This window comes from Centropristis striata, chromosome 14, assembly GCF_030273125.1.
Source record: "Centropristis striata isolate RG_2023a ecotype Rhode Island chromosome 14, C.striata_1.0, whole genome shotgun sequence".
NCBI classification, from domain to species: domain Eukaryota; kingdom Metazoa; phylum Chordata; class Actinopteri; order Perciformes; family Serranidae; genus Centropristis; species Centropristis striata.
This window is the reverse complement of record NC_081530.1, coordinates 19176727-19301912: the sequence shown is the minus strand read 5'-3', so window position 1 is coordinate 19301912 and position 125186 is coordinate 19176727. Positions and strand designations below refer to the sequence as shown.

The window sequence follows — 125186 nt, the reverse complement described above, 5'->3', positions numbered from 1 at the left end:
TTACATGGAGGACCACTTGCTATACGCCAAGTTTGGACCTTGCAAGACCAACTTAATGTGGGAATACGGTATTTTGATGTGCGTGCTGGGATTTGGCTGCCAACCCAAAAACATGTTTATATCCAGGACAGTCAATGGATGTTTTGGCAACACACTCAATTTGATGAAGTCCTGAATATCATTTTAGATTTTTTAACAGACCATAGCAGTGAGACTGTGCTCTTGAAAGTGAAAATTCATGGGGTATACAAGATGGAAGTTGGCGAAATGATAAAGAAATTAATTGAAAACATCAAAAATAACATATGGACTGAGTTGTCTGTACCGAACATGCAGCAGGCCAGAGGCAAGATTATATTACTCCAGAGTGACACATTCTATGCTGGAACAGAAAACCATAAAACGTATTTCTTTGAGCATAAAATACTAACAAATGTTGAAGCCAAAATTAAGCGAATTAAGTCACACCTCTGTAACCATCACATTATGCTGACTGGTGGTAAAACATTAAGGTTTGAAGGTCCTAAAACTCTGGCTAAAAAAGCTAACAAACAGCTTAAAGACTTTTTGGTGCAACATAAGCGCAGCTCCATAAACCAAGGTTGTTTAGGTGTCCTGAGCATGAGCTTCCCAAGTGTTGATCTTATTAAAAGCATCATTCAAATCAAACCATGTGATTGCAATAAAGATGCAACCCCAACTCCTGGACAAGGTCCTGCAGCAGAATCTACAATGTCTGAGCAGGATTTAGAATCAACACCTGAACCTGAGTCAACATCTGAACCAGTGCCTTCACCAGAATCACCAACACCTCCACAGGATTTAAAAACAACGCCCGAATCAGTGCCTGCACCAGAATCCCCAACAACTATGCAAGCTTCAGAGTCAACATCTGAATCAGCACCTTCACCAGAATCCCCAACAACTGCACAAGCTTCAGAGTCAACATCTGAACCAGCGCCACCACCAGAATCCCCAACAACTGTGCAAGCTTCAGAGTCAACATCTGAACCAGCGCCACCACCAGAATCCCCAACAACTGTACAAGCTTCAGAGTCAACATCTGAACCAGCGCCACCACCAGAATCCCCAACAACTGTACAAGCTTCAGAGTCAACATCTGAACCAGCGCCACCACCAGAATCCCCAACAACTGTGCAAGCTTCAGAGTCAACATCTGAACCAGCGCCACCATCAGAATCACCAACAACTGTGCAAGCTTCAGAGTCAACATCTGAACCACAGCCTTCACCAGAATCCCCAACAACTGTGCAAGCTTCAGAGTCAACATCTGAACCAGCGCCACCACCAGAATCACCAACAACTGCACAAGCTTCAGAATCAACACCTGAACCACAGCCTTCACCAGAATCCCCAACAACTGTGCAAGCTGCAGAGTCAACATCTGAACCAGCGCCACCACCAGAATCCCCAACAACTGTGCAAGCTTCAGAGTCAACATCTGAACCAGCGCCACCACCAGAATCACCAACAACTGTGCAAGCTTCAGAGTCAACATCTGAACCAGCGCCACCACCAGAATCCCCAACAACTGTACAAGCTTCAGAGTCAACATCTGAACCAGCGCCACCACCAGAATCCCCAACAACTGTGCAAGCTGCAGAGTCAACATCTGAACCAGCGCCACCACCAGAATCCCCAACAACTGTGCAAGCTTCAGAGTCAACATCTGAACCAGCGCCTTCACCAGAGTCACCAACAACTGCACAAGCTTCAGAGTCAACATCTGAACCAGCGCCACCACCAGAATCACCAACAACTGTGCAAGCTTCAGAGTCAACATCTGAACCAGTGCCACCACCAGAATCACCAACAACTGTGCAAGCTTCAGAGTCAACATCTGAACCAGCGCCACCACCAGAATCCCCAACAACTGTACAAGCTTCAGAGTCAACATCTGAATCAGCACCTTCACCAGAATCCCCAACAACTGCACAAGCTTCAGAGTCAACATCTGAACCACAGCCTTCACCAGAATCCCCAACAACTGTGCAAGCTTCAGAGTCAACATCTGAACCAGCGCCACCACCAGAATCCCCAACAACTGTGCAAGCTTCAGAGTCAACATCTGAACCAGCGCCACCACCAGAATCCCCAACAACTGTGCAAGCTTCAGAGTCAACATCTGAACCAGCGCCACCACCAGAATCCCCAACAACTGCGCAAGCTTCAGAGTCAACATCTGAACCAGCACCACCACCAGAATCCCCAACAACTGTGCAAGCTGCAGAGTCAACATCTGAACCAGCGCCACCACCAGAATCCCCAACAACTGTGCAAGCTTCAGAGTCAACATCTGAACCAGCGCCACCATCAGAATCCCCAACAACTGTGCAAGCTTCAGAGTCAACATCTGAACCAGCGCCACCACCAGAATCCCCAACAACTGTGCAAGCTTCAGAGTCAACATCTGAACCAGCGCCACCACCAGAATCACCAACAACTGTGCAAGCTTCAGAGTCAACATCTGAACCACAGCCTTCACCAGAATCCCCAACAACTGTGCAAGCTTCAGAGTCAACGTCTGAACCAGCGCCACCACCAGAATCCCCAACAACTGTGCAAGCTTCAGAGTCAACATCTGAACCAGCGCCACCACCAGAATCCCCAACAACTGTGCAAGCTTCAGAGTCAACATCTGAACCAGTGCCACCACCAGAATCCCCAACAACTGTACAAGCTTCAGAGTCAACATCTGAACCAGCGCCACCACCAGAATCCCCAACAACTGTGCAAGCTTCAGAGTCAACATCTGAACCAGCGCCACCACCAGAATCTCCAACAACTGTGCAAGCTTCAGAGTCAACATCTGAACCAGCGCCACCATCAGAATCACCAACAACTGTGCAAGCTTCAGAGTCAACATCTGAACCAGCGCCACCACCAGAATCACCAACAACTGTGCAAGCTTCAGAGTCAACATCTGAACCACAGCCTTCACCAGAATCCCCAACAACTGTGCAAGCTTCAGAGTCAACATCTGAACAAGCGCCTTCACCAGAGTCACCAACAACTGCACAAGCTTCAGAGTCAACATCTGAACCAGCGCCTTCACCAGAATCCCGAACAACTGTGCAAGCTTCAGAGTCAACATCTGGACCAGCGCCACCACCAGAATCACCAACAACTGTGCAAGCTGCAGAGTCAACATCTGGACCACAGCCTTCACCAGAATCAACAACTGTGCAAGCTTCAGAGTCAACATCTGGACCACAGCCTTCACCAGAATCACCAACAACTGTGCATGCTTCAGAGTCAACATCTGGACCACAGCCTTCACCAGAATCCCCAACAACTGTGCATGCTTCAGAGTCAACATCTGGACCACAGCCTTCACCAGAATCCACAACAACTGTGCAAGCTTCAGAGTCAACATCTGGACCACAGCCTTCACCAGAATCAACAACTGTGCAAGCTTCAGAGTCAACATCTGGACCACAGCCTTCACCAGAATCCCCAACAACTGTGCAAGCTTCAGAGTCAACATCTGGACCACAGCCTTCACCAGAATCAACAACTGTGCAAGCTTCAGAGTCAACATCTGGACCACAGCCTTCACCAGAATCCCCAACAACTGTGCAAGCTTCAGAGTCAACATCTGGACCACAGCCTTCACCAGAATCCCCAACAACTGTGCAAGCTTCAGAGTCAACATCTGGACCAGCACCTTCACCAGAATCACCAACAACTGTGCAAGCTTCAGAGTCAACATCTGGACCAGCGCCTTCACCAGAATCCCCAACAACTGTGCATGCTTCAGAGTCAACATCTGGACCACAGCCTTCATCAGAATCCCCAACAACTGTGCATGCTTCAGAATCAACATCTGAATCAGCACCTTCACCAGAATCACCAACAACTGCACAAGCTTCAGAGTCAACATCTGGACCACAGCCTTCACCAGAATCAACAACTGTGCAAGCTTCAGAGTCAACATCTGGACCACAGCCTTCACCAGAATCCCCAACAACTGTGCAAGCTTCAGAGTCAACATCTGGACCAGCGCCACCACCAGAATCACCAACAACTGTGCAAGCTTCAGAGTCAACATCTGGACCACAGCCTTCACCAGAATCCCCAACAACTGTGCATGCTTCAGAGTCAACATCTGGACCACAGCCTTCACCAGAATCCACAACAACTGTGCAAGCTTCAGAGTCAACATCTGGACCACAGCCTTCACCAGAATCAACAACTGTGCAAGCTTCAGAGTCAACATCTGGACCACAGCCTTCACCAGAATCCCCAACAACTGTGCAAGCTTCAGAGTCAACATCTGGACCAGCGCCTTCACCAGAATCACCAAGAACTGTGCAAGCTTCAGAGTCAACATCTGAACCAGCGCCTTCACCAGAATCCACAACAACTGTGCAAGCTTCAGAGTCAACATCTGGACCACAGCCTTCACCAGAATCAACAACTGTGCAAGCTTCAGAGTCAACATCTGGACCACAGCCTTCACCAGAATCCCCAACAACTGTGCAAGCTTCAGAGTCAACATCTGGACCACAGCCTTCACCAGAATCAACAACAACTGTGCAAGCTTCAGAGTCAACATCTGGACCAGCGCCTTCACCAGAATCACCAACAGCTGTGCAAGCTTCAGAGTCAACATCTGGACCAGCGCCTTCACCAGAATCAACAACAACTGTGCAAGCTTCAGAGTCAACATCTGGACCAGCGCCTTCACCAGAATCAACAACAACTGTGCAAGCTTCAGAGTCAACATCTGGACCAGCGCCTTCACCAGAATCACCAACAACTGTGCAAGCTTCAGAGTCAACATCTGGACCAGCGCCTTCACCAGAATCCCCAACAACTGTGCATGCTTCAGAGTCAACATCTGGACCACAGCCGTCACCAGAATCCCCAACAACTGTGCATGCTTCAGAGTCAACATCTGGACCACAGCCTTCACCAGAATCCACAACAACTGTGCAAGCTTCAGAGTCAACATCTGGACCACAGCCTTCACCAGAATCAACAACAACTGTGCAAGCTTCAGAGTCAACATCTGGACCAGCGCCTTCACCAGAATCACCAACAACTGTGCAAGCTTCAGAGTCAACATCTGGACCAGCGCCTTCACCAGAATCACCAACAACTGTGCAAGCTTCAGAGTCAACATCTAGGCAGACTGCAGCAGAACCCCGACCAACGATGACAAATCCACCAAACACTACAGAACCACTTGAGCCACATCCCGTTGTGCTTCCTACAATCCCTCCTAAAATACGGCACAAGATGTTACCACAGTGGAGAAGCCGCAATTGTCTTAGACCGTAAATCAAGTAAGAAATGTATCACGAAAGTAAATTATCTTCTAAAATTCTGGAAAGGTAAACTGTTGAAGCTCTTTTGTCCTGCAAACTTAAATAAAATGTAAGAGTTTTATTTTGTTATGTAATTTATTATCCTTGTGTAACATTCACACTCATTGTTAGAAACAATAGTGAATATTTTGGGAAAATGTGTTTTCAAAGATATATATTTGTCAACTGACATGAAAGACACTAGAAATATGAAAACAATCATCAAAACAGTGCATCAAATCACATCACACATTTATCAATCAAGCTGATAGTTAAAAGAATAAAGATTTAAATTAGCAAGATATTTTATTATTTGCTTTTTCTTTAAAGAGAAGTTTAATGGTGCTTGGTATTTTTCTCAGCATTAAATTAACAATAACTGACAATATATACATTTTAATATTATTTGGTTAAAGTGGTAGTGAAGAGGTGCAGAGTTGCGAGTTGTTGATTTTATTCTATGATATTTTTGTGACTTTATACCTCAATTTAGTCAGAAAAATGTTAGATTTTTGGACAAACTTAAGAGACAGAATTTGGAGGAAAAGGTCATACAAAAAGTCAGGAGTTGCTGACTTCAGTTTTCAGTGTTTTATTTTTATTGAATTTGAACTTAAATAAGCCTTATTGGCATACAGTAATATATAAATAGAAACTTAATTTACCATAATCATTACTTAAATCTCAGAAATGTGTCTTCCCTCTCCCCCTTTTCATCTTTTTTATTTAAAGTATTCAGTTCAATCTCAGATTGCAAACTTTTATTTTCTCACCTAAAGCGAGCAAGTGTCACATACTTCTCATATGTTCTTGACAGGAAGTATGCAGCAGCATGAAGCCTGTAATTATTAAAAAACGTGGCCTTTTCCCCTAGTTGAAAGCTGTAAATCATCAAGATTTGTGAAGATGTCTTTAGTTAAAAAACAAAACAAAAAACGTGATGCATTAAGCTACCCGGCAGTATATTAAGACATTAAAATGAGCTCCACCTGTATCAGTTGGCTTCAATAATAACTGTCAATGGAAGAAAATACTCACATATAATACACCTATAATAGAGATTTGCTTAATTTAATGTAGAAATACTGAAGTCTAATAATATATTTAGATTATATTAAACAATCTGTATAATAGTCATTTTTGATACTTAAAGTACATTTTGAAGCTGATACTTTTGTACTTTTACTTCAGTAAATTGTGAATGCAAGACTTTTACTTGTAGTGGAGTAATTTCACAGTGTGGTATTAGTACTTTTACCTAAGTAAAGGATCTTAATACTTCATTTCATTGATGCAGTAGTGAAGCCTGTCATTTTTTTTTTAACTTTACATTACTTTTTCATTTTGATGCTAATACTTTAACTCAAGTACTTTTACTAGCAACAGAGAAGCCTATTCCTACACTGTGGTCTGTTATCTTTTATTAAGGGCAAACAAGTAGAAGTAAAGTTACTTTTTCTATGACTTCTTTTACTTTGTATCTATGTTCTGCGCCTGTAATCGATAGCAGTGAACAGAGAGGGAGTCAGGTCGTGTTTTTACTGGTGCACCAGCAGCACATGTGACTCATCAGACCTCCACCTTGTCGCTGCTGCGCAACACAAGGAAAAACCCAACTTCCTTGTTACCGGCTCGCAGTTTAGAAAAGAAGCGTCCCGTCGCCGCGTTTCATCATCAGCGATAAAACTCTTGACATGGACACATCAGCAGGAAAGACTATGTGAACAAGCTCGTCTGAGGTCTTCAAGGTAAGCTTATCTCTCGTCTCTGAAGTTTGAAGTTGAGGCGGAAACAAGTTGCGACTCTTTTTTAGGTTAAATTTGAACTAGTTTAGCTGTTGCCTTATGTTTACAACCACTAAAGCTCAAGTTAAGTTTCACAGTTAGTTAGTTTATTTAGATAGTTAGAGCATGACTAAATGTGTGTTTATTTCCTCTCTCCGTTCTCCCTTTATATCACAAACTCAGATGGGATGATAAGAAGCATAGCCTACTTACAGATCTATTAATCAATATTTTCTGGTTTCAGCCTTTCAATAAGAGGTTTTACTGCTTCTTCTTTTTTTTTTTTTTAAGTTTAAACATTTTTAGTGTATTGATTTTCCTGGAATTTCGAGTGCTAAATAGGCAAAAAGTGGGAAACTGGTAGATATTTTTTAATCGTTTTCTGAAAATTTATAGACAACAATGATTCAATTAATCTAAAAATAGTATGCAAATCAATAATGAAAATCATCTTTAGGTGCAGCCATAGAAGTAATTAACAATGAGCTGTAAGACAAAATAAAGTGTTTAATATAGAAAAATGAAAATAAAGTTGTACTATGTATTAAAAAAAAAACAAATAGAAAAGGTTTAAATTCTCTCAATCTTTGTTTAGAAAATCTTTTTTTTAAAGGCCCGTTAAAGTTTGGCATATTCCGAGGGATTTGTTTTATCTGACCAACTTTTTAAAAAAACCCGGAGATACTCAGATTACTCTCATATAAGTCAAGAAAGCAGCACATTCTCACATTTATGAGGCCGAAATCAGAGAATATTTGGTAAAGAAATTTTTAAAATATGAAATTGATTAAGTTCTGGCAGATACATTTTTAGTATTATAGACTGCTGACAAGTGGTGAAAGAAGTATTCAGATATTTTTAGTAAAAGTAACCATACTACAGTAAATACTCTCTTACAAGTACAAGTCCTGTATGCAAAATTCGCAAAAGTAAAAGTGCTTGTTCTGCAGAATTACCCATTTCAGAATAATATATATTTTATTGGTTTATAATTACTGGTGCATTAATGTGTGCATGACTTTAATGTTGTAGTGTGTAAAGGTGGAGCTAATTGTATATTTTTTAGAAGTATAAAGTAGCATGAAATGGAAACAGTTTTCAGGTACTTATTTCACTTTCCTCAGTACCTTATGTGCTTTTCCACACAGGTGTTAGTGAGTTGCAGGTGAAGAAATGAACACTGAAGTTGCTCTCTTAACATCAGGACACCCGTGGAGTAAAATCCCTGACACCACCCGTCTGAACTTCTCTGACTCTGACACTTCTGCATGGAGCTTCCCTTCTCTCCTCTCGGCCCCAGAATCCTCCCGTCCCTCCTGTGAGCGAATGTTTCCCGGTGAACCCGACCCCTCCTCCGGCCCCCAGCACCTGGAGGCCCCACTGAACTTCTTCCTGAAGCTGGGGTACTCCACCGCTCAGGTTCAGGCCGTTCTGCACAAGTTTGGCAATATGGACACAGATAAACTCCTGGGGAAGCTGGTGAAGATGGGGGCCAACCCGGGGCCAGTGCAGGTGCCGGTGACTAGGGTGTCGGTGCTGGTGCCCAGAGGGGAGCCCCCTGCTGTGGGCCCCACCATGCAGCTGCCTGTGACTGTGTCAGCTCACAGCAGAGAGGATGAAGACGCTCTGAGGCCTGTTGTCATAGACGGGAGCAACGTGGCCATGAGGTGAGAGAAAAAAGACTAAAATCCACTAATTATTATTCTCCAGTGGGACAAATTCACAGTATGGCTGCAACATGATAACTGTTTCAGAAAATATCACAGTTTCACAGTAACACGTTACATTATTATTAATAGTAGTAGTAGTTGTAGTGGGAGAGCTGCAACTAAACAGTTGTTGAACTAAACAAATGATAATAATTATAATAATAATAATACATTGCATTAATATAGAGCTTTTCTAAACACTCAAAGACCGTGGGACAGGGAATGGGACAGGGAATAATAAATTAATAATAAAAGTTAGTCAGCAGAAAAATATTTGCTAATTATTTTGATAATCAATTGTTTGTTTAAGTAACTATACATGCAAAAATGTCAGAAAATGCTGTTTTCAGCTTCTGAATATATGCTTTCCTCTGTTTTACATCACATTAAACTGAATATATTTAGGTTTTAGATGAGAAAACAAGACATTTAAGACGTGACATTTTATAAACCAAGTGGTTCATCAATTAATCTAGAAAATAATCTGCAGATTAATTAATGAGGAAAATAATTGTACGTGGAAGCCCTAATTATCCATTACAATCACCCTTGAAGGAATGGAAGGAAAGGTTTTTGTTGTTGTTGTTGTTGTTGTTGTTGTTTGAAACCATTTTTTTTATAAAAGTTAAGTCTCCCCTTTGGAAAATAAATAAAATATTTTTTCAATACTGTTGATAAGTAAATTTACAGGGTGTGATAACCAATACTTTTCATACCACTGCAACTATAATTTAGAGTTGGAACGTAGAGTCAATTAATTAAACAATTGCACATAAATGTTACCAACAATGAAAATAATGATTAGTTGCAGCCCTTGTATAATTGTAAACTCAATATCTCTAATCTCAGCTCAGAGCTCAGGCTTTAGGAAATTGTAGTTTATAACATATTTTAAAAGATAATCTGTGGTATTTTTCAGAATATTATCAGAATATAGGTTTTATAGACCTGCTCTAACTTGTCTCCACACAGGCTGTTTGAGGACAGGTAGAGATGAATAAAGCCCTTTCGTCACTTTGTTTGATTAAGAAAAAGCTCTTAAGTTTGTGTTCTTATTGTGTTTTTAAAGTCATAGTTATTAACATAATCGGTCCCACAGTAGCTTCATAAATCAACTCTTTAATTTTTTTTGGCTCACACTGAGAGCAAAGTCCCATTAAAAGCGCTGATAATGACATCATCCGTGAAAAAAACATGAGACGGTTTCATTGACATTAACTTTCACCTCAATTCACCCGATGATTCATTCGGTTTGTGTTTGTGGAGATCAACTCTGAGCGGCTGTGTGGCTGAGAGGCAACAAAGGGAGCTTCCAAACACTGACTCACATCGATCTGATAGACTTTATTGTGATTTTAAATGGTGCATGAAGAAAAATGCTCTTCTTCTTTTCTCTTCTTCTCTTCTTTTCTTCTTTAACATATAGCACTCCTGTAGCGATTACAGTTGACATTTAAAGTTATGTACTTACTTGATTCCTGTGGTCTAAGTCTAGTACCCTCAGGTTGAATGCACTTATTGTAAGTCGCTTTGGACAAAAGCGTCTGCTAAATGACATGTAATGTAATGTAATCTAGTGCAGTGGGAGGTTTTATATGATTAAGAAGTTAGAAACTTAGATAGATGTTTAACTGAAGCTTAAGTTAGACATTAAATCTGTTAGAATATTTACAACATGTTTATTTGCAATATCTCCTATTATAACAACAACTACTGCCAATAATAATTAAGTGCAACCAGTGGCGGAGTGTAAATTAGTACATTTACTCAAGTACTGTGCTTAAGTACAATTTTGAGGTACTTGTACTTTACTTGGGTATTTCCATTTTATGTAGCTTTATACTTCTACTTCATGACATTTTAGAGGCAAATATTGTACTTTTACTCCCTTACATTTAGCCATCAGCTTTAGTTACTTTTCAAGATTTATCATGAAAAACATGATCAATTTAAAGTAATTATACTTTTTAAAAAACTAAACCATATAATAAAATAAACAATAAAATAGTTCAAATGAGCCCTATCTTTCTATTGGAGTAATTTCACAATATGTTATTAGTACTTTTACAGGCATCTGAATACTTCTTCCACCACTGAGTACAACTGATTAACGTTTACAGCTAAAGTTTAGCTTTAAACTAAATGCTAACGTAAGCCATCAAACATGTAAGCCTGTATTATCCATCAAACATGTTACAAAAAGAGAAACCTTAAGTTTTGTCTCACTGCAACAACATTTACTGATGCTGCTGTCTTTTCTTTTCTAACATTAGCTGTGCTCTCAGCTCACTTTTATAGCTCGCTTTTTAAAATGATTCTGTACTTTTAATCCGATCAAACAAAAAGAAATGTTCTCCCCTTGTCCTGGAGTGGTCCTAAATCAACACTAGAGTATCGATGGTCCCTGCAAACCCCACCCTGAAAGCTCCTGTGCTTTCAGAAATAACTACCAGGGCCTTTTGGGGTCAAATGGCCCCAGAACTTGTTTGGGACCCTGGAATCTGAGGTTGAAACACAATGTGTTCCACAGAACGTCTTCTGTGAAAAGTTCCTGTAGACAAAAAGGGGCTTTCGAATTATTTTTTTTGCACGTGCACTCCCAAGACTTTTGGCCAACGGGCCTTCGCCCGCTGGTCGGCCCGTTCAATAATTTGCCGGTGGTGATGGGAGTATTTGGTCATAAACCAACGTAAACTTTGACCATTGATATCAGGTGATACCAAGGTTATTAAAGTTCATCCTGAGAGGGCGTGAATGTCTGTACTAAATTTCATTGCGATCCACCCAACAGCTGTCACTCAAAACCACAAATGTGGGGCGTAGAATGCATACCATTAAGGCTTAGTCCTTGGGGCTGCAGCAGTTCAAGTTCCAGCTCTGAGCCCTTTCCTGCAAGTCTTCACCTCTCTCTCCCCCATTTACACTACTTGAAAGAAGTGGGAGGTGACGGTATTGGCGTGTAACAGAGCAGCAGCAGTACGTGCACCATAAGCGACAGCAGCAGCGAGTGATATCAAAACAGTAATGGTGGCAGAACTGCACGTCGTGCTGTTTCTCGCTGTAGAGATTCTACAGACCCTGAAAATTGTTTTTTTGCTGAACATGACATGATTACTGTCAGACTCAAGCGAGAGGCGTGTTTCTGATAATACATTCCGATTCCTTTGTTATTACCAAAGTTGCACAAATAACGTACGTCATGTATTTTCCGTCTTCCGTCACATTGATCCAGTTTCGCCAATTTAACAACTCTGTTACTATCTTCAAAGGCAGTACAGACCCAGTTTCACTAGGTCCCCCCATAGTGCCTCTGGGGCGTTCACACTGAAGGCGAAATATCACAGAGGAGTAAAAATCACGGCTTAAAACGAAAAGTCTGAAAGGGGTTTCTGTCTTCCATCAAATACAGATAAAGACCTGTAAATTGGCCAACTAATGTAAACCTCATGTTGCCATGAGAACAGCTGATAACAAAAAATTAAAATAAGCACTTGACTTGACAGATGACAAATTTTGTGACAAGCTGTGACACCGTACGTGCTCGCTGCTGACTCTGAATTTGCATAGCGCACCACCTGAGGGACTGCTCAACATCAATAACTGTCAATACACCCATTTTGAGAACTTAATTACAGCTTCAGCCATCATTTATCTTTTTTACGTGGTTGGCAGTTAAGGGCAGCCATGTCCACACTGTTGCTTCTCTCCCTCTCTTTAAAAAATCTGATTTTCCTCTGTGTCTTAGAGTTCAAAAGACAAGCAGGAACTGTTGTTATTTATTTCACTTTTCACCACCACTAATACATCTCCAGTAATTTAGGAAACTCTGCCTCGGGCTAGACACAACCTTTCCCTCATTCACCTTCTCATACCAAAACACGCACACACACACACACTGGTTACACACTGTATTTCTTGCTGTCTCAGAGAATACACACCCCTTTGTTTCCCGTTTGGGCACGCCCGTTCAGGCATGATGTCGACAGACTGCGAATATGCAAATCAGAGTGTATATGAGTGCCTTTTTGTTTCCTTAAAGACCAGCAATACTTATAGAGAAAAAAACCTTTATGTCAACAGGAACAGGCCCGACAGCATTTCACACCCCGACTCTCGTATTAGCATTACTACGTCTATCGCTTGTCTTCGCTTTAACTTTGACATGTTCAAAAACTCCCCTTAGGGGTTTGAACTTTTTTTTTTTCTCCAGATTTTTAAAAAAATGTTGCGCTTTTATTGTGAAGTACTGTACATTGTGACCTATTTAAGCCTCAAAAAGGAGTCTGACAGAGGAAGGCCACTCTACAAAAGCCACTTGTTTACCTGTTTCTCTTCTGGGGAATTTCTGCATGTTTTCTGGCAACATGGTTTTCTGGGAAGTCTTTGTTCACAGCCAAGAAAGTGATCCACTGTGGCTTAACCGCAAGTAATTATTGAGCTTAGAGGAGCAGACATGAGAGTGGTATCAAGTGTCAAACTACTTCTTTTTAAGGAGTTCTTTATCTATTCAATGTTGTGAACCGTTCACTGTCCTAAACATGTCCTCAATGTTTTGAAAAAGAACTACTTGGTTATGTTTGGGCAACAAAATGACTAAGAAAGTCAGAAGAAAGATCAGTGTTTGGGTTTTAAAAACGACTTTGTATGTACCCGATGCAGCTTTGTAGGTGGCGTAAAAGGCGACACAGAAGGCGACATATGGAAGTTAATTTACAGAGTAACAAAAAAATTAATTTTTGCTTTTTACAGAGTCAATGTTTGGGTTTTGTTCGATCCTGCTACCAATCCTCTGCCCACCCTAAATGGCCTTTGTCAGTCTTTATACTGTGTTGCCTCATTTCCTGCTCTCGCCCTTTACAAGAAGCATCACTATGGGTCGTAATAAGCTGGGCCTCTTGGTTCACATATATGAGATAGAAAAGAATGAAAATTGAGAATTTTGAGAATTTATCATGTGGGAAATTGTGCTGGAGTTGCAGAAAAAGTAAGGAAAAAGAGCAAACATGAAATATAAAATAGCAAAAATAAAAGAAGGTGATTTAAAATGCATTTAGTTTATTTCAGCAGTGGGATGCAAAATGTTGCTTTTCTTCAGTTTCTTCTTTTCAGCATCAGCTTGTTAAGATTTTAGCATTATGATAAATTCACTGGTTTGAACTGATCAGTTGGTATTTGAACTGTTGATGGTAAATTAATCTTTTTTTTTTTTAAAGAAAAGATTACAGAAATTCTCATTTTCAACCATTTTAAATATGAATATTTTCTGCAAATGTGAATATTTTCTGCAATTTGATGTTGGGGGTTTGAGAGCTTGGAATAGACATTTTCCTCACAGTTTCTTGACATGTAATACAGGCCGAAAAAGTTAACCAGTAATGGATATAGTTAAAGGGCTCATTTGCAAAAACAGATAGGTTTAATGCATTTTCCTAAATCATGTTTTTTGTGTGTGCACGCTGGGGAAAATCAGTGAAACCTGTGTTGGTTCATTCATTTTAAGAATGACTTTTATCTGATTTTACAAAGGAACCCTTCAGTTGTTCTGTGCAGCTTTCAGCAGGTAAAACATCCACAAGTAAATCATCAAGCTGAACCAGTCTGAGACCAATAAGCTCTAACAAGATCCTTTAGATCAACACAACAAAAACTGTGACAAGATTTATTGATAAGCGTAGTGAGCATTATAAAAGACACTCCTTTAGTTGTTAACATGAGAAGATTTCCTCTTTTTTCATATCTGGTTTCTACTTATCTATTCATTCAGCCACGGGAACAAGGAAGTCTTCTCCTGTCTGGGAATCGAGCTGGCTGTGAAATTCTTCAAGGACCGAGGTCACACAGAAATCACCGTGTTTGTTCCCATGTGGAGGAAGGAGCAGCCCCGGCCTGATGTCCCCATCACAGGTAACACAACGTGAATTCCCACTTGTTGTTAATGTTTTCTACTTCCTTCTTGGCCTGACACAACACGGCCCTCATTGTTAACTTAAAGGCAGGGTTGTTCTGAGGTCTGGTGCTCTTTTTGTAGTTAGAAAAGCAGGTAGTATCTCCTAAAAGTGTCACTTTTCAAGCAAGAATGACAAAAATCCTCTCAAATTTGAGATTTTGCTGTTTTTTTAATAACTATTTTATATTGCAGTTAACTGAATATATTTGTGTTTTAGGCTGTGTGGCACATGTAAATGTCTAGTTTTATCAGACAATTTGTGTTTAAAGGCCATTTTACACAATAATTTCATATTTTATAGAAATAAAATAAGCCTGAGTGCACTAAAGTTACTGATATTTTATAAATTTAAAGGGTAATGTAGAAACCAATAAGAATAAGCAATAATGCAAATATTTGTTAGTTGAAAGTTATAAACTGCTCCAGTAAAAGAGCAGGAGATGATCTTTGCACAGATGCAACAGAGTCAGCTGGGAAATACCCAATGAAGCTTTTTTTTCCAGAATGCTGGTAAATGAGGTTTATCTGTAATCTATGTAGCTCAAACTCAAAAGATAAAGACGCAGGGTTTTTCCAAAAACATATCATTTCAACCGTCAGCTTCTGGTTAACCTAGACCTTACTGACGGCACGCTTCTTGTTTGCTTTAAGAACAGATTGCTCTTGCTGATAAATTGTTTTCTTGCAGGAAGTAGTTTTAGAGCTCTTGTGTTAATATTTAACCAGGTCAGATCTCTCTGCTGGGAAAGAACCTAAATTAAAATGCAACACTGGAGATAGTGTATGACGTGGAATGATTTACTTAAAGTGGCGTTAATCAATGTTTTTATTATCAGCGACAGATGTGTAAATCACACACCGTTTACGTGATCACACACAAACACAGTCTTTATGTGTCTGAAAATGAATGCGTTGGTTGTAAATTAGTGACCTAGCCATTTTCCATGGTTTTCTTGATAATGATTTTGGTTATTATCAAGAAAACAATGGAAAATGGCTAGATATCAGCTCATAAATTAAACTCTTATGAGCTATTTTTGTTGTTATCATTATATTTGTCCAAACAAATGACTGTATATTGCAGTGAGTAAAATGTAAATAGACGCTTGGGGCTCAGAGCGTTATAAGGATGCTGCCTCACAAGTGGACATAAAATCAGTTATTTCAGGTTTAACTATGACTTTATGTTTCCAGATCAGCACATTCTGGGAGACCTGGAGAGGAGGCACATCCTGGTGTTCACGCCGTCCAAACGTGTCTCAGGCAAACGTGTTGTCTGTAACGACGACCGCTTCATCGTCAGGCACGGCTACGAGTCCGACGGCATCATCGTGTCCAACGACATGTACCGCGACCTTCAGGCGGAGAAGCCGGAGTGGAAGCGCTTCATCGAGGAGAGGCTGCTCATGTACTCCTTCGTCAATAACAAGTGAGTTCTGTCATCTAGATACAGAAAACTTCCTCGCTGCTTTCATCCTGGAATGCTTTTCGACTAATGTTTGAATTTTAACTTCAGGTTTATGCCTCCTGATGATCCTCTGGGCCGCCACGGACCGACCCTGGAGAACTTCCTGCGGAAGTTTCCAAAGATTCCCAAAAAACAGATATGCCCTTATGGTGAGAAAACTAAAAGACATAACTGTAGATTTCAGTGGTGGAAAAAGGTATTCAGATCCCTTACTTAACTAAAAGTACGAATACCACACTGTGGAATTGCTCCACTACAAGTAAAAGTCCTGCATTCAAAAAAAGTAAAAAAGTACCAGCATCAAAATGTACTTGAAGTATCGAAAGTAAAAGTGCTCATTATGCAGAATGGACCCACTCAGATTGTTTTATACAGTCATGGAAAAAATTATTAGATCACCCTTGTTTTCTTCAATATCTTGTCCATTTGAATGCCTGGTACAACTAAAGGTACATTTGTTTGGACAAATATAATGATAACAACAAAAATAGCTCACAAGAGTTTAATTAAAGAGCTGATATCTAGCCATTTTTTCTTTATAATGATTTTGGTTATTATCAAGTAAACCATGTTAAATGGCTAGATATCAGCTCTTAAATTAAACTCTTTTTGTTGTTATCATTATATTTGTCCAAACAAATGTACCTTTAGTTGTACCAGGCATTCAAATGGACAAGATATTGAAGAAACAATGGTCTAATCTTTTTTTCCCTGACTGTATGTTCTAAATATATTATTGGATTTTTATAATTGATGCTTTTATAGAAGCAGCATTATAGTGTTATGAAATTATTTTAAAACATTTTTATTTAAAAATGTCTAATCACTTTAAATTGATCATGTTTTTCATGTTTAATCTCGACCTGAAAAGTAACTAAAACTGGCAGCTAAACGTAGTGGAGTAAAAAGTACAATATTTGCCTCGAAATGTAGTGGAGTAGAAGTATAAAGTTACATGAAATGGAAATACTCAAGTAAAGTACAAGTACCACAAAACAAGTACAGTACTTGAGTAAATGTACCTGCTCAAAACTGTGTGTTCATCAGAGCTTTGTTTTAAAATGATCAGCACTGGTTAAATATTGTTTCCTACTTCATCTTCCAGGGAAAAAATGCACTTACGGGATCAAATGTAAATTCCACCATCCTGAGAGACCCAAACAGTCCAACTGCTCCCTCGCAGACGATCTGCGGGCGATCGTCAAGCACTCGTCTGCTCAGAAACCGTCCTCGGCTCGCTCCAGCCCCGTGCCCGGACAGAGCCTCTCACTGGAGGACATGGCCAAGAAACTGACTCTGGGACACGAGAGTGGCTCCTCAAAGAAAGACCACAAACACGAACAGGTGATGGTGAGCCACCGCCCCAGCAAGAGAGCCACCGCTAGAAAGGACAAGCACTCGTCTTCTGACCACGGCTCGGTGCGGCACAGCAGCTCTCAGGAGCAGCTGGACTCCGGTTTGGGCTCCATAGACAGTCAGCCGATCGAGGCTCCGTGGAGCGTGTGCGATCACCAGTACGGGGCGACGTACGGGAGCGCTCCGCCCAGCCACAGCTTGAGACCGCAGTACTGCGATCCGTGCAGCTGCTGCTCCTCACACGGCCCGTCCTCTCAGGAAACCACGCCAGCTTTCCAGCACCACAACCAGCACTACAGCGTCCCGTACCAGCATCCGTACCCCGGCTACGACGCCTACCCAGGCAGCCTGCATGTGTGCAGCCATCCGGCTGATTTCCAGCACACCAGAGTCTATGGGCACCAGCAGCAGCAGTACTGGTCCGACCCATGCGGGGCTCATCCTCCGGCGCTCCACAGCCTGTCGGGGGAACGCTCGCACTGGAAGCCTCCTCAGGCCCCGAGTCAGAGCAGGAAGGAGAGAGAGGTGGTCCGGAAGAATCTCCTCGCGATCTTCAACGCCAACTTGGTGGACACGGCCATGAACATGTTCCCTCTGGTGATGGATCCACAGGTCCTGGTTGCTGAGATCCTGAAGCTGCAGGGTCAGAACAGGATGCAGAGATAAAGTCCTAACCCACGACTTTCAGTGGAAAGAGATAAACATGAGTTTGTGTATTTATGTATTGTGGTATCCACCTTGCTGTAAACTATATGTGAAATACGTTTTCAGGAGTTTTCGGAACAAACGGTTTTGCCGAAAACGCCTCGTTACCTTGTAAGCTGCCTCAGTGAACCGGATAAAATCCGAGGCAGTATGCAGTTGATACAAATTGTATCTTTATTTATAAATGTAAAAGGAAAAAAGTGGCTTTTAATGCCACTAAATGTGATTTTCCCTGTTTTTGTTAAGGTAAAAGATTTTTTGGGTACACTCCAATGCATTCCAATGCAAATGTTGCTGCCATAAAAGCTACTTTTAATGTGCCTTTAATGTCTTTTTGTGTCATATTGTCACCCTGTACATTTACAATTTCACAGCCAGTTATTGCAGTGGTTTTGGTTAAAATTTTCTCGAATCAACCGTTCAGTAAAACAGTCATGATGAAAATATGATGTTGTTGTTATGTTGCACAATAAAGGCAATACGTACCATAAATAATAAATAATCTCACAGAAATTGGGATTTCAAACTTAAAAATGGGGTTATAATGCAAGTTTTGTTTATTTAAAGTGTTTTTAGCATTTGCTTTTATGTCAAAATTGACCCACTAGAGCATGAGAGCTTTCGGGGACAGTGTGACAGAAACAGGTTTAATTTATAGTAACATTTATAGTATTTACTTCAGGGCAGATTCAGCGATGATTGATTGAGAGATACGTGGATTGTTTTTGCTTTTATGTTGAGCAACTCTTGTCAACAAACGTCACTGTAAGGTATTTCAAATAAACATTTGGAATAACATGTCATGGTGATTAATGATTCAACATTTTGTGTTTGTGTGTGTGAGCTTAAAGTCGAGTCTTGTCTGCACAAGTAAATACCGTTTCTCACACCCACCACTGTCAATTACACTTCACGCCAGCTGCTTGTTTCATGTCAAGTGTTGCAACTGACGATCACTTCCAATTTAATTAATTTAAGTCATGTTTAAAAGTGTTTAAAATGCCAGAAGCCCAGGTACACCTCTTCAAATTGCGTGGTTGACGTGCAGTCCAAAAACTCACTTTTTAATTTTATTTACAAAGATATTAAACACAGCAAAGCCATTATTCGACTCATCGTTGCAGCTCTGTTTTAAAAAAAAAAAAAAATTAAACCTCATAACAGTATATTAAGTAGTTAAAATGAGCCCTACCATAGAGAGGGCATTCTCTAGATTCATATGGCACGGCAAGAGGCCCAGACAAAAAATGAAAACATTTCAGTTACCTTCAGACAGAGGAGGCCTGGGCCTACCAAATATAATTCTTTAGAACTAGGCATGCCACGCTCGCTTTCTATGGGAATGGTTACATGCTCATCTTGACTCCAAGCCCTATCTAGATTCATGGTCCTCTTTGCCAGTCTCGCTATGGAGGTTTGTCATGTGTGATAAGAAAAAGATACACAGGGATACCAAGAATAATTCAACTACATACAACACGATTAGAGTGTGGCAGGAAATCTGTAAATATCTAGGCAGAGGGAGGTGTACTTAATTCCTGACCCCTCTTATGAGGAACCAGGATTTCCCCCCAGGCCTCCATCCCAATATCTTTGACATATGGCATGGCAATGGGGCACGTGTGATTGGAGACTTATATGACAATAGGATATTAATGTCTTTCCAATAGCTGCAGTCCAAATTCAGTATCCCTAAAGAACACCATTATGGATTCCTCCAGGTCAGGCACTTTATTGGATCCAAGACCTTACCCCCTCTTGATACAGTCATGTACAGTGATGCTGAGAGGTTCCTTATTTCCCGAAAAGGTTTCACCCGTTTTATCTCTTCCTTCTATGCACAGCTATACTCCCTTAGTACAGATGATATAACAAACATTACACAGAAGCATGAGAAAGATCTTGACACAGAGTATATTGAGGATGACTGGCAGGAGGGAATTGAAGTATTTAAATCCACTTTCACATGTAATAGATTGAGAGTGACACAGAATAAAATACTACACCGTCTACACCTTACCCCATACATACTTAACAAGATGGACCGTCAGGTTTCAACTATGTGTATTAAGTGTCATAGAGGGGTTGGAACATATTACCACTACCTCTGGCAATGTAAATTGATAAAAAGATTTTGGGGTACAATCTCGCAGGAAATGAGTGGCATTTTCCAAGCAAAGGTGGGGAGGGACTCTGGCCTTTTCATCCTCGGCCTCACATCTAAGGAGGTGACTTTAACCCGTTTGAAGTTCAAACTATGCGACAAATTGCTACTACTGGCCAGAAAATGTAATTTAATTAATTGGATCAATGACAAACCACCTACTGTCACCTTATGGTAAAGGGAAATATTCCAAGCCCTCCCCCATGAAAGACTTAGTGCAGTTGTGAAGGATAATGAGAGGTCCTTTAATGAAATGTGGGCTCCTCTCCTTAACTATCTACCTGATGAATTGTCTCAGCTCATCATGAGGGGACTGTCTTCCTTACAATGGTCACGCCCACCTGTGATAAATCCACAAGTGTCTTCTTTTGCAGTGTGGCACTTACATACTACCATATTTTATTGTTTCATGCTTGCTTGATGTGTCACTGCTTACTTTGTAGGATGTTGGTGTGGCTGTGACTACATTAATGGGTGATGTGTGTGTATGCAGAGCAATATCGGGAGGGGCTTCTGTCTGTGTTGTGAGGGTGGAGGGCGGGCAGTCAATTGGAAGTCAATTTACCTGTTGAAACTAGATGGATGGCATTTTTTTTTTTTTTTTTTTTTTAATCTAACTCTGTTACTGTACATGATGGCAAATGTATGTTCTTGTGTTCTGTTCTCTAGAAATTTGTTTTTAAAAAAAGAGCCTATACCTTTACAAAATGAAAACGTTGATGCTGATACTTTTGTACTTCAGTAAGGTTTGAATGCAGGACGTTTACTTGTAGTGGAGTAATTTTACAGAGTGGTATTAGTACTTTTAACTTAAGTAAGGGATCTGAATACTCCTTCCACCACTGTTTCTACCATCTGACTGGCAGACGTGCAACCTCAATTCCAACAAAGTTGGGACGCTGTGGATAAACCTAATAAAAGCAGAATGCAAGGATTTGCAAATACTTTGTGACCAACATTCAAAATGATCTAATGCTCATTCTGGGAAGCTTCTTGTTTTTGTTCAGATATATTCACTCAGTTTTACATAGCATCCTAACTTTTTAACCTTTAACTTTTTTTACTGTCACAATTTACAGGTTTATACTTTGTGCAAGAGAAATACATTCGAGTTTATTACTTTTTGTAGGAATAATTACTGTATGAACCATTCCTGAGCCCAGCCTGGATTATGTAGCCTAATGCAGTTGGTTTTATCCTATCTATTGCGTTGTTGTGTGTAACTTCATTGTCAGGTAAAGGTTTTACATAGTAATAAGTTAAGTTAAAAATGCTTTTCAGCTAGCACATAAGATGAGGACAGTTTTATGGTTTGGTCTGCTTGTGAATTTTTCATATGTTTCAAAAGAGGACTTCATTAGAACAAAGTCAAGTGTAAATACGTCACATTTGCATGTAAGCACATTGAGTAAATGTTGAGTGAAGGAGCCTTTATGCAAAACAGGTTTGTTGTCCTTGCAAAGCACTGATGTATGTTATGTAAAACATCTCTCCTCTGCAGCTCAAACAAAAAGTCAAAAGGTCGTCAGCGGTGCAGGTAAAACCAAGTGGAATGCTGCACTGTCAAAACTTGTTTCTCCAACACAAAACCACAAAATGGCTTTTTTAGAACGTTACCAGAAACCAAAATAGCACACGTTGTTGCAGTTAAGGTCAAATGTTTGCAGGAGGATCAGACACCGATCAGCTTTATCAGGCTCAGGTGGCATAAAAATAAATCTTCCATGAACTCATCCACAATTAAGACAATGTGTTTGCAAAAGGCAGGTTGTTAATATAATGAAGTGTTAGCTTTATATATTGATTCTCATCGAGCACGTTTAGTTATAGAGCACTCAACAAACACAACAAAGGAGGAAATGCTGGAAAAAAGTACAGTGACATACATGAGTCAGTCACGGAAACAGTTTTCCAACGTGCTCTAACTGTACTTTCCCTGCTTACGCTGCAATCTGATATTGACTAAATACAAGCAAACACACTTGTATGCACATTACAGGCACACACACACACACACACACACACACACACACACACACAAGCGAGGATGTGGAACAAGGAAATGTTCTAATTTCAGCACAATGTAGATAATGTGAGATTAAAAATAAAAGTTTGCTCATCAGTGTGTAATTTTGGCCACTGAAGCAACAAGAACTTACTCAGGAGAGAAATATATTGTTAATAATAATATGGTAAAAGAAGCCACATAAACATGCACTTTTAACTTGTGTATTGCATGTGGTCTAATGGAGGGACTCCACTTTTTACACCACTGCATCTATCTTGTCTATCTCTAGTGTGAAAATGCTCTTCTTCCACAGAAATGAAACACAGGAAACCACATATTTTGGTTTAACCTGGTTGAGGTTCCAGCTAAACCTTTTTTTGGAGCATCAGATACAATCTTTAGCACCTTTCTGAAACCAGATGAGCCCCCTCTGTTCTCGCAATAACTCATTGTTTGTTTGGGGGCAGCAAAAAGTTGCCAACACATTAACATATCATGACCTTTTTAAGTTGATATGATAAACATGTTAACAGACAGTTGTTTATTTCCTCATACAGCAGTTACAAAGCAACATTATCACTTATTTTGAGCCGTGTTTGTGTTCCCTGATTAATATAAATCCAATATCCACTCTCTTCTAGCTCCGTTTTTGGACTCCACCATCTCCAGAGGGAAATGTTCATCTCTTAAACTCGCGAATTTAAAGTTAAATGCAAAGATGATAGGGACGTTTCCGTCAGCTGGTTTAGAGCAAATAAAAAAAGCTGCATAAACTCACTTTGGTCAGAAGATGACAGTGTAATGTGTTGCACAAACAACAACAAAAAAAGAGGTTTATAATAGGACAACTTTGGCCACCTAGGAGAGAAAATGGAGAAAAGTCTTCAGGAATTTGATTCAGTTGGGCAACTTATAATTATTCTTTCATGTCAGAGCAGAAACAGTTGATCAGTTGTGTGATCTAGCTCTGAGAATAATTAAATAATAAATCACACTTTCAGTACAGGTCTCTGTGGCTCTGCCCCCGTAGAGTTTACATAAGAAACATGAGTTGCAGGTGGTGTACAGTCTGTTTTTAGGGTTTTTTCTGCCTTCTGCAACCAAAAAATCACTTAATGAGAGCAGTGAGAGTGAAGCAGACAGTAAAAATGTGGGCCAGATGGCCAGACACTGAGCTGAAACTCACTATAATGATTCGCTCATTGTTTTCATCATTATTTTAATATTTATTATAACTACTTTGAACTTTAAAGCAAACAATTAAAAACCTGAGAGTAATAGTTTAGTTGAGGTGAGACTGCAGCTGCAGGGCTGGACTACTTTGGCTGGACATACTGTTCCATTTATGCATGTTTAAAATGGCATCTTGCAGAATGAGTCATGCTCTTGCTGCGCCTTGACGCTATAATATGCAAATACTTAGGTTGCTGTGAAAGGATACACTCCACTGAAACTGCATGTCATGGCATGACGTGCGGTTCCAGGAGTTCAGGTGAGAAAGCAGAGTGAGTGACAGGTGACACGGACCTGAATGACGATGTTTGTTTTGATTTTACTGATACAAATAATTTAATATTTTTGGTTTCAGCAGTGTTGTAAAACACATTATAAATTAGACAGCAGCAGATTTCATATCTACAGCTCAAATTCTGCTCTACTATTGAAATGTAGTGACTCCATTTAATGTTTTTAGTTAAGGATATTTCACAGTAATGGTAAAGCTTAGAAATTATTACAATTTGAATAAACGTTTCTACTGTTAATGAGTACAATCATTTAAATATTTTATTTTGTTTAAAGTTTTAAAGATTTTTACTCGCTTGGTAAAAAAAAATGTCAGTATTAACACCAGCAGTGTTTTATGACAGTAAAGTTATAGCTAAAAAAAAACCCCACACATTTAAATGTGCAGTACCACTTCAAATATCGCATGGCTTGTACTTCTACAGTTTTTTTAAATAACATTTATTCATTTAAAAAATCTAAATACAAACACTGTGATTTTAAGTTTCAGATGACCTTGAAAAACCATGTTAAAAATGTCTGTAAATGTATTGTTTTGGTTGGCACTGTGGAAGATTTCCTGTGTTGCACCGGTAGCAAAAATAAAATGTCTAGCTGAACTTAATGACTACAGACAAGTAGCCCTCACTTCTCACATCATGAAGACCTTGGAGCGGCTGATTCTGCACCTACTGAGAGCTGAAGTCAAAGACAAACCCGATCCCCTGCAGTTTGCATACAAACAACACATGGGAGTGAACGATGCTGTCCTCTACATGCTTCACCTTGCCCTTGCTCATCTGGAGGAAACTGGTGCTTGTGTGAGAATCATGTTCTTTGATTTTTCAAGCACATTCAACACCATCCAACCCAACATACTTAAAAACAAGCTCACAGAGATGGGAGTGGATCTTTCCATCATCTCCTGGATCACAGATTACCTGACAGGAAGACCACAGTATATGTCAGGTTGGGGAACTGTGTTTCTGGGACACTAATGAGCAGCACAGGGGCTCCACAAGGCACTGTTCTGGCTCCATTCCTGTTCACATTGTACACAGGGGACTTCAAATACATCTCTGAGTCCTGCCACATCCAGAAGTACTCGGACGACACTGCTATTGTGGCGAGTGACAGGAATGGACAGGAATCTGAATAGGGATCTGATAAAAGCCTTCAGTGACTGAAGTCACAAGAACTATCTCCTACTGAACACCTCAAAGATTAAGGAAATGATCATAGATTTCCACAGGCTCAAGCCCCCTCTTTAGCCAGTGAATACCTGTGGGGTGGACATGGAGGTGGTGCCAAGTTATAAGTGTCTAGGTGTATACCTTGATAATAACTTGGACTGGTCCCTAAACACAGATCCTCTCTTTTTCTTCTTGAAGCTCAGATCTCTTGACCTCTGTAGTAAGATGTTGCAGATGTTTTATCAGTCTGTGGTGGTAGTGTGTTGTTTTATGCTGCAGTCTGCTGGGGAGGCAGCATCAGACACAGAGATGCAAGGTGTTTGGACAGACTGGTCAAAAGAGCTGGTTCTGTGGTTGGAGCCAGGTTGGACACACTGGAGGAGGTGGTGGAGAGATGACCTGTCAACATGTTCGAGTCCATCCTTAAATACCCGGATCATCTGCTACTCAAAACCTTTATGGACCAAAAAAAACAGCAGTGGACGGCTCCTCTCTCTCCGTTGCAGGACGGAGAGATACAAAAGATCCTTCGCTCCTATAGCCATCAGGCTGTCTCATTCTAACAGAGATTCTACCAGACTAACTGAATTTCCCCTCGGGGATGAATAAAGTAATTTTGATTTTGATTTGATTGATTTGATATTTTTTTTAATTAGGATATTTTACTGTTTAATGTTATACAATTACTTTTTTTTATTATACAGTGTGTACTTAAGTACAATTTTGAGGTATTTGTACTTCAGGTCTAACGTCAAAACATTGCAAATAATGTAGTTGCTAATATGTGCAGCAAAGTCTCATGAAAGCATCAGCTGCACCAACAAAACAGCTCCCACACAAGTGGTATGTCACTTGAAAATAATAAACCAGATTTCAGATGTTTGATAATGACTCCTCCTGCTGGATTTATGAATAAATGCAACAGTGCTGTCATGTACTGTGGATGATCTAACAGTAAGAAAGGTAAATTGTAAAACATTTCACTGCCAAACCAAGTGAAATATATTCCCCTTTTTAATTAAAAAAATAATATTTGTATTGATATCAATTGCGGCCCTCATGACGATATTTTGCGGCCCTCACCTTGATATGAAAGTTTAATGTGAGTTTTACTTTACCGTTTTGTGTGTGGAAGGCCCCTTTATTGCGCAAGCTGGAGCTTTGTTTCACTTGTTTCTATGACAACCTTAAAAAAAAGAAATGCAGCTGGTACCGGACCGTTTATTATCTGCTGTGTTGTTATTACCGGAAGAAGTGGAAATGTTATGTAATGTAATTTTGTGTCTTTTTTTTTTTTTTTTTTTAGTAATTTTGTGTCCTTTTTTTGGTCATTTAGTTTTTTTCTGTCATTTTGTGTCTTATTATTATCTTACTATAGTAATTTTGTGTCTTTTTTTGGTCATTTTGATACTGCCTCCAGTGGCCCCCGGGTAATTTGAGTTTGAGACCCCTGGTCTAATCCCTTTAAATTGATCATGTTTTTTATGATAAATCTCGACCTGAAAAGCAACTAAGACTTTCGACTAATGTAGTGGAGTAAAAAGTAATATATTTATATATAAAGTACAGAAAATGGAAATACCCAATTAAAGTACAGGTACGTGAGTAAATGTACTTCATAAGGATGATGCAGGATGTCTCAGAATATGTTAAAAGTACATCGAATGTGGACATTTCTAATAAACTACACTACCCACAATTCAAATGGGCCATGCGCAGGCGCAGTTTGAGTCAGTTTCGTGACGCTGATTTTGTTGTCTTAACCCAGTTAGTGTAGCTACTGCTCTGTCCGTCTCATCCGATAACAGTCAAATACAGACTGCAGTTATGTAGCTCACAGAAGAAGGACCTTACCCTGCTGCGACCGGCTAACGTTAGCTCATGAAGCTAAGCTCTGTCGCTAAAGAAACTGTTGCAACCAGCTAGCTAACCAGCTAGTCAGCCCAGACGCTAGCAACAAGCTGGTGTGCGATGTGCTGCTGTTTGTTTTTCTCGCTAGCTTTCTAACTCAGCTGCCAGGCGGCTAACCGAGCTAGCCAGCTACGTGTTTTGTGTGCGGCGTGAGGCAGAAAATACAGCGCAGCCACCACCTACTTATGCTGTTGTTGATATCCACTGTCCAGCTAAGATGTGGCAAAGTGTCGGGCTCACACTGCTGGTCATTGTGGCCACACTTGTCTGCGCGCTGCTCTTCATGCTGTTTGGTGAGTTTGAAAACATTAACCTTGATAAGTTACTTACATAACAAGCTAACTCCCTAAGCAATTATGTAGCTGATTTAATGTTTGCTATTGTGGAATAACGAGCCTTTATTTTATTAGACTAAATACAAAATTGCGAGCTAATAAGAGGGCAAAATAGCTGATAAATTGGCTGAACTTATGTAGGAATTGTGCATCAGTTTTTAGCCTTAACTGCTAAAAGCCATTTCTTTGAAACTGCCTTGTATAGCAGGTCAGAGTGTATTGAATGTCTTTGACCGGCAAGTTTCGATTACAGTCAGAAGTTTCTATTTTTATCATGCAGAGGAGGAGTCTGAAACCAGAATATTATGATCATGGCTGCTGCTCTACCGCCTCCAGCACTGCGTGTTTTCCATCTCTGACTGCACCTGCTGAGCTTTTAACTGGACACACCTGGTCCAGATTACCAGGTGTGGGTGGAGCAGGGGGAGTTGGAAAATATGAGATGCTGGGGTTCACCTACCTCCAGTTTGTGCCTATAATGTTAAACCATTACTAGTCTAAGATTCAGAGCTAAGCAGCTCCTGAAAGATAAATACCACAACATCGTTGATCAACTCCATTGTTTTCATCCTCAAGAACTCTGCAGTGATGGAAAATGTGTTTCAATTATTTAATAACATGAAAGGAGCAATAACTATAAAATTACTCTTAAGAAAGAATGTGTCATTTCTTGCTTTTTTGGAGACACTTTGGGTTGAAAGTCTTAATTGACCTGCTGCCAGAATAATTTTTCATCCAGGTGGTTAAAAGGTTATTTTTAAGATTCTTGAAATACATTTAAAGCAGTGTAAAGAGCTGTTCAATAACCTTCTAGGGTTGTCAATGATTGTTTTGAATTTATTTGCAGAAAAACAGGATTACCTCTGTGACTCAGACGTAATGCTTCTACCAGAGGGGCACCTGTGGATTTAAAAGTGCCTTTATTATGCTTTTAAATACTTCCCTTTTTCCTCCTCACCCTTCAGGTTGGTATGTAGTCTGGCAGCTCTTCCTGTCCAAGTTCAAGTTCCTACGTGAACTTGTCGGAGACGCCAGCACCCCGCAGGCCGAAACGCAGCCGTCCGAAACCAAGAGCGAACGTGCAGTGAACGCCCCGACCCGAAGTCGGCCCAGGACTGCACGCCAAAGAGTGGCCTCTCCAGAAAGCACTTCTTAGATCATCCTGACAGCCGCTGTGCATCCCTCATGACCCACTCTCTCGCCGTGATGGCTCGCCAGACCTCTACAAACGTCATGTGTGATCATCAGAGGTATTTCCCACCAACCCTGCCTCTGCGCTACACTACACAACGACCTCGTGGACACACAGTAGTCAGCCCTCCTTTTCACCAAGACACTTTAAACTGACCAGGCAGATCTCCTGGGTTCAAAGGGAAAAGCCATTACTGTCCATTTCTTTATGTCACCTGTTCATGTGTTTAATTATGTGCTGAGCAGTGAGTCTGGTCCTCCTGTTATCCTGCAATAGTGACGGCCGGCTTTCCTGAGTGGCCATGCTGCTTCCTGCCACCCATGTGGAGCACGAAGATGCTCCGTCACACAAAGAGATGTTTGTTCTCTTCATGTACGTGTTTTAATCTTGTGTTTTTAACAGAAGTACGTCCTGCTTTGATCTAAGTAGGCAGAGAAATGTTAGATAGGAGCCTGTCTGCATCATTTCAACAGGATCAACTGAAGATAAACTGAAACAGTGAACTGACCATTTTATTTTCTTTAACAAAGTGCAATGAAAGGAATGTTTGTACTGTTGTTTTTGTTGTTTCTTGCACAGTATACTCGTATTACGGACGACCATCCATGAGATGGAATGAGTACATAATGCCCAAAGCCTCCAAGATGAAGATACCTTCATTCCAGTTTTGTTAAAAAAAAAATGTGACCTTTTTTCTTGCAACTTCTCCTTCAACTTTTTTTTATAGATTTATACTTGAAGAGTCAGGAGAACGTTTAAAGAAATGTTGGTGTTTGGAAGCAGTTATACACATTATTAGCTTATCTTTAAGAGCAATGAAACAAGGCTTCCTGCTCTCCCGTTCCCTGTGCCTCTGTCTGCATCAGTGCCTGTCTAGATGACATCCACTGTTTGTCACATGGCCTCCTTTTTGTACAGCCAACAATCGCTTGGTTTCCATTACAGGGCAAATCAAAGCTGACCTAATCAATATTTATGTAATGTTCTCCAGGTAAAACTCATGTAACTGTTACACCTTTTTATCAGCAGTGATTTATTTTCTTCTTCAGAGGAACAGAAGCTTCAAATAAATAATGCCATAAATATGATGACCTGTTTGTTTGCTACCTCTCTGCCAAGTTTTGTTTGTCTGTTTGTCAGCAGGATTACGGGGAAACTACTGGCCCCATTTTCATGAAACTTAGTGTGTAGCGTGGGGCCAGGAACAAGAACCCATTTAAATGTTTTGAGCGAATCAGAATCACAAGGCAGATACACAAATAATTTTTCACTTTTCATTAACATTGTGCTGTAGGGCATTTGATCTGCATTCATGTGATGGTGTGAGTAATCAGAGAAATTAGTTCCTGACTGGGAAAATGTATGTGAAGTCAGAAGAACAACTTAGAAGGTCAGCAATAATAATAGTAAAAGAGTTTGTACATAGTCTTAAAAGTTTGGAAAATGTTTAATTTTTACCAACTCCAAGGTAAGGAATATCCCTGTATTAAAATACACTCCTTGAAAAATGCTTGATTTTCAACATAATCTGGTGTTACATCTTCACAAATCCTTTAAACCAAAAATATTTTAATTAAAATAATTTTGCACCAATACAACAATGCAAAGGCAATTAGAAGGCAGCTTTCTTAAACACATAACTTTAATACAGAATATTTAACATTAATATACATCATACGTACAATGTATTGCACTGTCAGCCAATTCCAGAAATGATCACTGACAATGCATACATAAAAATAAAATGAATAGCAAAATAAACATAAGTACTGTTTGTTTAGTATCAACCAATTGCTGACCATGTAGATAAAGAGGAAATTAAAATAATATAAATAGCTAACACAATTTCTTAATCACCACAAGTATCATTTTATGCAAGTTTATATATAGGCCCTATACTAAATTACATTCATATATTTTTAAATTAAATAAGTTTGAAATAACCAGGGCCCTTTCCTAGAACTGTCTGACCTGCTAAACTGAGCATTGGGGTAGAAAAGCCTCAGCAAGAGAAAAACCAAATATCAAAGGATGCTAAAAAATCTCTCAAACTGGGGACAAAGATTCTCTGGTTTTATGAAGCCAAAATTAATATCTGGGCGTGACGTACCTCGTATAATTTGCGCCGCCATATTGGCAGGAAGTGAGTAAAATTAACGTCACCGGCGTTAATTTCAAGCCCTCAGAGTTCACTGCGCACGTTAAATCAAACAACATTGAACGATATAATTTATACCCGGTTTGTTTAAACAATAGTGACCGTTATAAAGTCGCCCGGGTGATTTTAACGGGTCTAGAAACAACCGGAAACGGACAAAGTTACAGACTTCTATTAACGAAAGTATTAACTTTCTCTCATCTTACTTTGGAGAGTTTTTAAATGTCTACAAAAGCCTGGAGCGATATAAATGGACGAAATCTGGATTTGTGAATAATATTCAGCTTTGGAGTCTACTGGCAAGAGCTACTTGTCTTCACTTGAAGGGTAAGTGTTGCTTTAGTAACCGTTGGCATCAATAACGGTTAATGTTCATGTAATGCTAATGTAGCAGGTGTGCTAACTTGTAATTAGCCTTAACTAACAACTCATCTGTGTCGTTGATAGTCACCCACATTGGCTAAATTAATGTCGAAAAGCACTGCCTCAGACATGAAATTATATCTTTGTGATTAACAGCAGCTGTCTTGAGATTGCCATGATAGTTTCATAACAGGTGAATCATTCCTTAAGATCAAATAAGCCTCCTCAGTGAGCACCAACCGGGATTTAAACATTGATTTCTAGTTGAAAACTGGGTGATATTCGGTCTTTTCAATCGGCTAAAAACTGTTCCAACATAAACATGTTACAAAACACAACTTTGTTTAATCATTTTGTTAATTTGTTCAGTTGTAGGCAGTGGTGGGAGAAGTACATTTCAGTAAAAGTACCAATACCACACTGAAATTACTCCATTGCAACTAAAAGTCCTGCATTCAAAAGTTACTTCAGTGATAGTACAAAAGTATCAGCATCAAAATGTACATAAACGATCTAAAGTAAAATCAGTCCATATGCAGAATATTCTGAATATATTGTTATTGATGCATTGATGTTAACAGCATTTTAGCTTGTCAAGGCAGGGATAATTTAGACTAGGCTGCTTAATATGCTGTTATGTGGTTTAATTTCTATAAACAGTCCTCATAATTTTAAACTGATCATTTGTTACGTGTTAAATCGTGACCTGAAAAGTAACTAAAGCTGTCAGATAACTGTAGTGGATTACATACAATATTTGCCCCTACATTTATGGTGTGGAGTAGGAGTGTAAAGTTACATAAATGGAAATGTTGTTACGTAATATAATACGTAATATAGTATAGTACACGTACCATAAAACCTTACTTAAATACAGTACAGTCATACTTGAAGCTTTATCGCATAGTACAGAGTGGGTCTGAATACTTGAAAGAAATATATTTTTAAAAATGTCATATTTCGTTTTTTTAAGATGTAATTATTTTGCAAAAATAAATCCTATTTTCCTAGTCATTATAATGAGATTTATAAGTAGGATAAAGACATTCAATTATTTTAACATATGTCTGCAACCTAAAATATGAATATGAGTACTGTTTACTGCAATAACAAAACAATACATAATTTTTCTTACCTGTTGTTATATCATTCAATCTAGATTGTTTTGGTGTGTGTTGCATTGTGTTGGAGGTATCAGCCATAAAGATGTCTGCACTTCTCAAATATAAAATTGGCTTGTTGGCACTCGGCTTGTCGAGCTCAAAATAACTTTTTTTTTTTGACATCCTACAGTTTGGGCACAAGGGGGCAGTATAGCACTGATAGAAAACAGCAGCCTAATCATCTGCACAATCACTGTTTAAAATGAAATACTCAACAACTGAGCTATAAATTAAATCACTTTGATCTACAGTCTGTTCAGTAGATGTGACTGTGAATCAACGTGGATAAAGAATAAGATCTCTTTTGAAAACGGGTTTTAACTTAACTGAAAAAAATGTTTACCTTTTTTTAATGACAGGAGGAACAACAAGCCCCCCCCCCCCCCCCCAATACATTTATTACATTAATATATTTCAAAACTAATGGTCATCAATAGTTTATTTGCCCAGTGAAGGGTTCATGAAGTTTATTTAATAATCTGCAGCAAACAGTGCAGCTGTTTCCTTTTTCAGTGGAGTTCATAGACAGAAACAGATGCTAAAATATACAAAAATAAAACACTAAAAATACTAACACAGAAACACATGTGCAAACGTGTCTCTGTGTCCTTTCGGCTCTGCAGCTGATTGCTGCCATAAATTACTGCCCCAGAAGTCAATGCAGTGAATTAATCTACTGTATATATAATGTAATTTGAGTCTATGTAGCTTTAAAAGACTGTTTTAGTCTTTGACAAGGCTTAATCTATTCCAGCCCCGAGGGTCATTATCGTATTACTAAAGTGCTCCTATTTAATGCAACGCGAGGATGCAATGATTGTGATTGTAAACACGCAGCACAGTGAGCCCTAAAGAATTAAATTGAGCTACATTATCTATACAGACACTTATAAAGTTCAAATGTATTGAATTTCACCAGGGTTTGTGTTTTTTGTTTTTTTTGGCTATTCTGTGTCAATCAGCTCTTTTGAAACTGAAATGATAATTTCACTCACGACTGCAAAAACAAATTTATCATATATCTGCACCTATAACTTTATATTTGCATCTTAAGAACAAAAAAAAAAGCGCTAATAACAGTTTTTGAAAGTAGCTAAATATATTTACTCAAGTAACTTAAGTACAATTTTGATGTACCGTTTGCATTTTCTGCTAATTTGTACTCAATTTCAGTACAATTTCAAGGGAGATATTTTACCTTTTACTTCATTAAACTCATCTGTCAACAGTAGTTACTTATTGAAGTAGTATTATTCAAGACCCTGCAGTATATAAAATAGTAAGCTCCAGTTAGCTGCACCCTCAAAGGCCAAGCTTCCTGAGTTCTTTTAATTTTGGTACTTTAATAAATTTTGTTCATTAGTAAAAAAAAAAATACAGGACCAGCATCAGTCTTTCAAGCCTGTTTTTTGTAGTGGCCAAACAGTGGAATTATAGCATTGTATAATGCCATGGGGCCCAAAAATAATTTTTCCTCTAAACAAGATGTTTATAAACTGGTGGATACATTTTTTGGTGTCACAACCACCTTGAAATGACACCTTTAACTATCAAATTTAGATACATTTTTGGTCTAGAAGAGGCGCACGATTAAATAATTTTATTCCTGTTCAAGTTACAGAAGCAATCAACGAGAAGTTGTCAGCTCAGCTGGCAAAAGTCTCTAGTGCAATTGCTCCTTGGGCCCATAGAAGCAAAAGATCCGGGTAATTTTATACACGGAAGTTGGCTTCATGCACCACTGAGCATTGCTCTTATAAAAGGTCAGCATGCTCCCCCTAACATTGTATGTAGTTCTTTTTATACACTCATGTTTCCTCGCTTCCCCTGTTGCCTTCACACTCATTACTACGGCCTCTAGAGGGCGTTGCTAACTACTAACGTAAATATGGGTTAGCTGCTATACAGAAGACACATAGGCTCGTATTTTGGGGGAGGACAGTCATTTAGCATATAAGCATAGAATTGAATTGAATAGATCGTTCACCACTGTCACAGATACCAGATCTATTATAATCAGCATTGGCTGGACGTCAGATCGGGGCACCCGTACTTCCTCTACCGCTGGTAATTACATGTAAAAGAAGAAATGCATCTTGATTATTTAAAGTGCAGTAATTGATACATCTCACTGCGGTATGACTCAAATGTTGAGAATCCACTCGATCATCATGCATCCATCATCGGCTGGAAACACATGCAGAAAATTAAGAAACCACCCTTACAGTAAATTGACTTTGAGGCAAACCTTCACTGGTAGTTTTATTCATACTAATGATGCCACCTCTACCTCAGAGTGTGTTTCTGCCTGCAGCTGTGGCAGCTCTCTCTCAGAGAAGGAGGCCCTGCTGAGCTATGAAGCTGTAATTTCAGAGCCTGCAAATACTTTACAGGAAATGATTGTGGTAAACCAAGGAAATGACATCGACTCTCCAGTGCTCCTCTAACTCTCTCTATATACAGCAAGCTGAGCTCCCTCCTCCTGTTGTTGGCTGCAGGTATTACATACGTTACCTCTCCGATGACCTTTTCACTGTTTGTTCACTCAACAGACAGGTGAGCAGCTGACTTTTTGATTGCTGCTGCTCTTGTATATCACTGCTAAATTTCCATCTCAGCAGTCCCAACACCTGTTAGCTGTTTCTCAGCCCGACTAGACGGTATCTCATCGGGGAGCGTGGAGACAACTGCTCCAGGGGATTCAGCAAAATGCAGCTTCAGCTCTCTGTCTCTGCAGCACCTTGCGTAGTTGTGCAATTGTGGTAAACCAGAGACGGCAGTTTATGAGATGTTTGGCGCGCTGCCCCTGGTGACAAAACACACACAGAAGCCCAGGACTGTGTGCTCTGGCTGGAGTGGATCTATTAGAGCTGCCAGGACTAAAATAACTCATTGATTCACCAATCTCTCCCCAGGTCTCAAGCATTAATCTGCCAAAAGCTATTTTTCTCACTTGTTAAGAGCCACAATATGTCCTAAGATGAAGTGGTGGGAGAAGTATTCAGGGCATTTTACTTCATGAAGCAAGTAAAAAGTAGCAGCCTACTGAAAAAAATCTAAATCTTAGCTCAAACAAAAGTAAGAAACAAAACAACTATTAGCATAGAAACATACTAAATGCAGTGCACTTAACAGTAAATGTACTCATTGTGCAGAATGGCCCATGTCAAAATATAAAATATATACTTTTACTGGATTATACTTGTTGATGCATTAATGTTGGCTTTACATCACTTTAATGTAGCAACAGGTAAAGGTGGAGCTAATTTAATTACACTTTCAACTACTTGGTATCTTAAGCAAATATATATTCATCTATTTGGTTGATTTAAGTGTTGTTTTTACAATCAGAAGGTGTCAAATGTAGTTCAATAAAAAGTAGAATATTTGCCTACAAATGTAAGGTAGCATAACATTTAATTACAGTGCACTATAGTGAAATACAGCTAACCTTAACAATATATATAACTAAATTGAACTATTCATTGATTTTTCCATAGTTCTTATGTATAATCAACAGCAGAAATATCAATTATGTTGGCATTCTTTCAAAACGCCACTATTTCTAGGCTGTTAGCATGGTTGTCAATAACTCTGCATTTATGTAGCATGGAGTTCCTGTCTGACTGGGAAAATTCATGTGCATGTCAGATCAATAACCAGAAAAGGCTGTGTAAAGTTTGGTACACGACTTGCAAAGTTGATGGAGCAGAAAAATGTCTCGGGCCTACAAAAGTAAATCTTGAATTGATTATAAGAATCTGTTTCATATACATTTCTTTGCTCACATGTAATTTGTAATATGGTATATGATGAAAAATTTAGTTGCTGTCCACGTAGAGTGAACTAGAATATTTAGAAAAGGTATTTATTATCATTAAGCATGATAAAAAGTCAGGTAAAGCAGCATTTTAATGATTTTAGGGGATCCATAGGTGTTGTATTTGAACTCTCAACGATAAAATACAACTCACCAATGTCTCATCTGTTAGTTTCCACATTTCTATTGCAGCATTACTTTTGTTAGGCTCCATGGAAATCAATTAACAGATAAAGCAATCAGCCTAAAAAGGCATAAAAGCAAACCATCTTTTACTTTAAAGTCTGTTTCCCCCGACTTCACTGCTTCTGTAGTGCCTGCTCTCTTTGCAGGGAAGATTAGCAGAGAATACGTCTTAAAACAGACTCGTAAAATGGACCTGACATCTCCTGATTTATCGTGTCGGTCTGCAGTTTGTGTTAAACTGGAACTCTTTTTGAAAGTCATTGCAAATTCCTTTCTTTCTCATCTCCCCGGAGAGTTCAGAGTGGGATGCAGTGAATAATAAAAAACAGTTTGATTGCTTGTAAGTGCCAGCCTGTGCGAGCTCCAAAGATTTTTAATGAGATTTTCTGATCTCACTGTGGTCATCTCTTCTTCAGACATCAATCTATCTGTAAAGCAGCTTCTTCTCCACAGGGAGAGACCTGATTTCTGACAGGTTTTAATGAAAAAGGGGGCAGAAGAACACAAAGGTTGTTTTTAGTTGTATCCTACAGCCAGTTAATGTATTTGTACACACCCAAGCCTCCAAGTTTATGTTCCCAAGAGGCATTTCTGTATATTTTAGCAATTCACTACACTTTGAACCAGAGAAAATGTGCTGCAGCTGATCGGGTCACTCTGAAAAACATGTTTCTCACGGTCCAGAGAACATATGTAGTGTCCTTTCTTTGCCCCTCATTATTCTCCATGTGTCATATCTAATGTTCTGCGAGCAAAGTGAAGAATTATTTGGCACAGGAACTTCATCCAGCAGCCCTGTCCTGCTCTCAGCCCCGTCCTTAACGTCCCCCCCCTTTCTTAAAAGTAGAGGGTACGACTAACTCTGATCAGACATGACTTGAGATCAGAAATATCCCGCAGGGCTCCACGAGGATGTGATTGAGTTTGACAAGACGTTTGGCTACCACAGTTGCATAAAAAAAACCCTAAAACCTGCAATGATATTTTATTTGAAGTTTTATTAACGGCTGAGTCATGCTTTGGATGAATCAACTCTTCATGTAAATTATATTTCTTACCACTGAAATGGTGCCATCACTCAAACTTAAAGAGCTACCCAAGGTCCAGTTAACTTTACTTTTTTATTTTTTTTGCCAGAACCCATTTTTTAATACTCAAATAAAAAAATACTAATGTGTCATTTTGAAGCTTTTTGCTACATCTCTTTTCCTAATGTCGTGAAACAGTTCAGCCTCAAACCTTTTGAATAAAACCCCAAAAGATTGAATTTTTTCAGCACTTTTTTTGCAATATTTTATAGTGATCTGCTGACGGGCTAATGGACTTCTCAGCCCTTTTATTTACTTTGAGAGGCTGTAGCAGACTCAATTGTAAGGCTTAAGACAATATATTATTATCATATGAAACTAGAAAATATAAAGAATCATTGGGAACCTGCCAGATTTCTTGAAACTTGACCTCACTGTATAAAATTACCTATTGTGACCTCTAAGATAATCACATTCTCATGAAACTTTATAACGATAAACTAGAGACCCAGAGCATTTAGAGAATGTTCAGCTTTCCAACATACAGTCTTGGAAATATTATTAGACCACCCTTGTTTTCTCTAATTTCTTGTTCATTTTCACAACAAAAATAGCTAATGATAATGATTTTGGTTATTATCAAGAAAACCATGGAAAATGGCTAGATATCAGCTCTTAAATTAAACTCTCTCTGAGCTACATTTGTTGGTATCATTATATTTATCCAAACAAATGTACCTTTCGTTGTACCAGGCGTTAAAATTAACAAGAAAGTGAAGAAAACAATGGTCTAATATTTTTTACATGAATGTATATTGACAATAAGGAGGTTTCTAAGCAGTTGACAGAGCAGATGTGCTCACCATCCATTCGCCAAAAATACAGAAATCACCAAGTTTTTGAAACCAAATCACAGCATGGATTTTTCTGTGGTGTTCCTCAAGGTCTTGGAGGATTTTTGACCATTTTTATCCATTGTTGATATTTTAAAAATGGCAAAATTTTGCACCAATTGGTATCAACCCAAAAATTGCTACATCAACTAGAGACATAATTACACATGGACATGGAAATGAAAGCCATCCATTAATATTCTGAACCCATATTAATAATTTTAATTAACCAATTAATATTCAGGATTTAAGGATTTATGACTAGAACAACTGTGCTGAGCTGCTCAAATTAATCCTTAGATCCCCAGCTTTTCAATGATGTACACCACTTCTATGTGGCATCTACTGATGAGCTGCTATCTCCCCCTTAAAATCCACAACTCTATAAAAGGAGCCTTACATTTAAACCTTATTTTTCCTGTAATTGGCCTGTTGTATAAAATAGTTCCCTGAGCATTGAAAACATTTTTTAAAATCATAATTGGTATTTTCTTGTCCAAAAATATCAATATTGCCCTTCAAATCTCAATTTTGCTTAAATTATAATATGCCATCATATTTAAACCCCTTAACATCAATCTAGATTTTAATTTCATGCATTAAAGTAGAACTATTTGACAAATATAACCCTTCCTCTGACTTTACCATAAGTATTCTGCTCTCTTGGGAACTTCTCTTTAACTATAGCAAATCTGTTATGTCAGAGAAATTACCGGACAGTCATATGGTTAAGAACAATCCTTTACTTTGTGGAACGCTCCACACACACACACGCACACACATATATATCGACATTAACGTGATTTACAAGGAGATTTACTGTCACACCCAGCAGTAAGACACATCAACGACACTCTACAGGCGGAAAAAAAACAAAAACACAGGACATCTCATAAGGTGCTTCATTATATGCGACGGGAATGTTATGAAAAATGTCTACATACAGTAAACCTACAGAGACACCAATACTGCATCTACATATATATTCATACCATAATATAAAACAATCTACACAAAAATAGAGCAAATATTTACAGAACGGAGCTTATTTACAACATCCAAAACTTAAAGATGAAGAGCAATATATATATATATGTATATATATACTGTAAATATATATATTTATGCTAGATTAATATACATGTGGAGTCTTTTTACTGGTTAGAAATCACAAATTTGCCAGTTGCAGCAGCTGTTCTTTGAACTGCTGAGAGTGATGTGAGAGATCAGTGACTCTGTCCACCATCTCCTGGATGGCGGCGGTGTTGGGGTAGTTCAGGGCGGCAGTTTTCGTCGCAGCCACCACCGTCTTTAACAAGTCACACAACACGTTACTGGAATTCATGACCCTGTTGGCCACCTCAGGCGCCGTGGCCTGCCTGGACAGCGTGTCTCCGATGAAGACCAGTTTGTGGGCGCTGAGGATGACGAACTTGCTGTGAGCCACAAAGATGCGAGGGGGCTGCCCGGCGCTGACGCAGCCAAAGAAGGCGTCCACGGCACTGAGGAGCGTCACAAAGTGCTGCTCGCACTGCTCCGAGTAGAAGCCGAGCAGCTGGCGGTCCCGAGAGCACACGTGGGTGGACGGGGAGAGGACGGAGGAGGAGTCCGAGGGGGAGGCTGAGATCCACTGTGTGACGTCGTTCTCCACCGGTTTGATCACGTCCTGCTCCAGCTTCTTGAACTGATTGATCTGTGGAGAGCGACACGATTCAGATTATTGCCAGATCTAACTCGCATTATGGATATTCATCATTTTTGTCATTTTTCGAACAGAATATCACATTTTTGCTGGTTTCAGCTTTTTCAAATGATGCTTGTTTTTATCATATATGAGGGTAAATCAAATTGTTTTTGTACGGTCATTTTAAACAAGCAATTTAAAGACCCCACTTTGAGCTTTTGGGGGTTTTGAAGGGCATTTTTAACTACTGTTTAATCATTTATACAGTCATTTCTCAAGAAAATATACTGCAGATTCATCAGTATTGAAAGTAATCGTAAGTAGCAGTCAAAAAATAGGACATTTAGAATAGTTGTGACTTTAAGGGCTGAAAACTTGGTTATAAATCTTAAATATCCATCTTTAATATTGAATTATTATCACTAATAAGCTACCATCAAAGTCAGTTTAGATCTTTTCAATGTGTAAAGCTATGAGGGGCCATGTGGCTTTAAAAAAGGGTCGGAATGTTTGAATCCCTGTTTGTCTCATAAAGTCTCTGCACCCATGAGACCCTAAAGGTTGACAGCTGTGTGTATCTGATGATATATAAATCATATGTATGATTGATAATAAAGAATCCAGCAACAAGGCTCACCTGTTCCTGTCCCAGCTGGACCTGACTCTGCTTAATAATGTTCTCTTTGTCCAACAGCTCCTTCTGCTGTCGTTCAAAGTCTTCTTTGCCCTGTGGAGGAAGACGAGGAGGTGAGAGGACGGAGAGGCTTTCAAAGGTACTCACACAGTGGGGTCTGACACATACTACATAAATAAAACTCTGTAAAATAAAGTGGAAATAATGCTAATAGAGGACTGAAACTCAAATCCCCCACAAAAAAACAGTAGTTTGAAGACTGAACGACATTTGAACTTCAATTTAGAGGCTATTTATATAAAATTGACATGACAAGACTTTTTAAAACCCCTTTATGTAGGAGTTACACATTTCTGGAATTCTAGTTTAAGTATTAAAAGACAATATGCTCAACAAGAAAGCCCCACATGAACCAGAATATGTGCCTTAGAGAGTTAATGGGTGAAAAGCAACACTTGTTGCCTTTGCACAACATGACAATGGCAGCAGTGCACAGCAGATTCTACAGGGAGACCATTGACCCAGAGACTGAAGCTATTTCATTGTGTTTCCTTTTAGCTAAATGCATAAATGTGAGTTTTCTCCAGTAAACATTGAATATGTCTAGGGCTTTTAATGTGAAAGGTAAGAAAGGCAGAATGTGCTGTCTTTGTAAAGGTTGTCAGCGTAATGAAGTTTGCTTTCTTTGGTTAGACTACGGAGCCTCTGTTGTTAGTGTTCAACACAATGTGACTGGTTGATCCTTTTATTTGTGGTGATCAAGGTCAGAAAAATCTCCTTCTGAAAAAAATCACTTTTACAGTGTAATATATTCATGGGTCTTTGTTAAAGTACTCATAACAAAAACATTTCTTAATAAATATATTCAAGTTTAAATTAATTGCATGAAAAAAGGCCTTTAGATGGCACAAACTGTAACAATAAATAAATGAAACACTTTAAACTATATCCTGACTGACATATCTGTATATATTGATATCAGTGTATATGTTGTCATATATGTTTGGACATGAAATTTGTTTTTTACAGAACATTAATGCAGAAAGACCCAATACTTGGGGTGATTAAGAAATAATGTTGGCAATATATTTTATTTTTATTTAAATTAATAGCTATTGACTGAACATACAGTACTTGTGCTTATTTAACTATTTATTTTATTTTTTATTAATCTTTGCTCCGTTTTATTTCTAGAGTTGTGTGCAGGTTGACAATTTAATATGTTGAATGGGTAATGTATAATACCGTTAAATATTCTTTAATTATTTGTTTAGGAAAGCAGCTCACATTGGTGCAAAATCCACATAGAAAAGGTATATTTCCACCTCAAATATTCATTATATCAGCTGCCACGTCAGTGAATTTTTCTGCTCTAAAATTTAAATTGATATAGATGCAAAAATCCCATAATGCTAAGGCTGTACTTCAAACTAAACACTTTTTAACCCCCGTGCTTTCTCTCTGAGGATTTACCTGCAGATGAACGTAGTCGTAGTCTTCCATCCAGCTCTTCACACACTTCTCGCTGTTGTTCATGTTGTCTTTGTCTTGGCTGGACGGCACGGGGAAGGGCTTGGTCTGACCTCCGTAGTTGTCGTTATCGGAGGAGGGAGAGGTGAGCGGGTGGATCAGGTTCTCATCAGGTGTGCTCCCGATGGAGAAAGACCCATCCATGTGCGTCCGCCTGAACAGCAGCTCAGCACTGCTGCCTATCGTGGAGGCCAGCTGCTTGGCGTCGTCGGGAACAGTCCTGGAGACCATGACGAAGCGATCCAGGTCGTCGGTCTTGTTGTGGTGCTTGCCGGAGGACGCAAGGGCGTTCAGAGCCCAGCTGCAGCTCTCCAGGACCTGGTAGATCTGCAGGAGGATCTGCTGCGAGTCCTCCAGGCGTCCCAGCTGCCGCCTCAGCTTACTGTGCAGGCTGGAGTCTGACAGAGCGGTGGCATTCGCTGCAGCTCCTCTACCGAACACAACAAAGTCCCCCAGAGCAGCTCGGACCCTGTCCAGCACGGTGCGGACGTCGTTAGCGTGGCGCTCCATGAAGGGAAAAGTCCTCCAGTGAGGGGAAGCTGCCATTGAATGTAAAGCACCGACTGAGGCCTCCACCTGCTGCTGCAGGCGGGACAACCTCTGCACAGCCGCATCTACGTCCAGAGTGAGGCGGCCCTCGGTGCTGGAGCCCGTGGAGGACGAGGAGGTGGACATGCTGCTGCGCGTGCTGCCGGTGCTGGAGAATGACAGGCGGTTCACGCCGTCCGTCATGTCTGCCACTGCACGAGCATCGTGAGCGGGGATGTCGTAGATGCCTTTGCTTCCGTCTCTGTCGGCGGGTGAGGTTCTGTGCTGGGACGGCTGCATGCCCCGGGGGATGTCGTATATGTCTCTCTGAGACCCCGCCCCCGAATGAAGCGCGGGTGGAGGTACGTCGTAAATACCTTCGTTGGTGTTTGAGTGTTGGTGATGAACCGGAGCCTCCACAGTCGGGGGGAAGTCATAATGTGACTGCGGGCTCTGCGTGGGTTTGGTGAGAGCGGGCGGCGGCACGTCGTAGATGCCTTCCTGTTTGTGTTTGAGAGGCTGCGGGAAGTCGTAGTTTCCCTCCTGGAGGTTGGTGTTAGTCCTGCAGGGAGGTACCGAGTAGACCTGCAGGAGTAGACAACCATTAGTGCAAATTCATTCACAGCCCCGCAGCACAATCTGTGTTTATGTTTGGTGTTCATTGAGTCATGCACATACAGGCAACCATCCCATAAGGACTTACACAAAAAAAATGCTGTTGACTTGAACAAAACTTTATTACATCACATTGCAAAACAAAGAACGTTGTCTTCTGTCCCAGGCTTTACAAATAAAATTAACCACACTAACCCCGTGTCTAGACTGCATGCGATTTAGACGTGTTATTCACTCGCTGTCTCATGCAGCAGCTCCGTTTATGCTTTAAGTAGATTCTTTTCAACAATATGCACATAAACATGAGGTTGATGCCCAATAAAAAGGCACTAAATACATATAATAATCATTATTTTGAAACCGAGGTGGAGCAGAGTGTGCTGCTGTCTGCACAGACCCAGACAGAAACAAACACTGCTGCTTCACTTTTGCTCAGCAGCTGGGAAGCAAAACAGGGGAACATCTTTAGTCTTTAGGAGCTGCAGTATTTGTTCATGACTAAATGTAACCTATAATGCACGGAAAGTTCAACTGTTCCTTTGCTGCTTTTAAATTCATAGACAAGATCAATCACTTCTGTGTCGTTTAAAAGCTGCTGTAACGCGAGTGTGACGCTGATGTTTGCAGTCTCGACACGTGAAAGATTCACTTTCTAAAATATGAATTTCACAAATAGTCAAAGCAAATTCTCCACTGGGACAATAAAGTAATATATCTTCCATAGGCAATTTTTTTAGTTTATAGGCTACAATTTAAGTTTGTGGATGATTTGAAACCAACTTCAGGTAACAATATTTCCTTTCATCGAGTCTGTCTGTTGGTGTTTTCCCCCTCTGATTTATTTTATTTGTAGAAACCCGATTAGATAGAAACCACACATGACACAAAAAAGGATTGTTCTCCTTTTAGAAAAAAAATCTACCTGGGGAAGTACATTTTCTATACTCCCTTACCCAGATCAGGGAAACAAGTTTACATAACATTTAATAATCAGCTCATTTGACAGTAAACACACTTATAGTCAGCAGGTTTTCACCGGATACGGTTTGTACAGCAGTGCTACAGTTAGAGATTGAGGAAGTGAGAGACCTTCTGGCTATCAGTAGATACTATATTTGAAACCTCAGTTTCTGCCTTTGATTCTTTCCTCTAATGCAACAAAGCTTTTAAACTTGACCGAACGGAGACTGTGATGTACTTGGAACGGGGCATGATGGGAGCGTAGTGGGGGTGAATGAAACAGTGGCCTGTAAGTGATTTCCATCAGCCTTGAAATGCACTCTTTACAGCTCGACAGGCCTGCCCAAAACTGTAATTAAGAACGACGCAAATAACAGGTCCCGACATATTTCAGGTTATTACAAACAAACTGATGGCTCTCTGCCCGGTCGGGTCTGGAAGTCTGCTGAAATCTTAGAGGGTCTGGAAACAGAAGAGTTATGTCCTTGACTTTTTGGACTTCAGACACTGAACTACTCATGGAGCTTTTTGGTTAAACTCTGCTGGCAGGCAAAGCTTTCATTAAGTGCTGCCACAGGAATGCCTCAAATATGACATTATTCATTTATTGCAGACAATTAAGAGAAATACTAGGAACTGTATCAATAAATAACTAAAGCAGCTACCACTTCCTTCATTCAAACTTTATTTGACTGAAAAGAACGGAGTGTCTGACTGATCGTTGTGGTGGAAGAGTTATCTAGTTATCTCCGCCAAGGAGGTCATGTTTTGGGCTCGGTTTGTCTGTCTGTTTGTCCGTTTGTCTGCACGATTATGGGAAAGACTACTGACCCAGTTTTCATGAAGCTTGGTGGAAGTGTGTAGGGCACGGCCTTGGCGGAGGTCAGCGCCATCCCAGTTGTTTAAATGTTTTCTTACCTCTTGTGAGGAGGGCGGTATGTCGTAAACGCCTTGGGTCCTTGGGTCCATTTGAGATGGAGGGACATCGTAAACTCCTTGGTTTCTGGCAGCAGGAAACATCTGACCAGGTGGAATATCGTACACCTGAAACATGACAGGAAAATAACAGTTAAAATCATGTTAAATGTATACTATGAGTTATGATCACAACTACTAGCATTTAGTAGAATCTCTAGATTGCTTCGTGGATGGCTGCATTTTTATTCTTTAAACTTTTGCACATTCCTGCAAAAATGGTACTCCTGCAGAGTTATATTGGTGCAGAATCTACATACCAAAGGTCCATCTCAAAAAATCAGTTAATTTTCCCCTCTAAAATCTGTATTTGTCTCAAATAACACACATCAGTTTATTTTTGTGCTATGTTTCTGTTGTAATTTTTTTCTATTTATCTCTTGACTTTGCACTGTGTTAATCATTATGCACCAAAACACCCAGACAAATTCCTTGTCCAAATCTACTTGGCAGTTTTTGATTCCAGATAGAACTGATTAAAGTACAAAGCAGCATTTTATTTTGTAGAAGCTTAAGTTTTCTGGCTTTAAATGATGCAGCATGCCATAAAACTGCAGCACAGACAACTTTATCAGCTGAAAACAAGATGACAGGACAAAACTATTACTGTCAAGGATCCTTTCAGAGAAAATAAGGTCACCACAGAGAACAGGACATGTGGTGGATTCAAACACGGAACAGTCTGAACATCAAAGAAACAGCGTTCTTGTTCGGACAAATATAAACCTCCTGCTGCATTTGTCTCAAACTATTGTTGCTCTGTTGCATACTGACATCTTTGTTTGTGTAAATTATTGGTTTATTATTTATTAATGCTGAATTGGAGCAAAAGGTGCATTCCTAAATTTATATTAAAAAACCTGACTTCTTTTGGACCAAAAACACAACAAAGAAACCACTTAACTTTTTACAAATTAAAGATTAAAGCTAAAACATACAAACACACTGATATAATCTATATTAATAATCTATCTAATGTGATATTTAAAAAATTTTTTTGGAATTTTTAATGCAAAATTTTGACTTTGACATTTTACTTTTTTATTTTATTATGTAATTTTCTTTCATTTTAGATTAGATTAAGTTAAAGGAGAGACACTGCAGGTGAATAGGTAAATAAAAAACGTTTTGTATTTCAAGTTTTCTTAAATGCTGTGGTTAACTATGCAAATTAGGCATTATACAGTGCTAACGTTTGGTGAATTAAGGAGAAATCTGCAGACGCAAACTGGCAAAGTGTAGTAAAAACCTTAATGTCTTTTCACTAGTATGAAAGAAGTGACATGTTACCTGATGCAAAAAAAGCCCAAAATAATAAAATACATGGACTAGTACATGAGAAAAACAATGTTTTTGCCTGTAGTTTCTCACCCTTATTATTCCATAGGAGAGTAATAGTAATAAAAATAGTAAATTTGTGTATGTTTATTTTGTACTATTTATAAATATTTTTTTTATCTTTATTCTATTTCATTTTTAATTATTCTACTTTTATTTTATTTCATTTTAATTATTTTATTTTTTTATTATATATCTTAATCTGTCTTTACTCTGTACTTGTCCTGCTGCAACACCTGAATTTCCCCCATGGGGGATCAATAAAGGAATATCTTATCTTGTCTTATCTTACATTTCAGCCAAAATGTCACTTAATCAGTCATACTTCACACTGGTGGTTCCTCACATTAGTTTGAAGCAGGCAGAACAGGTCACAGCGGCAAACTGTACATGCTGTGAGAACATGAGACACTCACCCCCTGTGATCTGCTGGGTGGGACATCATAGAGGTCCTGCTGGTTGTGCTGGCCTGAGCTGAAGGTGTAGCTCTGTCCCACTCTGGTCGGGGTCACCACCTGTCGGATCACAGCGGGAGGGGGAGACACAAACTATCAGAGTGCTGTCTAAAGAAAACGACACCTGGGAGACAGCAGTGCTCGGGACAAATAAACACTATCCTCCTCAAGCTCCATACTGTATCTAATAGAAAGGAAATACATTTTCATGGAGAAAACATCTAAAGTCCTTTTTTTTTTATCTTACTAATAACTTATTTTGTCAATAAAATATCAGAAATAAAAAATAGCCATTATCACAATTCCTTTGAGCCCATAGTGAAGTCTTAAATGTCTTATTTTGTCTGTTCAAAAGCCGAAAATATTCAGTTTACAACAACATAAAGCAGCAACTCATGAAACAAGAAGAAGAGTTCATTGTGAATACACAACTACAAACTAATGTGTTATATTTCAGCTGGACTGGAAGGCTAATAAAAACTAAATAAAACTAATGTGATTCAGCTGAGCGATAAAAATGAGCAAAAGTAAAACTTCAGCAGCAAACAGTGAGGAACTTTAAACCCGAAGACTTTGTCTGAAAAGTTTTGTATTTTATGATTGAGTGGGTATATGAGAAGGAGTTTTATCGCAGCACTGGCTGAATTATAAGCTTTTAAACCTGGTGAAGTAATCAGCGGGTCAGTGATGAACAGCCCTGGCGTTTTCTGCAGCAGGATTTAACACACCTTTAAAATATTTTACACCGTGCTGCAGACACGCTATAGAATAATGGTGTGTTTGGAAAAACAAAACACAAACTGCATGTGACATTTTTGCCCCCTTATTTTTTTAAAACCACATTTTTCCTGCTCTTTTCCCATCAGAGCTAATCAGTCCCTCCTCACCTCCTAATCCCAGTGTTTCCATCCCCCCTCCCCCCTAAAAGCAGACCTCCTCGCTGCGTCAGACAGACACAGGAATGCTGGGAATGTCCTTCCCTGAGCCCAGTGCTCCTCTTCTGCCCCCACGCACCACCATCGCCACTCTGGCTTCATTAATACGACTCAAAATAGGAACCATACGCACGGCTTCCTGGCAGAGGGGAAAGTCCACCGGGAGGTATAAGAGTTAAGTCCCAGTATCCAGTCATGACTCGCCGTGTAGCTGAGTTAATATCCTAATACAATCTCTGGTACATTTATTTGAGCGTGAGCAGCAGGAGCTGTAACCTCAGCCAACTCAGAGCGGGATTAATGTTTCTGAGGAAGCGGCGGCAGCAGAGATGGAGCATGGGGGTTTGTAAAAGAGATTTATGAAAAAAGGTAACAGAGGTGGAAAGTGAGAGGAACGGAAAATGAGAGCACGTCGCCTAGTATGGAAAGGAATGCCATTCATCTGAGCCGGGGTCTGACTAACGGTAGTCCATATGGTTCTCATAAGTCCAATCCGAAACAAGCCCGTGGTGATTTAAGGTGTTCATTGTTGGCATTCCTGTCCGTGCATACATCATCCCAACAGGGCCTGTGGGGTCAGAGCTGAAACGTACACCGAGGGCTTTAAAACGCATCTGAAATAAACCAGCGGAGGAATAAATAGACTCGCTGCTTTTGGCTCTTCTCACGCACGCACTGTCGCTCGCACGCGCTTCAGGCTGTTAAAACTGTTTAAATATGTTTAACCTACTTTATAGTGTTTATTAGAGTGATTAACTGAGTACCTTTACTTAGCCATATCGATGCAAAGTCAACATAGAAAAGGCCTATTTGGTATTGGTAAACAGTGAATTTTCCCCCTCTGAAATTGGTCTCGGCATCAAAACACCCATATCAGTTGGAATTTAGAGTATACTGTACAGTGATAGAAACTGTGTTACTGGCATTTGTTCAAGGATGACTGCATCTGTTTTTGTAGCACTGTGAAAATGTTAATTATTGGGGAAAACTACCTCCAACTCACCATTATTACTATCAAAAAAGTCTCAGATTTGATTCACTGTGTTGTTTTTTACTGCAAAATCTTGTCCACTCCTCTCTGCTCTGTGTAAACTACATTTGCTGATTTTTTGCCACATGAAAATTCTTGAATACAACTTAAAAATGCTTATTATACATTTTAGTCACTCAGAATATAAAATAAGTGTATAATGTGTGCATGTTCCGAAGTGCATATTTTTATGCACATTTTGACAATCAGGCTGAATACATCATTAAGTATCTAGTTGCTTTAGTTTTATTTGCCAGGCTTGAGAGCTGTGATACTTACTTTAACATATTTTACAAGATAAAAATGTGTTTATAATATTTAAATAAAGGTTGTTAAAACTTCCTAGACCATGTAAGCAGTCACAGCAGATGGAGAGCTAGTCTTTCTACAGTCACGGTTGGTAAAAGGTCACTTTAGCCCGGCTGCTGTCCCTGCGGGTTGATCCTGTGTGCTGGTGATAAGGGGTGAGGACGTCTGGACTCAGCTGTCTGATGCAGATGGCAGCGAGGTGTCTGTCAAAGACCTCGGTGACCTTTTCCGCAGGTACATGTCATTGCTTTGAGAGGCGCTCGTCCCATCAGTGGCTCCTCTCAGCCACTGCCAGATGCACACTGCTCATTTATTTCCCATCTCCGCCCTCTGTTTACCCAGCAGGCTGTTGCTCCGAGGCCGCTCGGCGCTGCTATAATTGCTGGTGGGTAAATATTTACCGCGTCCAATGAGGTTGGCGCTTGCATGGCGGCGATGGTGGCAAGCCTTTTCAGAGAGCGATGACATCATGAAGAGCCGGGGCGACTGAGCAAACATTTGTTCCCACTCAGGTGATAGACGCTTAGGATTCCTTCATGGAGTGACTAAAGACGGATCAGGTTTAAACTAGTGCCCCGAGGAGCCAAATAGATGCCTTGTTAGTGCTCCTACGCGCTCTGGTGAGTGACTCATGGCGCTTTCAGCATTACCGTGTTTACTTAGCATCCTGGCAGGCTCAGGTTTTGGCAGGTAGGACTTTTAGTCTTTACTTCAGAGTCATTTGAGAGGTGTCGTCATAATGTCAACACCTACCTCATCAGTTTGTTATATGCTCTCTTAGAATTTACGCACATTTCGTGTGTGCTGTTGGACTGAACAATAACATGTTATTGTTTTTTAACTTCCAGCAGAAGCATATTGTGATAATATGAATATTACTGTCCTAAAACATGTCACTCTAGATCTGGCTTATTGTTTGTGAAATAATGGATTAGGAAATACTTCTAAAGGTCATAAAAGGACAACATTAATTTCTCTGCTACATGATGTACCATCCTGACCTTTCACCTCTTCATGTTTAGTTTTCTCAAGTCTTCACAGGGAACATTTTCAAGTTTATATTTGTATTTTGGCTTCTACTAGAATGTTTATATGCTTTAATGCTCAAAAAACACATGATCAGTCAGTCTGAATGTACCTGTATAGTATGTTTAAAAAGGTCAGTTTTAGCTCCTGTCTCTTTAAGCACCCCTCCCAAAAAAAGAGATAAACTGTATAAAATATTTATCACCCCCGTTTTTAAAGAGCCGAAATTATGCTTAAAGTTGGTTGCTCCTGTTGCTTGCTTAAATACCCTAAATGGCTCAGGACTTCTAAACTAGTTACTCTAAAATCCATTAAATTTTTCAGTTATTTCCACTTATATCTTAGGGTAATTAGGTTTTAAGGACTTTGATTAGTCATAATTGTTTTTTGGTTATAAATGTTACTCTTTAATACACTCACTGTATGCATATATTTTAAAGCCTGTCTGTCCTATTCTCAAGCTTTTTACACAATTTCATTATGTTTAATGGATATACTTGCATTTCAACTGTTTTTGGTGACTAATCTAAACTGAACTTAGAGAAAAAAACTGAATAAATGAAAGAAATATACAGTATCAATAGACACTTAGACTCAGGCCTCACTGAAAGATTTAAGTAGGAAAATGATACCTTCAGAATATTTTCAACCCTAGCCTTGTTTGATTCTGCGAGATTGTCTGTGGATGTGTTAAAGCACTTTATGTTTAACAGGAAATCATCATTTCACACCTTTTCATTGGTGGCATACACACACGCACACAACCACTTGCCCCACTAATGTCCCCGCTGACACAAATCAACAACCCTAACGAGGCTTTTCACCGAAGGTCAGCTTATAAAACACGGCGACAACAATGATGCTGCAGTCAAAGCGGCACCTTATTGAATTTCATCCATCCATCTCCTTATTCACACCTCCTCATCTCCTCTCTTGTGCTCTTATCATCCATCTGGATGCTGACAAAGTCAACCTCCAGCCGCTTTCTACCTTTAGCTCCGTCAGCACAGGCTCACCTTTTTATTGAGGCCACCCAAGGGCATCAATCTAGCTGTGATATCACTCACATATTAGGTAAGAGCGGTGTTTTTTAAAATGACTACATCGTCTAAATGTAGGGTGTGTTTCTGCTCTGTAGTAACCTGCCCTTTTCTGCCGTGCTGAATCACAGCACGAAGACGTCTCTCTCAGTGTTGTGGGCCAGAACTGCTCGATAATGTTCCCCTCAGCCTCTCGGAGCTGCACCAGCCTATTAAAGTGCCAAACTAATTAATGCAGGTAATTAACTCGTGAATCCTGCGAGGCTCTCAGCCGTCTCCATACCGCGTCCAAGTGGCTAAACCAAAACAGACAGCGGGCTTAATGAGGAGCATTAAAAAGAGAACACACTGATTTTAGCACTAATAAGGATCATCGTTCATCCGCTCTGATCAAAGCAGCTTCTTAATCCGGCAGCGTGATTATCAGAAGAGAAGTAATGTTAATAGATGTGCCTGACATTCATCTGTTTACTTTCTAGGAAAACTATATCATGAGACGGCCCTAAGAAAATAAGAGGATAATGTAAAATGAGAAACTGAATGAACCCTTAATATAACTGGGCAGGACTGATGCTCTGTCTCTTTGGAACCTGAATATCCGAACCAAACTCTATGGCAATGCATCCAGTAGTTGTTGAGATATCTTTGTTTAGGTGGTGGGCCAACCAAGCAAAAGGCCAACAGTGCCATCCATAGAGTGGCTGAAAATGTAAACGCTTGCTTCTGCTTTCTAAATGTCAATATATCTTGATTTCCTTTCTCTCATATGATGTGAAACCGAATATCTTTCAGTTTCAGACACGTAAACGTGAGCTTTGGCAGTTACCATCTCTTGAGCTGAAAATAACTTTTAGCAAAGCTCCTACTCATGCAACTTTATTACAACCTCTGCTTTAAATCTTTCAAGGAGAGAAAGTCATCTCAGTATGCACACACTGCAGAGCAGATTACTTTTGGAGCCACTGATTTATGACCTTGCCCCCTTCGGTCAAACCTCATGGGCCAGCGATTCATCACAACTGCGACAATGGCGAGCAGACAGGCGTCTGAAGGAGCTGGCTTGCTCCAGGAAGAAATAACTCACTTATCTGGTGCTGAGATTGTCATGCGCATGATTAGGCCCAGAAAATATGTCCCAGGCAAACAAACAAGCCATTCATTTCTCTTAACCTGGTTACTTCCAAAAGGGGACTTTCATCAAGGTAGATGGCACACCCTTACAGCCCATAAACCGTTATCAGAGCACTTCCTTGAGTTGTGTGGGACTTTATTAATCCTTTTGTTGCACCCCTACCTTTTTATGGCACCAATGAGCAGATTGGATCTGTGGGTATGACACAGTGAATGGAGGAAATGCCCGTACAAGGAGCAGACCTCATGAAGTCAGGAAGTGAGGAATGAAAAGGCCGTCTGGTAGGAGTAGATAAGAAGCTCGGCGGAGATCTTTGAACTCTGAACCCAACCCATCTTTGAACACTGTGACCTCAGCGCCTGAGTCAGAGGAGAAACCGACGGCGCGAAAACAGACACACCTTTCAGAGGCGAAGAAGAAATGAAGAGCAGCAGACTGAGATGAAAAACGGGCCTCTTTAAGAGCAGAATGATAAAAGGAGGCACAAGGCTTCTCCATGTGAGGAGGCTCTTTGTGTGGCCGAGAGCTCCAGGCTCCTGTCCCACACGGTCCCAGCTCCGAGGCCTTGGAAGAGGGAGGGGTGGGGGGGCAGCTGTGTAGCTCACCCTCCCCAGGAGGGTCACCCAAGGACAAGGCTGCAGCATCAAACCAAACAGCCAGAGAGGAAGAGAGCGCCAAAACCTCAGTGTGCCTTTATATACCAGAGCCTCACACCACATGAAGGGAAAACAACCAGTCACCAATCTGGATTTGCACTGCAGCGTTTGGCATGCAAACCCCCGAGGACAGCGCATGCATGACTTTACACACACATGGTGAAAGACGTGCAGGAACCGTTCTCTGCAGGAGGCTTTAGAGTAACATGAGAGGGGATTATGAGTTTAGGAAGCCTGCATCAGTCTCCGTAATCATTTGGGAAGCAAGTTAGTGTCACTTGACAACCAGAAAATGGCTGTTTTCCCTTCAGCTCTATCGGCTCTTAGCACATTTACACCGCATGCAGAGTGAGTCAACGCTCTGCCGTCTGTCATCAATACTGCTGCACAACACAAGCAGTAGTAAACAACACTGAGTTTGGTGTTTTGAAGAGCAAAGGTCAGGCTTTGGATTTCATGTCAACAAATATGATCCACAAATACTATGAGTTGGTGTTCAAAGTGGAAGGAGGCACTTTAACGACTCTTGGATGATGTTTATTGTAGTTTTTAGTCCATTTCCAAAGTGAATAGTCATCTTTGTGTCCCAATTTTTTATATGTTAAAAAATATTTGCAACTGATGGCAACCAAATGCCAAAAATTGGTTGCCAATTTCAAAACCTGGCTACTGTTCCTGTCGAGCCCTGACATTTAATGTTGACTAACTTATCTATTACCTTAAACAAAGTTGTTAATTGACCCAGAATTTGAAAATGAACTGACTTAAACTGGTCATCAGCTTTCTACAAAACAGAATTGTTAGCTTCTGCTAACTGTTAGCAGTAAATGCTTATAGTTAAAATTAGTCTTTTTATATGCTATGTGAATATAAAATTTACCAAAGAGCTGAAATCACTCCATGTTTATCTTTAGTATAGATGATTCAACCAGTGTGTTCATCCAAGCCTTGGCAGGCAAACAGTAACTATCTATGCAAAAAAGAGGGGACTTTTTGAACCCTGGATGCCGAAAATAACTCCTTCAACTTCCACTCTATAAACCTTTCACTACAGATATTGCTTTTTGGCTTTAGCGGGACCGATTGTGGCCGTAGAGACTGACAGCGCTTCGGTCCAACAGTCAGATACGTCACTGGAAAACAACAGAGCCTTGTCTGAACTCCTGCAATTCACATAGACACTCAAAACCTTTCTATTTAATAGACAGGAACAACCGCCGAAAATTGCACCACTTTGATAACCACAGATTGGAGGGAACGTTAAACGTCCAAGACTTAATTTAATCTCTCCAATAACATGATTACAGCACAATATGCACTCTCATTAGAACCACATTTAATTTTTCCATTTTATCACCAAGGCCTTTTTAATACCATTTTTTGTGGAAGCCTGGAGGCTGAGCTGTTCGTGGTAACGGGCGGTGTTGGTTGACAGTGTGCAGGTTGATTGACAGGTCTCTCCTCTCAGCCCCTTGGCTCTGACTTACTTTATCACACAGTCAATCACACAAAGTCCTCTAAGCCTTCGGCGCCTGCTGCCTATTTACCTACTGAAAATGCACACCTTCGCTCATTTCTATGATGGCTGGGGCTGATTTGTAAAAAAAAAAACACCCTAGGGATTTCAAAAGCTCATCCAGCATATAATTACTATACGTCTCCTGGAGGGATGATCTGGTTTGAGGTGCTGGAACTAGTTAAGCGGCTGAATAAACAGGAAAATTCATCCCTCCTGTTTAAGCACACACCTGTCAATGAATGGGTGGCTGGCTCACTCCTGTTTATCTGGTGCCTTTTTTTAAATACTCAGTGACTTTTGCTGAAAAATATTTGGAAAAGACATTATTAGATAAAGGAAGATGATAAAATGTAATATAGTACAAGTAGAGAAGCATCAATGTCAGCAAATTGGCTTAATACTGTCCAATTATAAACCAATTTACAGCTTAATTTTGCTAACATCAGCTAACAAAAACCATGAGAATGACCAGTCACTTATAGTAGCTAATGTTAGCTTATTATAGCTAATATTTGCCAATGCATATAAGCCAATTCCAATACATTAGCTTAAAATGCATACCTCACTTAGCTGAAGTTAGTTAATGTTAGCTTTTAAAATCCAGTTGATTTTGGTAGCTAATATTAACCAACACATCAGCTAACCTTACCAACCACCTTTATGTTAGCTGCTGTTATCTGAAAGTTAGCTATTTTTCAGGTTACATCAAGTGGCTTTTGTTAGCCAACATATCAGCTAATGGTAGCTAATATCCAACACATCATCGTACATCATCGTACATCACCTACAATAAGAAGGCAATGTTAGTTGATTTGATGGCTAATGTCAGCTAAAATTAAGTTATATCCACTTGCTAATGGGCGTTAATGTTTGCTAATATTAGCTAAAAAAAACATACCTTAAGAAAATGAAATTATGTCAGCTTACGGGAGCTAGTAGCCAACACACGTTAGCTAACATCAGCTAAATGAGCTGCTATAAGTGACTGGTCATTCAAGTTTTTGTTTGTAAAAGGAATAACCTGTTATTTTTTATTTCAAAAGTAAAATAATCTTATTTTAAACCAGCTGAATCAGCTGTATCTAAACTCGTTTTGTGTGCAGGAACAGGCTTGAGATACTTTAAATTATATGCCATCCAGCCAGTAAAACAACAAATATACAAAATGGACACACTGCGGTGGATTGTATATATAGATATACTGTAAAGGACCATGCCAGGTGTAATGGGATTGCCAGCCACGCTGTGTAGAGCATTGAAATACAGAAAAAACTACTTTCAGGCAGCTGGGCTCCACCAAAATCCAAAAAACAGCTCTGTGCTGTTTGCTTTTCCACAAGTTCCCATATTCACTGCCCTTCTGTGGCTTAGACTGGCTTTGCTACACATAGTGTGCCAATATACATATAAAGCCAAATGGGAGCCCTGCACAAAAACACTACCCTGCTCTGTGGTAAGCACCAGGCCCGGCACACCCTGTCCACATTTCACATCGCAGACCCACAATCTCTCCGGCCTCTCTCTGCTTTCTGTGTGTGCAATCACAATGATGAGACTCGTGGCAGACTGGCAGGATCACAGGTCATGGTGTAAATGCCATGTCCCATCGCATCTAATACCTCACCAGTGAAGGCCACACCCACCAGAGTTTATGTTTTAAATCCGTTCTGATCCCAAAGAACTGTCTCTGGAGGTCAGGGAACACACCATTTTCCATTTTTTGTCTCTTTCTCTGAACTCAATCCAATTCTTCATTTTCTGATTATCTATGTTGTCATCCCCCTCTCTGCCATTGTATCCAATAAATATGACTTGTAAAATCGTATACTGTTGGCACTGGGTTTTTAAAAGTCTGTACCCTATTTTATGACTGTTTTAAACTCAATGAAAATGATATTACATAAAGGATGAAGCCAGGCCCTTTGGAAATTGTAGGGCTCAAAGGATTAGTCGATACATTGACATTTATTAGGCAAAAATGCAAAAGATCTCTATTTCCAGACTTTCTAATGTGAGGATTTGCAGCTTTTTACCATTTTATACCAACTTCAATTTTAGGTTTTGGACAGTTGTTCAGACAAAACAAGCTATTGTAAACTGTTGCAACTTGTGAATGGGCATTTTTTGAAAAAAGTTATTTTTCTACATTTTATAGACTAACTAGAGAACTAATAAGTCCACAGTTGTTCCTTTTTCATCCAATCAATTCAGCAGTTCTTCCCCTTTAAAGTAATGCTAATCAGCTGGTCCATGATGCATGATTGGATTAAATGATTAATTAAAAAACTAATTTACAGATTCACTGATTGTGAAAAATAGTCATTAGTTGCAGCCCAAGGGAAATGTGCTCTTTCTGTCTCACCTTGCTCGGGGTGTTATCAGCAGCTAGAGTACTCCTTGGTGGGACTTGGTAGATATCTTGTCCCGGAGGAACCTGGTAGATGCCCTGCTGACACTGCTGCTGTGGACTCTGGAGGGACGGTGGCACCTGGTAGATGCCCTGCGCCCCCCCTGAACCAGGCTTCTGCTGATAGGCCGAGCTCTGAGGGGGGGACTGGGCAGCGGCGGCCGGTGACTGGGCCTCGAACATGGGTCCGATCAGCAGCTTCAGGCGGTTGCCAGGCGCGATGCCTTGGCGGCCGTGCAGGGAGCAGAGCCACCAGCCCTCCAGGCCTCCTGTGTTCTGCTCAATGACAGTCAGGATGTCCCCTTTGCGGAAGGCCAGCTCCTCAGGGGACTCCGGCATGTTGTCGTACAACGCTTTGGCCATCAGGTTCTGCAGAAAGAAAAGGCAGACATTCTTTAGAAAAAGATCTTGGCTTCAATTTAACAGAAAAAAACTACTTTTACCTTCTGTCACATACCGTCTGGTTTTAGTTAAACCTTTTAAACATAAAAGGAATAGTTTCACATTTTGGGAAATCCACTTATTTCACCAAGTGAGATGAGAAGATTGATACAACTTTACTTGAAGCTACAGCCTGCAGCTCCTTGGCTTAGCTTAGTACAAAGACTGAAAACAGGGGGAAACCGCTAACTAAGCTCTCTAAAACTCCTTTCCCACTGGACAAAGAACCAACAAATTCCTTCCACCACATTTTTTCACTACATATTTTGATAATCGATTCATCAGTTTAGTCATTTTTTAATTTTCGTGTTTCTTTCCTCCCCTTATTAACTATAAATTGATTATCTTAGAGTTGTAGACAAAAGAAGACATTTAAGGATATCATCTTATAATTTTCTGACTTTTTATAGACCAACTAATTGATTAATTAAGAAAATAATCTACAGAAAATAACTATTAGTTTCAACCGTAGCAGTTAAATATTAAGTGTACTGATATTGGTATCATCCACATGAAACCCTTTGAAACACTACAGTTTACCATCATATCCGATACTTTAAAACGCTTTGGTGAATGACATGCTGGTGAACTTTTTCTCTGCACTTCAAATTACCATGCAGGATCCCATTAGCCCCCAGCTCCATGCCAGATGTCTTTCAGACCAATCTGAACTTGATGGGATTTTCTCAGCTTGCTCTCTGCTCCGGGGCACAGTTATCTAAAGGGCCAGTGAGGGCTGAGGGATAATGACTCAAAACCACAGATTTTGGAGATAGGAAAACCCCCAGAGTGTGCCACTTCTGTGTCTGAGAGAGGCATTTAGAGACTAATTGCCTCAGTAAATGCATCAGTCTTTTTCCTTTAGCCTTCATTCATCCATGGATGAAGTTAACTGAGTATGAACACTCCTTTTCAACTGCTTTATACTCAAATAATTACAAACTTTAACTCCTGGGAGCTGCCCAGCACAACAACAGTCCTGTACTTTAATCTATGTAAACTCCATAAACACAATTAGGGATTAAGCGCCTTGCTCAAGGGCACCTTAGCGATACACACTGAGGGGGAGGAGAGTGTTTGTTGTTCTGTTTTCCTGGGTTTTGTGTTTTCGTGCGAACAACCCATGCTTTGTTTATTGTTGCAGCACCACTATCCAGTCAGATGGGCCTTGTAAAGAAAATAAAAAACAAGTAACACATCTTTTGTTAACATTTATTGCTTCTGCTTCAGCAATAAAATGGCCAAAAAATATCTTGTAATAAAACTGAAACTACAGGGAGGAAGAGGAGTTGAAACCACACTACTGCTGACTTTAAATCTTCATTTATAAGCTCTCATCCTGAAGACTGGATTAAGCTCACTTGTATCATGAAACGAGCTGAGCAGAGGATAGAATCTGATTCTTAATCTGACATTAAACTCCATGCACATTCGGATTGCAAATTAGTGAGGGATTAGCAGAAAAATGTAAACAAGAAGCAGTAGATTTTACTGTCCAAGCACCAAATACAGTTTCTCAAAGGAAAAGCGTCACTCAGTTTCACCATGTAGTACCTTTTTTCTTTTTTTATCCGTGCCATTAGTGCCTCGCCCTACAGTAGCTCAGTGTGGGAATCAGGAAGCACTCTTTGAGGCTTTTTTGAACCCTCTTTGGCCTTCCTCTTTCCTACACCGCCTGATTCATGCAGTTCCCATGTGAAACTCTCTATGCTCCTAACATCGTTATCTCTCGCTGCGGGCCTGGCCTCCCTGGCTATTGTCAAAGTGCACCGTCAGGGCCATTAGCCAGCAACACCTGTCGCACAATTACGCCCTCACAATCACCCCCCGCCACCAGCTTCGGCTGCATCGACTTCGATTGTGACCCCCGTAGGTCGGCGGTGCCCAATGGGAGCGGACCTGGAGGTTCATACTCATTGCAATCATTTGATCAAGGCTGGCAGAGGCATCCATGAGGAAATAAAATGCTGATTACTGTGATTACAACGGCAGCTTCAATTATAGTTTGAATATATTTGTTCTGAGGATTAAGAGGCTGTGCTGATGTTGGGCCTCATGCAAGAACTCTTTTATATTCTTACTCCTAAACCTTCCACTCTCTCATATACCCTTTCCCCCACAATATAAGCATGCATATGCAGGGTTTTTTTAAAGCGGGAAGGCCTGCAAGGGGACCAGAAGGAATTAGAAAGTAGTACAGCTGACATGAAGTCAAACGTATTTCTAAAGCAAAGAGATCCATAACTAATACGAGAGGTTGTCAAAGGGAAGTGACGGACACAATAACTGACATTTTGTTGGACAATTTATTGTCCCGAAAATAATTGAAACAAACGTTATTATTGTCATTTTACGACCATTTAATTCCTATATATAATGATAATAAAATAGCATCTTAATGCAAGTACACCCTTCCAAAGACCAGTGTTTTGTTTTCAAATAATGGTTCGGGAAACCCTGGAGTGCACTCATTATTGGCAATATTGTACCTTATCTATGATCAATAAATCAATGTTGTAATTACTGCAAAAGGTATATCTGACGGGAGAATATTACAGCCAACAGTAGGTGATGATGCACTGTCAGGTGCAACAGATACACAGAATAACAAATCTGCTGAGTGACAGAATTTCCCTCAAAAAACACTGAAACTAAAAGTTGCTATGCCAAAATATACCAATACAATTATAAACTCTAAGATTGGAAAAGTAAATAAACTTGAATGTCTGTCTCTCTGAGATCCTGCTGACGAACAGGCAAACAAACCAACAACTACACCATACTGAAAACAACCTCCTTGGCAGTAAATTTTCAGATTACAGGAATCACGATTCTTCGAGAAAAAATTTTGTGTTTTTTCCCCTTGCAGCAAAAGACAGACTGACAGATCTGTACGTGACTTGTACGACAGGTCTAGACTACATACGAGAAAATTGATGGATGCCATAATTTCTCTTAACTCACTTGTACGTGCTGCTTCAGAACGAACCTGTCTGTGAACTGCTTGGTGTTTGATGCTCTGAGGAGAAATTAAATCATCTCACAGACACCAGAACAGCACGTATCACGCTCCTTTGTCCCTGCAGATTACAGTGATGGCTGCAGCAAGCTGTCAAATCGAGAATGCCACATGTGCACATGATCACAAATGAACATAAAAGGTGCTGACAGCTGCATGCATTCGAGCAAACGTTGATATTTCATCGTGGCTATGCAGAGATACTGTACGGTGGTGGAAGGAAAGGTGTGATAGAAACTGTGACCTGTGGCATCCGTGCTCTAAACCACACTGAGATGTTCATCTCTGCTTCTCACAGGCGACAACAGCTCACAGTTTATAAAAGCCTAAGTGCAGATTTTAGACTAAACTTAGCCCTGATGTTTTGTCTTAGGTCATGAACCCACTTTAACAGCACAAAAACAATCCACAAAAACCCTGTTACTGTGAGGTCCTCTGCACAAAATAAAGCTTCCTTTTGTACAAACTGTGGTAAAACACAATGTTTTATGTTATGTATCTGTGATTTGTGTGGACAGTACTTTATAGCAGCACTCCTGAAGCCCAAATGTGAACTAGCAGTGGAAGTTTAACACACTGCAGCCAAAGAAAACGTGCAAACAGACAAAAGAAAATCAAATGAAGAAAACATACTGAATTTGACAATAAATTTGCAGAAACTTAATGCTCCAAAAATGCAACACAACACAACCAAATGAGAGACTTCCAAAGGACTCTTAAAAGTGATGATATTTTATCTATTTGCATGTGTTTTCTAAGGTGCAGTACATTTTTTGTACATATTTGGTTTCAGCCAGCAAGGAGATAGAAATATATTTCACTATAAAAAAAATTGGTTGATTATCCCCAACTAAAGTAATTCTGAGGCAACTATCACTCGTAAGATTTTGACTTTTGTCGACATTGTCCATCGTCAATGGCTGACATTAACCGACCACTGAACCCAACATCGTGATTTAAAAAGCCTCCTGAAGATTGTTTTACGATAACACATAAAGTTGGCAGTTTACATTTTTGTCTGGTGGTTGGTTAACACATATTTTTGTGACTTGGCTCTAACAACAGGTCTGGTGGGTGCATATTAAAAAAAATCCTCACCCGCACTAAATAAGCTCGAAAGTGCAAAAAATACACATACAAAGTATATAAAAAACAACCATATCATCGCACATTGTGATGTTTTAGTGTTGACGTCGTTATATGCCAGTTTGACACATTTTCACACACTTAACCTTCGTTCTCACTGCGGTTCAGTTATATTGGGACAGATTTAGTGGAGAAGCAAACATCTAGACGCTATAAATGGACTTTTATACCACCTCCACCAATAAAGAGTGAGTCACACATGAGTAGATTTTAAAACTGATGGGCAATGTGAAACAGAAAACATCTCCCCTGATCACACTGAACAAACATGTTGTTAGCTGTAATGGCTCGCAGCTTCTTTTTGAAGTGATGCTCGTGTTTCTGTTTGCTTCAGTCAGCTGCATCACTGTAATCGCAGCAGGTGAAACTGACTATTAAAGCGGGCGTCAGATCTCTGGTATAAACATTGGTTAGTCATAACACGGTGACTCCACCGCTCGCCATTGATCCTCCTATAAACACATGTGTTTGCCATTTGTCAGTGGGCAGACGTGGATGGCCCCTTCTGCTTCACCCACAGACGAGCTTCCAGGAAGTTATCTGTCACAGTTCGGCGAGGCGGGAGGCGTTCTGCAGCTCAGAAATGTAAATATGAAGCGTTTCTGGTCCTGACCTTTAAATCTTAATGAAATTACACGGGTTGGCAGAGGTGTACAAAGTGGGTTAGACGGTAAAAACAATATCTTATTATATCTACATGACATTAAAGGGCTTTAAAGGGCTTTGCTCTTAGCCCATGTGTCATTTCATACAAACGTTTTAACAACATAACTCATATCTTTTAAAATATACTTTTATCATAAATTTCATTGTAATTTTAATTATTCTTTTTTACTTGACTGGATTGTATTTGGGTGTTTTGGACTAATGGTGAATAACACAAAGAATTTTGAGACATTGAACTACAACTAACAATTATTTTTGTTGCCAATTCACCTTCCCATTTATTTTTTAAGATTTATTTTATTTATTTACTTTATTTTTTACATGCATCTTTTATTTGTTTTTCTGCTCAGTTACTTTTATTTATTTATTTATTTTTGTTAAAAAATGCTTCTAAAGTAAAATGAGTAGTCCTGGTAAATAATCAAAATCTCAATATTAATCGCAGTAAAGCAGAAAATTGCTTAAAAATTTTACTACAATCTCTCTGTTGATCAACTGATCAATTAAACAGCTAATCGTTTCAGCTTCACAGATGTTAACTATAAAGCTAATTATTGCAAAACAGATCAGACTGCACACACATTAAAACATTCAAAAGATAAAAGGTGGTGGTGTAAAACTCCCCTACGCATGTATATTTTTTATATATCGAGGTCTTGCAGCTGCCCTCTGTAACATCTGGCTTTAGGGACTTTCTCACGACTTTGTATGTTTTCGTCATTAGAAAGTGAGCAAATCGTGCAAAGCTGAGCAGTCCAGATTCACACCTGGAGCTCCATACACAGCCTGCAGACCCAGCTGTCTGAGCCCCTCCGCTCTCTGACTCACACACCTCTGCTTTACATCAACAGGCCCTTTTTTTCCACCAGTGTCTCGCCTGAACACAAACAGTGTAAACGTCCTGTGTGGAAAGCCTGCGCTGACCATCCAAAAATAAAACCCTTATGTAACTTCACCGCTGGCTGAAAGGGCCCCACCTTTGCTTTCAGTAAGAGCGCTCTGGGTGGTTTTGGCTCTGCCTCTTCAGGGTACACATCAATCTAATAATAATGAAGGTGGCTTTGGCTAAACAAGCTCACAAATACTTAAATTCCCCTGCTACTGCGGCCAAAAACACAACCACACCACACAGCAGAAACATGGCGTCCCCACAGCAACGGGAGCGGTCCTTCTTTCAAAGAGACGAGGATGTTTTCAACCCAAACAAACAACCAGAAAACTGCTCCTAAAAGAAGTGGTACGATCCGACTGTGAGAACATATCAGTTTGAAAATACGGGCCGTACCAACTGTTACACGTGTCCCCGGGTTGGTTCGCAGGAAAAAGGGGCGAACCAGCACACTCATTTGGCCTCATTTCACATGGTTAAATATAGAAAATAATTATAGTAATGACGGTAATGAGGACCTGATGACTTTTTACGAGGCGTTCCTCAGAGTGCGGGTGAGAGCCAGTTCAAATAAATGGGCCGTGTGAAGGGTTCTGGGTAGGAAGGGCTCATGGGAAGCGGTTCAGAGCTCAGAGCACATGGTAATTTCTTCATTTGGACAGTTTTCAGGAAGGCTGACCCTCTGATTACAGCCTCAGCCGTGCAGCGGGCCGTGTATTAACATAATTACACAGCAGGCTTTGGTGAAACTTCACCTCCGCTATTTCTGAAAAAAGTAGTTTGGAAAATGTCACAACTTTCATTTTAAGCCAGGGAAACGTGATCCATTACGTGCACCACTGCCACACAATGACTGATTGATATGTTATGCAAGCAGCTGTAAATCAATAGTTATGACACAGTTACAGTGGCATGAATAGAGCTGGAACTAACTGTTAAACAATCAATAGCTTATTCCAACCTTGTGCTCTCATCGTGGTCGTCACACATTTAAACACAAATCACGTCATTGGCTTATTCATTTGTTTCTTTTCCAGCTAGCTTTTGTTTTGAGAGAAGAATTTCATTAAACCATAAACATCAAGACACCAAGCTCCTCCAGGCTGATAGAAAAGGCTCCATTCACTTTGCATAAAAGACTATTGTATCCCCAGAGTAAATATGACACCCACCACCTTCCCTCTGCTCTCATTTGTGACTCACGAGCTGCAGCAGTGCTGCGAGGAAATCTCCACACCCCTGAAAACATCTTGACAGCCAATAGTGCGACGACGGTCTCTCTCTTCGACAGGATGTGATGTGCCGGATTGCGTCTAACCACACTGCAAGCTGTGACAAACCACTGATGCTCAAAACATCTCAGTTTGTCAGCTGAAGTATTTGTTAAGTCAGTGGATGACTAAAACCTCACAAATGTGGAGTTTCCCTAAAAACATAAACACGTATGTAAATGTTACATCTTTGAAGGGTTGCTTGTGTTTGAAAGATAACATTTAAAGATGCAAAGATCAATATCTTTATATTAAAGACCAAGTTACACCAAAAAGTGCTAAAATATTTAGTGCTAGAAGCTCTGTGAAGCAGGAACTGTAGCTGTGGAGCTAACACGCTAGCAAGCCACTCTAGTGTTAAACACTCACAGTAGCTCAATAGAGTTTCCTCCAATAAAATCTTTACTGTGCTTCAATGACAGGTTGTTCTCAATACTTTACATTGTTTCATTCAATAAAGAGTCATTTAGTAGATAAAACAGACAAACAGACTTTTAGCATACCAGTAGTAGTGATACTGTTGTTTAGCTAGTTAGCAACATTTTAGAACTAGACTTCTTTACTATGCCTAAAAGCTATTCCTGTTTTTGTGGAGACAGAGGAGGGTTCAACACAGCTAATCAATGAAATAAATAATTCCCCTTTTGACTCTGACAAACAACTGTTTGCTAACGAGTTTGCTAAAAAAATGACTCGCACACAGCTTTTGTAGTTCATGTTAGTAAACTGAAGACTTTTGGGTTTGAGACCGTTGGTCAGACAAAACAAGACATTCGAATAAATTAAGAGTTAATTTGTAAAAACGGGTAACAGTTGTTCTTAAAGGTAATACACTAGTACCAGTTTGCTTATGTACCAAGAGTGCACAGTAGAAATACATCCAAACAACCTGGTTCATTGATATTAACTGGACTGCAGCAGAAACCAAAAAAAAAAAAACGTTTAGGAAAATAAATCAAAAGAAAGATGCTGTTTTTGCAAATTAACTCTTAAAATTAGGATATGTGCATTTCTAATATTATGGTCAAAATAGTCATCAGTTGCAATAGTTGCCTAATTTCTACCAATCTGACTGAACTGTGGAAGCCTCAGGTGGTTACAGCAGTAAAAATCCTGATGCAATACAACGTGGGCAGGATACAATTGCAAAACCACATTTTGATTTGGTCACAGGAAGTGATCTGACTAACTTTAAAATTACTCTCCTCCTCACTCTATCCATTCATCATAGCTGCTTTATTTTTTTACTGTCACATAAACTACAAGGTAACTTAACACGCCCTCCTCCTCCTTCCCCTGCAGCACTTCCTGCCTCCTGCAGGAGGCTTCCACTGACCTCGTCTTATCACTTAACATCTTGGAGACTCCTTCATTCTCGCTCTGCTCCTGAATGCCATGTGCAACCTATAATTAGACGTGAAAGCCACACTGGAGATATTCTCCCAAAAAGTGTATCGAATTCTGTGAACTAGAATCTGCTGCTGGGGAAACATATTGTGCAACGTCGCCTCTCATATTCAGCCAAGTCATTCCAGTACTGTGTGAAAGTCGTCAAGCAGCAGGAAGAGAAACTGTCCTACAATCTGAGGAGCCACGTTGGCCGGAGTCCACGCCGTTGAAGCGTCTTTAAGCAGTGAATCTCTGAGTGCTCTTGGGGCTTTGTTTGGTCGCTACCCCTGACCTCTGACCTACAAAAGACAATTTACTGCACCTACAGGGGTCAAAATCATCAAGACAAAAACAAACAACAGTATGGATGGTATTCACGGGGTCCCAGCCAAGAGGCGCTCAGTGCTGGCAGCGGAGAGATGGATTATATCCAAGCTCGGCACTGATGCCAAACGAGGGTACATGAGTGTGTGGTGGTAACCCCCAGAGACGGGGCGCTAATCCCTCCAGGGGGCATTCGAAGAGATGTGAAATATGTTTCATGGTATCTCCGCAGGGCCACATTGAATGGTTTTACATATAGGAATAGCCAATGAGATGGAGATTCACTCTAGTGTCTTCCTGATTTCACGCCACGCAAAAGATCTCACAGACACAAAAAGACAAACAACTGCGGCTGCCATCGTCCCTCTTTGAACCATGAAGGGCATCCGAGATAAAAGGAGGAGCTTTTGTTTGTTATTCACCATTTTTAACTCTTTAGTGCTTCTGAAAACATCTGTGGATGATGGATTTGGGGATTTTATATTTTTTGGTAACTGATCAGAGTCACAAAATGTCAAAACTGTGGAAAAATTCCAATAAGAAGCTCTCAGAACCCCAGTTCACGTCGATAAGTCTTGTTTTGTTTTACAAACAGTCCAAAACCCAAAGACGTTCCACTTAAATTGATACAAAACAAAACAAGAAAAATCTTGGAATCTTACTTTTGAAAGACTGTTGTGAGGTTCGTTTCAATCTCATTTTGATGTATTTTCTGATATTACAGAGGGTTTAATGGCAGAGATCAACAATAAATATCAGACTTTGTGTCAGCTCATCAAAAAAAATGTGTGTACTTCACACAGCAACAATCACACAGAGAAATAATTTGTCAGACAGGACCAGATTCAAAGTTCTTTACCCACAGAAGCCTCAACAAACCACAACTATATTGCTGCCCGGAAAATGTTGGAAACAAAGTAAGAAAGCAGGAACACAAGGAAGTAAACTTTGTCATTCCCCATCAAATAAGTCATTATCAATTAATCTGCAGGTTTTAATCATCTTGTCATAAAATACTCAAAAAATGCACATTATATTTTTCCAGAGCTCAAGTTCGCATCTTCAAATTGCTTATTTTATCAAGAAATCCAACGATATTAAGTTTAATTACATTTGGCTGCCCCCCTTCTTAATTAGACTAATTGGTCAATGAAGAGGGCTTTTTGGTCAATTAGTAATTTTCTTTATGTAAAATGACTTATTTCTAAGAGGCTTATGAGCAAATATCTGCTAAAATCAATACTTAAAGTGATGCTTTGGCATGATTTCTTGTGGAGAAACTCAAATTCTCACATTTCAGAAGCTGCAACCAGAGAAAAAGGACTGACTTGTTTACTGACGGTCCTCCAAACACATTTCCCAAAGAAAAAAAGGAACTACCGGATGTGTGTACTTATTCGGTCCAGTGGCATTAAACTTTTCTCAGCTGTCATGACTCCTCTTATCTGCCACGAGGACCGACTCTCCACAGGGTCGAAACCGGGCTGACAGAGGCCCGCTACATCTTGAGAGATGACCCTGCAAAATAGTTGGCATTCCTCAAGGGGGGGGAGGAAGGAGGTGGCGGGAATGATTTCCGCCAAAGGTCAAACATGGAAATGATTATGTGCATTGTTGCTGATGTTGGGTCGTCTCTCTCTCTCTCTCTCTCTCTCTCTCTCTCTCTCTCTCTCTCTCTCTCTCTCTCTCTCTCTCTCTCTCTCTCTCTCTCTCTCTCTCTCTCTGTGTGGCTGAAATGAGCACACAATGTAGTCTGTCTCCCCACTGACCGTTTTCAAATGTTAATGGCTGGCTCACGGTGCGAGGGGGGGGGGGCGACGACCGCTATTCATACTGGCTGGGGGAGAAGCTCTTCACGCTCTTGGTAATCTTGCACAGGAGCAACCTTGAATTAATTCTGCACTAAAATGCACAACTCGACTTCGCAGCATGAAAGTAGCATGACATTTTAACTACCAGTGGTTTAGTAAATGGTCTGTGTTGAATTCAATCTCATAATATGATAGGGAGCCTGCGGAAAAGCTGTTTTTCGCTGCTTTTATGTGCTTGCAGAGGATCCTCCAAAGGAATTGTTTGCCTGGTTTTCCTCCGGAAGAATACAAATGTCTCCTCCTGCACAATGCACAAGCTAACAGACAATAAAAGGCCGAGTATCCCAGTGCTGCCAGGCTCATTAACAATGTAAAGGGGCACCTTGAAACAATCATGTGCATCTTCCGAACAACCTTCCCACGCACGATCGCCTGGAATGCTCTCATTCACACGGGGCGCTCCTCGACCTCCAGGCTCCCATCCCCCCCCCCCAAACACCACCCAATACATCCAACTCTGTTTGCCCTCTCGTTCCCCCCACAACTTCCTCTTTTCTTTCATTTTCTGCAGGCCCCTTTCAGCATCACAGATCCTCCTCCTCCTCCTCCCTCTCAGAACAATGTCTGCTCCGCTCTCCTCCAGCCCTCTTTGCTTTTGGACCAGTGCCTGGAGCCTGAACCCATAAAAAAGAAACACTAAAGAAAGCACACACACACACACATATTTTGGCGAGAACGTGGGTTCACCTAATCACTCCTCACTGCGGTTGTGAAGCTATTTCTGCAGCAGTTACGTCAGCTACGAAGGAATGAGTTTTAAGGTTGTGGAAGTCTCTGGGTGAGAATGTGGGGGGCTTTTTTTAAACCTGATTTTGCCTCAGAAAGTTTTGTCGTAATGCATTAAAGAAATAGTTTGACATTTAAGTAACACACTCATTGTCTTTCTAGTGGAGAGTTAGCTGAAATTTAACCACTCATGTCTTTATGCCGCTGCAACAGTTAGTCGGTTGACAGAAAATTAGTTGGCAACTATATCAATAGTTTATTAACTGTAATTTATTTTAAGATGGTTTCATGCTTTTCTTTGTCTTTGTAAATGATAATCAAGTCAAGAAAATAGCAGGAATGTTAACCAATAACCACGGTGTCATCGGATCGGTGAAATTGGCTTGGTATATTCCAGAATAATATGGCAGTTAGCTTAGTATAAAGACTGTTAACGGAGGGAAAGAGCTAGCCTCGCTCTGTCCAAAGGTAACAACCTCACAGCACCTCTGAAACTCACTAATAAACATGTTGTTTAATCTGCATATAACTCAACAAGTTGTGACTTTACAGGTGTAAAACTAGACATGTTTATGCTATGCTAAGCTGCCGCTTTGGATAAAACCTAAATGGCTGTTTCCACCTGCCTTTGTGCTGAGCTAAGCTAAATTCACCTTTCTCCTTGCTCCAGCTTCATTAACTGTACAGATGAAAGTGATAATCTTCTCTCCCTTCAAAAAGCAAATAAGCGTATTCTGAAAAAAGCTTTCTTCCATGCTCTTCCTCCTCAGAAACCTCAGGGCCTCACTGTAAGAGATCCTCTGTGTCCGGACCCACCAGGGGGATTAATACGCGTTAGGTGACCTATAGAAGACAAACCTTCCCTTCACACCTGAACACAAGTTGGAAACCAGGTGGGAGGGAGGGCGGCGGCATCATGCCAGACTGCAGCAACTCACCTCAGGCCACCTTGTTAAGCTCCTGTTAAATCATTACCACTCTGTGAGGAAAAGAGCACTTAATACATCTGTGAATAATTCATCTCGGCTCAAATCTTTGACACCATTTAACAGATTAAAACAAAGATCTGTGAGGCAGGAAACTCGATAGCAGTGACGCAAAGTGTGTCGTCTAATTTCCCACCTTTCTTCTCTCTTCCTGCCACTGTACTTTTCCCCTGGCAGTGTTGCATAATGCAGATATGTTTATCATAATCAAAGAGCACTCCACATGGTTACTATGCTCTCCTTATCTCGCCAGAGGCAAACAAAGAACTCAGTTTTACGTCAGAGATCTCCTTCCTATATAGACAGCTTGGAAACACTGGTGTTGATCACATGTATTAACACCCACTGATCGATCTTCTTGCTCAGGATGAAAACAGCTATCACAGAGGCCTGATCAAAGCTGTTTCTTCCCCTGAGGAACGTTGTTACTCACTGGCCTCTCGCCCAAAACCATCACCATCACCCTCGACTGCTCCGGCTCTCTCCACTCCGTCTACTGTGTACTTAACAGGACAATGACTCAGTTTGGACCATGACGCAGACACACAGCGTACACCACCCTCCAATCACAACCACGCCCGGCCAAACAGTGACACCAGGCCCAGTAGATGCTGACCCAGAGGCAATAACCTGAGCCAAAACTCTGTTAAACAGCTACTTCACACTTCAGAAAACAGCCACTGCCCTCCAAAAAAGCCCTGAATCATCTAAACACTTACACAGTTTTGCTTCCCTAATATGGTGAGGCAGCCTTCAGACCAAAGTGGAGGAGAGATGACGCCCAGCAGCTCGCCATGTGTTTCACAAATAATGTTAGAAGCTCATTTACAAAGTCGTCGTCCAGTGAGATAAAGACATGTCAACTTTATACAAAACTTGATCCAAATCTCTCTCAGACGACGTCAAGCTGTCTATCACAAAACAAACCTCAGTGACTAACAGAGACAGACACAACTGAGCCTCTGATTGGCTACATGCTCAAGTGAAGAGGAATCTAAAGGCCATCGAGGAGATTTCATCATTTTAAGTGAAAGCCCCAAATGATCTCAGCTAGGAATGGAAAACATGATAAATGAGTCAACCCCTTTCCCTTTAACATCTCTTAAGGTTGTAGTGACAGGATTGTTGCATTAATGTGAAGATGTTTTAGCCTTTTAGCAAAAAAAAAAACCCACACTTTTCATTTGAATTAGGTTGTAATTAAACTCTTTTTTTTATCACAATACATCTTGTAAAGCTGAAACACAAGCCAATTAATCAGTTAGCTTATTTACAGAAACTACTATTTTGACAGTCAATCCATCGGTTTAGTCATTTTTCCAACAAAATTTTTTTTTTTTTCATTTCTACTTTGAGCATCCCAGTTTTGAGTATTTGCTGCTTTTCAGAATCAGAATCTGATTTTCTCATCAAGTAGGTTTTCACTTAAAAGGATTTTGCTCTTGTGTTCAGTGCTTGTGATAAACAATAAGCAAATATGACAATAAGAACTTATGTAACGTAACATAATAAATGTGTACAATATAAAAATATAAATGTTTAAGGATGAGAGAAAGCTTTTTTTTTATCTAATTTGGTCATAAAAGTTTCTTTGACATTATAAACGCTCCCCTGATTGTCAAACATTGCCATTTGCTGACATTTTAAAAGACCACAGAATTAACTGATCAATCAAGTTAATAACACAACACAATGCAGTATGATACAGTAATAAATAATGACAATAGCTGGGACTGGCAACCCAATTAACTGTTTTGAATCGAGTTTCAAGAAAATTGAATACATCACATTATATCCATATTATCCAGGCCTATATCTTAGATAAATAAAACAGTAACCAAGCAAAGTCCAACAGCTACAAGGAAAGGGGTCATTCAAGAAAAGAGATCCCATTCTGCAAAGCCATAATGAGGTATAATGTGCTTTTTACAACAACTAGGTGGCAACTTGACTCTCAGTGAAATGTTTTTACTGTGTCTACACTGTGTTTTGGATACTGGTAGAAGAATCTGAGCTCGAATGATGAAAGGAAACATGAGAAACTACATATTTATGTGTCTGTTTCTACTTTTTAAAGAGTGGAGTGGAATAATTTCCACTATTTACGCCCCTGTGATGGCAATAAATGTAGCCTAAAGGCAGATATTCAAAACAACACAATTCTGTTCAATCAAATGTGACATCCATACACACTTACACACATAAACCTGCTATCTGGCATTAAAAGTGGTAGTGCCCTCTCAGCAGTTTCCCCTTTTTTTAAAGTCATTTTTTAAACGAACCCGGATGCAGTCATTTAAATAACTTGTAATTACCGCCGTAAAACCAAAAGTGGAAAAAGTTTCACAAGCATCCACGTCGACTCAAGTCATTTCCCCCCAGCATACGTTATTATAACACAAGGGAGAGAGAGAGAAAGTAGCGCTTCACTTACTTTGTATTTCATCTTGTAGCTCTTCTCTGTGACTCCAGTAATGATAGAAAAAAGTGAGTAAAATATCCGCTTTATCGCATTCAAAGAGCGCACATCTGAGTGACTGGAGAGGCTGAAGTGTTTTTCTGTGTGGTTAACCAGCCATCCACAGCTTCATAGACGGAGAAACACGCACGAAGGAATCTCTCTGAATCCGCACCGCTTCTTTCTGCTCCAACACACCAGATTGCTCTTCACCACATTGACTGTGGGACCCGGTCATTTGCATAACAGCCGCTGATTGGTCGAAATGAACATTCTAATCCCGCCCTTCGCCCCCCCCCCCCCCCCCCCCGCGCGCGCCAACTACTCTGTTACAAGCCTGACGTCATTATTACAAGATAGCAGCTCCGTTATCTTTATATTCTTATAAAAACAAATATATTTTCATTCAACAGTGCTTCAATAATGTCAAATAAGATATTTTGATAGAGCAGAATTTAAAAAGTGAAGAGTATAGAGGGATTTTGCAACTTCTTTGTCTTAGTTCTTTTAAAGATAATCATGCTATAACTTTTTAAACTATTATATTAACACCAGTAAACATATGCAGAATTAATTATTGTCTGTTCCTGTTGGTAATGAAACCATGAATATTCAAACAACTATCACTGGATTAGTATTATACTGATGAAAACTTTAAATTGTGATGATTCTTAAGCAAGCTCTGATATGCTTTTTTCCTAATAATTCTTATTGGAGCTAAGAAAAGGTTTATTTACGATCGACATAATCAGAAATGACGTGTTATGGCTGAGAATACTTTTTGATCGAAATGTGGCAATCAGGCTTAGCGTTTTAGTATGATTAATAAATCATTTTTGTGCTCTTCCAGCATTGATTATTCTTTAACATATGTTTTTAAAGTTGTTGTTTTTTTGCCTGTTGAAATAGTGTGTGTGTGTGTGTGTGTGTGTGTGTGTGTGTGTGTGTGTGTGTGTGTGTGTGTGTGTGTGTGTGTGTGTGTGTGTGTGTGTGTGTGTGTATTTAAAATAATGTATGATTTACCTAAATCCCCAAATATACAGTTTATCAGCTACAGTATTTTTTCATATATGTTTACTGATTGAACAGCAGGAAGTCCTTGTACCTTGTTGGCGTGTTGGTGGTTTTTCTGTGAAACACAGAAACCCTCAACATGAAGGAAGTGGGATTATGTAGCATTTTCTTCGCACGGAAGTATGCCTTGTTGGTTCAGAAAAAAATTACCACCAACACCCTCATCCTGCTCTTCAATGAATAAATAAATAAATACATAAACAAATAAGTTTTTCTCTGAGCTCTCTTTCCAAAGCTCTGAAAAAAACATGAAAACTAAAGCAGCAGTTGTTGATGTTTAAGTACATGATTGAAAACAGTCACTGCACAAATAGCTGGTTATTTGTGATTTCTGTTTGGAAATTTCAACTTTTTGATTACAAGATTAAGGGATACAGTTAAACATGGGAAAGATATAACCTGTATTTTTGTTATAGTCAAGTTAAATGTATTGATAAAGCACAACCTATGTTATAAAAGTCTCAGGCCCTATTTAAATGATCCGTAGTCCATGGTCTAAACTAAATTTAGGTTGTATCCAACTCCACTTTTGCTTGTTAAATGTCACATAATCTGGGCCCAAAGTAAAGTGCAAGGGGTGAAGGTGTTGTATTTAGTCCCCTAATTTATAATTGTGTGGTGTACCTTTAAAAGCCAGATGTGCCTATTTACATGGTGCATTCTACAAATTGGAGAAGCGAGCGGACCGGACTCTCTGTCTCCACCATCTCCCAGTAGTGTTGCATCAACAACTCCATTTGACTGCATGTGCGTGCATTGTAAACTCTTTAAATGGCATTGAGTTTAGACCAGCTTTTTCTTGGTCAAAAGCGCAATCTATTTCTGCTGCCTCAAGATAGCAATGTACCGACAATGCACCTGACCACATGTCATTTCAATGAAGAGCCACCAAGTTCAGCAAAAATAACAGAAAGATACAACTGCACCTGAGATGATCCGCTTGGCTCCAGTCAGTGGGAGTTGTTCAGGTCTTCAATTTATAACTACACACCTAGTTTAAAAGCTTATCCAAAGTTTTGTGAGCCGGCCGATTGGTGCTTGCATAAAGAGGTCTAGACTACTAATAGAGACCGGTGAACGATTCGCAGCCCCCCTCCAAACTCGCCACCAGCCTCCCATGCGCTGCCTCTCCTGCTCTCCATAGAAAAGTAATAGAAAGCATTGAAACCCCCTTCAAAATGTACTGTCAGTCAACTCAATGTGTTATATTCATCATGCATTCCATGGCCAGACCTTCTGCTCTCCATAGAAAAAATAGGATCTATTGCCTTCACGTACGTCATTGAACTTCTCCATCTTAACACCAACACGCCCATGGGTGCACAGATGGGCGCAAGTACATTTGGTGACAACTACGTGGGTCTGAAACTAGCAGTGAAGCTGCATGTGCAGCTCGTGTCTGGTGTATGATGGGGCCATATATCATCAGGATTAATTTGAGAATCCTAAATTAGGTATAAATAAACATTATGGGAGCATGTAATTTACTGGTCTTGACAAATCTTAAGTCAGTTAGTTCACAAGACTGCATGCTTTCAAGGTGTTTCCTTTCAAGGTGCTACAATCTAAAAATGACAATTAGGGTTTAAAATTTCCTGAATCTATCAACAAGTATCACCTGGAGTGGTACATGGTGTGTTTTTTAAATTCTCAATTTAATTTATTGAAAGAAAGAAATCATAGTACAATGAACATCATAAATCAAAAATAATTGAAATCTCTGTACTATACACAATTCCCGATACAATACTTAAGAAAGTAGATTAACTATGCAGGTTATTTTTGTAATTTACAAGTTATCTTTAGTGCTCACCCTGTCCTGAGTGAAGACAGCACGGTTGATTGCAGAGATGTCACCTCCGTATCAGCTCAATGTGCAATAGAGGTGACGAGGAAACACCCAAGCTGCTTTCTGACAAATTGGCAGGAAAGGCTTCGTGTTTCTGCATCACCGAGCTAACACCTCCTTGTTGCACACTCGTCTCTGCAAAGTCGAGATCTGCATGTCTTGAACTGAGAAAAAACCAATGCAAAATAAGTTATTTATAACATCTTGTGCACATACAGGCCTGATGTGGGTCTGTTTGTTTGTTATAGAGACTGTTTTCTCTAAATGGGTAGAAATCTCCTGTAATTAGCCTGCCTCTCATGTGTTTCCGAATGCTCTAATTTGTGTCAGCTCATTTATCACAATCACAGGGACCCGATCGGCTCTCATTGTGCCCCTCTGAACAGTCACATCCTCAGATGAATGCCTCTTGTAAGGGCACTCAAAACACTCGTTTGTGTAATATACACCATGACCAGCTGGAGCCCATTCTCTGGGCCACAAGTGGGTATACTAGGGGGGTATTCTTTTCTGTGTATGGCATGTGATTATGTGCATGTGAGCACCTGTTTCCTATGACAAACACAACTCGTTTTCCCATCTGTTTATATCAGCGCTTTGGAAGAAAACAGCCTGAAATAAGCCACCAAAAAAAAAAGAGAGAAAAAGGTTGTTTATCCCCCTTTCACAACATTTGGCTGGATTGAATGAGTCCATTAGTCTTCAATCTCTGGTGGCGTGTCATTTCAGTTGGTTTCAGCTCGAGCCCGACATGCATTATCAGCCCGTCGCTGGTAGAAATGAGAGATTTAAAGAGCCTCTTGCAAGCTTGAGTTTCAGCCCCAAATCCTGGTTTTGAATCTCAACGGAGAAGTCAAACAATCAAACCGGCCAGGGGGAGATTTGTATTGGCATCTCGGCTCTGAGCTGCCAGCCCCGGGGTTGCCATGACAACTGCCACCACGGCCGCAGCATTTGTGGTCTCACACCTACTGTATTACATGAGCAGAAAAGGGCCTCCAGAGGTCTTTCAGTGGTATTATGGTGCATTTCAGCACGGAAATAGCCGGTAATGGTCGCGCATGAAAAATGAGCCGCCTGGCTTTCATCTCCGCCAGGTGTCTGTGATGTTTGGTTACATAAGCGCCCCCGCAGATCTGACCCCAGGTTTAACAGAGGGCAGAGCAGCCATACATCTTCCATAAGTGGAGATCACAGGGCTGTGTTGCCTGAAGCAGAGCTCTCTCGCTGCTGTTGAGGTGGATGGACAGAAGCAGGAGGCGTTGGTGGGTCTGACAACAGCTCATCTGTTGCAGAGGTGGCCCCTCACTGCTCCCTGTGAAACACTGTCCCTCAAACTCTCGCAAAGCAGCTCAGGCAGATTTATGGGACCCACGTAGCCCCTCCACCACTCTTAACTCCACAGCCTGCGCTTCTACAGGCGAGGCCCCCCACTCATCCTCAGTGTCTCGCTCTTTGTGCCCTGTGACCTTGTGCAGCCTTGTGGCTGGGCAGCAGCAGAGAGGAATGCACAAAACACACAAGACAAGAAGAGCGAGAAAATATGAGTCTGACACGCAGCTGGGGTCATGATGTTTTTCTGCCATTTGTACCATAAAGTTTGAGAAGTTATGTCTTAAAGGGACAGTTCATCCCCAAATCAAAAGTAAAAATGTTTCTCTTACCTTTAGCACTATTCATCAGTCTTACTGAGAGAGATATCTGCCTTCTCTTGAATATTATGAAACCAATGGCTTGTGGTGCTCAAGGTGGCAACATTTTTTTTTGAAAAAAACTCGAAAGAATCTTTCCAGAAATCCTGCTCCAGTTACTTAAATTAAGTTTCATGCAAGAACTACCAATCAGGATGGTTAGCTGGTGGTTCATTTTGGTGCAAAACAGACTATGTATGGCTAAATCTCTCCGATGTTAGCTCTAATGGAGAAAATAGACCAGAAGGCGAAACTACGGCCACCTAGGTAAAGGATAGATACTGGTTATGACATACTAACTATGGTAGGGTTGTGGTTAAAACTATGCAAATAATTTGGTTAAGGTTAGGAACAGATTGCGGTTATGATTAATAGAAACATGGTACACTCACTCTGATTTTCTGCTTGGAAGTCCACCACTCCAACCTCAACGCCTCAATGACATAATACTTCCTCCATTAGCTCTGCTTGTTGGTATTAGACAATGGTTTTTTGTAACCACCACAAACAAAATCTTTATCACCCTCGTTGCATTTAAGTGGAGTCAGAAATCTCAAAAACCCATATAAAAACTTCGGCACAAACCATCTGCATGTCTCTATTCCACTTTAGGCATACGTCTTTTTTCGTAAATTGTGGGTGAACCAACCTTTTAATTGGGAAAAAAACAAACAAGCAAACAGAAACCTTCATTTGGAGCCGACACATCTCATCCATGTACCAGAGACAGACAAGAAAAGACAACATGTGGTTTATGCAACTGGGACAAGTCTGATCCTCCCTCATGCTGTTTACTTTTCCTCCTCTCATGAAGTCATAGTACTTCTGACGAAACCCTGTTGTAGACTTACCTCAGCTATTTATTTTTCCTGTCTTGTTCTTTGGAAGAGGAGAGACCTCAAGGTGCGGCCTTGACGGCATGAAGCAATTAATCTCAAACACAAAAAATCCCCAAACTGAGCTGAATGTCGACCGGGTGTTTCCCTTAACTATTGTTAAAAGCTTCAATGACATCATGAAATCCACAGAATCGATCATGATCTAATTACTGTCTCCCTAGATTGTAGCTATAAGTAGCTTAATATGACCCATATTTACATTTCCCCACCCTCCAGTAGTCATAGTAATGATGAATCAAGCCGAGGCGGAGAATAAGGCACAAAGTTGCACTTCGGGTGGGACCGTGGGTTGGTGGATGAGTCAAACAAACTCCAGACTTTTACCCAGGAGAACGAGGTTCGTGTCCTGTGTGAAAACAAAACTAAACGATGTGATTCAAATATCACTGAACCATCGTGCATCATGTTTTTATGTAACTGTGTTTCCACTGAGTACTTTTTGGAAAGCTGCTGAGTGTTTTGGCTCCACCCACTAGTTAGTTCCCCCCTACCTCTTCCCACACAGGTACTTTTGTAGCGGCTAACCAACGGAGTTAGAATGTGACAACAGTCCGACGCGGCAAGCAGTGTTGTCAACTTAGCAACTTTGTCGCTATATTTACCGACTATTCACTTACCACTCTAGCGACTCTTTTTCAAAACGGCAACTAGAGACAAATCGAGCGACTTTTTCTGGTGTTATTGGAGACTTTTGGAGACTTGTTCTTACTCTTCTGCAGTCAGCAGAGCAGGAGCCGTTAACCCCTCAGCGTCCAGTTTCCACTGGTCTGCAAATGAATCACACATGCGCAAAGTCGCCGCCTCCAACCGTATCCAATCAGCGTCGACTAGTTAGTAGCAAAAACGTACCGGCCCGAGGCAGGTACTTTCTCTCACTAGAGGGAAAAGTATATAATGTAAACGTGCCTTATGTCACTTCCGTTTATCATGTCGTCCTCGTAACTACTTTTACCTGCATTTATTTATTTTTTAAACTGTCTTTTATAACCAGGACTTTTGTAACCTAAACCTAGAGAAGTGGTTTTTAAGCCCAAATTCAACGAAAGCTTTTTTTAGAAATGATAATTATTTCTTTTTTTACAACAACACTGTACGTGTACGTATAATGACCAGTGTTGGGGAAGCTACTTTGCCTTGCCTTGCATACCCCACCCAAGGGAGAAATCTAGTTTAGTCAACTAAAGCTACTTATTAAAGTAGTTCTTTTGCATTATCTTACCACAACTAAAAAATATCAGAAAAAAATATTTACCTGACCATTCGACCTAAGAATAACATTACACATTCTGATGGATGCCATTGCTTAGGCATGTCTCCACAATGGCCAGGATGAAAGCAAAAGGGGGTAATCCATGCAAGGAAAGTTGGCTCAAAATGTATTAATCTTCTGAAAACTACCTCTAAAATAAGAAAGTGAACAAAGCATAGTTTCCAAAATGTGTTAAATACCCTTTAACAACAACAACTATTGTACAGAGTCAGTGACAATAAATCTTTGTACTGAACTGGATTTAAATGATCTGACGATTTCCACGCTGCTTTCTCCGCTGTGCTTAATGTCCACAGTCTCTCTTCTCAAACATTACAGTAGATTGATTTCCTTCTGCATCATTAGCTGAATCAACCACAGATCAGAGGAAACAGTCACAGCACTATGAGCTCTGTAGCCTTTAGCAACCCGCTGCACGGCTCCAGTTTGACCGACCTCACGAACATGAAGGGTTTCATTTACATCTGATTGTCACAGTTGTATTTCAATGACCTGAATAGCTCCTTGTGCGCGGCTAAAGGCTTTGCTTTATTTGGCCTTCAGCTTGGCAGTGATATAAGTGATCCACGGTCGTTGGAAAACAAGGCCATAAAAGTCTGAATTAGACTTAGATTGTGCAGCACACGTAAACGCTCACTGTGAACGTGAATTACTCTTAACTTGGCGCCAAGGCCATCTTTTAAAATGCACAGTTCAACGTTCAGTTTTTTTTTTCATCCCTCTCACTTGTTCATTCTCTGTACATTGCCTGGGCACACCTTCCCCTGTGAGTAATTTGCTTCTGGATTGGTCTTGTATTCTGCTGCAGAGCCAACTGTTCATCATCCTGTCACCAGCTGCTGCAGGATAATGCTTCAGTGTCAAGAGCAGTTTTAAAATTCAGACGACATACAGTTCCCTGCATTCAGCGGAGCTTTATTAGTGGAAACAAGAGAGGTGAAAAATACCCTTTTTCCACTCTAAAATGTGAGCACACTGAGGTCATATATGTGATATCGACACGGTATAGGCTCAGGTCTCACTCCCAATCATCCACTCCACTGAACAATAAGCCCGTATATGTGTCACTCAATCCACAGCAGCTCTTTTGCTGTAAAAGGAAGAGAAATCTTCAGACACTGGGGGGACTAACTGGGTTGGGATTTAGACACTCACTGACCACTTTATTAGGTACGATTTGCTAATACCTAGTCGTTAACAGCCTTTGCCCTTCAGAGCTGTCTTAATTCTTTGTGGCACTGATTCTAGGGATTTTAATATGCAAGAATAATGTGATGGAAATAGTTAAGTCTAGTTATTTAACGTATTTCAGACAGGTGGGCTTCAAAATAAAAGCAAAGATCATACATGACAAAAATATGACATAAAACGGCTATTACATATATAACATCACATGCAAGTATTACAATGAAAATGGTAAAACAGGAGTAATTTTCGCAACGCTGACCTTTTATTGCATAGAGGACATAAACCTCCTTTATACTTCAGCACCTCACTTTCTGAGCATTTCCCCTGAGCTTCTTATATCATGTAATATTGCCGTGGTGTAGAATGAACAACACAAAAATAAAAGTTTTATCCACTGAGCTACACTATAAGTCTAATTAGCAGCTTGACTTATAGTAGCTTATATTGCCTTGGTGTAGAATGACCAACACATTCTCATCCTCACGTGTCAGATACAAACATTCTACCAAGGCCCTGCCAAGAGATACCAATGAACATGGAACCCCTTTGGTTTGGTTTGGTTTTGGTTTGTGTCAGGGCTGATGTGTCACTTTCCGCTAGTTGTATGCATAGTGGTTTTTCAAAATAACCTTCCATGTTCACAGGAAGTGGTAAAACTTTGTGCAGTAAAACCACTAGACTAAGGTTAGGTTAAAAGTTTCACATGAAACGTGATGACTAGTCTCCTGGGTCACAGTCTGTTTTTTTTTTTCTAAAGATCCGTCTCCTCTCCCTTCCACCCAGTGTGGAGCATCATGCTACTTACAGTGATAGTATGCATTTTGTGGTATGATAGAGGAAGAGAACAAGTGGAGAAGTTTTTGTTTAGTGCGCATTTATTCCATCCAGTCGGACTCATCTCTGCCATACTTCCAGAAGATGACTGTACACTTGTATATGCTTGTCATGGCACAGTGCCAGCTATTTTGGACTATGCAGGTTGCTGAACATTATACATACCTAGTCAGCGTGTCATACAGATGAAACATATATGTGTGAGGTGTAGTCAAACTGGTCAGACTGTCCACAGCTTATATGGTCAGACTGTCATAGCTGAAGTGGTCAGTGAAATGTACAGTATACACAAAGTCTGTTCCTCAAAATACACACATACCTAAGTATCAAGTGTGCAGAGTTAACCAATGCATGCTGTTGAGACTTACTAATGCATACTATCATACAGTATACTTAGACACTTAGAAATTGTCATCTTATTCATACAACGTTGGTTGGATGGCGGGTGTGGATGAAGCTACTTGAGTCCATCTGTAAGGGGCTGTGGGGATGTGGTGTCAGACAGTCCAGGTTGGGGACCGCTGGTGCAGGATTCAGAGTCTGTGCAGTGATTTGAGGGTGATGATGCCTGATAACGTGTTGACACTCACATTTCTGCTGCGAGGTGCTTCTCCGCCTGGTTGGAAGCGTGATAAGACCTGCGGTTGGCAAGGTGACAGACTGAGTGTATTGACCCCCGTCTGATTGGAGAATTGTGTGCGTTCGTGTGTGTGTGTGTGTGTGTGTGTGTGTGTGTTTACTGCATGTGGTGTGTTACAGGGATGTGTGAGCGCAGCACGCAGAACGCAGTTTTAATCAGGCCACTAATCCCACAGTGCTTTAAGGCTGCAGCATTGTGGGAGTGAAATGAGACGCTTAGAGCCGAGCATGAGACGATGAGGGAGTGTGTGTGCATGTGTGCATGTGTGCGTGTGTGTGTGTTTCTTTGTCTGTAAAGAGGAGCTGCAATTAACTATTACTTTTATCGGTCAGCTATTTTTATAAATTAACAATCAAATGTATTGTTATGTTCCCAAGTTGGTAATGAAAAAGAAGAGTAATGATAACTTACCACTCATGAATCTTTTAATGCAGAACACAGAAGCTTAAAACATTATAAGGAATAATATTAATTTGGATCTTTTTGCAATTTTTTAACTGCTGCTCTAAAAAATGTGGTGAGAGTGAACCAAAAACGTTAAAATTGTAAGCTGCAAAACCAAAACAATAAGCTGAAAGGGGCTAAAATGCTCTGACGAGAACTGAGTACCAATGAAACTAAAACTATTAAAAAATGAATGTTACAATAATAAATCTGCTGGTCTCTTAATGATAGTTTGAGGTTGCAAAACGCACAACGTATCAAATAACAATTATATAACCTATAATTGTGAGCAAGGAAAAAATGTCTTTTAATAAAATTGCCTTTCCAGAGACCTCAAATGTTCAACTAATTCAACCAATTTATTGTATATGTATAATATATTATGATTATTCATTACATAAAGACATGAAAGCAATTAAATAAAGTATTCATTTAAAACTCAGCTTGATATGATGATGTTGTTATGAGGTTGAATGTTATTTTTCCAACTTCCTTTTTAAAATAACAAATTATTTCACTTTCCAGTGGTTTTTTAATTCAAAATGTCCATTTTCCAAGGTCTGTTTTTATTTCACATTGACTGTTTTATTTCATAATACCACTTTGTGTGCTTTCAATCATTGGCTACTCACTTCATCATGTCTTATTTATATGTTTTAAACCAAACACAAGTTTCCAAAACCCAAAGCAACGTATTAAATGTCTTGTTTTGTCTCACCAACACAGCAAAAACCCAACATTTTCATTTTAAGTAACTTAAAACTGACAAAATTTAGTTGCACTAGGATGATGTTTGACATTTTTGCTTTAAATGACCAAAAACAGTGAATATATTGTTCAAAATTGGAGATTTATTTTGTGTTGATGGCTCATTTGCACTCATTCAAAGTGATGCTTCAGACTCTTTTGATAAAGAAAAACCCTCCATGACACATTAAATCAACAAGTATTCTGTGTTTATAATCTCATGTGCAGACAAGTCGGTCTAATCTGATCGTATTTCAGCTTTTCTTCTCCTCTATCTACAGAAACCCTGCGCTTTTATTTTCCCTTTATTCAAATGTGTGCCAGAGATTTATCTGCCTGTGTGATGGATCCAGCACATTTGGACAGCTACTTTCTGCAGTGAGCTGTCCGGGGGCTTTGAAACAAAGCATGGAGAGGAAAACATAGTGGTTTTGGCTTTGCTCTGCTGGTTATTTATGGAGAGGATCCATCCATCCTTTTTGTGCTCTGCGGGCAGGGGCGATGCGGGTGGGAATTCTGGGAAGTGAAGGATCTAAAACGAGGCAACAAAAACCCCCTCAAACATGTTGGTGGACGGTGAGGAGCGCCAGTGCCTCCAGCTTTTTGAAATGTGGTGCTGCAGAGTTTAAATATGCACGAAAACAAACATTTAAAAAAGGGATTCCTGACCTTTAACTCCTCCTCCGGTCTTGTTACTCACCTTTGTGTTGCCAGACAAACGCCAATCTGCCAGCTGACCTACTTTGAGCTTCTTCTGACTGCACTGTACCCATTAACCTTTTCTCCCTCCTGCTTTATTTAGCCAGCACTTCTCATGTTCTCTTCTCTGTTTTCATACCTGCATGTAAATGTTTTCTTAAGCTAATCCCATGAAAACACAAAGCACAATCACAGCAGAGGTGGTTGAGCAAATATGAGAATATGCAGGAAGGGAAGTCAGTGATACAATGCGAGCCATCAGTGCTGGGGTCTTTGTGTGAGTGTGTGCCTCTGGTATGGCTGGCGGTGAATTGGAAATGGGGTTCTGGTTTCCTGCATACCCTACTGACTGAGATGAATGGGTGTAGTGTGGGTAGTTTCTTAATGAACTCATAGCAGGGTGTAGTCTGGGCTGGCAGATTGCTCAACACCGAGTCTGGAGCGCTACAAATCTAATTGTGGCTCTTGAGAGCCCGGCCTGACTGCTCTGATTGCTTTCTGGTTGCTGTTGTCAGGACACGAAGCTCTGCCCGGGATCTGCGGCCAAGAGAGTAAAGTGAGCGCTTGGCTTACGTCTGGATTTGGTGGTGTTGGGCCCGTGGGTGGAGGAGACATGATGGGACAGCTCCTGGTGTTGATGATGCTGTGTTGGTTCAACGTGAAATGGAAACAAACACATTACATCAACAAGAGGCTTTAAAACATGTAGTCAAGTATTGTACTTGAGACGGCCATTTTTTTTATAGTACTACTTTATTGCACTTTTTACATCATGACATTTATCTGATAACATAAGTTTTTTGCAGATACATAACAATGCAAATCTGTATAAATACAAATTGTGATATATTATTATAGATTCAGCAGATTACCTCATTATCAGTTATCATCCCTTTAAAAATGGACGAGTAGGGGCAAACAAACATTAACTGGTTAATCAAACGTGAGTTAAACTAGCCTGTTTATTTATATTAGGTTAGAGTTGACTGCAGGATAAAAGGAACGAAAAAAGTAGATATTTTGAGCGATTTGCCGTATTTGTGTTTCTGTTCCTTCTCTCATACTGGACACTTGCTTTCACTCTTCAATCTACTGTTCACATTCACATTCACATTTCACGTGTCACATTCAAGGCATTCTAAAATAAAACTTACAGAACAGAAAAACGGGCATCATGATGGAATTGTTTGCCCCTGCGCTCTACCTTCTTTTTTTTATTATTTATATTAGGGTGACCATATTTTGATTTCCAAAAAAGAGTACAATCGGCACGGCCTCGAGACACAAATTCAGACAGGCTTCTCGGAGGTTGATGAACATGCTTTATTATGCTTCAATGGTGCAAAATTAACTTCTGTAATAAAATAAAATGAAATCTGTAAAAACTTGTAACAAAATAATAGCTCTCGTAGACTCTTTTCAAATAAATGAATAAATAATATGAAATAATGTTCTAAATATGAACTCTTCTGTTAGAAAATCTAGCTTCAACAATATATCTCTTAATAACTGCAATAAGATAAATAATAGAAGAGTCTCACAAAGATACTTAACAAACAAAAAGGATCTATACTTTTCATCTTTAGTTGTCTTTGAGCTTTGAGATCTCCAGCATCTTTATTAGACACTGAGACATATGTGCCAGCATTGTCCCGACTGGGACGGTATGTCGGAAATTTTTTTTGCAGTTCATCTGTGAAGCTGCACTTACGCTTCGGCATTTCCCGTGCAATGCTGCTCCGCTGTTCGATCTGCCCTCTGTCTGCTCTGCTCTCTGTCTCTCTCTGTGTGTGTGCGCGGCGCTGACCCGCCCACAAGGCAGCCTCTTGGTAATTGCGTCTCGCAAAATTGGATGCAAAGCGCCGGTCAATTTACGTGCACGTGTACTGGTCCTATGGAAAACAGTGAACACCAGACATTTTCGTGAATTTATAAAACCCGGCCGGATGCCCCGGACAGGACGTAAAAAGTGGACATGTCCGGGCAAAGGAGGACGCTTGGTCACCCTAATTTATATGTGTATATACATACATTTAATTATCATTTAATATCACACATAGACACAATCTTACATAACTTTCAAAAGCTTCATACAGACACAAGCCTTTATGTACGTCTTAAATGCCTCCTCTACCTTCTAGTAGGTTCAGCAGGTTGTTATCAGCTCACTCAATGTGCTGCTATATTTATGTGCGTTGTTGGTGGTGCCCCCTAGTGCACATACTAATTGTGAACAACGCCAATGCAGAAGTGATGTTAAGGTGTGTGGGAAAAGTGGGAAGAAAGTGGATGTAATATAAGGCACAAAAAGATGTCGTAAGGTGGTAAACAAAAAGTAAGGTCACTTAACTTCAGTGTGTCATGTTTTTATGTAATCATTGTAATTATGTCACCTTTCATCTTTCTTCTTTCAAGAACTTTCATCGTCCTTGTAATGACTTCACTTCCGGCTTACAGTCGACTTTTTTAGCTATCTTTTATCAAGTCTTACCAGAAACTTCTTTGTCCTAATGTTGGAGAAGTTTTTTTGTAGCATAAACCGAATGAATCTGAAAGTGAAAATGTAACAAAACAGCAACAACCATTGAATGAACTGATAGCATCCTACTAGAAGGTAAAGTAGGCCCCTACTCGCCTAAACTTATGGGATGACAAAGGCTGATAAACGTTATATCAATGGTGTGATAACATCCAGATCTAGTGATAGATGAGATTGTGACTTTTAGAAACAACCAATCAAGTACTTCTTCCAACACTGAAAACCTTGCTACCATCTTTGTGAGGTTGTTGTAAGGCACATTGATACTTTGAGCGAAATGCTATTCTAAAATATTCCTTTGTCACATGTCCCTCCCCACTGCACTCTTTTTATTCCATATCAGTCTTCTGCTGTCTGCTGTCTAATAAAGGCATTGAAACGGCCCAAAAGTACTTACATTTAGCTCAATCCATTTTTGCCTAGACTAGCTTTCAAACTCAGCGAACACATTTTATTTTGTTTCGTTGGAAAGATAATAAGCCGACTTATTTGATAATGACAAGAAAAAGGATCTCCTACATCTGAGTTTTACTGTCTAAAGACATTTCATGCGTGTTCTCTTTCTGAACTCTTTTCTGTTTTTGTCGAGTGACCGCCATGAAAACATTCATCTACAAGCCACTGGCACATTATCTAGCACACAAAACAGATGTTTACAACAAGGCAGTGATTGTTAGCACACAATAATCAATCTGATGTTCCAGTGAGGAAACCTCAGCGTCTGCACTGATACAAAACAAGTCTTTTCAAGTCTTTTCAGAGTTTTATTTTTAGAAAGTCAATCAGGGGCTGAGGGTCTCCAAAACGTCTGCAATCACCTGAAAGTCCCTTCTGTTTCTCTCTGATTCTGACTCACAAACGCAGCCAAACCTGTGGTCAGCAGTCTGATCCAGTTTCTGCTCTCGGCCATCCGGAGTGGTTTCTTCTCAATGTCACGTCCCCCCATGCAGTCAGAGTCAATCTGAATGGAAGCAGCCACACATACAGTAGTTATACACAGAACTTCAGACTGAGCATTTTCTCTGCCCTGCAAAAGTACTTTTAACTAGATTTATGCTGCTTTTAACTTACATTTGGGTGAGTCAGATGGCAGTAGTTAGTTCATTCTGTCCATTTGAAGGGTTCTGAACAGCTTAAAACAATATATGTATACAGGTGCATTGCAATAACTGAACTGAGACGCATGAGAAAGTGTTGTATAATAAAAAGTGATGATTTTCAGTCTGAAAATAGCACTGGTTCTCTTATATGCAGCTATTTGTTCCCATATTCTTTCACCCTTTCTCCATTATTTGTTGGGTTTTATCTATTTTTAGTAGATACTGGTTTCAATTGTGTCCTTTTATTGATGCATTTTGTTAAAATTACGGACGTGTCTGGTGCTTGTGGCTTGAGTATAAAGATGTTTTCTTAATGTGAGCTTGATGAAGATTTGTGACAGAAAAGTCTCTTTAAAATGTCTCCAAAATGCTTCACAGCAGTGTTTTTATCTTTATCTCACTAAAAATAGTCACCACAGTCACATTTTTCTAGTTTATTTCCCTCATGAATTCCAAACTATCCATTTCCAGAATGAGTGCCGGCCAGGTTTCTGCACCAGAAACATTTCCAGAAACTCTTACCACCTCAGATTGATGCTGTATTCAGATTTCTCAGCAACAGATGCTGAAGAAGAGACACAGCAGCAGATGAGAAACCCATTAGGTGAAAGAATGTGCACAAAGGCTCGGTGCCTGACTTAACCGGCCATTTGTTTTTGCTATTGAGTTCATCTGGGCGCAGGAACTTTAAGTGATGTTTATATTTGTATTCCTCTGGCTCGCTGCAGTTTTAATGTGGGTGAAAAATGTGCCTCGCTGTAAATCATTTCATATTCCAAAGTCATGGAGGAAACAACTGGAGCTCGAGTCAGGGACGTGATGTGTTGTGATCCTGGGAAATGCTGTTTTGTTGAGCATGGAATACAGTGTGGAAATTTAAATCATGTGCCATTTGGTCTGCATTTTAACCCATTTGAGCTCAACTATCATAAAATACTAAAAGTTACAGTTTTTTGTGATTGAAAAAGCTTTATAAAAAGACACAAAAGGCAGCCAACCTTTTGTCTGAGCCATGCACGTCTGGTTTCCACAACTGATGGTGAGGTTATTGCTCTGAACAGCAGTGCAGATTTCCCTATTTAGCTGAAAATATGGATTCCTCATCCAGCGCTACCTGGGGCTAAACCAATTCCACCAGAGCTCGTCCCCAAACGGACGTCTGGAATGAAAACAGGGCAGGATACCGAGTCTGCCGGCTGCTGCAGGGGATCCAGCTCCAATCCTGACCTGATATAACCCGCTTGCATGCGTGAAGCCCCCCTGAGGCGGCTGAATGGAGCCCAGCATCCCGGCTTCACCCACTTACCAAGACCACATTTCATCTCCTGCGAGGAGGCCGCGTTACGCTTTAAGCAGCGAGGATGTTTGTTTGTGATGGAGAAGAGTCATAAGGGGAAGCTAACGAAACCTCCAGAGGACCATTAGATGAAAGACCATAATCTATATTTTCTGTATGTGTTTTTATTGGATTTTATATGAGAAGATACAGTAGCTTTCTAATAATAAACTCCTTTTAAGAATGCCATGAAAAGGTCAATTTCCAGTTCTTTTCAGTCAATCGGCTGCAAATACTACATATTATATACTTTATCAATCAATAAGCATATGTGTAGACACAAAAATAATCACAATTACTACACTCAAAGAATAAGTATCATAAATAGCAAGATATAATAAGTAAGATAAATGTGTTTTTGTTATGGAAAAATCAACACGATGAATTGATCCTCAGGCTATTGTGTGCTTATCTAAAGTATAATAAACTCACTGTTTGTCATACTCACTAAAGCAACAAATGTGTATTATTCCGCAGCTGAAAATAGTCCCAAACAATCTTCGACTGTTGAGGTAATGTTGCTCATGTTTATTTTAGTAGGAGCTAATGGGTTTGGGTCTGAGTGATGCAAAGTATTAGGAAAACTGGCTTACAAATAGTTGGTTTTGTTGGCAATCAGTAAAATAGGAAACTTAATCTCTATTACCTTCACCAAGGAAGTCATGGATTTGGTTTTCTCTGCCTGTTTGTAAAAACGTGGATGCATGGAACATTGTTTATGCTTGTTTTCACACAGAAAACGAATGCTTGTCTCCTCATTAAAAAGTCCTGTGTTCGATCATTTCCTTGCTCCCACCTTCACTTTCAAATTTCTGAACATCAAGTCCATGGCATCGTTCAGATCTACTACGGCCAATAGAGGACGTCACTAACTACAAACACTGGTCATTGGTCGTAATAAGGTGTTGTAAAAAAGACACATGGGATTGTATTTTGGTGCAGGACTGTCTCTAAATATAAAAATGCTTTTTAAAAAAAAGTACAGTTAAACTTTTCAAAAATAAGGTCTTAAATCCTTTAAACCCAGGACTTTTTTATTTAGCGTTTTGGTACCCAACACCAACTTTAAACATTCAAAGTAGCAATTGCTTTAGAACCTCCATAGAAATTACAATATTAGTCGAAAGTACGATATTTGTCTTTCAGATGTAGTGGAGTAAAAGTCATAAATTCACCAAAAAAAGAAATACTCAAGTAAAGTACAAATCCTTAGAAGAATTGGCTTAATAAAGCCGAGCAAATGTATTGTGTTGCTGTCCACCCCTGCTGCTAGTTCAGACATTAGCTGATTGCTGCTTCATTCACAATCAGCAGCTCATTCTTCATCTGCTCAGCCTCCAGCTGATTCCTAGCACCCAATCATATTCAATCAGATTCTTTGAAAGAGCAGAGCCTTTTACACCAAATCTAACTGTATAACCATTCATTTCTAATAGCTTTAAAGTGATTCTGACTTGAATTAATTGAGTTTTAATTTTCATCTCGTGCAGCCAGAGCTGCTGTTTGGACTCGCCGGCAGACCTGCCCATGTTATGTTTATTTTGTTGGTCTGCTTGGCACTTTGGGAACAATAGACAGTTTATCTGCAGAATTTCCTATTCTCATATTATGCAATTCTGCAGCTGGATGTGTGACCACGTCCTGTTATAACAACAAGTCTGGTGAGCCGTTCTCTCACTTATCACCGCCATCCCTCGCCCGTTTCCAGCCTGCAGGGGCGTTTACTCTAAATCACTGTCACACTGAGGCTGTGTTCGCCTGTCATTTGGGAGACAACATTCCCATTATGAAATGACCTGATTCTGTTCAGAGCTATGAATATGATTTAAGCTTGTCGACCGCAGGTCTTTTTTGTCTGGACTATAATCCATGTGGGGTTTTCAGCACAAAAACAACAAAGCCTTTATTTTAGGCTTTCATTCTGCTTCATATCAGCCTTCTCTGTGCTCCCATCTCCTCTTTCTCTTGGTTTTTGTGCGAGTTGTATTTCATCCTGACAGCTCTGCCGAGGTATGGTACAGTAATACCACCACGCCCTGCAGTTAGCTCAGCCCTTCCCAACAAAAGCCCTCCGTTTAGGGATTATACTGTACAGGATGTAGTTGACTCCAAACAACAGGGTTAGCCTTTCACTCTGCTTGTTTGTTTGCCGTACTACGTCTCCGGTGAATGAACACAGGGGCAACCTGAGCTCTTTTATTACCCTGCTCCACGGGAATGTTTAAGTGGATCTCAAAGAATTTCTGTTGGGGGGGAGGGGAGGACGTTTGCAGGAAACACAAACTGTTTGGATGCTGTTTGCAGAAAAAAGACATCAGAATGACGCCAAAGACAAACAAAGGTTTTCTTCACTTGAATGAAATACATGAGAAAAACTCTGATGTTGTCATTATAGCTGGTGTCACTTTGAAAAAATTTTCTCAGACTGGATAATTTTCTGTAATTGCTTTCAAATGTCACATGACTGGCTGTGATTCTCCTTTGCACCAACTCAAAAAAGGCAGGATCTTTGAGGTTACTGATCAGCAGGAGGCAATTTTAGACATTTTACAAGAATTTTTGTTAACTGATGTAATCACACTGCACCAGGAGCTTAATTTTATTAACACAGGTGTGTGTGTGTGTGTGTGTGTGTGTGTGTGTGTGTGTCTGAACTAATGTTACTGAGAGGACACTTGGCCTTCAGTGTTGTTGCTTTCAGTTCAAGGACAGCTCATTCAAACAACCTCAGACTCGACACTTCTCTTCTTTGGGTCCTGAACAATACACCCTCCATGACATAGTTGGGTCTCCTAGCATTGCTAGAGTACATGTATCATTTGCTGATAGCTAGCAATTTAGGACAGGACTATTTCCATGAATAGAAGCATTCTCTTCGAAAGTTACGTTCATGATGCTTAAAATGTTTGAGTTTGTGACAAATGTAACCTCTCCGGTTTCTTTCTTTATCTGTGCTTGAATGTACTGTAGTGAGCAATAAAGAGCATGCTGTACCAAGAATGCTGTTCGGCAGTGTAGTAGTTGATAGTTGTCCCCTCTCAATTCACTACATAGTGTGCACATAACACACTGCTAATAAATATGTGTTGTAGATCTCAAGAGCTTACACTGTACATTGCAAAACACGGGCAGCTTTACTGTCAGGAATCTAATTATTTGTCCAAGTCAGATTATCAATAATTTGGGTAATTAATCAGGCATCATAACCCTCATAACCCCTTAAACAGAATATCAAAAGATAAACTAGAAAATTTCTAAAGAAATTTTGATTGCGTGCTTGCCGCTGGACCGTCATTCTCGTGGCTTTCAGCAGTTCAACAGGGACTCTGTCCTGAGTTCAGAGACACCTCATACAAGTCTGTAGGACAAACGGTTCACGAGTTACTAAAATGGGGCGTGGCTAAGCAAAAGGGGCGGGGTAATCAATCACCAGTTAAACAGGGACTCTATGCCGAGTAATCTGACACCTTATACAAGTTTCTAGGACAAACAGTTTATTAGTTATTGAAGGGGGCGTGGTTAAAGCATAAGGGGCTAGACTTTATGAAATACTGTTGTGTAGAACTGGTCAGTGATGACCCATCATCATATATGACAAGTTTGAGGCAGATTGGACAATGTATGGTCAAGTTATAAGGTCTCGTGTTTTATGAAAAAACGCCATGTCTGTTCAGTTAGAGTAAACTAATGCTGTGTTCCAATACCCATACTTACCGTACTCACTGTACTTAGCTTGAGTACGCAGGGTGTTCCGATTCCGATCGCGGTGAAAAGAAGTGTACCTAAAGGACCCGGATGTTGTACTCATAACGGTCAAAACGCTGAGTGTGGAACGATGTACACTATACGCACTCAACGGCTGCCATCTTGTCTACGTAGCGGAAGAGGCGGAGCCAGTCAGAGCCGCTCAGCTCGAAAAAAATGTTTGTAATGGCGGCCGACGACGCCGGCGCATTTTCCACATTTGCTGCGTTAATGGAGCCATATTGCAGGATTGTAGAAGTAAAGATTAAACAACACAAAGGATATTTTTTTCGCCGTTTAAAGCCGGAAGTTTTTCGCGGGTGACGAGCCGCGGCGGCCGTCGCGAGCGTCATTTCCGGTAAGTGCATCACGGAGTATTAGATTTGGAACAACACTCACCTGCTGAAATCTGTGTACCTTGTGAGTGCGGATAGTGTACTGCATTTAAGTGTACTCATGGAAGTATGGGTATTGGAACACAGCATGACAGTTTTCAGTTAGAATGTCTGTGTTGGAGGAGGGGAGAGGGTGGGGGAGGCTTTGGTAGCTAAGAAACCAGGTGGCCAGGTGGAGTCGACCAATCAGAGCAGAGCAATCAATGACCGGCCGAGACGGTCGATTTGATACCTTTTTTGTGTATGTGCGACCAAAACTCTGGGAGGAGACGACCGAAAAAAACACGAAAGAAACGGAAGAATAATAAAAAGACATAAGCCCGGTGAGTAGTAGTTAGTGTGCTTTTGCAAGTAAGCACACAAAATTAAATGGAATGTTAGCTAACCTAACCTAAATACTAACCTGCAATATGCAACATATTATCATGAAGGTGTACCCGCGATTTCCTACAAAAAATTTTGCACTGAAATTCGTATGATATCCTGTGAAATGTTGTACCCAAAGTCACAATTGCTGCTTTAGACTTCATGATAGTTCTTTTTAAACATGCCACTCAAAAAGCGAGTCAATCCCCATATAGTCCCATGTTAAAAAGCCCAACTTTACAGCACGAATAAACATCTTTACAGCCTGGTATGAAAAATGGTTTTAGCTCATTTCTTCATTCATGACTATATAACTCACCCATTTCATACATAACAACATTTAAAGTTATTCATAAGTAGGCATGCCCACTTTGAGTAAAAGGTGGTTGCCCCCACTCACTCCTGCACCACCTCTTTGACCCTTTTTTTGAAATAGCCGGGAGTTGGGAAGAGTCGGGCACTGCCAAGATGGTGGCAGCTGGAGCTACCCACTTTGAGCTTAAATTCCGCTCTTCAAAAGCCATATTTCACAGTCTATTCATCACTTAAATGTTGCAGCTAGTAAAGGTGGAGAGCCAATTTGAATTGCTATACTGCTGGGCAGCTTAACCTCTCATCAGTTATTGGTTGATATTTTCTATTAATGATCTAAGCTCAAATATGTGTCGTAATGCGGTAGAGTCAAAGTATAAAGTAGCATAAAATGGAAATACTAGCACCTCAAAATTGAAGTAAATGTGCTTAGTTGCATTCCACCACTGTTCAGAGTAGATCGATCAGAAGCCACAATAGACAATAAAGATAAAACACATCATGTCAGACTCGGAGACAAGCTTCACGTGCAGCAGAGAAGTGGGTCATGGCAGCTGTTTCCTCAACAGACGGCGAGGCCCGGCCAGACTGCAGAGTCCCACCGGCACGACAACCTCAAGCCTTTTCCACCGCTGCTGCATTTAGGATAGAGCTCTGAGAATATGAGGCCTTTGAAACCTATTCTCTACCTTGTCACAGAAATGGGGGGAAAAAATCAATGAAATATTGGTCAGAGGTTTAACAGGAGGGAGCAGAGAGTGTGTGGAGGTCTGCGGGGATTCATACCTGCTCCCCTGCTGCTCCCACATCCGCCTCTGCAGAAGAACAGATGCAGCTTTGTTTTACCGAGCTGTCTCAGCATCACACACTAAATCTAAAGGTTTGTTCTTCACTTATCGACCATTTACGCCTGTCTGCCTTTTAGTTTACAGTCCTCCCGGTCTGTTGCCGTGCGCAGTTTGCAGTGTTTTCTTATATTCTTATCATTTTTTTGTGTCAAACCAAGCTTGAAATTAACTTCTTGTTCCAGGCAAAACAAAGACACACACATTTTCTGTCTGTTTCTTTGTGTGGGCAGCAGATGATTGACAGCAAAGAGAGTGAAACATAATGAAGTGATACGACAATTCAACTGGGGCACAATAAAACAAGACAATAAAGGGGGAAAAAATACAAATGATTGTCATATTTATTGTGATGAATTGACTAGGAGGAAATTGTTTTTTTTTTTATTGTACAAAAATAACTGGTTGTCTGCAACTATTATTCTCAATATCAACTGATTTGCTGATAATCTGGTCTATAAAATACGATAAAGTAGTGGAAAATACCCACAATAAGTACCAAGAGCCCATTCTGGTGTCTTTAAATGTCAAATTTATTTGTTTTACTACATAAGACAAAGAAAATCATCATGATTTAGAAGCTGGAACCAGCTCAAAATCCCAAGTTGAGATACTAAAAACCATGTTTGAGTTGGATTTATTCTTGCTCGTCCTTTCAGCTTGGACATGTGGTTTGTAGACATAATACATTTGTGTATTTGTGAACTCAGAGGGATCACACCATTGTTTATACACTGGGAAATCCCTGCAGCCTCGGGGCCGATGGCTGAGGTCACTGGCCCGGCTTTCCTGGTGCTCAGTCTTTATCCCAGACAACATGAAGAGCACCCCGGGGAGAACGGAGGTCAACAAACACGTTTTCACTGTCAACAAGCTGGCCGAGGGGTGACAGCTTCATAGGCCTTCAGTATCTTCTGGACGCCACATACAAGTGATTTAAATAGTTTGATGATGGAATGTAGCGTTAAGTCAGTAGTCTTTTTTTTATTTGGATTATATTAATAAATCCCCTGTCCGTGATGCATTTAAGCCCCAGTTAAAGGTTATGTGTGGACAGAAGAGTCGTTGTCTATCTACGTCCTATCCGTGGAGCGCCTCCAACCCATGCATGTTATTTAGCAAACATCCCAAGGCTGGTTTCAGTGTAAACTGAATTACTGTTTCTGTCCCGGTTATAGTTCAAACCCACAGCTGACCTTGTCCTTTTGATTTGATGAAGTCAAGAGACGAGATTTGTTTCAGTTTAGTTGGTTGTGTCGACCCTGAATGTCTCAAATAAAGCAGTTTACAGTTGGAGATTAGCAAAAACTGCCACTTGGTTTCATTAAAACCAAACAAAAATCAAATTTCGTCATTTGGGAGTCCAAAATAATATCGGGTTGTTGTTTTTGTTTTGTTTTTTACCTAAAAGACGAACGCAACTTGTCATTTCCAGACAGCAATTGTAAGTTTTTAACCATCACAAGCATACATATCAATTTTAGCATGCCAGTTAATTAAGCTAATGTGGGAAATCATTGTCTTGGACTTAGTTATGATGATAAAGGAATAATGTAAGCATTTACTTAGCTTACATACTTTATATTTAATGTTTTTTAGGATGAAGGCTAACTTTGTGTGTGGTGTACATTAGCAGGGCTTCTTATATAAGTCTCATAACTTCAAGGACTGACAAATACTAAACAGTAGATGTGCTACAGTCTTTAACATGGCTTTTTAAAAATTTTACGTGCAAGTAATGCTAGATTCAGGTTGTAAACTAGTTATCGGGACATGCTAATGTTTGCAGTTAACGATAAAAACATGGTTTAATCTGATACTTTTTATGTTTTTTTGTTTCAGATTAAAAAACAGCATCTTTATTATATTTTAATGAGGGTTTATTTATCTTAGCTACAATTAAAAGTAATTTTCAAAATGTGAACCAACAGCAGATTAAACTTTCTCTCTAAAATAGTTAACTGGACATGCTAATGTCTGCAACTAACGATAGACCCAGTTTAATCTGACACTTTGCTTAGTTATCTTAGATTTTGTTTTTACATTAAAAAAGCAGCACCCTTAACATGGTAAATGTGGATTGATATGATCAGCCTTTAATTAAAATCAGAAAACAAATGCTCCAACCGCTTCAGTTAATGCTGTAGGAGGCAAACTAGTTAGCTGGAAAGCAAAGAAAAAGCTTAATCCAGCCCTTTTGCTCTTTGGTTTTGGTTTTAGATTTAAAAATAGCACCTTCCAAACTCTTTCAATGAGGGTTGATATAGCTTCATTCATTTTTTCACAAATCTGAACAAAGGCCAATTAAACTTGCTTCTTGTGTCTACACTCTTGTTCACTCTGTGAGGAATGTGCTTCACTGACTGGTTCGTTTTACTGCACAACAAAACCAAAGAACAAGCCAGTTGGTTTTTGTTTTCGCCCTCTTTTGTCTATTCAAGAGAACCCTGTCGAAACCCTGCTGTAAGTTGAATTAACAAGCTTGTTTCCCATGTACCCCTCTGCCCCGCCAGCAGGAACAAGAAGCACTTAAAGAGGGAAACCAAGAATCCTTATGTTCATCCAGAATGAGTTCATGCTGGAAACCAGTTTGTAGCTTCTGAGGTACAATTGTAATCCATGGCATGGCTTTGTGCCTGGTGGTGTGTGGTATCATTGTTTTTATAGGAGGATGGAATAATGCAGTGCCCCGCCGGGTAATTGAAGCTTCTGAGTTTTGGATTTGTAGGTTTAAGATTTAGATGAAAACTTATTGAACTAATGCTTCTTTTTTTATTTGTTCGCGAGATGAACTGATTGTAGAAATCTGATTTTGCCCAATGAAAAGTTACAGAAGTACACTCTTGTGGCTTTACTGATTTATTTATTATCTTATCTTGATTTATTTTTCTTTTTATTTATTCCTTTCGTGCTGTTTTTCAACATATCTTCATGCGATTCAGACAATATCTTATGACTTATTGTTATTGTTGCTTATGATCTTTTGTATTGTTTTAAACACATGGTTAATGTTGTTTAACAGAACTACTTAATTAGATTTAGGTGCCAGAACCTGGGATTTGCAGTCCGACTGTGTTTTTTTCTCTTTGATTATATAATGTTTTTGTCCTTGACCACGCATGCTTCTAAAATGAAACTCCTGTGATTTATACTGAAAGAAAAGCATACAGCATGTGAGGGCTGCAGGATTGTTATGTTTATAAATCCTCCATCTCTGAAGCAGAGCTCAGTGGTGTTACGCACAGCCGTTACTGTGTGTACCTTCATTAAATCACCTGGAAACTATAACCAGGCTGCTGCAGCATATCCATACAGACCTCTACACACATCAGACTGCTCTGTTATAACTCAATATTCTGTTTTTTTATGCAGGAGACGTCCAGTTATACAACTCAAAGCCTTGTTTCCAACTTTCTTTTTTAGCAAAAGTAGCGGCTCATGTTTTATCCTTGAAAAACGTGACCATGTACGAGGCAAGATGAATTAGAATTATTGCTTAAAATAGCTGAGTCATATAAATGGTTTCACCAAATCAGTCTTTATTTTTTACTTCTGTTGTTTAGAGTAACTACCTGATGGGAATTCATACCTCATTTCTCCCCGTCTCTGGGTGCAGATTTGTGGAGATGTGCGTCAACGTCGTGACGCTCTGAACAACCAGATTTTTTCTGACGTAAAGCTTTCCGTTTCTTGAGATGTTTTTATCACATTTAACTGTGAAATGTTTGTTTCAAAACTATGAGACAAGTGATGTGACTGTCTGAGTATTTAATAATAGAAGGTGGATATGGTGACACCCACATAGTCCATGCGCTCTATCACTTTGTGCTTGGCATTTATTGTTCAAATTTCAACTGAGGCTGCAAAAATATTAAACTGAGAGTGCAATTCATGCTTTTGGAACTGGGCCTTTGCAGGCTGCATGCAGTATAACTAGACTGCTTTTCATTGTGTAAATTTGTCTTGTTGAATGAGCATAAAAACTTGAACTATCTTAGTTTAGCATGCTGGTATGATAACATTCTCAAATTTGCAACACACACAGTTGAGACTGATAGGAATGTCATTATTTTGGACAAATTTTAACTTAAATTTTGACTTAGCGTTGGTACTAAAGAAAAACTTAGGCAATCACCAAAGTTGTTGCAATTTATCCAGAGAGGGGCATGAATATTTGTTAAACACTTCATGGCAATGCATCAAATAGTATTGGAGATAAACCAATGAGAAAAAAGTCAGAGGATCATCAAAGTTTGTAGGATTTACCTTCTGAGAAACACAAATGGCTGTACCAAATTTCATGCCAATCCATCAAGTAGTTGTTGAGATATTTCAGCCTGGATTAAGTGGTGGACTGAACAACAGACTGACCCTGTCATCAGCAAAGCCATGTGTCTAACATGGCTGGAAGTCTGGTGTCTGACAGTTGGTGGGTGCTTCTGTTACGAGTTAACCAACAGACTCCACAAGAAGAACAGTGTCTATTCAACATCTTCCTTGAAACAAACCCTCTGATCTGTGACGGTGACTCACAGAGCAGCCGGTCAGGACGACAGTTACACGATGGTGTTAAACATTCACTTCCAGAAATCCATTTCCTTAACACTGTCCTGTTCCCGGTCTAGCCTCTGTTGGTGTTAAAGTTGCTAACACCTGTGAATGCATGCATAAGCACACACACATGCACACACATACCAGGCTCTGTGTGTATGCATCTCCACCGGAAAATAAAACATCCCCATTGTGCTGAAGCATAACATTCCTGCTTTATTTCAAGAACCAGACTTTTGGTGCGATGCCAGCGGGGCGTTGGGTCTGAAAAAATAGCAGAACTGAGGTCGTAAATCCACTACAATGCAATGTCAGCATTGATGTAGAGGGAAATAAAAAGGTGGTTTATTTATTAGCAGCTTGCTTCGGATGATCCAAGCCAAAGCAAGACAGTGGTGGAAGAAGTACTCAGATCATTTACTTAAGTAAAAGTAACAAGACCACAATGAAAAAAATACTCCCTGAAATGTGTTTGGAAGTAGAAGCAGCTCTAGAATAATTTTAAAAAATACCTAGAAGTGCTTCAAAATTGTACTTAATACAGTAAAGAAGTCAATAGTTACTTCCCAGTGCTGGTTCCAGGAGAATTGAGCTTCTCTTAAGTGGAAAAAATATTTCTGTCGAGGTTTCGTTTAGTTGATGTGGAGCAAAGTCGTGTCCAACGGAGCTAAAGTTGACGGAGTCGTCTCTGCAGATGGAGGCTGTGTGAAGCGCAGCAGTGTGTTGGTGTTGAGACTGTGATGTCTGATGGGAAAAACACCTGTTGAACCGTGACGGGCTGAACTGAACTGAACTGAACTGAGCTGAAGACCAGCTGTGTGTCAAACACAAAATCCTTTTATATTCAGTGGTTTTCATTTTGGGCCTATGTCTTCAAATTATTACAAAACAGTCTTACATATTTTAGATTATGAATCATGGATAACTGGATATTTACACTTTTGCAGCTTGAATGTGGTGCATGTTAATACTTATTGTAAATGTCACTAGTTTTAACTTATAACAACAGTCAACTGTACACATTATAAGGACAGAAAGGACAGTTTAAGATGACAAATGCACAAATTTATGTCTGTATTAGTTTCATTTTATTTTTAGCATGAAAGTTCATTGTTGACCTTGGAAACAGTAGTTTGACAAAAACTCTTAGAGATAAAAGCTGGAAAAAGCTATTATTGTTATGGCACAATTTCCAAAAATGTTTGTGTGAAGTATTTGAAGAATGATGCAGTATTGGCCCAAAAAGCAGATATCTTTGTACTATTAAAAGTCTTAAGTATATTAATTTTGGCCTTATAATTCCCGTATCATCTGTGACCTAGTTTTACTGCAGATAAAGAGCCATAAAAAAGCTTTACTTGTCTGTCATTTTGGTATTTAATATGGTGAGGATAAATTGATCTTCTCTGCTTTAATTATCAGGATTAGACATTACAGAAGTGTGCGAGGTCAGTAAAGGTCATGCATTAAACTAGCTGAGCTGCAAACGCCACAGGTACAGGTCTGAACGTGGCGTGGCACTCTCAGGTAAACCCAGAGTCAGACGTGGGAGCTGAAAGATGATCCCCCTGCGTGCTTCGATCTCCTCAGCCCGGATTGAGTAGAGAGGAGTGTCTCGTTTCCAATGTTTCATGCAGGACTGAACGTACTGTGGGAAAGCGCCTCACCCCCAGCGGAGAGGGTAAGCTGAGAGTTAACCACTTAAAGCACCAGAGAGATCAGGTATTCCCCACCTTGTTAAAAGAAGTCCTTGGGGACAGCGGAGGGGACACACAATGAATGAGCCTGACATATGTCACCGTGCAGCTCAATGAGACGTTGACTCATGAGGCCCAGAGAGAGAAAAGGGATTGTTTTGGTGTGTAACACGTCCTTTTATGACTCATTTACACCGAACAACACAGAGATGGTATAATATGATGATATAATAACTATGAAGCATAGAGAACATTAAAGGCATTAAGTATCAGGATCATGGGTGCATTACTGAATAGGATGACCGAGCAGAAGCCCAGGGGCCTGATTGGTCAGGTGGTCCCATGGGCTTCACCTGCGGAATATCACTGAAAGACGAGCAGGAAGACAAAAGAGAGGGCAGATAACCACAGAAAGACAAAAAGATGCCACAAAGAGACACAAAAAAGCCACTGAAAGATGCCAAATGATGGCAGTGATATGTAAAACAGTTACAAAGACACTGAGAATTGCCTCAAAAAGATGCTAAATTAATACAAAGAGACCATCAAATGGCGGAAAATTATGACAAAGAGGCACATAAAGAGCACTGAAAGATGCATAATGAATATTGAGAGATGCAAAATCAATACAAAGAAAGACGAAGGCAAAATGATGGCAAAGACGTCCAGAATAGCCACAAAAAGAAAAACAGCTGATGATGCATAAAATGGCCACAAAGAGACAATAACTAATACAAAGAGACCATGGGAAGATGCAAAATAACAAGTTACACAAAAAGAAGCAAACCGAAGGCAAAGATGTCCAAGATGATAATAAAAACAACTAAAAAGAGCCAAAAAAAAAACCATATAGATGTAAAATAATTGTATAGATATGGAAAATGACTACAAAGAGAGAGAGACCAAGGAAAGATGCAAAGTGAAAAAAGGGGACAAAAAACACCACTGAAAGATGCAAAATTATAGTAAAGACATTCAACCTGGTCACAAAGGGACACAAAAGAACTACAAAGAGATATAAAAAGAAAAAAAGAGACACATGCAAGAGAAAATTAATTAAAAATCAGGTGCAAAATAGCCTCAAAGAGACACACAACACATACACAGTGATGCAAAACAAATGAAAAGAGGTGCACTGAGACACAAAACAACAACAAAACAACATAAAGAGATGCAAAACGAATGCAAAGAGGCACATAATGGCCACGTTGTTGTGTCTTTCAGTCTGGGTGTCTGCTGCTGTGTGGGAGGGCTCCGGGGCTTTTATATGTTTTTACTTTTGGGCTCGTTGTCTCAGTATCTGTCCGTGATCCTGATAAATACCAAAAATATATTCTCATTCAACACATCTGACTTTATTGTCTCTGCAGCCATCTGTAAGTTTGAATATTTGCAACTGCGGCGTGTTTGTGTGACACACTGTTTAGTTTAAGTTTAAAGCCCCGAACCCTGCAGGCCTCCCCGACCCCTGACCTTTGCACTCATCATGTATCTCACACTCATCTCGTCTTCCGGACAATCCCCGGGGATCCATCCACAGACAGACAGCACAACGTGCTCTCAGAGCTGCTGAGGGGACGACGAGCTGACAGCCAGTGTTTTCTTTAGGGAACGTCTCCTGTTTAAGAGAAGAAAAAAACCCACATTTTTTCTTTCTGAGCCTCCGGAGAGTTCAGTCAGTAGTTGTGAACATGCATCAGACTGAAGGCGAGATACTAGACTACTGACCCTTTACTCCAATGTCACTCACATGTAAAATCTGCCACCGCCGTGTTGATGATGAACGGTGCGAGAAGTTTGTTTACTCATGAGGTGTCTGTTTTTACAGGTCTCACCCAAATGAGCTTTAAATCTTTGTTTTTATGTTTCTCTCACTGAGAAGTTCAGCAGGGTGATACAACATAGCAGCAAGAGTTTTATAATCAAAGGCCAACTTAAATACTTAAGTTAAAAAGCTACACTGAGCACGCTATCAGCGAGGAATAACTCAAACAAATCAAACTTAACACCAACAAATCTTGCAGAACTGCACACAGCACGTTCACCAAATTAGGGATGTTGCAATGCTGTAAGCTTGGGATGAACTTGTTTTTAAAGAGATAGTTGTGGTGCAATGTTTTCTTTCTTTCAAAACAGATTTATGAGTCTCTCAGATGTCTGTTTGGAGTACGAGCTGAAAGCAGGGGGCGGTTAGCCTAGCTTAGCATAAAGACCACAAACAGCTATCTCTCTCTTTAATCTAGCTTCCCTCAAAATGACTAATGACCATGTTTTATCTTGTTTGTTTAATTTTATTTATACATTTACCTTTATTGGATGGAAATGCTTGCTGTAGTTTTTAATCCACCAAGAAAGCAGAAAGGCATTACAGGTATAACAACCTAAAATCTGAATAGGTGGGATAAGATAAGGATGTCATCTTCTGTGCTAGAGTCAATGGCAACTGGCTTTTAGAGGAAAAGAGAGATGCCAGATGAGTACAAAGAGAAGCAAAACTATCACTTGGAGAGCACTAACCTCCACCAAGTCATGCCCTATCTGGCAATTTTAATGAAAGTGAGTTATTTGTGCATCTGTCCCATGATTCAGTTCTTCCTTGGCTCATGCTACACCTTTCCACCAAGTTTCATGAAAATCTGGTCAGTAGTTTTTCTGTGATCCTGCTGACAAACAGACAAACAAACCCAACCGAAAAACATAAATTATTTGGCGAAGGTAACAAAGCAATCATAAGGAGACATAAAAGGAAAACAATTGAAGGAAAACAGCCTAAAATCAAACATTTGTAGGAAGGATATATGGCTGACACTATATCAGATTTTCGTATGTGTACAGCTCTTAAATCTTCATAATTCTTCAACTGATTTTGATAAAACCTAACAAGACGGTTACCTCAGCAAACTTTAATAATAATAATACGTTTTAGAGCTGTGATTATACCTTCGTGACAAATCTTTTTACGTCATTCTTGTTGTCGATTTACTCCAAAATGACAGGCTTATCATGGTATGAAAATAAGAATAATTGCAGCACAAGTTTCAGCTCATCAGCTCGTTGCAGTCTCTCTGACGGTTCCTTTCTTTCAATAACTGCTCAGAAGAGCGTTACCTCATCACGCAGAGTTCGGTTCAGTGCTCGCAGACTGCCACTTACTCCAGGAGACATTACACGTGTGCACTTTATCATTTGACAAGAGGCTCGCCAGCGCGTCACAAAGAGATTTACTAAGTCTAGCTTTGAGTCATCAGGGACTGAACACACAGCGGGGTGAGCATGGAAACAGCAGCAAGCTCTGTGGGGTGACTGATGGAAATATTTAGAGCTGGAGGAAAGTCCGGACATGAAAAATGATTGAGAGGCTCACTTCTTCTTCCCATCTTTGTTGTAGTCCATCCAACAAAAGCCCCGGACATGAACCAACACACCTGGACCAGTTTGCACCAGCTATTCTAATCACCATTACTCTGTGTTTAAATCATCCCGTAGCTATTTTATACTTAGAGTAGTTTCCAGTTCTTCAAATTGGGTTGCACCATTACAATTTACAAAATGTCATAGCGAGTAAAGACTCGAGTGATGTTTAAATGGTTAACAAGGAAACATCAGTAGCACCATCCAGGCAAAAGTAAATGAACAATGTAGGACTGGAACTAATTATATAGTTATATTATATTCAATGCTGACAATTTCCTCAATAAATTGTGTAAAAAATGTTTTTGAAAAATGTCCATCACAGTTTCTCTGAGTCCAAGTTGAGGTCAAAACAAGTTTGTATTTACTAAGTTGTAGAAAATAAAGGAAACCAGAAAAAAACTTTACATTTAGAACCAAAACTAAATCTATTGGCAGTGAATTTGGGGAAATTTTTGCTTAAAATATACTTTAATTATTTATCAATTATCAACATAGTTGCAAGATTTTTTGTCAATTGATTTATTTATTAATTGAGTGATTTTAGCACAACAAAAGTAAAGTTATTGTAGCTTTAAATAACTAAAATAACCCAAAAATAAATGCCTAAGGAGGCCAATTTATAGATGTAAATGTCAATGCTTTTCAGTGTAGGTATAAAGAAATATGTGTTTCATAATGTTTTTTTTATTTTTTTTATTTTTTTTTGAGACACTGACTTTTAGGTCTTCATTATAATTAGAAGAAATTAAATAAATTAGGACATGAAACGTTTCATTCTGTGTGTAATGGATAATGTGTTATTTCCACTTTTTGAATTGAATTACTGACATAAACAAACTTTTCTATGATATTCTAATTTATTGAGATGCACCTGTATAATCTTGAATTGACATGCAGTTTAGAGTTTAAGGGAGATATTCAATTATACTTATGTAACTAGCATAAATTTAGGCTTAGATAACTTATATTGGGTTATTAAGTGTTTTCCAGCACTTTTTAGTCCGGTTAAATCATTCTTTGTGCTTCTATGTAAGAAAGAGAATAAAGCAGTTAATAATAGGACATGTGAGAGCTGGGCCACACTGAGAATGACTTTTAAAGCTGAGTGTGAGATGTATTGATAAGTTTAAGCTGCAGTGGGACAGCAGAGGGATGGGGCAGGAAGCAGCAGTGGGTGCAGGAGGCCGCCGTCTCCGTCTGACTTCAGCGACTGTCTGTGGCTCCACCTGAAAAAGCAAAAAGCAGCCATTTAGCTCCACTAACTCCACTCTCTGACAGGCCTGTCCAAACACTGACGGAGGTTCATCTCTGTCATCGGCTGGGCGTTAATGAAACACTGACACATATGTCGGCTCTATCAGCAGTTTAGGAAAGTGACGTCTGTGATAAACAACGTCTATAAATGTGACTTAAATCATGCAGTTCTTCCCTCTCTTCCTCTACAGCCAGCAGCACATTTGTATAACCCCCACACATGATTTTATTGCTTAATTTGTGTTTTTTTTGTGGGTTTATTTCAGTTCAGTCAGTTTTGCAACAGGATTATCAAGAAAGCTGCTGGTCAAGTTTTCATGAAAGCCAAAGATAAGAGAAGTTTGGAAGTATTATGAGCATCAAAAATAGGTTATTCATATTTTCTTTAGCTAATATTAGATATTCACCAGTGGTGGAATGTAACTAAGTACATTTACTCAAGTACTGTACTTAAGTACAATTTTGAGGTACTTGTACTTTACTTGAGTATTTCTATTTTATGTAACCTCATACTTCTATTCCACTGCATTTTGAGACAAATATTGTACTTTTTACTCCACTGCATTACCCGATTGCTTTAGTTACTTTTCAGGTTGAGATTTAACATAAAAAACATGATCAATTTGAAGTGATTATTGATTTTTAAGTTTATTAAGTAGTTGAAATTTATTTTAAACACTGCTTACATTAATGCATCAATAATAATAATCAAATAATATATCTGGAATATATCAGACTGTATAAATAAGAAATATGCTAAACAATCTGAGTGGGTCCATTCTGCATAACAAGTACTTTTACTTTTGATACTTTAAGTACATTTTGATGCTGGTACTTTTAGACTTTTACTTCAGTAAGTTTTGAATGCAGGCCTTTTTCTTGTCGTGGAGTAATTATAAAGTGTGGTATTAGTACTTTTACTTAAGTAAAGAATCTGCATACATTTTCCACCACTTATATTTACACAGATATAAGTCATCTGTTGCATTATAAAAATTAGTTTTTTGGATGGTTGTTAATGGTTTTAACACAGTTTGGCTTTCAGTTGTGAGTGAGTTGCTGAGACAGAGAAAAGACTAGAACAAAGATCATTTTCTACTGATTTCTCTGTCAGAAAAATGCCATTTTTGTCTCAGAATGTTCAGAAGAGATGTGTACTGAAAAAAAAGGGATCCAATATCTACTTTGAGGACAAAAGACTCAAAGGTCATAATCTGTGCTCACTTTCATTTCACTTTTTTACTGTAAAGATAATGTCAAGGAGTTCAATGTTTTATGTTTTAGCCCCTGAAGAGGCATGAGGTTAATATTTTGCATATTTAAGTGTTTTTTCTGTTTAAATAAGTTTTGGATCAAATTAAACCTAGTAGTTCGTGCTAGCAAGGTTTGATACAGTAAGCTAGTTTTGCTCAAATTAATACTCTTGTATTTCTGTGTGTTTTATAATTGTTATTTCAACTTTCAGTTTGCAAACTGTAGCTTTATCCAACTTAATTCTCAGCTCATTGGCTTATTTATGTACGGCCGCAGAACTGAACGATCGGCCGTGTTTCAGTTCAAAATTCCACGTGATTAACCAAATTCTTAACGACCATTAATCGACCATCGATTAATTATTCCCATCCCTACTCGACAGTGAACCGTCTCGCTTCTAAACTGTTTCTGGTGCAGCATGGGCCAAAGAACCGCTTTAAAACCTGGAGCAGATCCAAATCATGAGTCCGATATACTAATTATTTTTCACTTTTGCTAACAATGACATAGAGCTTTGGCTTGGCGGACATCTGTGCTGTCTGAGTGCCCTTCTAGTTGTCATTAATGGCTTCAGTGTAATAGATTGTAATTGTAATAGATTGTGATCTTTCAGTCAGTCTTGTATGATCCAAATCAACCGTAATTTGTAAACTTTCCTCATGTCTTGTGTTGCTTTCAAACTTTAAATCGCTAAAATGAGTCCGTGCCGAGCATCCATATGCATTTCAGATTTATTTGTGATTACAGCGACTGTGATGCCGACATCTGTGTCGGCTTTAGAGCTTTTAGTTTGGAGGAAACGTTAATTCTCACACCAATCTGTTAAAAAACACTCTTGTGACTCACAAGGTTTACTTTGACAAAGGCAGACTAATGACTAGTTAATGAGCTTTCTTCTTTGGGTAAACAATTAATCTGTGAGAAAGAAAGCACCGAAATGGAATAAAAAAAGACAAAGAAGGGGGAATTTCCAGATAAATACAAAATAAATGCTGCATCCTATTTCTCTCTGAATGATGCCATTAGCGATGCAAACGGAGCTGAATTGTCGCTGTGAAGCCAAGTAGTAATTATTTCTACAATTTGCATTTCAAATTCGATCCCCTCTCATGGAAGACGGCGGGATAATAACATGCAAATGAGTTCATCAGAGTAAGAGAAGAAAAAAAACATGATGAAGAACAGATAGCAGAAATTTTCTTCTTGGCACTGCAGATAATTTGGGAGACTGATGAGTTTATTTTAGTACGACGGACGGAGACAAAGGAAGAGTTCCCATCCAAACTGTTAGATAGCCACAGTTTGGGGATAAGTTAAATAAGTAAGTATAGTAATTAAATAAATAAATGTGAATTTCCAGTGAATTTGTCAAAATGACATCCACAATAATACATCTGCTATGTGAGATAAAGCTTCTAATAATGAAATGAACTTCAGAAGCAAACTGTTTTTCTGTTTCCAAAACAGCATTAACTTTAGACACAGACGATAATCATGTATAATGTTGGATGTCTGTGGAAAGAAATGTTTACTAATGAGCTGCATTCAGTTATTTTTAGTGTTTACAGACAGTAACAGAGCTTATTGTCAGAGCTTAAACTTGAAAGTAACATTTCAAAAGCTTACAAAGAAATTAGACTTAAACTGATTTTGCAACAAGTTCTCCAAGCTAAACGACAGAAGAGGTGTATTGGCAACAACTCTCGGTATAATGCATCATAATTGAATAGCACCACAAACTTCATTCTCCAAAATAATAATTGAGGTAAATCAACCCCTTATGTAACTAGGTGTACCTAATAAACTGGCAATTAGACGTGTATATCCTGCTAAGGAGTAAACGTAAATATTCTTTCTGTGGCTTCTTCAGACTACCCATATAATAACACTCTCCTGCTGATGGACGTGATGTTGTGCATGTGTCCCTCGGCACCTCTAGTGGCTGGTTTTACAGTGCACTGAGCTGACACACACACACACACACACACACACACACACTTGGGCACCATAGGGCATCATGTTGATGATGTAAGCTGGTTACAGATTCAAACAGGAACCAGCGCACTAATGATCAGGCTTTAATTGAAAAACAAGTGGGGGCACACGCGGGTTAGAGCGGCTGACGTATGAACACATGACCCAGTTTGCCGGAGCCCGAGTCACCTGCTCGCTGCAGACTGAAATAGCTCCGACAGGCAGACTGAGCTGGATAATTAGGCCTGTTTTTAATAAACAGTGACTGAGGATGTCACTGCTGCCTGGCCTGCTCTACATGGATAATAAATGTCCTCTTCCATTTTCTGTGAAACTCTGCCCCACCGACGCTTCCAGGAACAGTATGTGCCCTGCAGATCCAACCCCCCCCCGCCACACTACTGAATAAAAACCTCACTGCCTGCCTCTCGTCACATCACCGCCGGGCACTGACTGAACCGGTTTGAGGCTTTGCTGTGTGTTTATCCAATCATATTCCCCTGCCATGACCGCAGAGCTGGGCTTCCTTGCAGTGTCCAGTTTAATTTTTCCATGGGGCCTCACTGGTGAAAGCTCTGCGGCTTGGGGTTCAGGAGTTAAGATGTGCTGCCTGGCTGGTGAGACACGAGGGTGGACCCATCTGTGAACGGGAGGGAGGGGGCGATTCATGATGGGAACCCTGTTATTATGGGCATCTGGGTACATAGTTACTGCACTGGTGCTGTGTTGAACATGGCACTGTTGTCGAGTAAAACGTCCAAGGTTCAGAGTTTCTGTGGGCATTTTGCTTTGTTCTCATTGGTGGCCGAATTTTGAAGGTTGTTTCTTTCGTTCTTTTATTCTGATGGTTGCATTTATGATCAATGCAATTCGGTTTCTTATTTTCATATGTTAACTTTAGCTAGCCTTAATGAGTAGTTCTGCCAGTAGGGCGCCACAGGAATGAGTTCTTAAACTCGGAAGTACGTTAGTATTTTAGCGCCCTGGGGTCTCTCCTCTCAAACTCAATGAGGATTTTGAATGGGTTGGTGGTTAGATGCCTGGAATAACATCTGTGGGTAGCACAAACTGAAAGAATGGTAATAAATTGTTATACGACATTAAATACGTCAGTAAATACCCCCACTTGTGAATTTTTAAGCTTTTACATGTCCTTAAAGAGGTGGAAAACACGTAAGCATTTGAAATGTGTGTTCGCCACAAAGCTTATTTTATGCAATGATCCAAAATCCAATGCAAAAATCCCATAGGCGAATTCTGAATAGAGCCCATGGTGAGGCTAACTTCCGGGTTGGCCGACAAAGATACAATCATGGAAAAAAATCTTAGACCATCCTGGTTTTCTTCAGTTTCTTGTTCATTTTAATGCCTGGTACAACTAAAGATACATTTGTTTGGACAAATAAAATGATAACAACAAAAATAGTTAATGAGAGTTTAATTTAAGAGCTAATTTCTAGCCATTGGTTTTCTTGATAATGATTTTGGTTATTATCATGAAAACCATGAAAAATGTTGAGATATCAGCTCTTAAATTAAACTCTGATGAGCTATTTTTGTTTTTATCAGCATATTTGTTCAAACAAATGTACTTTTAGTTGAACTAATCATTAAAATTAACAAGAAACTGAAGAAAACAAGGGTGGTCTAATCATTTTTTCCATGACTGTATGTCACTTCTGTTAATCCATCTCTCGATACTTAAAAACATCCCTGCACTGGAATGCAACAAAGCTCTTCGAAACCAAAGCTAAACTCGCTCCAAAAATTCCCCTCAGAGACCTGCACAGTGTGTGATGTGACAGGTGTTATGTGCACGTTTTCTGCGGCCTGTGACATGTGTAAGAAACAAGAGTTTCATCAGCAGCTCATACACATTTTCTCCAGCTCTCTCCTGGCAGCTGCTCCTGTTAATGGACCTGCTTTTCTTCCTTTGGCAAAGAGGACACTTCTGCAGCCGGGCAGGAAAAGAAGAGCCGCAGCAGCTTCCAGGGGAAGATTGCGGATTGTGAGCCGCCAGCTGATGTCTCGCTTTGTGAGGACAAATAAAACTACATACCTCAGAAGCTGAGTCACTCTGATGTCCCGCTCTGGTCTGCCTGACTCAGACAAGGCAGACGTGCAGGATGAGGACAAACAAGAAGACACACAAACATCACTTGTGTCTTCACTCGACTCGGCTGCCGTCCACATCAGCTTTTAAGCGCGGCGACCTTGGGATCAGGCCTGCATGCCTTCCCCCTTAGTTCAGCCCAGATCAAGAAAATACCCTGCATTCTGGGGGCAACTCTGCTAAACATATCAGATGGTGAAGTGGGACGTTTTATGCCGAGGAATTTCTCTATTCTCACACAAATACACACACAAAATATTTTCCAACCCAGTTTTAGCCCCTGGTATGCTGCCTCCTGTCCAAACCCGATCAAAACGCCTGTGGGTTTTCTAATACTCTCTGAGGGAGAGTGTAAAAGCACAGTGCGTCTTGTCCTTTGTGTGTGATCCCATTATGACCTGAAGTTCAGGCTGAGGCGTGGACTTTGTGCTCTGTGCTGATGAAAGACGCTGAGGGTCTTTATGTGAGAGAGCAGCCACCAGAGACACAGGTAATGCAGATGGTAGAAGCAGCCATCCTTGCGAGGCCTCCCCTTCCTTCTCATTTGAAGCTCCATCGCTGAACTGTGACCCATCAAGTCGCTCAGCCGAGATGCATAATGACCCCCGAACCTCCGCGGCCACCACATGCATACAAATAAAGAGCAACGTGAGAAAGGGGGCATCTGTTGTAAATCTGAACCCTTGATGAATATTTGAAAAAGGAAAGAGCGACAAAAAAAGACGGAGAAAACATGAATTCACAAAGATCCTTTTTCCTACGAAGAAAGTTATTTTGAGTGACAGTGAATGTGTTTAACTGTTGTGCATCTTAGGACAGCAGATAGCAAATGTTTGGTAAGCACAGGATTATACTGGATCATCTGCCTCAGGTAAAAAAAAAAAAGTAGTTTTATCCTCTTAAATAATTCTATAAATGTTTTTCGGTTATTAAACTTTATGGTTTAGACATCCGGACCAACATCCAGGACAGATTTATAGCAGTAAACAACTATTTACCATGTAAATAAATACTGGATTAACGGCCTCCTGGCCAGAAAAATAAGTCACACTCCATCCATGTGTGTTTTAATCTGAGCTTCTCTGTTTTTTTTTTATTGACAACAAACATCAACAAATTGTTGTGGTAGCTGGTCTAGAGAAGCGGTCGCGATCAACACGCCCTTATAACTTAACATAATGTTCATGTTTTAAACATTTTGTTAACATGAAACGTGAAATGGTCAGTTTTGTTCGGTTTACGCAACACAACTAATTCCCTCATGTTAGGGCAAAAAAAGTACAGGGTTCGACTTAAAAGAGTTCACAAAGAAAAAATGTATGCTTTTTTGCTTGAGTTTTACATTACAAGATTGACATGAGTAACAAGTAATATTTCCTTTAGTTAAAAGTTTCCAGACAACAGTTTTAAATGCCTCTTTTGTAATTGTAGACTATTGGGAAATCGAGCTGCAAGGTATATGTCATAAATATACACCATTTAAGAGTATATCAGTCAGAATGGTCTCACATTAAATTCAGTGTTGTTTTGCACAAACAATATTGTTGCAGTGATACTGAAGACTGGTTGTCCCCTACAGAACTAACAAGTCTCAGGCTCTTTGTTCCTCTCATCCAATAAGATCCACAGAAGCTTTTTCTAAATTTGATCAACATGTCCTTATACGTAAACGTAGCTGTTATAGTTTTAATCACATAGTTAATGTTGTCAAGCTGACAGAGTTTGGTTAATTTGGGCAACAAAACTTCCTGGTCAGGTTTTGGGAAGGCTGAATATGTGACAAATGAGTGAGGGTGCTCTTTACAGAACAGGAATTACATTACTTATTCTTCAATATCTCCTCTGTGGGCAAAAGTATTTATCAGACAGAAGATGATGGGTAATTCGGATTTAATTTAGGTTCAGTATTCTCAATTTATTTTACCATTATTGAACCAGGTCAGTTTCATTGAGGTTGAAAAGCAGTAGCATAAAAAGGTGCAGACAAAACAGGCAGAGAAAACTATAAAAAACTAAAAGCGGATAATGAAACTAAAATATAGTTATGAGTAGTGTAAGACCAATTGAGAAAATGAAACTGAATTAAATCCAGATGCTTGAATTTGAAAAATACCACAGCCATGTTGTAGTTCAGGGAACTGACACACATCTCTGTCACCCTATTAACACTCAACAACTGTTTATTACTTTCCGTGTAATATGAAATACTCAGACTGCTATTCATAGCTGATTGGGGGTCATTACAACCAAAAATAGCATTATTGTGAACTACTGTTGTTGTTGTTGTTTTTTTTACCTGTGAAACATGGAAATGGTATGTTTTTTTAAATCATCTTGATTAAAGACATCTTATATTATAAATGCTGAGATTGTTTGTTGGGAATTTTGAGGAAGAAACTGAAAAGAAATCATCAGACAGTAACAGATCTGAGGTGAACATTGTTTATTGTTTGTCCTTACAGCGTATCCATGTTAGCAAGTGTTATTGGTGATGGCCTGTAATTTTCACCCAATGACATCAGCTCTCTGAGCACGAAACCCCAAAGAAGAACTATGTTTAACCAGAAGCAATCGCTCACTCGGGACCACAAATACAAATACAACAAAAGACTAAATGTACAAGACGTGTTCTTACTCCGTCTCTTGGCTTTGTGCAGGTATTGAGCAATTCTGAGGCGAGCTGTGTCGTGCAATGCAGCTTGTATAGCAGCCTTATATGGAGGTAACGTGGTGGGGGTGTTTGTCCAGTTACTACATGCCTCTCAGGGCTCGAAAACACTGGTGAATTGAGGTTTTGTGGTAACAAAGGAGCCCACTGTCATGAGATCTTTAAGTTTTATTATCTCCAAATATGCACTCTGGTCTCATAAAAGCCAGGTAAAGGTGTAATTTGATCTCAGAAGTATACACTTTACTCAAAAACAACAAATATAACAGCCTCAGTAGCATACAGCCGTGCCAGAAAAAATATTAAAAGTTCATAAATTGTCCTCCTCTTGATCTCAGGTTTCTCTTTCTCAGCATCAATGACACTTTTGTGTGAATCAGCTCAGTATTTTAATTGGATTTTCCAATAAAAGGCTGCATGAATTAGTCCTTTTTTCTTTAATCTGATATTTTTGACACATTTGAACATCAACCTATCTTATCTACAATAAATCATTACCTGAATTCACACCTTGCTGCCTGTTTCTGCCGTCCTGGATTGTCTTTAATAATTAATAGTGCTTTTCCCTTTCATGCTTGAACAAATACCTCGTCTCACCTGGAATGAGATTCTGCACCTGCCCCCCCTGCACGCTCCCCTTTTGATTAAACTGGCCAGGCATGAAACAGAAACTGATCAGTGGGTCTGTAAAGGAAATTAAATAATTCAGAGGGATATTCCACTGCCAGCACATCTGTTTCGATATGATTCCGAAAGTAAATACTAGTCTGTTTCTGTGGAAAGATTGTTTGTCCTGAGGCACAAGTTTACTGTAATGATCTCAGTAAACACCTGTGGCATTTCTTAGTAAGTCTGGGTCTTTGGTTAGACACACAAGAAGACAGAAGCAGCCTTTCACACAACTGTTTGTGACGCCTTCAGCTGTAGCTGGCTGACAAATGCTAATGCTAACGGTAAAATTCCACCAGTTGGTTGAAATCCGTCTCCATCTGACTTTTTAATGTTTTCAGCTGGTTTGTTTTGACAGTAAAATATAATAAAAAGGTTCTTAAATGAACACATGTTGGCACACCATAATATAACGCTAAATAACTGAAGCTAAACGCAAGCTAATCATTCAATTAGAAGTAAAAAGGGCATTGTTTGTTTACGGCAAGTAACATAGATTGTGGTTAGATTTATGCAAAAATGTCCCTTTTTTCACAAATTATGCTTTACTTTTACAAAAGAAAATGCTATTACCAGAAATCTCACATATAGTTAGTTAGCTACTAATGCCCTTTCACTTTGGGGCACTAGCATAATACTTGAGCTGGTAAGCGAGTTAAGATAGATTTATCCTTTATTAATCCCACAATGGGGAAATTCAACCTCTGCATTTAACCCATCCTTTTTTACACACACAAGTGAACACACCATGCAAGGAGCAGAGGGCTGCACATTACTGCACCAAGGAAGCTGCGTGGGTGGGGTTAGATGCCTTGCTCAAGGGCACTTCAGTCCTTGACCTGTCAGTCCTGGGAATCGAACGGGTGACCCTCCAGTTAAAATCTGATTCCTAACCTCGAGGCCACAGACTGCCCAAGTTAGCACTACATGCTAATGTTTTCAGCTTACATTACAGCATAAAAACAGTTTTTATCATTTCTTTCCTTTTGCTCTTATGCTTTTGGTTTTGGAAAGGTGATGCCACAATCCAAATCGTTGTTTCAGAACTGTTCTTTTCAACAGAATCATATCTATGTTCACTAGTTCGATATTCTGTTAACACACCTTAACCCTCCTCTTGAGGTTGGTTCAAATTTGATGCATTAGAATGTGTTTAGTTTAGTATGTTTTAAGTTTTAATAAGTTTCCATTTAACCGTCTGTAACCCTACACCCTAATCTGTTTGGAGATAGGAATAGTCATTTATCATGGACACCTCACCGTAACCTAACTTTTGACCTTTTTCCTAACTTTATCCTGTTTAGAGTTGGAAATAGTCAGTTGTATCTTGGAATGTATATTCCATTTTAACCTGGCCTTAGAGCTCTTTAAAACCCAATGTTGTTGTTGGTGTTGTTGTTGTTGTTGTTTTTTGATGTTTTATGTTTTGCTGGCATCTCTTTCAGATTCCTATGATGTGCTATAGAGAGCTGGGAACCCGTCTAAACTGATGTTCAGCTGGATTTCACAGCAGTAAAGGCAACAAAAAATGTTCAGGTACACTCTAAGAAATGATTCATGGAGTTAGTAGGTACAGCTCAAAATCAACAGCTTTTTCTGTATAAAAAAATAAGTTTGTTATGTTTATACATTATAATGAGTTGACAACTTAATTTAATAAGTTTGTCTAACTGAAAATAAATAAAAAAGTTTTAACTCAATAATGCATGGATTTTCAACGGATATTTCTGCCTCAACTCAACATGTAGGTGTATTCAGTTTGCACAACTTAAAAATCCATGTCCATGTTACTTAATTAGCTGAGTACAAGACTGAGCGCGAACAGACCATGCGGCATTGCGAGATGGAAGTGGAGGACACGAGTGAGCACAGCACACATCTGCTAACTTTGCGGTTTGGTGAGTAAAAATTGACTCATATTAGTCACAGCAGCTAATCAGTAGTCAGTATAAGAAATAGTTTTACACAACACTAGGTGATTTTTCTTGGTCAGCAGTGCTACTGTGTAAGCTAGCAGTAACTCCTAGTAATTTGGTCTAACCGTATTGCTAAGTTTTGTTTTTTAGGTTGGTTTAGTCAGCCATTGCAGCACCAAAATCCACATTGACGACGAGAATATTGAGTTGCTGTTGTTAACAGCGCATGTGTATTTCTCCCTGCCCATTTCGTTGCAGTAATTTGTGTGAATTTTCTTTTGTTTTCCATCTTGAAAAAAAAAACAGTTAAATCAAATTTATTGTTATTAAGTTGCAAGTTGTAGGCATCATAGCTTAGGTCTAACCGTATTGGCTGCTAAGTTTTGTTTTTTAGGTTGCAAATGTTGATTGGCACTGGTTAACTTTGTTTCTTTCAAATTAATTTAAAACTTGTAGTGTTTGAGCAGCAATAGCCTCATGGCTAGGCTGTAGGTTACTGCACTCATTCGGTTTGTTTTAGTCAGCCATTGCAGCACCAAAATCCACATTGACGACAAGAATATTGTATTGTCTTAGTTGTTGTTAACAGCGCATGTGTATTTCTCCCTGCCCATTTCGTTGCAGTAGTTTGTGTGAATTTTCTTTTGTTTTCCATCTTGAAAAAACAGTTCAATCAAATGTATTGTTATTAAGTTGCAAGTTGTAGGCATCATAGCTTTCTGATTTACCTTAATTTAAGTTATTTGAACAGAACTGCTAGTTTTCAAAAATGAAGTGTGTAATGTGTTCTACAATTAAACAAACAAATAGCAGGCGGCATGTTTACATAAAAGAACTATGTGCATGTGAAATGTTCCCTCTACAAACAAACTTAAAACATTTATGCTGATTCTGACCAACCAGGATGGAGATGGGGATATCACAGGCGAAGTGATGAAGATCGTTCCAACAGGTGGCATACCTGCAACCCATGCAAAGATTGTCCTGGAGGGAACCGAGGTCCTAATGGATGACATGGATATTCCCAGAGCCTGTGCCTTGCTAATGGGGCTAATATATGCACTCAACCTCAGCTACCCAAAAGAACTGAAAAGCACTTTCAAAGTCTTTCAAAAGATCTTTCTTGAGCTGGATGACCTCAAAGCAAGCCCCAAGGTAATGATGCTTAAAAATAAGCTGTTGTGCTGAAAAGGAAAGAGGCATCTAAGATGTCCTCTTATTAAAAAAAGAAATGTTGCCATGTTGTTTGGAATGTGTTGATTACTGTGTGCTGTTTAATATTGTATTGTGTATTTAATGTTGAGAGTTTAGACATTTGGGTTGTCCTCAAAGTAAGAGGAAATGTTGCGTTATTTGCAATGTGTTGTTTAAATACTGTATAGTATCTGTACTGTTCAGAGACTGTTTTAGAGTCTAAACTCTAAACTATACAATAGTTCAGAGTCTCAAATTAAGAGGAAGTATTGCATTATTTGCAGTGTGTTGTTTACAGTACGTGTAGTGTTGAAAGTTTAGACATTTATGCTCTCCTCAAATTAAGAGGAAATGTTGCATTACAGTATTTGCAATGTGTTGTTTAATTACTGTACTTATTGTGCAGTGTTGAGAGTTAAGACATGTATGCCATCCTCAAATTTCTGCAAGAGGACATGTTACATTATTTGCAATGTGTATAGGCCTTGTGCATGTAGGTGTACTGTTGAGTTTACACCTAGTTCAAAGCAATGTAGGCTATAACTTAAAATGTCACACCGCGAAAATGTTCACATCTAAGTGAGATGCTGACTGTTTGAATAAACAAATCATAAAAGTGGAATTTCAATGTGTGATATTTTCTGACTTAGATAAATAAGTTCTTGTAAAAAAAAAGTTGTGCTGGCTCAACATAAAAAAAATGAGGTAAGAATTTCCATGGACATTTCTGAGTAGAATGAAAGGAAATAAATAAGTTAGATTAACTAAAAGGAGTAATTTTAAAACAATTAAAATTAAGTTGGTTTAACTTAAATAAACTTGTAGAGGAATAGGCAAATCATGTTCATTGAACTAAAGTAACTGAGTTGGCTTAACTAGAAAAGTCTTGTGGCATGTACTTAATACTAGCTAAGTTGAAATAACTTAAAAATATCCATGGAAATTCTTACCTCAATTTTTTTGCGTTGAGCCAGCACATCTTTTGTTAGAGTGTAAGGCTGCTGCTTGTTTCCATATGTTTTGGGAATGAATCAAACATATTATGGGAATAGTGACACAAATAGTCCAGGCCTACACCAATGACATCACAATTCTGAGAAATAACATAAATTTTGTTTAGACTCACCACTACTGCCGGCTTTAAGGATGACTCACTCACTGAGTTCAGAGGAAAACTCACTGGATACGTTACAGACACCCACAGTATGTATCATATGGGGTAATACTGAGAGAAAAACACTGTTCTTCTTGTTGGAAAAGGCAGACAGGAAGTTGGAGTTTTTCTCCCTGTGAAGATCGACAGGCTTATCAGGGAAGATGGCATCGCTCAGGCGGAGACGAGTGACTCCGTCTGTCACATTAGCAAGATAAACGCAGGTCTGACTGGCTGCTGGGAGGATTTTTTCCCCACAACATTGAATTAAAAAAAGATAAAACAGGATTTTGCCAAAGTGATACAAATATGTGTAGCACTTCACCTTCAATCACCCCCATCCAGGATGAAACCCCTCTACTTATCATATAAAATATATCACAGTATACATCAGGAAGACTAGTTTAGCTCGATTTCAATCTGTAATTCTCCACTGTTTGTTTCCTCCATCTAATATAGTCACAAGATTTAATTAAAGCAGTTCCTCAGAAAGAAAATCTAACAAATATAACTTCCAAAGTTGATCAGTTTGAACATTTAATCTATTGTCTTTGTACATTTTTTAAAATTGAATACATGTGAAATAAAATAGATGCATCTCAATAAATTAGAATATCATAAAATAACACATTATGTAGATCCAGTATGACCCAATTTTTTTTTTCCGATACCAAGATGTTTCCTTAGACTAATAAGTCTTGCTATAAGTAGGAATATATTTTATATATATTTTGTCGTCCTATTTTTTAACCCCTTTTAACCCACCCAGTAGGTAAGGGAAGGGTTAGCTCAAGATTACACCTTGTTTTTTTTTTAAAAACAAACTGATGTAGTTTCGGTTTTAGCCACACACTAAACAAGCACAACTGCAGAAACTATAAGATGTTCCCTTTCAAATGAAGCTTCATGCATGCATTTTGGCCTTACAGTTATTCTGTTATAAGATTTGGCTCAAAAGTTTTGGGTCTAATCCCAACCCTTCCCCTTCCCTAAATCTACCCGGGCAGGTGGGTTTTAAGAGGTTTATTAACTGATAAACTCTTGTGAACTCTGAATTTGATCCATTCTCTTTTTCCTATGTTTTACAAAGCGTCTCAACTTTGTAACCTGGATTGCGGTTTGATTTAAAGTAAATTACGGCTTGGCTGACTGAAATGCGTTCAGTCACAGCAGCTTGATTGTTTTCATTCTAAAAATAATCAAAATACCTTTCAAAGAAATTGTCTAGACAGGAGCTTGTGTTTGTGATAAAGAAATCACAGTCTTTTTTTCAGGGACAGAAAGAGAGCACAACAGCATCACACTGCTCACAATATCCATTGACTCTGTTCATGTTGATAAGACTCTGACACATTCTCAGCCGGTGATACGGAAGCTGCTGAGATATTTGTCGTCTAAACCGCTCTCTGCTAGATCCTTATAACAAAAACATGAGGGCCTTTATCTCGGTGGAGGTCTTTGCTGGTAACTCAAGAGCTTTTTGTCACAAACAGTAGACGTCTAATCAGGGGAAATCATAAATGCCTCATGGTCATTTGTTGAGCGCCGCTGGTCTTAAAGCGACACAGTCCGTTGCATTTCACAGCTTACCTGGACATTGAAAAGAGCTGTGAAGGAAACAGCCCAGTGTCCTGATAGTCTGAATGTAATCTACACAGCAGTTGTATTTGGGTCATTGAGTTCCACCTCCTACAGAAGGATCTGTAAGGCCAGATCCCAGACGCTGATAGGCCTGTTGGGACTGGATGGTTTTTGGCTGCTCGGCTGACTCAAAACGTGCCGGGAACATTTCTGCTTCTGGAAAGTTTGGTGTTAAGCTTGTCTGCATCACCCACATACTGCTGGCAACCATCCCTTTCCTTTTTTCCTTGCTCTCCCTCTCTCTCCAGACAAGTTATAGTGACCCTGGGATGGATATAGGCCTCCAGGGGGGAGTTAAGTTAGAATAAGTGAAGTTTCAGATTTTGTCTGCTTCCTTGTATGAATACACTGGATACACTGCAGTTTACAGGGCAGAAACACTCACTGCAGTTGTTGTATTACTGTTTTTTGATGTTATACATGTCTTTTAATAAAACTTTGACATGCATCGAGACATCTGTGACTATACTTATACTGTACACAGTTTTTTGGGGCTGGTCCATGACAAAATATCTCAACATCAATTGGGAGTCTCTTAACAAAATTTAGTATAAATGTTCATGGTCCCCAGAGGATGAATTCTATAGACTGTGGTGATCTCCTGACTTTTCCAGTGGCGCCACTATGAGGTTGACATCTTTGTTTTTTAGTGATTTAGTATTGGTTTAGTGCATTATATTTTAGCTTGGTAACACCATTGCTTTAGCTGCATGTTAGAACTGTTATTGTGAACATGTTGGCATTTAACTCACTAGCACAGCTGCAGACTCTGAGTCTTGTTGTTTTGGTGAAATGTTGGGACAATGTTGGATGGATTGCCATGAAATTTGGTACATACATGCATGCCCACCTCAGGATGAAATGTGATAACTTTGTTGATCTTTTAACCTTTCATCTAGTGCCGTACCATTTCATTTGTCCAAAACTTTACTTTAGTACCAAATACCTGCAAAAATTTACATTCCCGTCAGCCCCGCTGTACTTTGGAATTAGTGCTTATTATCACTACCACAATAGCAACAATATTGGCATGCTAACTGACTGATTCATGGGTCAGACATTGGCCTATTACTGACATATTAACACCATCGGAATCAACGGAAATGCTGTCCAATATTTGCCCATATGAAGACTTTTTACTGAACGTATAACGCAGAAAATAATGGTTTTTAGAAGTACATTTATTATTTATTTAGATTATCAGCAGTTGACTTATGCTATACAGACAGTACTGACGTTTATTTGGCTTTTTATTTCTTATTTTTTCTCTTCTCATTTCTACATTTGGTTGACAATCTAATGCATTGTATGTTTAATAGAAAGTAATGCATCATAATATAAAATATTATTTAATTATAAAATGTTTGTAAGTGAGCAGCCTTCAAAGGAAAGTACCTCTGAATAGACATATTAGTGCAAAGTTAGTGTACAATCAAGATAGAAAATGGAAATTTTAATTCAGATTAAAAAATAACCCTATATTGTCCACCCTATTATTTATCAAAGTCTTTTCCCCTCTAAGATATATATATATATTGGTATCAGCCTCAAAAATCCCATATAAGTCGAGCTCTAATACCGATTTTAGCATGTAACTCAAAGTTGAGGCCTATAGTGCCTTGGCAGCTCACAGACTCTAAATCTTGCTTTCATACATTGTAACGTGAATAAGACACCAGGGAGTATGCACTTTATGTAATTACCTCCTACTTAACTTGTTGTAAATGTTTACTTTGTGGCCTCCTGTCAAAGTTTTTTCAGCTGCTGTTTTTAACTTACAACTCAAACACTCATCCTCTTTTTTTTTTTTTTTTTCACATGGTAAACAATGTGGGGTTGTTGTTCCTCTGCAATAAAAACCCATCAAAGCACAAAGTTATTAATGACGACAAGTAAATTACACAGTGCTCCAGTAATGATTAATTCCCTGTCTTGACATTGACCAAAACAGAAAATCTGTGCCCCGAGGAGAAGTTTCTCTCAATGAAAGAGCAGATCCACCCACGTGCAGGAACATGAAGCAGCTCGTCCTCCCCGTAATGACTCATCCACGCTGCGCGAGTCTTGAGCCTTAGCTAAACATTTCTCTGCAGTAAGTTGTCTTTCATCGGAATTACACGGCCTGGAGCAATATGGATCTCACTCCGAGTTTCCCACAGTTCAACAGCGGCATCAGTGGTCACTCAACACTTGTTTTGATGTAACCCTTCAAAGACACAAGATCCCTCTAATCACATAAACCACTCGCTGCAATAAATTACCAATACATAGCTGTTAATCATTTGTGTCACTTTGTTGTCCTTTCTCAGGATACAGAAAGAACAAAAACATCTCAAAGGGGGGTAATTTGTTTAAAGGAATGAGTGTGAAAAGCAGCACCAAACTTTATACAAGGTTGGGAGTTTTTATAGGAAGATAAAGGCAGAAATAAAAGGATAAAAGCAGGTTTTTGCAGATGCAGGTGTAGCTCTTGGTTGTGGTCAAGCACCCGGTCTCTCAGGTGCAGCTATTTTCATGTAGAGCCAAAAGGGAGATCAAACCGTCATTCGCTCCCTCGGTATAACCCGTGCCACTTCAAACACAGTGGTTGTTTAAACTGTGATTGTGAACACCTGCCTTTACTGAGCCATCAAAGGAGAGCTACTCTATCCCGGCTTGTGAGCCTCTGGGAACTCCTTGTTCTCACTACAAAAGGGAATCAGAGTGCCTGCCCTCCTGAACTTTGTTTGACTTTAGATTTGTGTACCAGTACGGCACCAAACAATAGAGTCTTGGTGTTTTTATAGCTTTTGTTGCATACAGTTGATGCTGCCAGTGCCAGCGTTATTATGTCTCTTTTCGGTCAGACGGATCAATCAAATGGCCCCAGAATTCAAATATTTCTGGGCTGGTGATCTAAAGAATAGTTCATTTAACCAAAACAGTCCTCAAAACAGTCTTCTAACCAGTTTTATGGCAGAAGTGATGAAATCATCCAGACCTACAAATACTGATGGATTGTGTTTGATGACAGACTGAGATTTAGTGAAAATACAGATGTCTATTGAGAAAACGAAACCCCTTTGGAGGAGATGAGATCATACTGACAGCATTTAAACCTCTTTTATAGACAATATTTTGACATTTATTTGCTGGTTTACATCCCTTTGTGAAGATGTTGTGAACCTCAGCTGTAAAATGATCCACATAATGGATGGGTCCACCATTTTTCAAAATCTGTCTCAAAACAAAAGGAGAAATAATTACCGCAAGGCTACTTTAAAATAATAATTTGACATTTGGGGAAATATGTTTATGCACTTTCTTGCTAAGAGTTAAATCAGGTGATTGCAACTTTCTTATGAGAGTGCATCAATCTTCTCATGTAGGCAAATTCAATCAGGAATGACTTTTGGATTGGCTGTTTTTTTTTCTTTCTTTTTAAACCAACAGATTCAAGTGGCAGTCTCTGGGTCAAAAATTGAAGCCAATATGGAAAATGCATTCTTATGTAATGGCCAGCAGGGGGCAACTCCACTGGTTGCAAAAAAAGTCTAGTTGTATAGAAGTCTATGACAAAATAACCCTACTTCTCACTTGATTTAATACCTCTATTAGCATTTTCATAACAGGTTTTTGGTCGTAATTGTTGGTTTCAAGTCCTTAATACAGCATGATGTTCATTTTGTAAATTATGGCCCCTTTTAGAGTAAAATAGAAGATAAAGCAGAATATGATTTAGGGTGTCGCAACCTTTTGAACGAAAACTACCACAGTGCACTGTAGTTTGTTTGTTTTTTCATACAATTTTGACCCTTTGACAGTATATATTTATTTTTTATATTCATGTTTATATTTCATGAAATTTAATTGTAACACCTTGGTCTTCTAAAAATGTCTTGTTTAGTGTTCTGTTGTACTAAAAACGACTCTAGGGTCTGGATGTCAAACTGATGCATGAAAAGGCCACGTGGCTGCAGGTTTCTGCTCCACACCTGAACAACAAATCAACTGAGTGAAGACACTGGTGATTTCATGAGTTGAGTCAGGTGTCCACCTGCTTGGCTGGAACAAAAACCTGCAGCAACACCGCCCCTTTCATGGATCAGTTTGACACCCTATGATGTAACTTGTTGGCTGTTCATTTTCTTTTGTGGATGCATCTAGCTAGGTTAACGCTAGTGCTAGCTAGGTTACCCACTTGACCATTCGCTTGTCGAAATATTGTTATATCTGGCTCCAAAAAAGGAACATGGAACAAGGAACAAACCTCAAGACTTCGAAATGGTAGTCCACAAACCCATGGGTTTAGTCACAGTGGCTACTAATACTTATTTTATCCAGTCTATGGGTTTATTCCAGAAACAGAAGAGTGGTTTGGTTTGTGATTGAATTATTCAGTTGCACTTGGTACTTGTTAGATCGCTACGAATTTACCATCGTTGTATATTTCAGCTTTTAACTTCTTTAGTTTGTGTTTTTAGATTGATTTTATGCAAGTGAATGGATTGTGTGGCTGTTTTTGTGTTTGCGAACTTGTTTTTTATATTTAATGTAACTTATTTAAATAAATGAAAAAAGATGGTCATCCAAAGACAGACCAAAAGAAGAAAATAGACACAGCTGGAAGACGTCTGCATGTCTTTGTGAAACAGACAGGCAGCAGTATTTTGAGTCATCACACAGTCGGTTGGTTCCAGTTAATGTCCTCAGTGTGACAGCGATGTTGGCCAGATGAGGGGGCTTTGCTGGTGACTCACCTGAGTCGAGGCCATCTGCCTGAGGGGGGCAGAGACAGAAGAGATGGTGAATGACAGAAAGAGCACAGCAACCGCAGATGAATAGATATCTCGCTCCGCAGATTCAGTTACACTGAGGCGAAAATGAACACAATAGGCTCAATATATACGTGAGATCAAAAAAGCCTTCAGATAATAGGTCCAAAATGCTGCAGGTCTGTACAGAACCTCAGGCTGACTCTGTGGGCGAGCACAATGCCAGCATGAGTCTGTCCGGGATACAGTGACGTCTCAGGTTGCCCCCCAAAAAATTCCCATTTTGAGACAAAAACATTTGTCAAGGCCCCTTCATGTGAGAAAGGGATTCACATGGCCTTTGCAGAGTTTCAAAAGCAGCGACTGACAGTTCAAAAGTATGCAGTGACAGATGTGGTGAAGCCTCTGCTCGCTGACGCATGGAGGTAATGAGTGAGTCGAGTTAAATACATTTTCTTATAAGGCCATGCTGGAAAAAGCTATGATTGTTATTTTAATCACCTTCTAATCTACAAACTTTTAGTTTTTTTCTGTTGTCGACGTCTAACCATTGACTTTATTGTTGGAAAAGAAAACCAAGGTCTGTTATGGAAAACTACAGGCACAGGAACATTTGAAAAATGGGAGAAGGAATCCCCCTACTGGCCAACTGGAGGAATGATCACATTGATCAAAGCAAGCAGCTTCCCACTTGGGATAATATTTCAAAGACATTTATGACATTTTAATCTGCCCTATTCAGCAAAGATCATTAATTATGTTTTGACCTAATTCTTATTTGACC

General features: G+C 39.7%; 3 protein-coding genes and 1 long non-coding RNA gene across 6 annotated transcripts; 3 read left to right on the top strand and 1 right to left on the bottom strand.

The window, feature by feature from the left end:
• Window positions 1–6949: 6949 nt before the first annotated feature.
• On the top strand, window positions 6950–19087 carry zc3h12ab (zinc finger CCCH-type containing 12Ab). Its single transcript, XM_059350220.1, has 6 exons — window positions 6950–7081; window positions 8266–8784; window positions 14591–14730; window positions 15968–16202; window positions 16290–16390; window positions 17347–19087. The coding sequence occupies exons 2-6, from the start codon at window positions 8291–8293 to the stop codon at window positions 18261–18263; spliced, it is 1887 nt and encodes a 628-aa protein (XP_059206203.1). The 5' UTR covers window positions 6950–7081; window positions 8266–8290; the 3' UTR covers window positions 18264–19087.
• Window positions 19088–26898: 7811 nt separating this feature from the next.
• Window positions 26899–29693, top strand: smim13 (small integral membrane protein 13). The gene is made up of 2 exons (XM_059349915.1): window positions 26899–27374; window positions 28382–29693. The coding sequence occupies exons 1-2, from the start codon at window positions 27299–27301 to the stop codon at window positions 28570–28572; spliced, it is 267 nt and encodes an 88-aa protein (XP_059205898.1). The 5' UTR covers window positions 26899–27298; the 3' UTR covers window positions 28573–29693.
• Window positions 29694–30760: 1067 nt separating this feature from the next.
• On the top strand, window positions 30761–115242 carry LOC131984499 (uncharacterized). 3 transcript variants are annotated; one of them, XR_009395569.1, is made up of 3 exons: window positions 30761–31093; window positions 40598–40676; window positions 115190–115242. It is a non-coding gene; the product is annotated as an uncharacterized LOC131984499 (long non-coding RNA). The 3 variants fall into 3 exon arrangements; XR_009395570.1 differs by lacking the exon at window positions 115190–115242 and adding an exon at window positions 88261–88375; XR_009395568.1 differs by lacking the exon at window positions 115190–115242 and adding an exon at window positions 69505–71882.
• nedd9 (neural precursor cell expressed, developmentally down-regulated 9) lies at window positions 38948–74260 on the bottom strand. The gene is made up of 8 exons (XM_059349333.1): window positions 74179–74260; window positions 72155–72362; window positions 56948–57361; window positions 46900–46998; window positions 45089–45214; window positions 42011–43180; window positions 40541–40630; window positions 38948–39912 (listed from the first exon to the last, which is right to left on the bottom strand). The coding sequence occupies exons 2-8, from the start codon at window positions 72164–72166 to the stop codon at window positions 39388–39390; spliced, it is 2436 nt and encodes an 811-aa protein (XP_059205316.1). The 5' UTR covers window positions 72167–72362; window positions 74179–74260; the 3' UTR covers window positions 38948–39387.
• Window positions 115243–125186: the final 9944 nt, after the last annotated feature.

What these genes read in the sequence shown, in the direction of transcription:
- zc3h12ab (XM_059350220.1), top strand. Translation starts at nt 8,291, where the DNA reads ATGAACACTGAAGTTGCTCTCTTAACATCAGGACACCCGTGGAGTAAA. An exon ending in TACTCCTTCGTCAATAACAA is followed by an intron (nt 16,203 to 16,289) that starts GTGAGTTCTGTC and finishes TTTTAACTTCAG; the next exon opens with GTTTATGCCTCCTGATGATC. An exon ending in AAAACAGATATGCCCTTATG is followed by an intron (nt 16,391 to 17,346) that starts GTGAGAAAACTA and finishes TTCATCTTCCAG; the next exon opens with GGAAAAAATGCACTTACGGG.
- nedd9 (XM_059349333.1), bottom strand. An exon ending in ACGACTACGTTCATCTGCAG is followed by an intron (nt 40,631 to 42,010) that starts GTAAATCCTCAG and finishes CTTCCTCCACAG; the next exon opens with GGCAAAGAAGACTTTGAACG. An exon ending in TCCAGCTGGGACAGGAACAG is followed by an intron (nt 39,913 to 40,540) that starts GTGAGCCTTGTT and finishes CGCTCTCCACAG; the next exon opens with ATCAATCAGTTCAAGAAGCT.
- smim13 (XM_059349915.1), top strand. Translation starts at nt 27,299, where the DNA reads ATGTGGCAAAGTGTCGGGCTCACACTGCTGGTCATTGTGGCCACACTT. An exon ending in GCTGCTCTTCATGCTGTTTG is followed by an intron (nt 27,375 to 28,381) that starts GTGAGTTTGAAA and finishes CTCACCCTTCAG; the next exon opens with GTTGGTATGTAGTCTGGCAG.